The sequence below is a fragment of the Microtus oregoni genome, unplaced genomic scaffold (genome assembly GCF_018167655.1).
Source record: "Microtus oregoni isolate MIOR12 unplaced genomic scaffold, Mior012 000007F_ref0000211, whole genome shotgun sequence".
NCBI classification, from domain to species: domain Eukaryota; kingdom Metazoa; phylum Chordata; class Mammalia; order Rodentia; family Cricetidae; genus Microtus; species Microtus oregoni.
In genome coordinates, this window is record NW_024543066.1 from 39,941,839 (window position 1) to 40,061,578 (window position 119,740).

Consider the following 119,740-nt stretch of genomic DNA (forward strand, 5'->3'; position numbering starts at 1 on the left):
TGTGCTTTGGTGATCTGTTCAGGAAGTTGTCTCCTGCACCAATGCATTCGAAATCATTTTCCCCTTTCTCTTCTCTCAGGTTCAGTACATCTGGATTTATGTTGTGTAGGGTGATAGAGAGGGACTGATCTGCATTCTTCTGCACGGTGTAGAGAGGGACTGATCTGCATTCTTCTGCACGGTGTAGAGAGGGACTGATCTGCATTCTTCTGCACGGTGTAGAGAGGGACTGATCTGCATTCTTCTGCACGGTGTAGAGAGGGACTGATCTGCATTCTTCTGCACGCTGACATCCAGTTAGAGCAGCACCGTTTGTTGAAGATACTTTCTTTTTTCCATTTTGTGTTTCTGGCTTCTTTATAAAAAAAATCAGGGGGGAGGACCTTGGACTTCCTACAGGGCAGGGAACCCTGACTGCTCTTTGGACTGGAGAGGGAAGGGGAGAGGAGGGGGGAAGGGAGAGGAGTGGAGGGAGGGGGGGATATGGGAGGCTGGGAGGAGGCGGAAATTTTTTCAATAAAATAAATAAATAAATAAATCAGGTGTCCATAGGTGTGTGGATTTATGTTTGTGTCTTTGATCCAATGCCACTGATCCACGTGTCTGTTTTTATGAAAATAACTGTGAGGGTTTGATTACTATAGCTCTGTAGTGCCGCTTAAAGTCAGGGATGGTGATACCCCCAGTTCTTTTATTGTTCAGGATTGCTTTGGCTATCTTGGTTCTTCCATATGAAATTAAGTCTTGTCCTAAAGGATTGTGTTGAAATTTTGGTTGGGATTGTGTTGAATCTGTAGGTCACTTTTGGTAGGATGTTATGTTATTGTTGCTATGGTCATTCCACCAATTCCTGAGCACAGGAGATCGTTCCATTTTCTAATATATTCTGCAATGTCTATCTTAAAGACTTGAAGTTCTTGTCATACTAGTCTTTCGCTTGCTTGGTTAGAGTTACCTCAAGATAGTTTATATTGTTTGTGGCTATCGGAGGGGTGTTGTTTCCCTGGTCTCTTTCTCAGTCCATCTGTCATTTGTATATAGTAGGCCTACTTAATTTTTTTGATTTAATCTTGTATCCAGTCACTTCAATAAAGGTGTTTAGGAGTTGTAGGAGTTCCTTGGTAGAATTTTTGGAGTCGATTATGTATACTATCACATCATCTGCAAATGATACTTTGAGTTCTTCCTTTCCAAATTGTACCCCCTCCATCCCTCTTAGCCTTCATCCCTCTTAGCCTTCATCCCTCTTAATTGTCTTACTCTCTAGCCAGAACTTCGAGTACTCTATTGACTAGATATGGAGAGAGCAGACAGCCTCGTCTCGTTCCTGATTTTACTGGAATTGTTTTGAGTTTCTCTCCACTTAATTTGATGTTGGCTATAGGCTTCCTGTAAATTGCCTTTTTAAATGTTGAGATGTGTCCCTTTTATCCCTATTATCCCCAAGATTTTTTTTTTTTTATCACGAAGGGGTGTTGGATTTTGTCAAAAGCTTTCTTGGCATCTAATGAGATGATCATGTGGTTTTTTTTTCTTCTTTCAGTTTGTTTATATGGTGGATTACATTGACTGATTTTCATATATTGAGCCATATAGAATAAAAGCTTTGCGGTGCATTAGGCTTATAGCCTGACTTGCAAATGTTTCACCACATTGCTATTCTTGGGCATCGTGCTTTGCAGCGGTGAGCAATAAATCCCCTAAGTGCATATGCAGCGCTTACCTAACTGAGCCTGTGCTGGGCGTACAGCGGCTGTTTCCACACGATCTTGTTTATCATGGGTGATGCCACAATGGATGCAGAACTTTGCATTTGTCGTCGTAGGCACTGAGGGTTATTGCCTTAGAACAAATATCACAAAGAACCGTGAAGAAACCTTTTACAGAAAGTCCCTAACCCCTTGCCCTCTGAAGGCTTCTCTTCCAATGGTCCTTTTCCCTGAGTCCTTCAGAGTTTAGCAAGTACAGGGATACAAGAGATACACGGTCACAGCCCCATGGTTTGGGGGTTCCTATGAGCTGAGCAATACAAAGGAAGTGGCTGCTATTTTATCGGAGCAAACAATGTAACAGGATGTGGTTTCACCTCATCTACGTCATGGGGGAGCCATGTGAGGGAGTGAGTCCAGCGATTTACACAGACCACCAGAAAGCCACGGGCAGCATCTGAATTCAATTCTGACTAGTGTCACAGCCCAAATTATACCTGTTTCGTTCTCCCAACTTTACAAAGACGAAAAGTTGTGATGCTATAGGTGCTCGCCATGTTCATTCTGGCTTCATGAATGGATTCTGTTCCAAGCAGAACACCAAATTTCAATATCTACCAAGGCGAGGGCAATCAGCCTTTTTTTTTAAAAAAAACTTTTATTGATTCTTTGTGGATTTTACATCATGCATGTGACCCCTCTCATCTCCCTGCACCCTATCATCTGCTCTCCGCTCTTGCAACACACTCCCAAACTTAAAATAAAAACCAAAAATCACAAGCTATAATGTGAGTTCCATTGAGTTACACCATTAAACCTTTGGTCCCTTCAACTTCACTTGCGCGTGTTCAATCAGCTTTTAAAGCTTTGGTTTCCTGGACTGTGAGGTGTCGTTACACGTCCACGGTGTTACTTTCGGATTCTAAGGTTTTCTGTATAAATATTTGCTTTTGTAATAAATTCACTTCTAGAGATTCCGGGCTTACATTTATGAGTGCGGCTAGGCTGGGACAGAGGCCCGTCTGCGGTTTTGTATATTGCCCACCAGGGGGCGCCCACGCTTTAGGGAATTAAATATTACACCCGTGTCTTCACAGACACCGTTTTCTCAGGCTTCCGGAAAACCACTGTGATGATTGTGACGGTTTGTGTTGCCTGCATGCTGTACTCTAGAGTCACCTTGAGGGCAAGTCTCTCGCCACGCCGCTGGGAAATTGCCTTGACTTGGTTAAATGATGCGTGGGAAGAGTCATCTTAGCTGCAAGCAAGACGGTTTCCTGCGTGGAGTTCCCGGACTATATGCAGAGTGGGAGAAAGGAGCCGGGCTTGAGCACACAAGCACTCATTCTGCTCTTTTCTGACTGTAGATGTCATGTGACCAGCTACTTGAAGCACCTGTTGCCTTGATTTTCCGGAAGTGATGGACTGGACCTTGAACTGGGAACTAAACAAGGCTTTCCTCCTTACTTTGGTTAGGCCATCTACCACAGCAACTACAAAGGGCACCAAGTCATTGCTGCGGGTGCAGGATTATAAGAAATGGAAGCACCTTTTTTAACATAATGATTTCAAAAGGTAATTTTTACTACAAGTGATTTCGGATTTCTTTTTAAGTTTATCTCTGCAAGTGGGGTGAGTTTTGTTCACTGCACTAAAAAGATAAAATATGACTTTGAGGTTCAGATAGCTCTACAGAAATCTCTTAATTCCTTAACTTACCAATATCCTTCTTGGTAGTCATGCTTCCTAATATGTATGGTCTGCAAAGATGGTAAAGATATTTTGAAACACTACCTAAATCCAAGGGTCCAATTCACAACCCACAGGCTGCCGGCCACCCAGGGGTAGCTATAAATTAGGTCCAACACAAAATTACAAACTCACTTAAAAAATTTTGAATCTTAAACAAACTAGCAAACAAATAAACCAAAAAACACTTTATGACTTCATTGCTTGGGTCTTGAATATGAACTTTACAGGTGGCCATGTTTTGTCATTCCAACCGACACACGTGTCCATGTGCCCATGTGGCTTCCGTGTTACAGCGATGAGGAGCTTCCGGGATCTTCCAAAGCAAGGCAAATTAACTGGCACCTTCGGACATTCCATTACAGATGAAGCTAAACAGTGACCGACAATATTCTAGTCCATCATTGCATAAAATAGGTGTTTAGTGTTATGTAGAAAAACAAGAGCATCTTCTCATCTGACTGTGAAGAGCATGTCCTGTGAGTGAAATAATCCCTTTCCTCCCCAAGTTACTGTTGATAACGGTGCTTCGTTACATTTAGGGGGAGTAAATCAGCAGCTTCGGGGAACAGTTCTTACGGAAGGTCTCACGGTAGGAAGTATGTTTTAATATGGGTTTGCATGACCTAAAGAAAGTAAGTGCTGCTGGGCTTCAGTATCTTGAATGTGTTCGTATAAAGCTGCAGAGAAGCCCTGCAGGAATAGCACGGTTACCACTGCCGTCATCCTTGCTCTCCTCCTGCCCCCGCTAACATTGCCATGGTCATCACCCTCTCACGGTCATTAACATCACCATTGTTGCCATCCTCCTGCCTTCCTCCACTCTGTGAGCACTTTCATCTCTCCTCATTCTCAGGCTGAGGATGCAAGGCCTTCAGTGAGAGGACCTCGCTGGATGCTTGTGTGTTTCCATATGCATGGCTACTTAAGAAAAAGCTTTTGTGAAGTTCCACACTGCACACCCAGGGACCGAATGATTCCACTCCTAGGTGTTTACCAGAGAGAAATAAAAGCATTTGAGTAAAAGAGAAATGAGCAACTATTGTAGGTTTGATTCCAATGACCTCACACGGAAAGCAACCCAGTTAGCCATGAATTGGTGAATCATTCAACGACATGCAGTATATTCAGAGGATAAGATCCTGGCACAGCCAGTAACTCGTGACTCTCAAAACACATGGAATGAAAGAAACCGCCCATAAAGGGATTCATTGACAATGAATTTTTCATAGAAAATCCAAGAAAGCCCAGGCTAATCTACAGTGACAGAAATCAGAAAAGAATATGGGGAGGACGGGGCAGGACTTAGCACTGACTGGAAAGACAAATGGAGGGGGACACTCTTCGGCCACAGGAACATTCTAGCTCCATTTAAGATGTGAACATCACAGCTCTACACATTAAACTGTTCACTTAAGCTCTGTGTGTATCATATGTGTTGAGTAGAACCCATGACAGTCCAGTTCTGGTGTAGGAGCTCCTTCTTTCTACGTGATGCCCTCCCTGTTCCCATGTTTGCCCTGTCCCAGCGTGTTTGTAATGTCACCACGTCACAAGCAATCCTCCCGAAAGCCTGCCAGAAGCATCCTAGGGACCCCATTTAGGGCATTTGCGACCTGTGTTTGCTCACTTCCCGGGTTATCCCATCCCCTGGCGTTTCTGAACCACCTCACAAACATTTTGCTGTACCGCTGCCGGAGCAGCTCTGGTCTATCAGCCTCAGGCCGCAGTGTGGGTCTGGGTCTCTCTGGAGCAGATATCTGGTTTGGAGTGTTCTTCCTCCTAGAGGTCTCCTAGGTCCTCTGACTTCTTCAGATATCTGTGAGCTTCAGGGAAGAGCTCCACAAAAACACTGGGCTTCCCTTCCTTTCTTTTCCCTCCCTCCCTCCCTCCCTCCCTCCCTCCCTCCCTTCCTTCCTTCCTTTCCCTTCCCTTCCCTTCCCTTCCCTTTCCTTTCCTTTGCGCTTCCTTTCTTTTCTTTTCTCCCTCCCTTCCTCCCTCCATCTCTCCTTCCTTCCTCCCTCCCTCCCTCCCTTCCTTCCTTCCTTCCTTGTCTCCTGTGGTCTAGACTGGCATTGAACTTGCTATGTGGCTGATGATGATCTGGAACTCCTGTTCCCCCCCCCCCCCATCTCCACCTCCCAAGTTCCAGGCTTACAGGAATATACCTCCACACCTGGCTCTTCTTGCCTTCCCCGTGGAGTGCGGCTGCTTTGCTCACCTCAGGACAAGTGCGGAGCACCTAGCAGGGTTCCTGTCCAGAAGAACTGCTCAGGACATCCTCGCTAAGTGCCTTGTTGGGGAAATGAGAAATGGAGGTGTTATTATCCCTGCACTCACTGATCTGCACGGAATGTGTAGAAATGGCAGTTCCATGGAGACAGACGGTAGACTAGTGACTGCCAAGGCTAGGGGATGAGGAGCGACTACTAACAAGCAGGTGGCTTCTCTGGGATGATAGAAATGTCCTAAAACAAGATCACGCAATGTTTGTGCAACTATGCATGCTTCCCAAATGTATTAAGTACAGTGAGACTGCTTTAGGACATGTCAGATAGACTTCACTGAAGCCATAAAACCTAACAAAAAAGGAAGGTCTCGCTCCTTGCCAAGCAGTTCCAGTGACTTTTCTGATGATGAGGAAGACTCCTAAACTCCACTGAACATTGCTTCTAATGTCACAGGAGACTCCAGAGCACACTGCATCATGGGTAACTTGACTTCTCAGTGGAAGGTAATTTGCTGTGACAGATTCTTCAGTGGCAACTGATAAGAAAGTCTGGAGTCACATGACTGTGTAATTTCCCAGACTAAGCATTAAAAGAGTGGAATGAGGGTTGTGGATCAATATTCTTGAATATTAGCCCTACAGACATACATGTTGGATAAGGTCAGAGAAGTGTTGCTGTGTGACCAGCCAAGGATAAGAATCCAGTACACCCAACTGGAGGCATTGTTTCCAATTGTGACCTTATGGTACACAGTTGTCCAATGGCCACATGATTCGAAGTGGTGGGAGGTTTCTGATTTCTCTTCTCCAAGTTTGGCATGAGGGTGTACTCTCCCAGATCCAGAAGTGGGAACACGTATAAGATTGTGTAGTAATAGCTAAGGCTACTGATTCATGCAAATAAATTAACGGGCCTAAAAGACTGTGGAGCTGGCCATTAGTATAAAATATGCCAGCATTATCTCTTAAGGAAAGCTGCAAATGTCTGAATTCTATAGCAGCGCCAACAGAAATTAAATGCAAGCCACATAGGGATTTTTAAACATTCTAGTAGACATAAGTGTTTGGATGGAAGCTTCACCCCAGCCACTGACATTCTTATACCCAAGAGGTCTGGAATGATGGAGTGGAAAATTCTACCCTAAGCCTTCTCCCCCTGGGAGTTGCTGCAGTACAGACTCTGAGAAAGCCAGCCAAACAGTGACCCCTCCCCAGAGAGGGTCAAGACTAAGACCACAGGTTATTTATGGTTCTCCTTCCCCTCTCTGTGGTTTCCAGTCTTCCTTCCTGCTTTTATCCCTGGGGAGCCTGAAAGGCCACCTGGGAGTGCTGGCATCCATTAAACCTGGGCTTTTTCTAATTTGGTTTGATTTGTTCTGATTTGGATTATTGCTGTTGGTGGAGAGGTTTGTTGGGCTGTAAAAACATTTCAATAAGCTTTAAAAAGTAAGGCAGAGTTGGTGATGTGTATAACGCCTGCGTTACTCTCTAAGGTACAGTTTGTGCTGTTTATTCGAGTATAGGAACAACCTGAAATACCTAGTCGCTACACAATGGAATTCCTCTCAGGCAGGTGGGAAATTACCAAACCCAAAATGGAGTAAACAATGGCCCTGTAGTTAACCACCAGGGGGGCAGAGGGAGCACAAGAATAAACAAGATGTTTAGCCAGAAATTGCAACAAGATGTCTGGCCAGAAACTGTCCTCAAGATGAACCCCGAGAGAAGGGGTAGACCCGTGGGTCCTTCAATGTGACTGTGGGTAACAGTGCTAGCTACCAAGCCTGACCACTGAGTTTGATTCCTGTTATGCCCAAATGTGTGAGATTCCCACAAAAGCCATCAAAGGAAACCAAGAGTCCTGTATGTAAAAGCAAAGAGCCTTTATTTTAATCAAGTGTGCAAACTTGGTCTCTCCGCATGTCCAACATACTGGAATATCCAGAGAGTCCCTAGCTCAATTAGAAAGGGTTTTATAGTAGTAGAGGTGGGGGTGAGGGGTCTCTGAGGTTTAGGGCCCCTGATTGGCTGACATTTGTCTAGGAGTGTCCTGTTGAGGTGCGCTGGGAGGTGTCTCTAGCTATAGCTCTTAGAATACCAGGCATTTCCTTTGAATGGTCTGCTCTTGGGTAGGGTCAGGCAATCTCAGCCTGTGGTTCCTCTTGCAGCTAGGCATTGTCTCAGGGTAAACTATTGAGACTCCAGACTCCATTTAAATTCATTGGTGGCCAGAGTCCCAGGTGATAATGGTTGGAAGTAAAGAGCTTTTTGGGGGTGACCTGCCCAGACTTAGCTTATCATGGCTGGCCCCTACAATTTCCAGGACCCAGATGATGGAGAGTGGAGAGAGTGGAGAGAGACGATGGACTCCCACAAGTTGTTCTCTGGCACCCAAGAGCATACACACACACACACACACACACACACACACACACACATGTTCAATGCTCCCCCAAAAATCAATGTGATAAATGCAAAAAAAAAAACCCCACCATTGTAATGAGCATGGAAACAGATCCCTCTGAATGAATAAATAAAGAGGGAAATCTGTAGTGTAGATAGAGCAGGAAATTTATAGAATAAGAACGAGAGCAACTTGGTGTAATGTAAAAGCATTTCTTCTGTGTGTGGTGTGGAAAATTACTAAGAGAAAATGTTAAGAAAAACATGTAGGAAAAATACCCTTGTCATTTTGAGGTAAACATGTTTTTCAGTAAGACACAAGAGGGGCCTCACCCTTCTGTGCCCAGTCGATACAGACTTGGAGTAAACATGTTTACCAGAAACATGGACATGAGAGGGACCCCACCCCTCAGTGCCCAGTGGATATCGATATCCTAGGACATCTGGCTGTTGGAAGTCAAGTAAACAAGTTGTTTACTAACGTATATATAAAAGGGAGGCAAAAGAAAGACAGTCATCTCACCATCAAGATGGCCCTGGTACACTGCTGAAACCTCATAGCAGATCCTACAAAAGCCTTGTCTCCCGATACTCTGTCGCCCGAAAGCAGAGTCCAAAGGCCCTGTATTCCTAGCACCAGACCACAGGCTACGCGGTCAAGAGTTGATCCAGCACCCGGTACCAGCCTAAGAGCAGCCTAAGGCCGTATCTCCCCAACGCAGACTAAGGGGAGTGCAATCGGGCATCCAGCCTGAAGAAACCCAAAAGTCCTTTTCAGGACTACAAAAGAATATCAGGTTGTATGATGCTATTTAATGTGTGTGTGAATGTTAAGAGGAGAACCTAGATGTGTTAATATGTATGTTTGGTGTGTGAAATGTTATGCATGTGTTTAGTGGGTGAAACGTTAAGAGATATTTTATGGATAATTGATAAGATTAGCAATTATTAATTGATAAGTTGTATTAAGGTTACGAATTATTTTATGGATAATTGATAAGATTAGGAAATGTTCATTGATAAGTTCTATTGAGGTTACAAAGTGTTTTATAGATAATTGATAAGTCAAATGGAAGTTAGAAATTGCTTTTATCTATTAGGATTAGTAGGATTGATAATTGTGATACTGAATTGTTTGTGTGTTAAGATTGTAAACCCCATGGATGCATTGGATATTGAAGTTGCTAGTAAAGAATCAGTATAAAGACAATTCTCTTGCTTGGCCTGGTTACTCATCACTCTCTGGGGAAAAGGGCACTGAGTCCTTATAGCACTACTCACAAAGAACCTGGAGTTGAAACCCAACGGCTCGCAACACACCATATAATTTCACACTTAGAAACAAGTAAAAATAAAAAGTAGATAGTAAAATTAATTGTAATAGTATCTTTACTCGGCATTAAAACATCTGACATATTTCAGCAAATCAATATTAAAAGCTGATAACAAGGCAATTAACTTTTTCTTGTGCTGTCTTCAAAACTTCGATAGATGCTATACATTTCGTGGAAATACCTGGTCTAACTTTTGTGAATTCTACAACTGGAAAACTAGACCAACAAAGCCATGTTTCGTCATTTTCTGCCCATGCTCAGTTAGGTGGGGCAGAGTCCCTTCATGCCAGGCTTTCCAGTTGTCTCACACCAAGTGGGTCCATCGCACGCACATACCATTGCTCCTAGGTGGGTGGATGATAGGGAAATTTGCCAATGCTGGCACTGTGGGCTCCCACAAAGAAAAAAAGAAAAAAAATGCTAAACATTGTGAGAGCGTTTGCTTTTACTTAGTCTTTGTGACCAAAAATAATTTTACTCATGAATTGAATTCATCATACTGGGAAGTTTTAAAGAGTTTTGTTTTGTTTTTAATTTCACTTTTTTTTTTTCTGCCCCAGACTAATCAATTACATTGGAAGAGCTCTTTCTTTGATCTTGAACATTCTGTAACTATGTGGGATGTCAGTAGGTAAGGGGCGGGGCATGCTGAAACTCCACTTAAACAAAATGCAAGCAGCTGTTGGCTGTAGGCTGCAGGCTGCTAGGTCCACTCAGGGTCAAACTTCTGGGTTGCCACTGAGACATTGGCTCTGATAGAACACTGCAGAAAGACTTTCCAACTGAATGGTTTGCTGTGACTTTCTGTAGAAGCCTGGGTAAGGGTGACTGGGTCAAATCCAGTGAAGACAAATCCCGTGAAGACGAGGAAGCCTAGCAACAACTCTGGCTCCGTGCTGGGTCCTAGGTCTGCCTGAGTCTGTCCCCAGGCTTCCCTTCTCATAACCTCCAGGCCTTGGAATGGCTGAGCTTGGTGGAGCCTCGGATTTTCTTATTCTTTCTGTTGGTGTTTGGATCCGGGGCGGGAAGAGACAGCTCCAGCTCCTTTTTCTTGAGGTCCCAATCTGGGTCCTGTTCATCGAGCAACAGGCCTCTCTGGCGGTGGTCCCGGCATTCTGGTTCTGCTCTACAAAGAGAACAGACTGTGAATGTGTGAGAAGGAGCCTGGCCAGCGTTGGCACTGATCCTTCTTCCTGAGCACTACACACAGAGCAGGTCATTCATGGTCTAATTGAGACGCAAGGAGGCCAAATTCATATATGTCCAAGTGCACACTCTACATTCTAAACCTTCTAAAGCTTGGGTCTCAGACCCCAGAGGAACTACCCGAAGATGGAAAAGGTTGGTACGGCCTGAGTGTGATAAATCTCCGACTCAAAGACAGCTGGGAGGAGGGGCTGCTCACTGTTAAAGTGCCCACATTTCCAGAACAGTCTTCATGACACGGGAAAGTTGTTCCTTTTAATTCTATTTTTCCGACTATAAAAGCAAGACACACATGTTCGTTGTTTGAAATTTTAAAGTGTAGGTTGGCACGTTGCCGCCCACCGCACCCCCGTGTCTGCGTTCAGTGCGCTATTACCCAGTTCTTGAGCTTCGGGCAAGGGGGCTGGAGGTTAAAATACACAAACACAGACAGACAGAGACACGGATCATCCTTGAATTCCCCAAGAATGCCCCCTTTATTGTGTTCAGGGACAGATTATATAGAGATAGCCACGCCCCAGCCAAACCCACCAGAAACCACTCTCCTGCCATCAGGAACTCCTGAAGGTCTAGTGCTCAGAGCAGCTGTAGGCACCCAGATCAGGGGAAAACAAGTTGTTTACAAGAAATTCAGGATCTGGGCTCTCATTGCTCCCAACAGCACATGTGCAATTCCAGCACCCAGGAGAATGAGGCGGCAGGATTGCTGCAGGTTCAAGGCCAGCCTCTGTTGTACAGTGAGTTCCAAGCCAGTCTGGGCTTCAGAGTTAAACCCCATCTCAATCAATCAATCAATCAATCAATCAATCAAGTAAATTGGAAGTGCAAGAAGAAAAATGTTAATTGCATAGACTGTATGTCTAGGTAAATTAAGTAAAAATAACCTCAGAGCACACCTTCTCACAATGTGAACTGTGAAGGAACCCAGTGGTCTTGTCTAATCCCACTAACCCTCTAATCCCACGACAGGATACACACTGCCGCATCCTCTATTGTGTGAGCAACTTTGCTAGCTCATCCATCCCAAGATGGGTTCAGCATTGGCTTCTTGCCCAACTATGGCCCGCCCACTTTAGCCTGCAAGTCCTGGCAGTAATCACCCAGTCGGCCAGGGCACTCCTCCCTCCACACTCCCTCCCCTTCTTCTCAAGTACATTCTACCTATACACATTTCCAACATGGTAGCTGCACCCAAACGAGCAGGCTTTCTCTCTCCTTCCTCTGCCAGGGCACCGCTGTATTTGCAGGACCAGACTAAGTATACCTACATCCTGAATTCTTCCCTCCAACTCTAACATCAGAAGGGGAGGAAGTTTCTGGTGGGAAATGATGAGAAGGTGGGATTCACAAATAATGCAGCTGATGTTTTTGTCTGCTCAGCATTGCCTGCCTGATGTCCACGGCAGTGCCCGCTGCATTTTCATTATGCCGGACCAAATGTCGTGTGCATCTGGTCACTAAGGATGGGGTATTGCTCAGAAAAAAAAAATCCATAGAAAGTCAAGGACAAGACTCTGGGGAATTCTAGCATTTGAAAGGCACATAAGTATAAATACCGAGAACCTGGGTGTGATGGTGCCTGGCTCTAATACTAGCCCCTGGGAAAGGGACACCAAGCTGAGTGAGGCTGTGACAAGATGGAAGGGACAGAAGGGAGGGAGGGAGGATGGAAGGGAGGGAGGGGAAGGAAAGGAGGGAGGGAGGGAAAGGAAGGGAGGGAGGGAGGATGGAAGGGAGGGAGGGAAACGAAGGGAGGGAGGGAGGGGAAGGAAGGGAGGGAAGATGGAAGGGAGGGAGGAAGAAAGGGGAGCTAAGGAAGGAGAAAAGAAGGGAAGAAAGGAGGGAGGGAGGAAGGAGAACTAAGGGAGGAAAAAAGAAGGGAAGGGAAGGGAAGGGAAGGGAAGGGAGGGAGGGAGAAAGGGGAGCTAAGGAAGGAGAAAAGAAGGGAAGAAAGGAGGGAGGGAGGAAGGAGAACTAAGGGAGGAAAAAAGAAGGGAAGGGAAGGGAGGGAGGGAGGGAGGGAGGGAGGGAAGAAGAGGAAGGGAAATACATGAAAGATTACGAATGGAGAAGGGAACATTGTATTAGCAACAGGACCTTTATGGTTACTTGTATGAGAAATGTACCCATACAAAGATGGGAAAGATCTCCAAAGGGGGAGCGAGAGATGAGGAAGGAGGACCAGTTCCATAGATGAACTCTGGAGTAGTTCAGGGCCCTAGGGGAGAAGTTAAATTGTTTAATAAGGCCTACTTAAACGTGTTCACAGACCAAAAAGGAGGGGGAAAGGGGTAGAAACAACGAACAATACAGGAGGAAGTGAAGACTAAGTAAAGAATAACATAGAAGATATGAAGATTTTAGATCAGTGGTCCTTAATCTGTGGGTTGTGACCCGTTGAGGGGCTGAACAACACTTTCATAGGAGTTGCCTAAGACTTAAGATATCTACATTCCAATTCATAATGTAGGAAAATTACTGTTATGAAGTAGCAACAAAAATAATCTTGTGGTTGGGTCACCACAACATGAGGAGCAGCATTTAAAGGCCACAGCATTAGGAAGGGTAAGAACCACTGCTCTAGCTGGAGGAACACCATGACACAGAAAGATGGGAAGGCCAGAGTGAGCTGATGTGGGGATTTGTAAGGCCTGGAAGTACAACGATGGGGAGCTGTTAAAAAGCAGGCTCCTTCCTGCCGTCTCAGAGACAGCTGAGGTGGCCTTAGATAGAAGCAGATGTCTCTAGTTCCCTGCCAACGCTCATTTACTTGTTTCTGAATATTTACATCAAGCCTAGGAGTAGAGAGTCAAAGCCCAGGAGTAGAGAGTGCAGAAATGGCAGCCCCAGCCCCAGCCCCACCCCCACCCCAAAGAAAAACAAAACAAAAAATAAACAAACCAAAAACCAAACTGGGACAAATGGCTAACTGTGGTTAGCATACCAAATAGCATGGTCTCCAGGCTCTCTCAACATTATAAATACTTGTTACAAAGTCCATGCTGGCATTCTGGAGTTTCTCAGCCCTTCTCACCCCACCCCTACCCTAAACTTCTCCAGCTCAAGGGCATCCTTTCACCCAGTTTCTCATTCCTATATAGCCTGCGATTCCAGCCGTGTTGTCTCTTGGATCACTGCTGGCTCTTGATCCTCTTGAACCTCTCTCCTCTTTACTGTTTCTCTCCCCTCTCTTTCTCTCTCACTTTTTTCTCATGGCCCAGTCCACTCTCCTGGCCATGTTTAGTCTACTCCTTTGCATTGGAATGCCTCTGGCTATACTCTCCCTCAGATCCACAATAAAAACCTTCTCTCCAACCATACCTTGGAGTAGTTCTGTCCTCACTTTATAGATCTGGTGCTGAAATCCGGTTTAATCAAGAGATCCATCCACGGCTGGGGATGCTAGGTCAGGCAGGCCCCACATTGGCAATTTCCGTGTCTCAGCCTCTTGAGCAGCTGCCACCGTAGGCCTAAGCAGCCACCCTGTCCTAATTTAACATTTTGACAGTAACACATTTGAAGCTCACAGGAGACAGCCCCGTGTCACTGTTCTCTACCATAAACTGGCATTACTTCTAGGGCTTCTGTCCATCTCATCTCCTTCCCATGCAACCATGGTCAGAGCAGGCTATTCAACGTCGCCTTGTATGAATCCCTTGTTGACCCAAATTATAGAATCTTACATCTCATTTCCATTCCTCTCAGGGCTATAACTGCAGAGAATAGAATTAGCACTCAATTATATTCAACTGCTTAACTTAATAAATAAGTGAATAAATGTTTGACAAGGTCTAGTCATGCCGGGGGAGTCATACATGAATGGAGACAGGTGTTAAAAACAGAAGTCTAAATTCATTTGCCTCATGGTGTGTGTGGTATCTGTGTGTGTTTGTGTGCTTGTGTGTGCAGGTGCATACAGAGGCAGGAGGCCAATGAAGTGAATCGTCTCCCTGGGTTTTGATACAGGGCGTCTCACTGCATTTACAGCTTGCAGTTCTGCTTAGATTGGCTGTCCTGGGATCCTTTGGTCTCTGAATGCTCACACTGGAGCTACCAATGAGGCCACCTTGACTAGTTTTACCTGGGTCCTGATGATCCGATCTCAGGTCCTCTTGTTTGTGTGGCAAGCACCTCCCTGCCTGAACCATCTCCGCAGCCCCTGCTGCACTGTGAAGAAACTGAGGGTCAGGCGGCTGGTTTATCTCTACAGAAGCACACAGCTAGCTGGAGTACCTTTCAGAAACCTGAGAGTGGCCATGAAGCTTAGCCCGTGGCCCAGACTTAATGTCCAGTCCTTATTAGAGATAATTCTTGTATGACTGAAAGCAAGAAAAGTCAATGTACTTTTCACTTTCAAGTTGCTTATTAATTTACAAAAAAAATCATAAAACCAATTTTGAAACTTATTATAGGGACTAAAAAGATCATTCATCCTGTTAAAAGCAGTGCCTCTAGAAGCCCATATGGCTGCTTACAGCAGTTGGTAGCTCCAGTTCCAGGGGATCGGGTACCCACTTTTGCCTTCACACAGTGCACATACATACACCCAGGCAAAATACTCATACACATAAAAGTATATAATCTTCTAAAAAATTATGATTCCGGTCAATTGGTCCAGTGTTTCTCAAGCTGTAGATCATGACGCTTTTGGGGTCACGTATCCTGCATATCAGATATTTATATAACAGTTTATAATAGTTGCAAAGTTACAGTTATGAAGTAGTAATGAAGAATTTTAGGGTTGGGGGTCACCACCACATGAGGAACTGTATTAAAGAATCAAAGCATTAGGAAGGTTGAGAACCACTGGGTTATATCTCTTTGTTTCGTTTTCAGTACTCACTTCTCCAGGAAGTCCACACAGGCTTTCTGCCCGTAGATCTGCGCGATCCTCTTGGGTGTATCTCCGAAGAAGTCGGCAGCATCAATGGCAGCAGGCAGTGCGTGCAGAGTCTTGAGGACGTTCAGATGGCCGGACTCAGCCGCAAAGTGAGCTGCGGTCCAGCCCACGTCGGTTACCAAGCAGGGTCTGGCTCCATATTGTATCAGGAGATGTAGCACCTCCATTTGGCCTTAGACACACCATGGAGAAAGGATGTGGAGTTAAGATACAAATGTCCTCCGTGGCCTGAGACCAGGAGCAGCCTACAGTACAGATGCAGGAGGAGGTGGGCCTTTGAGGTACCTCTGCCTTGTTATCAACATACCCCTTCCTTTTTATCCTTCTTCCTGGGAGACAGTTTCCCATCCTCCTTCCACGGAGACCTGAGCCCTCTAAGAACTTCCTGTATTCTTTCTAGAACAGTCCTTCCTTGTTCAGGTCTTACTTGAGTCCTTCCTATCTATGCACTAGCAAATCTCACTGCTTCTACAGCTACAATAGATTCTTTGTTTGTTTTAATTATTTATTTTGTACATTTTTCTGGGAATGAATAGGTTCCCACATGCCATATACAAGGTCTCTATCCTGAGTTATAGTCCTTAGAACTCTCCTTACTTTTTATTTTGAGAGAGAGTAAGGGAAGTTGCCAAGACTGGCCTTGAACTTAGTCTATACCCCAAATGGGTCTTGAATGTTCTGCTCCATTCATAAATGGCCAAACATCGGAAACAACCTAGATGTCCCTCAACAGAAGAATGGATAAAAGAAATATGAGACATTTACACAATGGAATGTTACCCAGCTGTTAAAAGATGACATCGTGGAATGTTCAGGCTAATGGATGGAACTAGAAGAAAATCATCCCGAGTGCAAGATCCCAGACTCACAAAGATGAATGTGGCATATATTCAGTTATACGTGGTTATCAGTTATGAAGTTAGTGATAACCAAGCTACAATCTATAGAACCACAGGGGTTAGCTATAGAGTAAGGAAGGGACAAAAGGGAACAGATAGCTCTCATTAGGAACGGGAAATAAACTAGACAGTTATAGATGGATGGATATGGGGGGGGCTAGAATGGGAGGATCAAGTGGGGAGGGGAAAGGAGAAAGGGTTATGGGAGGAAAACAGTGAGAGAGAGCTAAAATTAAGGGGCACTTAAGAGGTAGAATGGTGTCTTGGTTTGGGTGTTATTGCTGCGAAGAGCCACCATGACCACACCAATGATGTGACCACAGCATGATCCACTCTTTAAAAAAAAAAAAAAAAAAAAACCAACAACCATTTAGTTGGGTCTAGCTTACAGTTCAGAGGTTTAGTCCTTTATAATCATGGTGGGAATTGTGGTGGCATGCTGGCCGACATGTCGCTGGTGAGGGAGCTGAGAGACCCACAGGCAGCAGGAAAGGATTGAGTCACCAGGCCTGGCTTAAGCTCCTGAGACTTTAAAGCCCCCCATCAGTAACCCACTTCCTCCAACAAATACCTATTCCAACACCACAACTCCTAATAGTGCCACTCCCTATGAGCCCATGGGGCCATTTTCATTTAAACTACCGCATATGAAAACCTAAATACGGTAGAAATATCCTAAAATAAATACATCTATGAAGATGATCTCAATGAAATTGCTAAATAATGAAGGGGGGTTAAAGTTCTAATTGGCCATCTCATCACCAGACAAAGCTTTTAGTACCAGTATTGGGTTAATCTAATTGAGTTGTTGGTCAAAGGGGGTCCACGGGAATCCCCAAACAATCCAGGCTACTACCAAGATTATAGGTTGTTCTCCACAAACTGACAGCAAGGCCCCATTGGTAAAGACAGCACCTACACAACTCATTGAAGATGGAGACATGGAGCCAGTGCCTACACAGAGCCTTCATCCCTATGTTCTTTGGTACAGGAAGGTGTTCTTCATGCTCTCAAAAGAGAGACATGAACACCAAGGCAGCCACAAACCCGTGACCTACAATGGTGTCCTGTCTGAAAGATAAGCTAAGGCAACGGTGGCACAAAGCTTGTGGGAGTAACCAACCAATATCTGATTTGATTTAAAGCCCACACCATGAGAATGAGCCCATACCAGACACTGCCTGGGTGCCCAAGAACCTGAGAGTAGATAGCCCAGGGATCTAGAAAAAAAGTTAATAAGTGTCACAAATTAATAAAGTATACTATAGGGGAGAGAAAAGTCTGTTTTCTCCAAAAGAATGATACTGGGTATATCAACCACTCCAGGACAGGCTTTGTATTCAGTAGTTGACCAACATATAATGGAGTCCACAGGTGTATGTCTGTGCATGTGCACACGTGTGCATGCATGCACGTACATGTATACTTTTATTTGTTTACAGTTTGTTGTTCTTAATTTTTCTTTTTGGGTGTGGTTGTATTTGCTTTCTTGGTTTTGGGAATTATTGTTGTATTGGTTTTGTTTGTTTGGTTTTTTGAGACAGGGTTTCTCTGTGTAGCCCTGGCTGTCCTAGAACTCTCTCTACAGACCTTTAACTCAGAGATTAGTTTGCCTCTGCCACCCAAGAGCTGGGATTAAAGAAGGAAAGATATGGAAGGACTTGGGGAAGAGGAATAATATGATCAAGATATAGTTAAATAATAAATATTATTAAGCATTAAAAAGAAATTAATTTAATTTTTTAAATAAAAAATACTTTAAGACTTGGGTCAATGAGATAGCTCATCATTCAAATCTGATGACCTGAGTCAGAGGTTATATAATGTTGAAGAAATGCAACTCCTGAAAATTGTCCTCTGACCTCCATATGACCTCCACACCATCTCACACACACACACACATCCACACACACCCCTACCTAGACACATCATGTACAAACACATACTAGCAAAATTCATTACAATTAGTAATTTGAGCAACTTTAGAATACAGCCGACACAGTTCAAGAACACAGGTTTTCTAATCAAACAGATTCACTAACAAGTAAAACCTTGGATAAGAAAACCAATGCTCAGTGCCTTCCTTTGCAGATCAGGACTATACCATTAATCTCACTGAATCCTTGAGGAGGACAAACAAATTCCCAGACGTGAAACACCCAGAACAATGCCCAGCACACAAGTGTTCCCTCAGTGGTCAACTGGTATCGTTACCAATGCTCCCTACATAGATTTTTTGCAAAGTTGTTTGCAGTTGGTCTTACTTGCTGCCTAATCCCCCTCCCCACAAGAAAGGCAAATAATTGGAACCAAAGTTGCCTATAGTACTGCTTTGCTTAACATCATTTTGTGATGTTTATTTCTAAAGACTCTCCTTTGGGCGGGGGAAGGGTCGAGACAGGGTTTCTCTGTGTAGCTTTGGAGTCTGTCCTGGAACTCACTCTGTAGACCAGACTGGCTTTGAACTCTTTGTCTCTGCCTCCCAAGTGCTGGGATTAAAGCTGTGCACCACCACTGCCCGACACTAAAGACTTTTCTTAAAAGAATTTAGTTTATTTGAATTTATGTGTGTGCTTGTATGTCCTTGTTCTCATGCACATGTGTAGGCTCCCTAAAGGCAGAAGCTGTTGGTCCTCCTGCAGCTGGAGTTCGAGGCGGGTGTGGGTGCTAGGAAGCAAACTTGGTCCTTACAAGAGCAGCGAGCACTCCTAACTGCTGAGCCATCTGTCCAGCCCCAATTTCCAAAGACCGAGCTTTGTCACTAACTTCCTGTCGTATAACTGGGATGTGCTGGGAGGGAGTGGGGATGGATTGATCTTCATGATGCTCCATTCATGAAGTCATGACCACAGAGGACTAATTGAGAGCATATTTGCAGTCTCATCATGGTACACATTAACTAACTCCACATCAAAGAGCTCCAGTACAGCCTTATTGCCCCCATAATATAGAAAAATGAGTTCCCCCCAACACTAAATAACAGGATCCCGGTGCTATCACTACTAAGGGTTAGTGCCAGGGTCGGACTGCTCCATCTAGCACTAAAGAAATGTACGCCTTACTCTCTGACACAGACTGAGGGCCCCGTGAAGGTGAAGTGGGAGGAAAGGATCTGCAGAGGCACTGTCTACTCACCTCTGATCGCCGCCCAGTGGAGTGGCGTCCTGTCGCTCCAGTCCGCATCCTTGTAGTTTGGGTCACAGAGACCTTTCTTCAAAATCTTCTTCACTGAAATGTAGTCGCCTGCTGCCACGGCCTGATGGAGCTTTGTCATGTCTGACATTTTCGACAATTCCATGTCAGAATCTGCCTGAGATACAGGCCATTTAGGGGCTCCCATACAGCCCTTCACCCCTAGCAAGGGCTCCCTGGATTTCTGCCTCAGAAACAGGTTTCTGCTTTCCTGTTTTGTGGATTTGCATATATAAACTTGTGTGTGTGTGTGTGTGTGTGTGTGTGTGTGTGTGTGTGTTGTGTGTTCTGCTGTGTGGGTACCTAACTCTTAGTAACAGTGGACAGCAACAACTGTGGATAAGATCCACCATTCTGTAACCCCAAAACTACCGATGGCCTCCACTGTACCCAGAATTATCTCTGGCACTTTACAGTGTGCGCTCCACCCATCTTCCAGGGTGACTTCCTACCCCTACTTCAGAGCTCTCTCAGTTTTATGCTACCTTGAGTTGGTTGTGTGTTGTGTGATATTTTACTCTTTTGGCTTTTTGAGGGGCCCACCTCCGAGCTCCCAAATAAGTTACACCCAGAGGCTTATTCTTAGTCAAGCCAGCCTTAGCTTGGCTTGTTTCTTGCCAGCTTTTCTCAAATTAACCCATCTACCTTTTGCCTCTGGGCTTTTATCTTTCTCTATTCCTGTATGCCCTTCTTTAATTCTTTCTCCGTGACTTGCTCTGTAGCTGGGTGCTCCCCTTGTTCTCATGGCTCCTCTTCTTCCTCAGCTCTTTGCCTGCCAGCCCCCCTCACCTTCTGCTTCTGCCTTGCTATTGGTCATTCGGTTCTTTATTAGAGCATCAGGTGTTTTAGACAGACAAAGAATCACAGCTTCACAGAGTTAAACAAATGCAGCGTAAACGGAAGTAACACACGTTAAAATAATATGCTACAACAGTTGTGGAGGTCTGCATCTTGTCTTTCTAGTGTGGAAGCATCCAGAGATGCTATGGGGACAGCAACAATCTGCATAAACAGTTTGGACTGGATGACTGGACCCAGCATAAGTCATAAGTGCTCCGTGGAAAGTAAAAGCTATTGCCGCACCACACAAGGAATACAGCTTGCCAACACACAAATAAAACAGCTAAAAACAGGTATGAGGGGTATGCCATGAGGTGTCTGGGGAGAGGCTCTCAAGAGTGAGAACCTAAATTCAGGTCCCCAGCACCCACATAAAAAGCTGGGTGTGGTGGCTCATGGTTGTAATCCCAGCATGGGAAAGAGAAACAGGTGGGTCTTCCGAGGCGCTCTTCCTAGGTGGTCTGAACTATGTGGTGATGTTCCAGTCAATGAGAGACCCTATCTCAAACAGAAGACGGGAGGATGTGAGAACCAGGACCCAAAGTTGTCCTCTGAACTCTACACACACAAGCCCACACCACTCACACCTCTCCTCCCACACGCTCACGTGCACACACACACACACACACACACACACTCACAAATGCACACACAGCTCTCCTCCCACACACTCACACAGACATCCACACACACAAAATCCTTTGCCATGAAACACCAGTGCTCACACTGTAATCTACAAACCCTTAGGGGCCACTGATTTTTAGTTTAGCGGACTTATGAAGTGAAAACTGTTTTTATTTTAGTATTAAAATGTCACCAGCCTTGTCCACTCTTCTGTCACCCTGTGGTTTAAAGGTGATGATAAAGAAAACTGGTGATGGCTGGACACACAAAAAAAGATGCTCTCGGCAAACTGCTATTCACCACACTTACAGGAAGCACCTTTCACAAGATAGCTCCGGGCTCCCTGCTGAGGCTCTCTGTCTGTGAGTCCCTAGCTAGCAGATTTTCAGATGTCTGGTTTGCTCAACTGGGGCAGTGAGTTTACATCAAAGGTGGATGCACATCCTGCTCCTCAGCCCTTCTCTGCCTCCTGCCTGTAAATAAGAACAGATGACCAGAAGTTCAGTGAAGACCCTGGATCAAAAGGATCATGTGGAGAGCAGTTGAGGAAGACACCCAGCGCTGACCTTTGCTTCACACACATGTGCACAAATACACAGACATACATATATACAAAATTAACTAAAATTAAAAAATAAACATTTACTTTAACAGGAAACCCTTACCCTAGAGGATTTGATCAACAATAAATTAACATTGTGTGTGTGTGTGTGTGTGTGTGTGTGTGTGTGTGTGTGTGTATGACAGGGTTTCTCTGTGAAGCCCTGGCTATCCTAAAAACTCACTGTAGACAAGGCTGGCCTTGAACTCACAGAGATACACCTGCCTCTGTCTCCCAAGTGCTGGGATTAAAGCCATGCACCACCACTGCCCGGCCTATTCTTTGTTTTTAACATAATTTTTTAATTGATTCTTTGGGGATTTCACATCATGCATTGCAACCCCACTCATTTCCCAGTCCTTCTGTGTCCACCCTCCATCCCTGTGGGAGCACACATCTAATTCTACCTGGAGAGGAGGAGACAGGCAGATCTCTGTGGCTCCCTGGCCTACCAAGCTGACCTACTCAGTGAGCTACAGGCCAATGACACCCTGTCTCAAGAAACACGGTGCATGGCTCCTGAGAAACAAGACACAAGGTTGACCTCTGTCTACCACACACACGTTCACACATACACAGAACAAATGAAGAGTGATAAGATGTTCTATGGACGAGTCATGAAGCATGCTATATGAACAAAGTCACACACATGCTTCCATGGGCGCAGGCAAATCTCTAGAGTCAACTGTAAATCAATAACAGCCTAGGACCAGTTTGGGGTAGGTGGGTGTGAGCAGTGAGAGCCAGCAAAGCACAGGATTTCCTGTGGAGGTAGGGTGGCAGACTCCTTGTGTGAGGACCCGACTTTACAAACTTGGATTTAAAGAAGGGGCTTCATCTTAAGTCATATAATGAGTGGGGGCTGGTCTCAGCCCCAGAAACGTGCAGCGATAGCGGGGATTTGAACAGAAACCCTGAAAATAGCCAATTAGAAAGTCAGGGAGCAGGGCCATAAAATTTAATGAGGTCCAGATCATCCTGTTCATGAGGCATCCTGTTCATAAAGATGTTATTAATGGCCCTTTGTTCAGGTTTTTGTACCCAAAACTTGACCAATGGTTTCAGACACTCCCTTATCCTATGCCCTCCTGTCATCCCCTGATTACGGGGTTTCCCCTTTAAAAGTTCTCCCCTTCCCTGGACTCGGGCTGCTCTTCCCTCACTCACTATGTTGGTGTGCTGGAGGTGTGGTCCAAACTCGAGTTTGTATATTAAAAACCTTCATGTAATTTGCATCAGAATCCATGAATTCATTTGGGGACCAGAAACCTGGGAAAATCAGACTGCGGCAGCCATGGTTTCCTGGCTCTGAAATCCTAACACCCACCGAATTGGATGCTTTAAACACACCCAGTCTTTTGGTATGCAAATTGGTCTGAATTCACTAACCTAACTACTGAAATTTAGCAAACTTCGCTTTGCATGAATGTTTATGAATTTGATCAAGTATATCTGAACCCCAATCCTTCAGGGAGACATACCTTGACTTAGAAAATAATCAGTAGTACATACTTAAGTAGGATTAACCAATAAAAAAAGAACTAAGATTAAAAATACTTACTGTCTCTCCTGGGAGCCCTGTATTGCAGGCCACCTTAGCTGGCTGGAGTGTTAGTTTATTAGCACCATGGAAACTGACCCCGCCTCCTCCCCAGGCAAGCTAAGAATGAGCCTCAGCTTCAGGGTCCTTGGAGTCTTGTGGGCTGGCCAGCCTCTCTGCTTCTCATTCAAACTGTTCAAGAATTTCATCTTCTCCTTTAGTTTTAACTGGCATGGGTCCTCAGTACGCTTTTAAGAGCATTTGATGATCAAATTGAAATTGAAAAGCAGCTGTCTGCTCACAACCCACAAGAGACTGTAAAGCAGCCCAGCTGCTTAGTAGCCACATGGGACTTGAGGAATGTCTTCCCACCTCGGATTACTAGGAACAGCAGGGGCCCCTCACTTTCAGAACCTGAGAGTTCCTGAGATCCTGAGAAAATTCCTTAATGTTGCTGGGGTTTGGGGCTTTTTTTCCTCACTGCACAAAGGAAGTATTTTGTTTGTTTGTTTGTTTATTTGTTTTTTGAGACAAATTTTCTCTGTGTGTTACCCCCCTCACTGTCCTGGAACTCACTTTGTAGACCAGGCTGGCCCTGAACTCACAGAGATGCGCCTGCTTCCACCTCCTGAATAATTCTGGGATTAAAGGCCTGTGCCACCACTGCAGTCAAAATGAAACACTCTTAACCTTTTCCCTTCTGGCTATTAAATACAAATAGCCAAAGTAATTTATAAAACATTTGATGCAAGATAGATGTTTAAATAGGACATTTCTGGATGCTTTCTCCTGGCCTCCTTTCTGCTCCTCCCCTCTGCTATAACCAAACATCTACCATGTCTCTGGCACCGCTGATCTCAGACTCCTCCATCCCTCTGTCTTTCCCTCTCTGTCTTCTTCCTTCTCTTTTTTTTCTCTCATTTTTTTCTGTTGGTGTTCTGTATTGCAGGGGATGATCAAAGAAAGAGGGACACTCCAAGATGGAATTCAGGCTCTGTGGAACGGAACCCCAAATAGCTGTGCAAAGACATTTGATCGATTGTTAAATATAAGTTGTTTTTTGGATAAAACAAGTTCCTCATATCAAAGCCCCTGATCTAATCTATATGTTCTGCGAAGGAAAACATCACACCCCTGACACTTTAGTCCTTACTGTGCACTGTTTGCAGTGCCCAATAGTGCAGGACGCTCCAGGTGTGCCAGGACCATCTTGGGACCAACGTCATGCAAAGACTGTAGAGCTGCCTCAGAAAAAACAGCTCTGTAAACAACAGAGAACAATCACTGTTTTCTAGGATGATTTCTTCCTGGGCTAAATACTTCTAGAAAACAATGATTCATTCTGCTGTTAACCCTAGACACAATGTAAACAGCTATTTCATCCTAATAGCTGTGTTTACCCTCAACACAATGCTTCTACTAGAGTTCCACTACAGTTTTCCCTTCCTTCTTTCCTTCCACTTTCCTTCCCTTTTTCTTTCTTTCTTTCCATTAGTCTTACTATTTTTCTTCCACTATATGTTGCGGGCTATGCTGGGCCAACATTCTGGTTAGCCTTAATTGCCACCTTGGCACAGCCTAGAGTCACCTGAGAGAAGCCTGGTTGGAAGTAATGCTGCGTCAATGGCAAACAGTCCCACCTTCAGGTTCCTGCCTCGAGTTCCTGCCCCGACTCCCCTCAGCAGTGGACTGAGACGAGGGAGCGCTTTTGGTCTGAGTCGTGTAGCACAGCAACACAAAGAAGACTGGAACAGCCAGGTAGAGATGAGGCACCCCTCGCCTTGACTTAATTGAGTTTTCAGTCCAGAAAGGGGGTCAGTGGGGTACAGACAATAAACAAGAAAAATCATTTACACCTTTTTAACTACCATAAGCAAACATGCAAAGGCAGAGAAAGTGGGAAAGGATTATCAGACTGAGAAGTGTTGAATGAAAAAAAAAATGAAGGCCATGATGGTCCTAGGTACAGACTGAAGAGAAGGTTTGTTGTATATATGAGGGAGAAAACAGCCAGAGTCATCTGGAAGAGCCCAGACTGAGCTGGGTCATGAGGTGGGGTGGGGAGTGAATAAATATCCAACCTCACTCTGCATGTCGTGTCTATCCATGTCTCTGTCTCTTGCCTGCCCGCCATGTATCTCCCTGCCTAGGACCAGCCACTGCTGGGAATGGCAGCCATCTCTGTCAGGGACTGGCTGCTCCCAAGGCCCGTTGTCTGCTGCTACATGGCCTGCTACCACCATTTGGGACCTACAGCTTTTCTGCTGCCTACTGCTGCAGGGGATCTTGCAGCATTTTTTTTTTAAATTATAAAAGGGTTTGTTGTATGTTCTGTTTCCTTCTCACTCTCACCAGGTGCAGTGACCCAGATGGCCTTGTTACAATTTAGATAACAATTTAAAGTGACCACCTAATGGCACCTTTGATCCCAATATTCTACGGGAGCTTTCTAACTACTGTCAGCACACAGGCAAATGGAAGGAGTTTCCTTATATCCAACTCTTTTTACCATCTAAGCTCTAAGTCCCAGTCTTATAATCTCACCTTTCATGGTATCTATATGATCCTGTCTAATAACCTACTTCCTGAAGAGCGCAGGTGAGTTTGGGAGCAGGCCAGACTACATGCAGATGAGATTCACCAAACACATGTAACACAGCCTCCAGGGGCTGAGTCAGTCCCCGAACAGGAACCTCATTGGGACTATAACACTCCAGGTAGAATTTTAGTTAGGGACTGGTTTTTGACTTGTCTTCTGGCAGATCTCCATAAGGCTGCACTCAAGCCAGTAAACTATAATAAGCTCTCAGAGGTCATTCAAGATACGAAGGCAAATCCTTCTGCATTTTTGCAATGCCTCACTAAAGCTCTGTTACAATATACTAACTAGATCCAGAAACCACAGAAGGCAGACAGTTACACATGACTCATTTTTTTTCTAAGTGCTACCCCTGACATTAAGGTTAAACTTAAATGTTTGGAAAAAGGCCCCTTGAACCCACAGGCAGAAGTCTTAGAGTTGGCTTTTAAGGTGTACCATGCAAGGAATGACAAAGCCCACAATCACTTTCACGTGCTAACCATGGCCCTCCAACTGGCCAAGGTGACAGAATGCCCAATCTGTGCTGTCCGTGCTGCTCCCTTGCCCCCCAGGGCTCGAGAACCTCCAGGGTGGTATTTCATTTCAAATATGGTAGAACCGGTCACTGGGCCTGAGCATGCCCTAATCCTCATCTTGGTCCTGCCAGGCCTTGTCCAAGATGCCATAGGGAAGGATATTGGGCAGTCGATTGTCCTCGTGCACATTGTGGCATGGAGACATCAAACCCAGGAAATTCCCAAGTTGACATTTTAAGTCTGGCCATAGACAACTGAGGCTTCCCGGGCACCTTTGACCCGACCACACCCATCATCTGTAACAGAGCCACAGATAAACTTCACAGTATCAGAATGGCCCATCTCCTTTCTCTTGGACACTAAAGCCACATACTCGGTACCGAGGGAATTCTGAGGGCCTACTTTTCTTTCTAGCTTCCCTATTGTTGGGGTAGTGGAACAGCCTTATCTACCTCAGCAGATACCACAACTTAACTGTGTGTTTAGGGGTATTTATCTCACTCATTCATTTTTAGTCATGCCAACCTGCTCGGTACCTCTTATGGGAAGAGATTTTTTTTTTTAAAGCAAAAGTAGGAGCCTCCACTTCATTTGCTCCTTCCATTCACCTTCTTCTACCTCCTCCTTCTTCTAGCCTCCCAACCTCCCAGCCCAATGTGTCTTTTCCTCGACCAGCCTCCCAGGTGGACCCCCAAGTCTAGGACACCCAAAACCCCTCTGTTACTAAATGCCATTTCACCATCATTATCCAATTACAAGACCCTACAAAGTACATTACCCAAGCTCAGTACCCCCTCTCTCTTCAGAGCCTGATGGGACTTAAGCCTATTATCTCTGACTTTCTAAGAAAAAAGCTATTTTGCCTCACCTCTTCTCCCTTTAACATTCCTCTACTTGCTGTTAAAAAAAAAACCTAATCACCTGGTTCAAGACCTCCAGCTCATTAACTCCGCAGTGGTCCTTCTTCATCCTGTAGTGCCTAACCTTTACACACTTCTTTCCACTATCCCTCCAGGAATTTCCCACTTCTCAGTTCTAGATCTCAAGGATGGTTTTTTCTCTATTCCTCTCAGCTGTCAATCTCAAAACATCTTTGCATTCACCTTGACTGACCCTGACACTCACCTCTGAACACAGCTCACCTGGACCATCCTTCCCCAGGGATTCCTGGACAGCCCACACCTATTTGGTCAGGCTTTAGCTGCTCCTAAGTCTAAACTCAGTATGTAGATGATATTTTACTTTGCAGTCCATCCTTAGAGATCAGCAAAACTGATACCTCTACTCTTTTAAATTTCCTGTCCAAAGGGGGCTATAGAATCTCACCTTCTAAGGCCCAGCTGTCTACCACTCAGGTCATTTACTTGGAATTAACTTTTACCCCAACCCAAAAAGCTATTACCCTAGACAGAAAAAAGCTAATTTAGTCCATTGCAGTTGCTTCTACAAAAGAAGAGGTGTTTTTCATTCCTAGGAATAGCTGGCTTCCTGAGTTCCTGGATCCCCTCTTTTTTCTCCTCGCCCACCCCTTATATGAGGCAGCTCTCAGATCTCTGAACAAGTCAGTTCTCCATCTTATTACTAAACCCTCCAGAGACTCCAGCAGGCCCTTATCTAGGCTCCAGCTCTCCATCTCCCAGATTTAGCTCATCCCTTCTCACTCTATGTAACAAAGAAGGAGGAATATGCCCTTGGGGTCCCAGGACATCAGTTGGGACCTTCTTTTGCACCTCAAGCATACCTGTCAAAGAAGCTGGACCTCACCACTCAGGGCTAGGCATCCTGCTTTAGCGATCACTGAGCTTCTTATTCGTGAGTCAAAGAAACTAACCTTTGGGTCATCCGCCACTGTCTTCTTCCACCACAATCTGTCCCATCTCTTAACTTACAAAGGCTTACAAACATTACCCACTTCCCAAGTTTTTTCCCTGTAGGTGGCACTAGTAGAAGATGCCACAGTCACTTTCCAATGCTGCCCACCCCTTAATATCTCAAATCTCCTACCTCAACCTAACATTAATTATTCCCAATCTCATTCCTGCATAGAAACCTTAGAGGATCTACTGCCCCACCCCTCACATATACAGGAGGGCAAACTGTCCCAGGCCCCTTATACCTGGTACACAGATGGCAGCTCCTCTTTATGTGAAGGGACCCATAGAGCAGGCTATGCCATACTGTCAGATACTGGGGTGATGGAGGCACAGGCACTCCCTGTCCATACCACTAATCAGTAGGCTGAATTAATAGCCCTTACCTGTGTCTTTCAGTTAGCAAAGGGACAATCTTTAAATGTTTACACAGACTCCAAATATGCCTTTCATATCCTCCTGTCCCATGAAACTATCTGGAAGGAGCGTGGTCTTCTTACAATAAAAGGAGGATCCATAACTAACTCAAATTATATTATGGACTTGTTAAAAGCCTCTCATCTCCCCAAAGCTATAGGAATTCTTCACTGTCGGTCTCTTCAGACAGTTCCATTATTTCCAAGGAAAATAACTGGACTGACCAAGCAGCTAGAACAACAACAGCATTCCAGAGACCAAACCTACCTCGATCACCTCAGGAGGTTCATACAGTACTGCCCACATACTTGCAGACATCCTCTGACACCCAGCAAATTCTGTCCTACCTACATTAGCTCTTTCATCCTAATAGCAAAGCTCTGTTTCATTTTGTCAAGGCTTACCTCCAACCCACCCCTGAGGACTTAGAATTCTTAAAAGCTATCACTGCCTCTTATAAAATCTGTCAAAAGCAGATTCCTAAGACCACATATCATAGCTTCCCTTTTCCCATCCACCAGGCCAGGTGCTCCCTTCCAGAAAATGACTGGCAGCTTGATTTTACTCATATGCCCACAGTCAGATGAGTTAAATATCTCCTGGTTTTGATGGACACAATGTCTGGATAGATTGAAGTGTTTCCCACCACAAAGAGGAGCCAGACAGCTCCCAATGTTTTGCTCCGAGAAATCATCCCCTGGTTTGGAATCCCAACCTCTTCAGTCACTTTTTCTCCAGTTCTAGAAAAATAAAAGTTTTATCACTGTACTTGTAGAAGGAGCTGCAGGCTGTGTTCCTGCCACCTGGCTCCCGGCCGCCTGGCTAGCTTATGCCCCGAAATAACAACACACAAATTGTATTCTTTTAAATACTGCTTGGCCCATTCGTTTCAGCCTCTTATTGGCTAATTCTCACATCTTGCTTTAACCCATATTTAGTAATCTGTGTAGCACCATGATTACCAGGAAAGATCTTAATCTGTGTCCGTCTTAGAGAGGAGAGACATGGCATCTGACCCCCTGGTGTCTGCCTCACTGCCTTCTACCCAGCATCCTGTTCTGTTTACTCCACTTACCTAATTTTCTGTCCTATCAAAAAGCAAAGGCAGTTTCTTTATTAACCAATGAAAATAACACATAGACAGATGTCTCCTCCATCCATCATGTACTCAACTCTCCTGTGCCATAAACTCCATATACTCTCCCTTTTCCTCTTTCTCCTATCTATTTTACCAACTTCTCTATATCTCCAACGTTATGCCTAAATTTCCAGTTAACCACTTAGCTGCTATTACAGGGACTATCATTAAATATAGAGCCGAGGGTACAAGGAATGCCAAAAGCCCAGGTGGTAAGAAACAATAAAGAGTTTGGAGACATTCATGGCCCCAGACTCCAAAAACTCACAAAACAGACTTTAACATAACAGGTTCATCACTGACTGCAGCAGTGTCTCCTTGATGTTAAGAGAACAAGAGTCTTAAGATTTGCTTCAGGTAAAATATTCAGGGGTCTAATAATTCCCCTTTCTAATAATTTCCCCTTCTTTTCTTCCCTACTCCCCATCATATGTATTCCAACACTATACCATCATAATCATAAGCTTATAATATGTCTAAAATTTATTTCTTTTCAAACATTTTTTCATAAGCTCCAGGGAGCAATTTGGACCCACCTAAATGGACCAGACTCACCCAGAATAAGTATCATTTAATTCTTTCCTTATCATTCCTGGTCTTGGGAACCACTGGGAATTTCTCTCCTTCCCCCCCCCCCCCCAAAAAAGAAAAAAACCTTCTATCTTCCATCTTGGTACTCTCCTCCCTTAAACACTAGTATCTAAATTTTTTTCCAGATATAATTTTCTGCCTTTCCAACATCTTGCGAGGTCTAAGCTTCCAGTCAGCCAGTTCCACAGATCAGCCACTGCAGGACATGGTCAAGCATCTCTACTCTCTGATGCCCACAAAATCAGCAAAAAGCAGTCTTGAGAGATCCGAGGTTGCCCACAAAATCAGCAGGAAGCAGTTACAAGAGACCTTACAACGTCCCATTCCTATCCATTAAAGACCCCAAATGCCCCCAATTTTTATAATAAACCAATAAACCAAAACCACAATATGGCTGACACTTCCAGGTTCCCGGGCCACACATGTGCAGACAAGACCTCAGGCATGACTCACGTGCAGCATGATTGCATCACCTACGTATGATGCAGCTATGTGAGCCATTGCATGCATGCATGAGCTCCATCATCTGCATATGATGTAGACAATCATCCCTTGTGCACAAGCGCTAGGCAGCCCTTAATAGCTGGACGCACCATCTTCAGCTCTCTCTCTCTCTGCACATGGATCTTCACCAGATCTGTATACTCCCCCTCCCCAAACTCCTAAGTGAATTTGTTGCATGTTCTGTGTTTCCTTCTCACTGGCTCCAGGTAATTTTAGTATCCTTTTTTTTTTTTTAACTCTAGCAAAATGGCAGTCCAAACCCAAAATGGGATCATGTCTGGTTTCCATGCCTAGATCTTAGGTTATCAATTCTCAGTGTTACTAATTAACTTTTAACTAGTTTTATTTTAATTTTAACAGCTTTTTAAAACATATCCAACAAAATAAATTTATAAATCTGAACATACAGAAAGTTCATGTTATGTCCATATCACAGAGTCCCCCAATACAAAGTAGGAGACTAAGTCCTGTAGGTTAAAGCAAAGAGCCTTCTCCTTATACAAGTTTGCAAAATTCAGAACTCTCCATGTGTCCAACATATCGGTGTGATTGGAGAGCCCAAGCTCATTTGGGGTTGGGTTTTTTATAGTAGTAAAGGTAGAGGTGAGGGATTTCTAAGGTTCAGGACCCCTGATTGACTGACATTTGTCTAGGGATGTCCTGGTAAAAAGCGATGGGCGTGTGCTGGTAGGTGATCCTATCTACAATAGCTGGAATATTAGGAATTTCCTTTGGATGGTCTGTTCCTGGCTGGTGCCAGCTTATGGCTTTTCCTGGAAGCTGGTGTTGCCTGCTATGGCAGCTGTGTGGCCTGGGCCCCATGTGTGGCCATGCTGCGCTGGTTTGTCAGGGTTCACCATGTAGCGCAGGTTGGTTAAAGAAAGAAGGCATTCCAAGGTGAAATTTTAAGGCCTATGTGGAAGCAGGAAGGTTTAGACTCTCTGAGGGAGAGACCCTGAACAGTCATACAAAGAAACATTTATGGAAAGTTACACAAAATATTTTCTCTACCATGGTACCTAATGTACGGATATTTTATTTGTATTTTAATAAATAAAGCTTGCTTGAAGATCAGAGTGCAAAGTTAAGCCTCTAGGAGCCAGAGAGTGGTGGCACACACCTTTAGTTCCAGGACTCAGAGATAGAGGCAGACAGCAGTCGAATCTCTGTGAGTTCACAGCTATCTGGGCTACACAAGATCGATCCAGAAACAGATCCAGGTGGTGGTGGTTGACACCTTTAATCTCAGTGTTTGGGAGTTATACACCTTTAATCCCAGCACTAGGGAGGTGGAAACAGGGCTGATATGGCTGGGCAGAGAGAGGAATATAAAGGGGAAGAGACTGGAGTTAAGTGGAGTGTGGAGTCTGAGGATTTGTGGAGACAGGATCTTGCCCTTTTCGTCTGAAGATTTGGTAGAGGTAAAAGGTCTCTCTAGTGGTTGGCTGCTTTACTTTTCTGATCTTCAGCTTGAACCCCAGTGTCTGTCTCTGGGTTTTTGTTATTCAAGCTATACCCTAATCTAATTTGTATGTCTTACTCAAGGAGAGCTTCATATACCCCCATGACTCTAGCTCTTTATTATGTATTGTGTGCAATACACAATAATACAAGAGACTCTGCTGTGCCTGAGGCATCTTGTGACCAAAGTCCTGGGATAGCTGAAATGCTCCTTCAGCAAAAACAATCACTCTTTTCCACAAGGATCCTTCAAGGTCAAAGTATTTGCAAAAACAAAACAAACAAATAAAAAACAAACAAACAACAAGAACAACAAAAACATTGTTCATTCTAATATCTGCCCCAGGTACTGTGACTCTGCTAAATTCCTACAACAGTGGTCACTTTGCCATAAGCATTTCTGGCTCAGTTGAAACTTTTTTCAAGAATTTCTCCCCAAGGAATCAAAGCCTAAATAAAAAAAAAAAAAGGAATTTAGGGACTGGAGAGATGATTTGGTGGTTAAGTGTACTTACCTACTCACACACAGATACATACAGAATTTAAATTAAAAATAAGACTTTTTAAAAAAGAAGGTAGTATAGTGGCATTTCATTTGTAATTTAATAAATAAAGCTTGCCTGAGGATAAGAAAAGTAAAACAGCCACATTGGCTAGCCTTACAGAACAGACAGTGGTGACACACACCTTTAATTCCAGTAACTACACTAGTTGCCATAGAAACTAACAGCCTCAGGACCCCCCTCAGAACCTGCAGCTGGCCTGCTCCCATGAGAACATCCTGTTTGTTTGAAAGACCTTCAGGACCTGCAGCTGGCTGTTCCCATGAGAACATTCTGTTTGTTTGAAGACCCTCAGGATCCCCTCAGAACCTGCAGCTGGCCTGCTCCCATGAGAACATCCTGTTTGTTTGAAAGACCTTCAGGACCTGCAGCTGGCTGTTCCCATGAGAACATTCTGTTTGTTTGAAGACCCTCAGGATCCCCTCAGGACCTGCAGCTGGCCTGCTCTCATGAGAACATCTTGTTTGTTTGAAAGACTTTCAGGACCTGCAGCCAGCTATTCCCATGAGAACATCCTGTTTGAGGACCCTCAGGACCCTCTCAGAACCTGCAGCTGGCCTGCTCTCATGAGAACATTTTATTTGCTTAGGAGAACAGGATGTCTGTAGTTGGCATATGTGCCAAACTTAGAATGTCAGCAGTTCACAAAAGGGATAGTCATCCCCACACACACATGCTAAACTGTGTATCCTCCTGTGTCCTTGTGAATAATCTTCAAACATAGCTCCATCCGGGGAATTGAGGCAAAGACAACCCACAGATGTTTCCCTTATCAGGCAGCTATTCTCTTGCCCTGGAATAGACCAATCACTGCTAGTAACCCTTTGAATAAGCCAATCCAATAAGTTGGAAAACAAGTGGATTTTTGCTTTAAAAGATGGACTGTAACAGCTATCGGTTGTCCGTCATATCTCGAACCTGAAGGGCCCTGTCATGACAGAATAAAAATCCTCTTGCTTTTGCATCAATTGTGGTTATGTGAATGGTGTCTGGAGCAACTCCTCCCTGATGTTTGGACTTCTAATCCAACAAAACCAGGAAAGTGATACATACCTTTAATCCTAGCCCTAGAGAGGAATATAAGATGGGAGGAAACAGCTCTCACACAGTCTCATTCTAAGAATCCTGGAGGCAGGATGCTATTTGGTACTGAGATAGAGGTAAGAGCCAGTGTCTGGCTGTTTTGCTTCTTTGGTCTTAAAGTTGAATGCCAATTTTTGTCTTTGAGTTTTTATTAATGAGGCTTCTAGGTATTCTAGAAATAATGAATCAAGCTCATTTTATATATGCAAATACTGAGAACCATTGATATTACATTTTTACTTAGGACTGTGTTCTGATAGCTTGCCTCCTCTTTCACCCAGTAAGGCCTCTGCAGACTGATAGATATCAGCAAGGAAAGTTCAGGATATGAGTGCTGGGCAGCTATGCCATCCTTTGTGTGTTTTCTATATTTCTTTTATTGGCCTATGCTTGGAACTATGTGATCTGAATCTCTTGTATCTCACTTCCAAGAAATGATCAATTGTATCATCACACATCAATGAACCTGCTTGAACACATATGGAAGGCTAAATTGTGTGGGACAGGTACCTTGATTATGCATCCCAACTTTACAGATGGGAACACTGAGGCACACAATGAGAAGTCACTTGCTGGTACTCAGAAAGCTCCAGTGATTCAGTTATGGTATTCTTTGCCATCTTGCATTTTCTCCTGAGGGGCTAAGTCAGTCACATGGCAAGGTTACCAAGCTTGAGATGTTCTGCTGTAGGGATATGTCCCGCCCCTTAGGGGGTGTGTTCGCCTCGGGCTAATGTTGGCCTATAAATTTGGCAAGCGTGCTCCCAGCCGTCCCTTTTTCTGCTTTCCTGGTCTCCGTGGGAATGGTGGTTCTGTAAGTCTATTTCGCCATTAAAGCTATATATATATATATATATATATATATATATATATATATTTACAATCTGTCTGCATTCGTTTACGCCATTACATTTTGGCATCAAACGTGGGCTATTTTGCCCCCGACTCAAGCGGGTAGCCTGCTAGCTAACACAGCACCCTCCTGGGTGCTGTTTTTTAGTTCGTGACTCCGGCCCCAGTGCCGAGTCCGAGACATACTCGGCCACACAGGCCCATTCTGCCTGCCTTGGCTAAATTTGCAGTGGAACCCCACTGCCTGAATTAGCAGAAGCTCAAGTACCTGCGGTTTTGCAACAAAAGCTGCCACAGCGGCAGATTTGGTCTGATACAAAGTGACTTGGCCGGCAGTGGTGGCACCCGCCTTTAATCCCAGCACTTGGGAAGCAGAGGCAGGCGGATCTCTGTGAGTTTGAGGCTGGCCAGGCAGTGGTAGCGCACGCCTTTCATCCCAGCACTTGGGAAGCAGAGGCAGGCGGATCTCTGTGAGTTCGAGGCCAGACTGGTCTACAAGAGCTAGTTCCAGGACAGGCTCCAAAAACACAGAGACCATCACTGGCAGGGACCGATCATTGCAGGTAAAAAAATTTTTCTTTTATAAATAAAATGTCTGAATACGTTAGTATTCAAGAATTTAACAGTTTTTTTAATTGTACCATGTGGGAGATTTTACAAGAGGTGTCTATCACCCCACATCTATGGACCCTTCTGGGATTCGTAGTTTTCATTGCCACTAAATGGTTTGATAATAGAAATATGATAAAGTCTTTACGAGATGAATCCAGGATTCTTAAGGCAGAGGTTGAACGCTTAAAAACAATTGAGAATCAGTTTGAAGTTCTCCAGGCTGATGTTAAGGAGACATTCATTACTATGGAAGAGGGAACAGCTGATCTGGATCATAAGCTTCAGTCCCTTTCTGTAGGAACTGAAACATTAGTGGCTGATATTAAGGAGAAATTCATTACTATGGAAGAGGGAACAGCTGATTTGGATTGTAAGCTTCAGACCCTTTCTGTAGGAAATGACACATTAACTCAGAGAATCAAAACTGCTGAATGTGACAATCGGATTTTGTCTAAAGCTTATGACAGATTGACGGAAAGATTGTCAATACAAGAAGGCACGGTTTATGCCATAAAAATTATGTCCAAAGATGAGATGTTATCTCTAGCGGAAAAACTTCATACTTTAGAATCCTCAGTGAAGGCTTTGGAACATAATTCTGGACAGGAGATTCAGACATTGCAGAAGGCAATGGTGAATAGAATTGAAAAGATTGAGGAATTTCTAAATTCTGATGAAGAAGAGCAAAGGGTAGAAAGGCAAATTTTAACTACATCTGTGGGTAAATCTCTCCGGGACAATTTCCACAAAGCTCTACCTACAGCTCTACCTGCCTTTCCAGTAATAACAACAGAGACGGTGATTGGTTCCAGAAACCATAGGGTAATCAAGGAGGATACATGGGAGCCTGTCCGTATGAATGACCTCAAGGAAATTAAACAGGCTGTCATGACTTTTGGGATGCAAGCCTCTTTTGTTAAAGAGATGCTAAGATCTTGGGCCACAACAAGCAGAGCAACCCCCTCGGACTGGCTCCAGCTGAGCTCTGCGGTACTTGAGAGTGGACCACAATTGAAATGGAAATGCTTATTCAGGCAAGAGGCTAGACTCTTAGAACAGCAGGAAAAAGCGAAGGGAATTGACATTTCCCTAGATAAAATTCTAGGTGAAGGGCTCTTTTCTGACCCTCAGGAACAAGCTAATTTGGATGAAAACACACTCTCCATGTGTACTACAGCAGTCTTAAGGGCTTGGGACAGGGTACAAGACCCAGGACAGAGAATGGAATCATTTGCCAGAGTTAAACAGGGTCAGAGAGAACCCTTTAGTGACTTTTTACAAAGATTAACTAAGGCTGTACAAATAGGGATATCTGACCCAGAAGCAAGACGTATAATGATTGAGTCTTTGGCCTATGAAAATGCAAATGTGGAATGCAAAAGGATTTTGGGCCCTTTAAAGCTCAGATCAGAGCCCTTGGAAGAATGGGTCTTGCATACACTCAATGTTGATACATTTGATTATGGCACTGAAGCATGGGTAGAAGAAGCAATTTCCAATGGTAAAAGGAGACCTCAGAATACCAAATGTTTTAATTGTGGCAAAATGGGTCATATGAAAAGGAATTGTAGACAACGGATTTTCAGAAATAATAATAATAATAATGCATCTTCTAGAAATAACAGGAATAGGAGGACTCAGCCTTCAGGTTTATGTAGAAGATGTGGAAAAGGCAGACATTGGACGAATGAATGCAGGTCTACAAGAGATAGACAAGGCAACCTGATACAGACGGGAAATGTGAAAGGGGGGGCCTCACAGGCCCCCATGGCAAACATGGTTCAGTCATTTCCAGTTTCTGCAGAGAACGTGCCTCGTCAGGACAATTAGGAAACCTCATGCCTACTGTTACAAGCAATAATGATCAGAAAGATACGTGTGTTTTGGCAAACTTCTTTAAATGATCAAAGACCTAAACTGAGAGTGTGTGTAAATGGCATTTTTATTACTGGCCTGCTGGACACAGGTGCTGATGTAAGTATCATTACCCCAGAATCTTGGCATCCGTATTGGCCTCTTCAGAATGTAAATGTTCAGTTCCTGGGAATTGGAACCCTATCTCGAGTAAGGCAGAGCACGAGATGGGTTGAATGTATAGGGCCAGAGGGACAAATAGGAAAATTAAAGCCATATGTAGCCAATATCGCAATGAATTTATGGGGCCGTGACCTATTACAACAATGGAATACCGAAATTAACATTCCTGCTACTTCTAGAGCCTATATTTCTGAGAATAATATTAAAAGATATTACAAATGGAGAAAACTGGCCATTTGGGCTGTACAAGAGCAAGCAATTGATGTCCCTTCAGAGATACCAACAGCCTTGCCTATAAAATGGTTGACTGAGAAACCAATATGGACAAAGCAATGGCCTTTAGCTGAGGAAAAGTTACAGGCTTTAGAACAGCTGGTACAAGAACAATTAGATGCTGGACATATAGAAGAATCTACCAGCCCTTGGAATTCTCCTGTATTTGTGGTTAAGAAAAAATCAGGTAAATGGAGAATGGTGACAGATCTCAGGGCCATCAACAAGGTTATTATATAGTTGTATTTGGTTTAGTTCTGTCTTATTTAGACAAAAAGGGGAGATGTAGGGAAAAGTCCTGCCCCTTAGGGGGTGTGTTCGCCTCGGGCTAATGTTGGCCTATAAATTTGGCAAGTGTGCTCCCAGCCGTCCCTTTTTCTGCTTTCCTGGTCTCCGTGGGAACGGTGGTTCTGTAAGTCTATTTCGCCATTAAAGCTATATATATTTTTACAATCTGTCTGCATTCGTTTACGCCGTTACATTCTGCCTAGGAAATGATGGAGTTCTGACTTCAATTTGCTTCTTTTTAGAAGAGTTGGATGTACAGATTAGTGAGATAGGTTACCTTGAGAACTGTGTGCTTGGGAGCCCCACTATTCAATGGATGCCGTTATGTATTAGACATCTTTTCTTTTTCCAAATTTTCTAGACTTCCTTTCACTACCCTTGGCCCCAAACCTGATAAATAGGGAGTTTGTGTACTAGGAATCTGAGGCCCCAAGGGCTTAGGCACCTTCAGGTCACTACTCTCTATGCCCTCTTCAGAGTAGTGAAGATCACACTCTACAGTAGTGGATTTTACTCAGAGTTTGGCAACATCATTGTTAGGTCCCTGATATCAGGGAGCCCCAGTGTAATGATCTGTCCTGTCCCTTTAAGGGACAAGCCCTTCCCACTCCCTCCCACATCTGCTGAGGCAGGCAGATCTTCCTTCCTGCTTGTAGCCTGAGTCTCTTCCTTTTCCATTTCCCTCTTGAAGAGGCAGCTTCTGTCTCTCCCCCCCCCTCTCTGCCTCTCTGCTCTTCTCCCTTTCTCCTTTCCCCCTCCATAACACACTAAATAAATATCCAACCTCACTCTGCATAGTGTGCCTCTCTGTCTGTCTCTTACCGCTGTCTTCAGAGACTCGAGTCATGGTCTTATGGCATGTCCATCTGTCTGTCTCTTTTCCTGGCCTGCTGTAGCCACCTGGGGGAACTGTGCCATCCCTGTCTGGGATTGGCTGCTCCCTGGACCTCTGCCTGCTGCCTGCTGCCTGTCCCCACTCAGGGACCTGTGGCATGGTCTCATGGCCCACTGCAGCCACTCGGGAACCTGCAGCATTTTTATTTAATCCGTTACTCCAGCTGAGGCTCAGTTTCCCTTTGCAGTCCCTAGAACTTTTGTTCTGGTCTGCAGCTACCCTCCAGGAACTGTGGTGAATGCAATGATTCAGCCACACAGCATGGCTGACACTTCCTGGTTCTAGGGCCAAGCACAAGCAGACAAGCCCTCAGGCAGATGTGCCTAATGGCCCCAGGGATTTTAAAGGACCCTGTGTGACCCACGTGCAGCATGGTAGCATCACTTATGTCTGATGCAGCTGCGTGAGCCCCTGTGCACATATGTAAACTCCGTCATCTGCCTATGACATACCCACGTCATCCCTTGTGCACATGAGCTAGGCAACCCTTAAAAGCTGGATGCCCCATCTTCAAGCCCTCTCTCTGCACAGTGACTTCCCCAGGCTTGTACACCCCCCCCACCACCACCAATAAACTCCTAGGCGGGTTTGTTGCATGTTCCATGTTTCCTTCTCACTTGTACCAGAAAATTTCAGCTAAGGCTTCCTATAAGGTAGCAGGACATTGGTTCACTTAGATTTGAGAACAGTTTGGACTGGAGCTAGGATTTCAGTTCTGTGCCAGTCAGCTCAAGCTAGATCTGCATGTTCATCTATCTGGAGGCTCAGAACCTCGTGTTCACGCAAATGAGGAAACCATAGCATCATATTTCATAAATTAAAAAGGCATTTTCTGATAGAACTATCTGCAGAGACACTGCCATTTTTATCTATGGGTGAGGGGCTTGAGTACTAGTCTCAGTACCCCCTCAGAGCTCAGAATAGGATGTCTATGACAAGCAAGGATCTGAGAGTTAAAAAAATAAATAAATAAAATATGTTACTGCTACATTTTTTTTATTCCTTTGCAGGAAGAAGCAGCAAGAAGAAGGAGGAGGAGGAAGAAGAAGGAAGAAGAATAAGTAGGAGGAGGAAGGAGAAGAAGAAGGAGAAAAGAAGAAGAAGAAGAAGAGGAGGAGGAGGAGGAGGAGGAGGAGGAGAAGAAGAAGAAGAAGAAGAAGAAGAAGAAGAAGAAGAAGAAGAAGAAGAAGAAGAAGCATCGAGGAAAAGAAGAAGCATAAAGGGTGATCTCCATGAGGTTTTAATTTTTACAGACATAGTTAGAAAATTCCATAGTCAGAGACAATGGTAATATGTATATCAAAGTCACAAAAAGGTCAGATAGAACCTGGCAAGGCAGTGCTTCAAAACAGTTGACACCACCGGAAAAGTGGCACAGGAAAGAGCCAGCATACAAGGGGAAATACCTGCCACCCCAAACCATTAGATAACCTTACTAAATGTCCATGAATCCTGGATTCATCTATTCTCCTGACCCAATCTCTTTTGTGATAACCAGATTTAGGAATACCCAGAATTGTTTGTTAGCAAAGGTGAGACATGCTTCCTTCCTGCTCAGTGCCTGTCTTCTTTAGAAATTTCTATGTCGTTTGTTAGCAGGTAATTTTGTGGGATAGACTCTATGTAAATTTGACTGTGAGAACAAAGAGTGAATGTTATCACTCTCAGGCCTCATGGTGTGGGGGAGTGGAAAGGTCATTCCATTGGCCCTGCAGGAGAAGTCACACCGCTGAGATATTTTGGGAATGAATCCCACTTTGAAGGGCGAATCATGGCCTCACAAGGTATCCACAGATATGACAATGACTTTTCCAAAAGACAAGTGTTCCTGCAGCTCTGCAAAATACATTATTCCATGTGGACTTGTACATATACACTTCCTGCGGATCTCCCTATTGGTCTGTCAGCTGTACATTTACTGTATAGTCTTGTGGGCTCCAACAGTTATCCCTTGACCCAAACTGGATGCTGTGTAACCTGAGTAGGATATGCACAGCCTGCTTACAGAGGGCTGTGGGCAACCATCTTGGGTCTCTCATTCTCCTTCTGTTACACCTAGTGGCCATTGTTGAGGTAGTTATCTTTTTTAGTATTACTTCTGAATCAATGGAAGGACTTGGTTCAGCTACCTTGAGTTTTCCCCTGTCTCTGTCTCTGAGTCTGTCTGTGTCTGTCTGTCTGTCTGTCTGTCTGTCTCTCTCTCTCTCTCTGTGTGTGTGTGTGTGTGTGTGTGTGTGTGTGTGTGTGTGTGTGTGAAGTTTCACGTGGTACATGTATATAAAGGTCAGAGGACTAGTCCAGTTGTGGTTCTTTAGATACCATCTGAAGGGACGTTAGCCCACTCCAGCATGTGGCTCTGGCAGGCCTTGCCCTTCTACCCTTCTCATTCCCTCTGCCTTGCTAAAAACTCTTAGATTATATTCCTAAAGCTAACCACCAAGGTCTATTCCCTTATTCGGCCAATTCCTCCTCCTGAGGCTGACCATCAAGGTCCAGCTGTCAAGGCATTAAAGTCCAGCCATAGAAGCCTCTTGTCTCATCTAATTAACATGCCCAGGTAAAATTAAACACCTCATCCTAACACCGGGTTTTCCTTTATAACCCACCATTTGCCCATGTGCCACACCTGTCCCTTCTCTATCCAGAGACAGTCCTTAGCTCCTCTGGGACAAATCCCGTATTCTCTTGTCCCCTCCCGCTTCTCCCTCATCCCCTCTCTCCTTTACTACAGCATCCTAGCCCATCCTAACACACACCTCCCCTTCTTCTCCTCTGAAATCACACCTGTAAGGCCATTTGCTGCTTTTTCTGCCTGAGTCAGAAAGCAGCCACTTTTCTCCTCTGTTTAATAAAGAATCTCTGTGTGAGAACAGGTGTTTGCGTGTGGTTTGCGCCTAATCACGAGTTCAGGAGGAAGCCCCTGATGTTCAGAAGATGTTCAGAAGTCCCCTTTATCCACCTTGTGTTTTTAGATAGGATCTTTCTCTCATTGGCTCACAGCTGCTGAGAAGCCTATGCTGTCTAAGCAGCTAGCCCTAGGGATCCAGCTGCCTCTGCCCCACCCCTGCCCAGAGCAGGAAGGAAGGGCCACCACCGTACTCTATTTGTTTGCTTGTTTGTCTTTATGTGAGTCCTAGGGGATTGAGCTCACATTCTAATGCTTGTAGAATGAGCACTTCACCAACTGGGCTATCACCTAGGCCTAGGGAGTCCCTTTGAGAGAAATTCACAACAAATATTTTTGACCCTCTCATAATGCACGTGAAAACTGTCAGATCTCTTTATGGGGGTGTTAGTATATTTGAGGAAGTGAAATATTGCACAAATCAAGTGTAATTCTGACCATGTGAAATAGCCTAAGAAGAGCACAAAGTGCTTTGAGACCCAGCATTGTGGAGTAAGTTGGAACTTCTCTATTTGTCTTATTAGGCCCACCCCACCCACATTGTTCTGCCCATTGACTCATGCCAATGACTTGCATCTATGTTGGGGGGGACTATGAAGAATGGGTTAGGAAGCTGAGTCCCTTGGGTGGCCTGCCAGCCTGACTGTGAAGGTCACAGACTTGTGGGGTGGTTTTCTCCATAGAGAAACCCTTGCTGAGTCCCAGCCATAGCTTTCTGGACTTTCTAGTGCATGGCTGCTCAGGGCTCTCAGTGCTGCTTGGTCAAAAGCAATATACTACGCTCCGTTGGTTGTGTTCTCTGTTCTAGAAACTCGGGAGAATTACTGTTCTGGACTTCTTGTCTTCTGGAATTGCTTCACCTTTCAACTCATGGACCTCAGGCTCCATTTTCCAACTTGACATTCTGTTTAGCGTCTCCTGTCACTCTGCCTCTATGTATATTCTCCGAAGACGCAACATCGGCATCTTTCAGCTTTTCCTAGGAATTCATATTCACTTATAAATGAATTAGCCCTCCTATGTATTTTATGAATATGCATTCCTTACCTATGTATAAATTGCTAACATCTCTCAAGAGCTCTCTTTGGTGGCCACATATTGTCCCAAGCATTTACACATATTGTTCTGTTTATCTGTTTGTTTGTTTGTTTGTTTGTTTACTGAGATAAAGTCTCATTTACCTGGCTAGGCTGGCCTTGCATTGTAGCCAAAGTTAGCCTTAAACACTTGATCCTCCTATATCCACACCCCCCAACTTTCTGAAATACAGTTGTACATTTTCACCTTTGGCTGAGTTATCCCCTTTAATTCTCAATACAATCAGTAGCTACTGTTATTTTTAGGGTATAAATTAAGAAACTGGGGGATTCAAAGCCTGTCATGCTTGCCCAAGGCCATGGAGGTAGACTCAGTAAACAGAACTCAAGCCCAGTGCTTCTATCTGTCCATCTATCTATCTATGTATCTATGTGCCTATGTATGTATGTATGTATGTATGTATGTATGTATCTATCTATCTATCTATCTATCTATCTATCTATCTTTGAGACAGTGTTTCTGTGTTAACCATTGCTGTCCTGGAACTTGCTCTGTAGGCCAGGCTGGCCTTGGGCTCATAGAGATCTGCCTGCCTCTGCCTCCCAAGTTTTAGGATTAAAGTGTGTGCCACTACCACCCAGCTGCTCTGTGTTTTTAATCACTACATTTGTATCTGAAACTTGTCTGTAATATAGTACCAAATTGTTAAATAAGTGTCTGATGGAATCGGGCTTGTAACAGGGCTCTAGACCTTAATAGGCTCCCACACCTTAGCATAACTGACTCCATGATGGAAATACCATTCAGGCCATAAAATGAGCACATAGACAGTACTATCTGCCAAAACAAAAGCAAAGGCCTAATCCATCAACGTCCATAGTTCTGAGAAAGTCTCTAGATGTATTAACCTTATGTTTTGACTTCCGTAGTTCTGCTTCTGGCTAACTGTCCTTGATTACTGAAATACGTCAGCCCAGAACATGGCTTTTGTACTTAAAAGCTCACCCTGAGAAAGGCTCAATGCTACTAAGATCCTGAACACCCAGTGTAGTTGCTGGCCAGCTAATTGAAAGCTAAGACTTTCAATTGGCTTAACCTCATGTCTAAGCAGTCTTCTCTGACAAAGACTCTCCCCTTTCCCTACCACCCAACTTTGTATCTTTTTTCCTTGTACATCAAGTTCATTTTTGCTGCCTATATAATCATGGGTGTGTGGCCTTCCATTGAAGCACTGATCCACCTACCAACGGGAAACACTCTTAAGGAAAATGGAGCACTTCCTTTCTCAGAAGCTAGCAAGAGCTCCTTGGCTAGGGGTGGGACTTCCTGTCTACCTCCCCTCTCCAGGGGGATATTTGACAAGGCTTGAGCTCTTGGGGAGTCTGTGCATTCTGTCTGCTGCTGTGATTTAGTATGTGGAATTGTCCTGTTGTGTCCAATGGACACTGTTTTCTTGTATTCATCTTCTACCTCTGGCTCTTATGGTTCCACAATGGTCCCTGAGCCTTGGGAGTAGAGGGTGCAGTAGATGTTCCAATCAGGGCTAAGCGTTCTCTGCTCCTTGAGCAGTTATGGGTCTCTGTGTTAATCGCCATATGTTGCAAGTAAAAGTTTCTCTGCCAAGGGTTGAGTGATGCACTAATCTACAGGTATTAGAGATTGACTATGAAAATCAAGTTACTTAAAGTTACTGTCAACTTTGAATTTTCTTAATCTACCTCCCTTAATCATCTCTAAGCACAGGTGACCTTCCTGAAGGGACTCTGGCCAGTCCGGGCCCGGCAAACATAGCTGTAGCAGGCCTTGTCTTTCTCTCCATTCTCTCTGCCTTGCACAAAACTATTAGAATACATTACTTAAGCTAACTCCCCAAATCTATTCTATTATAAGACCACTTCTTCTGATGGTGGAGGGTCATCTATCTATCTGTTGTTTCATTGGTTAATTAATAAAGAAAACTGCTTGGCCTGATAGGTTAGAACACAGGTAGGCGGGGAAGACAGAACAGAAGGCTGGGAAGAAGGGAAGTGAGGCAGATGTGATGGAAGCTCCTGCCCAAGATGGACATAGGCTAGAATCCTTCTGGGTAAGCCACCACCTCGTGGTGCTACACACATTAATAGAAATGGGTTAATCAAGATGTGAGTATCAGCCATTAAGAGGCTGGAAATAATGGGCCAAGCAGTGTTTAAATGAATACAATTTGTGTGTTGTTATTTCAGGGCATAAGCTAGACAGGCGGCTGGGAGCCAGGCCTCAACCCGCTGCTCATATCACTACATTCTTCCTTCTGAGGCCAACTGCCAAGGTCCAGCTATCAAAGTATTGATAGTAATCTAAAGCCCCTGTTAGCTGCCCTAATTAATATTCCCTATTAAACATCTCATGCTATCATGAGGTTTCCCTATGGGCCATGTCTATCTCCTCTCTCTATCCAGAGGCAGCCCTTTGTTCCACTCCAGGACAAATATCCCTGCCCCTCCCCCTCATTCCCTTCTCCCCCATTCTCTATCTCCTGTCTCTTATTTCCTGACCTCTGTCCCTCTGGGGCAAATAAATCTACTTTGTACTGAGAGCTTAGTCTTGGGGGTCCTTATACTGCCTCTCTGTTCCCAGGAAAGGTGTTTCACCCATGGCTGGGCTCCATCACTGGAGATGATGTCACCAAGAAAGGTTTATCACCACATGGCTGGGCTCCACCACTGAAGATGATGTCACCAAAAAGGTTTATCACCACATGGCTGGGCTCCACCCCTGGATATGACGTCACCAGGAAAGGTGTATCACCACATGGCTGGACTCCACTGCTATTAAGGCAGTTGAACTATCATTGACTATGTGGACTTACAAAGCCTCCCACAAATCTGGGCAGATTTCCATTTCACTCCCAGGTTCTTACCGTCCTTGTTTTCTCCTATTCAAGCTACAGCTATGTCTTATCCTTGTTTGCTTCTTTGGGTTTAAGCTGCTTAAACTCCACAGATGTTATTTTTTTGGTCCTGAGGACCTCATGCATACTAGGCTTGTGTGCTACCACTGACCTGGTATCTGCAGGCCTCCATAAATATCTTAGAAGCAGTTGTCTCAGGTACGTACTGTGTTTGCATCTTCATGGCTTCTCCATACTGTCTCTCCACTCTCACTCCTACAGAAAATTATTCAAAGTTCATAAAGACAAAATGAAGTTCAATCTATTCAAAAGGTCAAAAAAACATAATATTGTAATACTGCATAAAAATTTCCACCTATCTTCCCTTAAGTTTCTAAATTGTTTTAGATAAAGATATTTCAAAATGATTGGAAAATGAGTTTGAGGAGAAAACTTTGAAAAACGAAGGATGATGATTCAGAGAAGACAGGGTTGTGTGACAGGTGATGTGGGGAAAAGCAGCACTTGTCTACACACCCCAGAAAGGGAACCCAGACCAATCCATACCATTTCCCCAATGTCCATCGTAGTCAACCAGTGAATTCTTATTGGCACTCCTAACAGGAGTATGGGTGAAGGGTTACTTATAAGGAACCGCATCACTGAAAAGGCCACATAACAGGGGGCGTGGCGTAGGGACAGAATGAGGTGGGGGCTGGAGACAGGGCAGAGGAGCAATTAAACCTGCTACACAGTCGCCCTCGGCATAGCTGCATGCACCTACACCAGTCAAATCTCTCTCTTCCACTCTTCTGTGGTTAAAAGTCTCCAACTGCCACCTACCTCCACCGCCATTGTTTGCTGCTTTTTTTTTTTTTAAATACTGCTGTGGAGGGGCCTTCAAGAATCTTCCAAGTTTGTGTTCCTCTAGATGTGAGACTTTTGTTTACCTCCTGAGGCTCCGGAGCGCCCCACTCCCACCCCCAAACTTACCTGCTGCCTCTCTCACTGAGGGAATGTTTCTATTTGGAGGGAAACACCTTTACCATAAGTGCTAATGACTGAGTTAGACTGAACTATGAGTCAGAAGCTTAAATACGATGTCCTTCAGTATCAGTAAAGCAAGGAGGCTACTCAGCGGCAGGCCTTCCCTTCTGGAACAGAGTCTGCAAAGTAGTGAATCGGGGTTCTGGGTACAAAGTATCGAAATGCGGACCTTGCAGAACATTTCAGATTCTAAACTGGTGCTTAGCTATTCCCGTGCTCTTTGTGGATTTGGAGAACAGGATGAAACTAACAAAATACGCTTGGGGGTGGCACACAGCTCATCACGTAACAGACCTGGCGAGACTCGGTGTCTAACTAGGAACCTAGGAGCTCAACACAGCTTCAGGCAGGAAGGATCCACGCGTGGGCTCTTAGAGGCCCGCCCTGGGGCGAGCACTGTGAGAGCCGCAGCCGCAGCCGCAGCCGCAGCAGCTCAGAACTGGCGGGAGGCCAGGCCAAACGCTCCTCCCCTGTCCCTCCTCCACAACAACCCCAGGAGGGGAGGGTCGAGCCAAAGGGTAGATCTTCAGCTGCCACCTGCTCAGCCCACCTCAGAGATAGCCCATCCCCCTCGAGTGAGAACGACTGTTCCCAAGCCTGCTCTGTTGGCTGCGAGAGGCACTTGGATCTGACTCGCGCTGGTGGCATCGGTGAGCCCAGGGAGGGCCCCGGGTACCCCGGAATAACTCAGCTCAGTGCCTAGATAAGGAGCCCCGGGACAGAGAGGGTTTTGAGTCATGGGCTTGTGGTGCTGTCACCAGGTTGTGGCGGGGATACAGGAGCGCCCACTGGGGAGGATGGGCAAGGGAGGACGTCCAGGGAGGGCGGGCTGGAACCGCAGTGCCCTCCTGTTTGATGCTGGACTGACCTCGGAGGCTCAAAGAAACAGGGCTCCAGAATTGATAAGATATGACTGATTGCTTCCGAGAAAGCCACCCTAAGAATTCAGTGCCAGCTGGGCAGCAGGTGAATCCGGAGCTGCAGGGAAATGTTTTGTCTATAGATCTCATTGTGGAACCCTCACGCACACTTCCTTGTGAGGAATAGCCGAGATTTAAGAAGTCTGCAAATAGAATAATAAAAATAAAGTAATATCACCCCTGCTTGGAGCATCCTGCTGCTGGCCAGAAAAAAATACTGATTATTCCACCCTTAAGGCTGGATTTTTGCAAAGCCAAGCAAAACCACGAAACAGAGAACATGGTCTTCTTGAGGCTTTGGTTCGGACCATGGGAATCCCTGCCAGGTCCGGGTAAGGAAGGTGTGGCGTGTCAGGTTCTTACACACACACACACATACACGGGAGCTGTCACCTTGAAAGGGCACACCGATTCTGGTTTGGGCGGCAGAATGTTACCACATCAGACTTGCTAAATTATCTTTGACCCAAATGAGAACACAGAGCTAGGAGACGGGTGGTATATGAGCAGGGGTAGGAAAATGTGCTCCCTGAAGCAAGGACAGTGCCAGAGGCTGGCAAGAAAATCTTGGAGCAAAACTGAGCTGCTGGGTCAGGGCACCAGAATCAAAATAAAGAGAAGACCTTCTGGCGACAGACCACGGGAGAGCTGTCAGCACTGGGGCAGGTTTTCTCACCCAGGGGACTCTGGGAGCCTTATGAAGGAGACCACTGTTGACATCCTTGGCGTGCCAGCTTCAGCTCGCTGTTGTCAGGACTGAGAGTGTTTTTCCTTCCGTGGACGGTTGTTCACAGGTCCTTCCCTCACCGTGAGCTGATACCACCCTTGAACCGCTACCGTGGGTCTGACCGTCGCTGGTCTCAGTGACACTGAGGCAGAAGGCTCAACACGCTGAGCTGTGGAGTGTGAGGAGGGATGTTGATGAGTCTCAGCCACTCATTTAAGCTGTTCAGAAATCAGTCCCCTGTGAGTGTGAAGGTCCAGGGTTTGAACTCTTCTCTGCGGTGCTCTATCTGCTCACTAGTCATAGGGAACTCCTAGGGACCCTGACTAAATCCCCCCACCCAACTAGTTTTGTTTGTAAACAAATACAATTTAACATCTACTTTGAGACTACCTCAGCATAGAGCATTAAGAGAAGAGACAATGAGGTACTTGGAATGGGGGTCCCCGGGAAGGACTTCTTCAAAGGGGGGGGGGTGTCCCTCTTGTTCTTATCTTTTCATTCTAATGTGGAAAGTCACATGTGGCCCAGGCTGGCTTCCCACTTGCTAGCTATATAGCTAAGAACCTAGACCTTTGACCTTTGGTGTCTCAGTTCCTGAATTGTGAGATCACTGGCCTGAAGCAACCAACCTGCTCTTTGAGGCACTGGGGATCAGGCCCAGGTCATGCTGGGCAAACACTCTACCAACTAAGCGGCACCCCGGGCATGTATTTTTGAAATATTTTATTTTATGTATATTGGAGGCTGCCTGTAAGTCTGTGCACCATATGTGTGCCTGGCGCCTAAGAGGGGCAGAAGAGGACACCAGATCCCCCAGAACTGAAGTCTCAGATGATTGTGAGCCCCCCACCCTTGCCCCATGTGCTCTGTGTCTTAAACCTGCCTTTTTTCCATGACTCATGATTCACGATTAGAAGCCTGACTGACCCTAAGAAACTCAGAGGCATTTCCATTAAGTAAAGCCTAAAGGATAAAGTGTTAAATAGAGAGCAACTGAGTGAGCGAGTGTTTCATTCTACGTCATGTAGTTCCAGGATTCCAAGGAAGCTCTGCGTTCTGCTGGCATGACAGAAGGCTCCTATTGCCTTTCTCTGTGGTGTGTGAGCCACCTGTGGCTGCCATCACTGCTGCTGTGAAAGATTTTCTGAAAGCGACATAAAACACAGTGGCACTACAGACTCGCACAGACTTGTTCGGCTTTTGTTGTAGGTGAACTCAGCAGCTGAGCAGGGCCATTGCTATGAGAACGCTCACTGACTTGCTAGTTTCTTCCTAGCGAAAGCTGTGCTCGTTCATTCTTTCATTCGCCCATGTCAAAATATCCGTGGCTGGGTGCTGAAGTGCTCGGGAAGCTGAAGCCGGGCAGCCTCATGCATTCAAGGCCAGCTTGGGCTGTGTTGTAGGTTTAAGACCAGCTGGCGTTAGACAGAAATATATCGTCTCAATAAAAATAACCACAGGCGGGAGTATAACTTAGTGGGAGAGAACTTGCCTAGAATGTGCAAAAGCCTGGTTCAGTTCTAAACTCTGGAACAGACAACAAGTAGGTAGTACAGGCAGACAGAGAGATAGATGATAGATAGATAGATAGATAGATAGATAGATAGATAGATAGATAGATTGATAGTGATAGATAGATGATAGATAGATAGATAGAGATAGACAGATGATAGATAGATGATAGATAGATGATAGATAGATAGATAGATAGATAGATGCTACTAAATACTGGGTCCGAGTTAGAAATACTTTCTAGTGTCAAAGAATTCGGAAGTCAAGAGGTGAGAAAGAATCAAGGAATGACAGAGTGAGTTCAGACAGTACTAAAAGTTTGGATGAAAAGCCAAGAGCTGTTGCACAGTGCTTTCGGTATAGGTTTGAATGTGTAGACATGTATCGAGCAAATAGCAGGGGCCTTCTTGGATTCACCCACTTCTTCTTAGATTTATTTTTATTTTATATTTATTAATATTTGCCTGCATGCATGTATGTGCATCATGGATGTGCCTGGTACTCTTGGAGGCAAGAGGACGGCATCAAATTCCCTGGAACCAGGTTTAGTGACTAACAGTTGTGAGCTACTGTGTGGGTTCTGGGAACTGAACCATGGTCCCCTCCATGAAAAGTGAGGACTCTTGACCACCGAGCCATCTCTTTAGCCCTGGGAACCCTGTAACAGAACTTTTGGCAGAGAGACCTAGTGTGCAGGTGTGTAGGGAATCAAGGACAGTGTATAAAAGGCACAGTTGGAAGGCCAGAGTGGCTGAAGCAGGCAGGGGAAAGGAAAGCTGGATGTAAGGAGGAAGGAGAAAGGGGGGCAGGGTGCCAGGTCACCTGGCGTCTCATAGATCAAATCCAAAAACTTATATCTCTCTCCAAGTAGGACAGCAGGAAGCTGGATGTATTCTAAGCAGAGGTGTGAATTCAGAGACTTCCATATTGGGAGACTGGTCCAGGTGCGGTGTGGAGGATCGTTTATATGGAAAAAGCAGGAGAGGATGCTGCTTTAGATTTGCTGCTGGGAATCTAGTCAAGGGTGTAAGTGACAGGTAGGCACGGGGTAGTTTTTGAAGGTACAGTGAAAAATTAGGTAACATTTGTGATTCAAACTTTCCACCTACAAAAGGGATCTGTCATTGCTACCCCTGGGCCTCTTAAAGAACAAGCTAATAAGTGTGCTTTTAAAAAATATTATGAATGTGCTCCTAAGAGGATGTAAGATCTTACTACTAATGCTATTTGCTAATAATGTGTAATTTTAATTCACACACACACTGCAACACAGCATAATACAATACAACATTTGCTCTCTCTGGAACATCAGAAACCATTAGATGAACCACGATAGAGTATAATAACGCGAAGGCTAAAATAACAGCTAATTTAATCTTAAAAGCTGGACATGCTCAAGTAAAATACAGAGATGTAACATTTGAAACAGGGAATTGGGGGGAAAAAGTCGAAAACCTTTTCACAGAACAAATGGGTCTTTGTCCTGGCTAGGACCATGCCACTGTCCAAGGGCGCCCAATCTGCTGAATGGAAATCCGGATGGGGCAGCAGAATTCACCAGGGGGCCTTGCCGAGCCCTGAATAGCTTTCCCTTAGTGAAGCATTCTCTCTCAGAGGAGGCTCTACAGCTTTCCTGGCTGTTTGCTGACTAAGGTAGAGATGAGGGTTTTGAAGCTGTTTACCATCTAGAGAAGGGATGACCCTCTCGTGACAGAACAGCGCACTGCGTGAGGCAACCCCACTTCTGCTTCCTCACTTACTTTGAGGTTCATCTTACAAGAATGAAATGCCCTAATTTAGAGGAAGAGGGGCCCCTTCCTTATTTTCATTGTGTGCTGTGGAAATTTTGGCTCATGATAGCCTGTGGGCTACATTCTCTCGCCAGATGCTGTTAATTAGTCAATGAGTGGATATTTTAGCTCTCATGGTAGCCTGTGGGCTACATTCTCTCTCTAGGTGCTGTTATTAATTAGTCAATGAATTGATGTCTGCATCTGATTCTGAAGCAGTCTGCTGATTTAAATTGATGGCACAGTGTGACAATGATTCTGAGACATATCCACGATATTTCTAGACAATCAATTGAGACTTCGTAGAGCATCTTTAAGGGAGAGGTTACATATTGTCTCTTCTTTGGTCATACATCTTCTGCTGATTATCTCTCTCTCTTTTATTTGTTTGTGGTGTTTGTGTGTATGGGCACGTGTGCTCACCTGTGCACACACATGTGAAAGCCAGAAGCAGTGTTGCATGTCTTTCAATGTTATACCACACTTTTTTTTTGAGTCTATCTCTTGATGAATCCACAATGCCCTTGTTTAGCTAGACTGACTGACCAGGCAGTCTCCCAAACCCTCCTGCTTCTACCTTCCAGCATTGAGACTACAGGTGCTTGCCAACACACCCTGCTCTGTATAAGAGTTCTGAGGATCTGAACCTGGGTCCTCATGTGCTACAAGCCGCAACATTATATAGTAATCGTTCAGTCATTTGTTCATGGGCGATTTGCTTATCAGAACCAAGGATCTAGTAAAGGCTAACGCAAAAGACAAGGCTTTTTGGCAATATTGCTTTGTGAATAAAGCGGCTGTCCTTTGCTGTAGTTTTTTTTTGTTGTTGGTTTTTTTTTTTTTTTTTTTTTTTTTTTTTTTTTTTTTTTGCTGTAGCTGAACTCCTTTTCTGTTACATATCTGGGAATGAATATTCCCTTCTTCAGAATCCCACTGCCAGGTCTTGTTCCTCTCTCCTAGGTAAGGACAGAGATCTGCCTTCCTGCAATTATCTTTATCAGCAGGCATTTGGTCAGTGTTTAGGGTCCATGCAATAAAGCATTACATCACAGATCTCCAACGATATAGAATCACTACCTGCCAAAAGCTACTGCTCTGGTTTTCAGCCAAGACTGAAATGGCTGTTAGCAGCATCCCCAGGAACTGATCGTTCAGGGTCCCTGCTTTGTTTCTTCCGCCTAGACTCATGCTTGTGCTGCGAGAAAGTTACAACAGAGCCATTATCTCAGCCTCCAGGGCTGTAGAGCTGTTTTTGCTTGACTCATATGGTGTATTGAAAGGTCCAATCTCTTGCTGGCCTTCAAGAATTACTGACTGTTACAGGCAAATGTAGTCACCCGGTTTTTCTTGAAAACAGTTAATTCCTACATCAAAGCAGTCTACTGGAGTGGAATGGTAATGCCTCCTTGTGGCTAGTTCAGTTTGCCCCAATTCCTATTCTATTGCACTGATCTCTTTTCCTCATTTAAGTTACCTGTGGACGTCAAAATTTGACCTCAGGTCAGGGCTGTCTAGTGTATCTTGCCTCCTTGAGTGCAGTCAGCAGAGCACAGACTGTGCCTTGCTAACCATTGAAAGGCTCCATTAGTCAGTTAATGGAGTCCGGCTCCACCCAGCAAAAGGCTAAGACCTTCTGTGCAGAACCGTATCTGTCATGAACCTCGTGAGCATCCCCTATCGTTTCAGCAACTCCTCCTGTGATTTGTCACCCTGACCCTTGGTCTTTCAGGTTATTGTATCTGTGGATAAACTTTCACTGGTTAGAAACCCTAAAAGCCCTGCCAGATTAGTCAGATATAGTCTAGCAGGTACGGGGCACATTGGGAGGGTGACTCCTCTCTCAACGATGTTATTATGCTTCCGTCTTGCAGTCTGGGATGTCTTTAGGTTGTACTGGATTGGTTTATTTTTTGCTAATTCCTTATTCTTTTTGGCTCACTTTTAGGGCTTCTTTTCCAGCTTGATTATTCCCGAGTCCTTAGCAGAATGAAGCATATAGTGGCTTTCAACTGATTCTTGCTTCCCTGTGGGATAGTTGACCGTGCACGAAGACAGGTCTGGTTGCCACAAGTACAGTATGCTGTTGACATCTAGTAGGTAGAGGCCAGAGATGCTGCTGTAAACATCCTATGAGGCACAGGTCCCCACTAAAACCAGATTTGTCAGCCTGGAATGCCAGGCATGAGAAGGTGAAGAAGCCCTGTTTTAGAATCGGGGCCTCAATTCAGATTCTGGCATAAGTGTTTCCTATCTCTGTGATGTTGGACACATCATTTAGCCCTCCTCTACTGCATCTCTGTTGTGTGTGTGTGTGTGTGCATGCGTGTATGTGTGTGTGTTTCTCAGTATATGTGTTTCTCTCTATGTGTCCACCCATCTATCTATCTATCTATCTATCTATCTATCTATTGAGCTCTGCTGACCAGATGAGGTCATTTGTATAAAATAAATACTTAGGATGTTGCATGGTATTGTCAATTATCATTGCTGCCCACTGCCATACATGTGTTTTCATAGTTTTCTTTCTCTTGGTTTGCTTCATGTATTAGCCATCAGCAGGAAGTGCTGGTAAAGTCTGGGGGTGGGCACTTATTTTTTTTTTTAACTTCATCTGTGCACTTAAGTATGTTAAGGCTTTCTTGAGAGATCACAGAACTGCCTTCCCTTGATGACCCCCATTATAACAGCATCCTCCCAGACTACCCTCTCAGTCATTCATGCTCTAACAAAGGCCAGGGAGTATTAAGTAGAAAATTCTCCAAATAAGCAATGTGTGAGTGTTAAGTTGTTCACCATTCTGAGTAGCCGAATGAAACACCATGAGATCCTGCTCTACTCTATCCCAGCCTGCTCTGAATGTGAACACCTCTTATCCAGGGTGTCTGCACCGTGTATGCTACCCACCCATTAATCACTTAGCAGCTATCTTGGTTATGAGATTAACCGTAATGTGTTTAAGGAATCCTGATCTTACTCATGATGACCCCAAAGGGGAACCAGCACATGAAACACGGAAGGATAGATTAACCCTGCTGTTGTGTGATCTCTTCCTGCGGCAGTGTGAACAAACTGGAACATTTGCACATTGTGTTATAGTAAAAGTAGAATGGCGCCATTCCCCGAGTGGCAGCAGCAGGCAGCGGGCCACGAGGGGCAGCAAGTCCCAGGCAGGGAGCTGCATGGTGGGTGAGAGACCAAGACAGACAGATGGATAGGCACAAGTCATGCAGATTGAGGCTGGATATTTATTTAGTGGGTTATGGAGGGGAAAGGGAAAGGGGAAAAGGGGAGAATGGAGAAGAGCAGAGAGAGAGGGAGAGAGAGAAAGAGAGAGAAAGAAGGAGAAATGGGAGGAGAAGTGGGAAGAAGGGAGAGAGGCAGAAGCTGCCTCTTTGGGAGGGAAGAGAGACAGAGAGATGGAAAGGAAAGGACCCAGGCTGAAAGCTGAAGGAAGATCTGCCTGCCTCAAAGGATGGGGTAGGGAATGGGTGGTGCTTATCTCTTAAAGGGACAGAACAGACCATTACACATTGGACACAGGATTTTTAATTTTTTTAAATTTATATCATTTTATTTTATGTGTATGGATGTTTTGTGTACTTGTATGTCTGTGTCCCATGTGCATGCCTGATGCCTGTGGGATTTTTGAAGAGGGCACCAGGTCCCTGAGGAATGAAGTTCAGACAGTTGTGAGCTGCCATGTGGGTGCTAGGAATCTAATTTTGGTCCTCTGGAGAAGCAGTCAGTGCTCTTAACTGCTGAGCCATCTCTCCGGCCCCTGGGTGTAGGTTTTACCACAAGTAGCTGTGTTGTTCTCATAACAGCAAACCACATTTCGATCTCCTTTTCTTGACCCCAGTTATCTGATGTTGTAAAATGATTGCATAAGAATCCTATGAACTGTCCCCAAAGCATGTGTAGACATTTCTGCAGAAGTTTCAGGATTCTTATATCTTTGAGGTAATGTGACATTAAGTTCCGAGTTCATGGAGATACTGAGATAGGGAAGGGCATAGAGATAAGAGGGAAGGTAACTGATCTCTTTCTTAGATAAATATTAGCAAATATTGAGTAGGAATTGTCTTGCTGATTTAAAACACACACAAGGTGTTTGATAAAGGTGGGACAAAAAAGCCCAATCCCATCCACAAACTGTTATAGTGGCATTTCGTTTGTATTTCAATAATCACAGCTTGCCTGAAGATCAGAGAGTAAAACAGCCCCACTGGTCAGCCTTATAGACCAGGCAGTGGTAACACACCTTTAATCCCAGTAGCCACACAAGTTGCCATAGAAACTGGGCAGTGCATACCTTGAATCCCAGCGGTGCACACCTTTAATCCCAGAACTAGAAAGTATTGTAAAATGGGAGGAGACAGTTCTCAGACACAATCTCATTCCAAGATTCCTAGAGGCAGGATCGCCATTTTGAGGCTGAGGGCAATGTAAGAGCCAATGGCTGGCTGCTTTGCTTTTTGGCTTTTCAGGTTGAACCCCAATTTCTCTCTCTGAGCTTTTATTAATTGTGCTTTAAACTGTTCTTGTTTTAGCATCCCTATAAGGGGACCAGTCTTCAATTCTGAGTGACAGTTGAGGTAGCTATTTTAAATGAATCAGTTATTGGAGCTGGAGAGATTGTTCAGTGGTTAAGAGCACTGGCCACTCTCCAGAGGACCCGGGTTCAGTTCCCAACACCCACATGGCAGCTCACAACTGTCTGTAGCTTTAGCTCTAGGGCTTCTGACACCCTCACATAGACATACATTCAGGCAAACCATCAATGCACACAAGATTTTTAAAAAGCCAGGTATGGTGGTGCATGCCTTTAATCCCAGTTCTTGGGAGGCAGAAACAGGTAGATTTCTGAGTTCAAGGCCAAATCTACAGAAACGTTCCAGGATGGCTGTGTCGCCCTGACCATACTGGAATTCACTCTGTAAACCAGGTTGGCCTTGAATTTAAGAGATCCCCCTGACTCTGTTTTCCTAGTGCTGGAATTAAAGGTGTGTGCCACCACACTCTGCTGAATGAGGGGTCTTTAACCTTAGTACCACCGATGATTTAGGGTATCTGTATATGGTGGGGGACAGTCTATACACTGAGAATTTTTAGCAGCCTGCTGGGCCTCTACCCATTCATTCTATGTCAGTAGCAACCCCCTTACAACCGAGGCAATAGAAAACATCTCTTGATATTTCCAAGTGTCTTTAGGGAAACAAAATCACCGGAGTTTCAAATTACTAGAAGGGTTGTTTTGTTTACATCATCATATATTCAAAGGAGAAGATTCTTATATTTCTTGACTATTCAGCCTGATACTGAATCAATTTTTGAGACAGTTAAACTGCTTTAATAGACTTTTGTCTTCAATTAGGCTTTACTAAGCCTGCCTATTATCTGCTCATACATCTTGTCCAGGAATTTCACAAGTTTTCTGTGGCCGTCCTAACAATTTGCCATTTAGTGGTTCTGAGCATGTTCTGGTTGGGTTGTGAAATGTTCCTCATAAGTTTGTCTTTTGAAGGCTCCTTTCCAGCTGATGTTGCTGTTTTGGAAGGCTGTGGAACACTGAGGAGGCGTGGCCTAGATAGAAGAAATTGCTCACAAGGGTGGACTTTGGGAGGCTGCTATCTTCCGCTTCTTCTCTCACTTCTGACTTCCTGATCCACTATGATATGGACGGCCTCTCCCCCCATCTGTTTCATACATTGTTTTGTCTGAAATTAGAGACTTTTCTGATATCTTACTTTAAGTTAAGCATAAACACTCTATGATCATATAAAACCATTTCCTTTTAAATGACTTCTTATCAAAGCAATGCATTTTATTGTAAAAAATGGTGCATATCTTTCTATTTTTTTAAGCAAAGTCGGAGTTTATTAGGAAACATTTTATGGACTTGATTAGAGAGAGGGGGAGATAGATAGATAGATAGATAGATAGATGATAGATAGATAGATAGATAGATAGATAGATAGATAGATGATAGAAAGATGTTGGTAGGTAGGTAGGTAGGTAGGTAGATAGAAAGATAAAGTTGGGTGGTAGAGAGGTGGGGGAGGGGAGCGAAAATGATCAGAATACATAGATTGAAATTCTCAAAGAATTGATAAAAGCATTATTTATAAAGGAAATGTTTTACAACAAGCCCCAGTGATCCTCCTGTCTCTGCCTCAGACAGGGCTGGGGTTACAGGCTCATACATTGCCACACGTGGCTTCTTACATAAATGTGACGATCGAAAAGTGGGCCCTCACACTTTCACAGCAAGCGCTCCTCTCTGCTGAGCCTACCTCCGGCCCCCAAATTGCTTTGTGAAAACTTATTTACCAACATAGTGACCTTGTTTCTATTTCAAAGTTTAAGGAGACGCTCTGTTCCTGGGCTTTCATCTACCCGTTGATGCTTGTGCACCCAGCTTCTTCTTTCTCCAAGAACAAGCTGCATTTTTGTGTTGTGTTGGCCTGTGGTGGTGGTGGCTGTAGAAAAAGGCTTCTGTGTGCTGTGACTTTGAAGACTGCTAGGTGATCATTTTGTGGGCGGGGGTTAGATCTCAGTGGAAGAGTTCTTACCTCACAGGCAAGAGGCCCTAATTCTATTCCCAGCACTGTTGAACACATAAAAATAGACGTCTTTTTAGTCTCTAGTCCTAAGAGAATGTCCAAAGTAACCACCTGAGATGTAAAATTAGTCAACTCTTATCTGAAGGCAGAAGGCTTGAAGACAGTTTGGGAGTTACAGCCTCCTACGAAGCGTTCCACTGTGTTCCTTGGGGGCTGCGGCTGTCTCCCACACATCTCAGTGATCTCTGGAATGTTGAAGCAGGCAGTGTCCAGGGAAGCCAAGGACATCTGGCTGTTTACACGAGTGCTTTGTTCGGAAAAGCAGGAAGCTCTGTTTTCATCTTTGTAGCCTGGGGAAATTTGGGTTGTGTTTATTTAAAATATATAATACTTTCAAAGGGATTGGCAGTGCCTTAGAGTGAAATCACGCGGACAAGAACACAGCTGACAGACAAAATAAGATAGGCAAACAGACCAGAAGCCAGAGGAATGTGTTGTAAGTGCCAACTCTCCCCAGGTACAGAACATCAAGAGATTTTAAAATATAAAGTTTATTAGACCCAAGTTAGGGAATGGACCAGAAAAAGATTCCTTTATGGTGGTAGGGCTGAAAGCCAGAACCATGTAGTTTTCCACAGAACTATAGCCCCAGCCCTCTTTAAGTATGCCAAAGCTGCAGAAATTAATGCAGAGGAAAAGTGTGGATTGAGAATGGCCTGGATGGGCTGTAGAGGAAGCTGAAGTTAGGGACAAGGAGCTCAAGATCCCCAGACATAGGGCACAGGGATGGCGAGAGAAGAGACAACTTGGAGCAAGGGTCACATGAGATCTATGGCTCCCACAGTCCCAGTCCTTGTCTAAGGAGAGGGTAATGGTTTCGTTTGCAAGGGATGAGCCGTCCTGTGGAAAGAAGGGAGAGAGTAGCTGAGCAGGGAAATGGGAGCTTGTGAGTCAGGAAGGCTGCCTTGAGCTCCCCGTGACACAGATGGAGCCTGTAACGAGGAGCACTCAGGGCAGAAGCAACGTGCTGCTCAAATGTACATCCCATATCCCCTCAGGCTAGAGCGTTCACACACCGCTGGGATAAAGACACAGACACGATTCCGCAGGGCAGAAGTCATTCTTATGTTAGCCCAGTAAATATACATGTTAACACCTGATCGGCGAAAAGCCCAGTGCAGTGGAAAACACGCTAGCTTCAAAACAAAAGTCCAGCAGTTTCTTGCTATCGTTTTCCTCCCTGGGATTTAGTGTTCCCACAGAAGCCAGCCACGGTTTTAGTACTCAGAGAAGTACAGGAAGTACAGGAAGAGGGTGCTGAGTACGTTGAGATGAGTAATGTGGTCCATGGTTACCATGGTTACCACCCATCATAAGAGATGTGTGCAGACAACACGATGAGAGAAGAATCAACAGAGGGACGGACACAATGCAGTGGGCACAGTGGGCAGTGAGGCAGGGGCTCCAACCAGGGAAGCTAGGAGGGAGGAGTATCTTGGAAGAAAAGCACCAACTTTGCTGATCAGGTCATATGTTGAATGCAAATGTGGTGTGTACGTGTTAGAAGGTGGATGCTTTATTGATGAATCCGTGTATTTTGGCAAACCTAAAACCACAACAAAATCTTCCTTATGTCAGCTAAAACTATATGCTTAGCAAAAGAGTTATGGTTTAGCTTTCTCTTCTCTTCCCTCCCCGCCTCTCTTCCTGTCTCTCTGAGTGTGTATTTTGTTGCTAAGACAACCTCTTGCGTAGCACAGGTTGAGCTCGGGAACTAAATAAACAGATAAGGATGACATTGAACTCTCAATCTTTACCTCCCAAGAGTTGGGATGAAGGGTGTGTGCCACAGTGCCCCAAGCTATTGCTCTTTTTTGTTTGTTTGTTTTATGCAGGATCTCACTCTACAGTCTAAGCTAGCTTAGAACTCACAACACTGCCTAGTTGGCCTTGAACTTGGGGAAGTCCTGCCTCTGCCTCCTGAGACCTGGCTGTGGTAAGCATATTGGCCCAGCTTGCTATTTTCCTGATAGTTTTCAACCCTCTCTATTTCCCAGTGTGTATTTTCATCCCATTTGGTACCGTTGCCTGTCCTGTTTTGTTTTTAATGCTGCCTGCTGAGTCTCAGATGGGGACACTCTCTTTTTGCTTGCCACGACTTGCCAGCAGACAGGGAGTGCCAAGTACACACTGAAACAAAAAGAAGAGAAAACCAACCACTCTCCTTTCCCTCAGAAGTGATCACTGTAAAAATTGTAGAATTGTGCTTATCTGATGTTTTTTTCTGTTTCCATAGAAATTACATATTTTATATAGAAACATGACCATGGCTCAGGTTTTTTTTTTTTCTGATATGCATCAGAGTGGTGGGCTTATCCCTTCAGCTCTGAAGCCTGCCGTTCATATGACCCAATCAAATGGCATTCGTACTGCCACCCAGCAACTCCATGATGTAAGAGGCAGAGACCCTGGGAAACGCAAAGCCAGACAGTGCTATACACAGCAGGCACTGAGAAGACACCAGGCATTTACAACTCATGTTACATTTTTAAGTTTCATAACGACTTAGTGAATTTGGGATTCTAGAAGTCTAAATGGAAGGCAAAATACTTCTTCGCTTGTGGAGTTCCCGTCTTCCCTGAAAGCAAAGTAAACCCAACCAACAAGTTGAGATACGCAGAAGTCCAGCCCACATCTCCTCAGATGCTTGTGCTGCCTTCATCAAAACATGGTCGGTGTTTCCGGAAACAGGCGACAAGCTTCTTCACATCCTGCTCCGTGTGGCTCTCATTGAAGTTTTGTCTTGTTATTAAGTCTGCCTCTGTGTGTATGTGTGTGTCTATTTATGTAGATGTAGTACATATATGCTACCATGGGTGTGTGTGGAGGTTGGGTGTGGCTCCTCACTTTCCTCTTGGTTTGAGAGAGGGCCTCTTCACCTCTGCCTGTGCCAGCCTAGCTGGCGTTTACGCTTCTCAGGATTCTCCCGTGCCCTCCAATTAGACGTCAAAAGGGCTGGGACCGTAGACACACACTAGGATGTCCAACCTTATGTTGGTTCTGAGGATCTGAACCCAGGTCTTCTCACTTGCACGGTAGGACTTTACCCACTGAGCCATCTTCTGAGCCCTTCCTCAGGAGGGGTCTATGTAGGTGACACCTGTAATTCTAGCATTTGGAAAGGTGGAGGTAGAGGTTCAAGGTCATCCTTGGCCACACAGCAGAGTTCCTGGTCAGCCTGGGTATATGAGACTCTTTGACCCCCACCCCAGAAAAAGAGAGCAAAAGCAGAGAATGTCAAAAACATTCTCATTTCTTTAGCAGTCTATCCCAAGAGCACACGTCAGTTTCAGAAAGAAGCAGAGGTTTAGCTGACAGGACTTCAGAGCTGCCTCGCTGGCACCCCTCTGTGCCACCAGGCCATCAGGGAACACTGTGTTTTGCGGCACAACTGTCCTCCCCTTGTTCCTTGTAACTGTCATGAGAACAATGTGCTAAGAGCAGACAGCCCACTCTGCCGTTTCTCCACCTGAAGCATGCTCTCCAAAGTGTGCCTTTCCGGTCTGTTGCCCAAGTTCCGATATCAAAGAAGCCTCTCAGCCCTCAAGGACAGCGTGGAGAATGGACAGCCGCCCCCTCACAGCTGCCCCGTCACTCCTGCCTGAAGCTTAGCAGCCAGGGACACTGGGGCAATCAGAGTGGATTACTGCACGGGTCTGATTTATGGGACATTAAAAGTCCTCTTTACCATTCATACACCTGCAAGTCCAGGACTCGGGAAGCTGAAGTAGGAGGGGTGCAAGACCACCCTATGTGGCATAGTCTCAAAACAAAACAAAACACATTCCTGTTGTCTCTAAGACAACTCTCCCCACTGGCAGGGAATTCTTTTCCTTCGAAGGAAACTTCTGGAAGCTTTAGTGTAGTACCTCTAGGTGTCTAGGCTAGGGTTAAAGTGGGCTTTTGAAAGTTGGTAAAGAAGGTGCATGTGTGTGTATGTGTGCATGTGTGTATGCATGTGTGTGTGTGTGTCTAAGCCAGAGGTGGGCCTCAGATGTCTACCCTATCACTGTCTACATTTTTTTTCTTTAGACATCTTCCCACAAATTGCATCCGCTGATTGGCTAGACTGACTGGTCAGCCAGCTCCAGAAATCTACCTGTCTTTTTGTTTTTTGAGACAGGATTTCTCTATAGCTTTGGAGCGTGTCCAGGAACAAGCTGGCCTTGAATTTACAGAGATCCGCCTGCCTCTGCCTCCAGACTGCCAGGATTAAAAGCATATGCCACCACCACCCAGCAGGAATCTACCTGTCTTTGCTCTATCTCCCCAGTGTTAGGGTCACATGGTTTATTAATGTCTTGGTCATGGTTTCTATGTGATATAACTAAAAGCATCGTGGGGAAGGAAGAGATCATCAGGCTTAGACACTCCAGATCACAGTCCATCGAGGGAAACCAGGGCAGGAACTCAGGGACAAGACTGATTCAGAGGCCACAGAAAAATGCTGCTTACTGGCTTGCATCTTCTGAACTTGCTCAGCCTGCTTTCTTATATGCCCCAGGACCACCTGCTCAAGGGTGGCACCACCCACAATAAACTAAATGACCCTCCCCCCCACATCATTAATCAAGACAGTACCCCACAGACTTGACTACAGTCAATGTTATGGAGGCATTTTCTCAATTAAGATGCCATTCTCCCAGCTATGTCTGGGTTTTGTGCCAAGTTTTAAAAAACCAACCAGCATAATCACTGTGATTTTATGTAGGTGCCTAGGATCCAAACTCAGGTCGTTGTGCTTGCAGGGCAGGAACATTACAGTTGAGCTACTCTACCATCCTTGATTACAGAGGTGTTCTTAGAACTGAACACCTCACGCAGTGGCAGCACTGTGACCAATTAGACTTATCCAAGGTGTGATTATTATTAATTGGAAAGATTTCTTTCTAATTGGGTAAATGAAAGTGACTATAATGAGTGAAAATATGAGTGAGCTGGTCATGCTTTAGTGAAAGGGTCGGGGCTTTGAGGATACAATTAGAGGTCCGGTGAGATGGGGCAAGGGGCATCTGTGTAATAAACAGATGGTACTATTGTCCCTTTGCAGCCATTTCCAGTCACTGCCCTGGTGGGTCGGGTGGCTATGTCAGATGCCTAGGCCACCTCTGAAGGACAGAGGTCGTAGGGAGGGCTCCCAAGATCCTCTGCGACTTTGTGTTTTGCTTCTGCCTTGCTTCATGGTGCACATGATGGCCCTAGAGAGCAGAGCATCCCCACCCTGCCTGAGGACTCTAAAGAGCAGCATTTGCTATCTCTGATGCTTCTTTTAGTTGTTGGTGGGAGCGTGTAGTAGAGATCAAGGCACTGTGTGCAGGCTGACTGTTACCTAGAGTAGTTTCCTTGCCCCCAGCACACTGACCTCTGAAGTGCGATCCCTCTCTAGATGCTGTGAATACCATTGGTTAATAAAGAAGCTGCTTTGGGCCTATTGAAGCACAAGGTAGGAGCTCCAAGTAGATAGAGGAGGAGAGAGTAGGTGGAGTCAATGAGATGCCATGTAGCTGCCACAGGAGACAAATGCCAGATGCTGGAGGCCATAACCACGTGGTGATACACAGATTAATAGAAATGGGTTAATTTAGGATATAAAAGCTAGCCAATAAGAAGCATGGGTTAATAGGCCAAGCAGTGCTGTAATAATACAGTTTCTGTGTGATTATTTTGGGTCTGGGCAACTGGGAAAGGAACAAGCAGCCTCCGTCAACAAACATCCACATGATCTGTCTTCCTCTTCCTCCTCCCCATCCCAGTGATCTTACAAATGGATCGAATGACCCTCTCCTTTCTTAGTTAAGCTAAAAACATGAGGGGTAGCTGAGCAGTGGTGGTGTAGGCCTTTAATCCCAGCACTTGGGAGGCAGAGACAGGTGGATCTCCGTGAGTTCGAGGCCAGCCTGGTCTACAGACTGAGTTCCAGGACAGGCTCTAAAGCTACAGAGAAACCCTGTCTTGAAAACCCAACAAACAAATAAATAAACAAAATCCAAAACAAGCAAACAAACAAACAAAAATTAAGCATTCATGAGGGGTGGAATATTCTAGAGCTTTTTAATTCAAGAACTTAGAACTCCAGTGACAATTTCCCCCACAAGCTAGATGCTGTGACATAGACTATTTGTAGGGGATGGCAGGCTGAACCGTGTCCTGGCTTCCTGTCAACCCCTTGGTTGCTAATTTGGAAGACTCGTAGATATGGCAGTTTCTAAGGGTCTCAACACATTGTGCCAAATATAATGAGACTGAGTTTCATCCTCATTAGAGCATGACTCACTTCTGACTGAGGCAGCTGTTTGTCTGGGGTCAGCTCACGAAAGGATGAAAACATCCTTAAAGTGGTTGTTTTCTTCCTTCATTTTAGGAGATTATGGCTTAGAGTAAACCAGTTGGGCCTACCAAGTTTGGATGTTTTAGTTAAAACCAAAGAGTAAGGGCTGGAGAGATGGCTCAGTGTTTAAGGGCACTTTCTGCTCTTCCAGTGAACTCTAGTGCAGTTCTCAGAACTCTGGTTAGTCAGTTCGCTACTGCCTGTAACACCAGCTCCAGCGGTTCAGACCCTCCCCTGGTCTCAGAGGACACTGCACTCACACACTCAAACACACACACACACACACACACACACACACACACACACACTTCAAAATAAAAAAGGAACGTAGGCCTCCTGGGAGCAACCCTTCCCCCAGCACTTCCTAGCTATGTGATTTGCACAAGTCAATCAAATCCTCTTTGCCTGGTTCCTTATCCATGGAATGCAGAACTCGCAAATGTTTTGGTGGTGAGTAAATAGGATGCTTTGTTTTGGAAACGATGCAAACATGCTGGGAATATTGTAAGCCTTCATGACTTAGCAGTGTTGGGGCTGGAGAGACGACTCGGTGAGTAAGACACTGGTTGTTCTTGTTCAGAACCTGGGTTCAGTTCCAGCACCCACATGACCACACACAACCGTCCATAACCCCAGTTCCAAGAGGTGAGATGCTGTCTTCTAGCCTGGTCAAGATCCAGTCATACACATGGTACACACATATGCGGGCAAAACATTTGCCTATACACGTAACATAAAAATTAAATCTTTTATTAAAAAATATTTGTGATATTACTAGTTCAGTGGTTGTTTTGAGGAATTTAGTGTTATTTTAAATACAGTGACATTGTTGTGCTGTGTACTAGCATGAAAAGTACCTATGTTTTCAAATTAAAACTGAAACATAAAATTTTATAAGCAAAATTTAAAGCTAAATGTGTATGTATTCATATGTAATATAGCTCTTTCTATATATGTCTGTGTTTATATCCATGTATGTTTTGTATATGTACTTTAATTTAGCCACAGAAATACATCTGGAAAGAAACTGTTAGCAAATCATTTTATAAAGAGGACAAACTTATTCTTTTATTTTTTTATCCTGTTATAGCTTTTTAAATTATGTGTTAATTTTCTGATGAATTAATAAGACTGAAATAAGACAAAACAAAATCAGTCAACATTGTAAACAACCTTGGAGCATACTTCTTCCTTATCCGAAAAAGAGACTAGTTGAATAGACAAATACAGTTACTCTGTAAGAAACTCCAGAGACACCTTTCCCAGCTGATTGGCATAGGCTTGTTGTTAGCTTTTGGTGGTAAGATCTGATTTTACTGCAACTCATGGCCTGGAATCCTGAATTCCTTTTGCTTTGAATTGGTTCCATGGCATCTAAGAAATTTTGAATGTCTCTGAACCGTTTGTTCCCTTCCTATGTGAATGTGCTCATCTTGCATTTGAGTCCCGATAATAGGCCACTGTAGGCCAATGAGTGTGTCAAATTCTTCAGGATTCTCAGTTGCTCCCATCATGCTCCCAATTGCTCATATCATGGAACATATATACAATATCTGCGTGATACATACCCTTGGATTAAATGGCTGGGATCTAGTATTACAATAAAGCCATTTGATGCTGCAAAAAAGGAACATTAACAACCTAGAAATTTCAAAGCTTTTCTGCAACCAAAGTGTATTTCTTATCCATGAAAGGCCGTACACATTGGAAGAGCTCTTTTTGCGTAGCGGCCAGGGATCTAAACTTCTCAGGCTGGAGCCTCCACGGCTAGGACCTGACTTCTGAGTTTTGAATTGGAAAAAAGGAGAGGAGACAAATTGTCTCCAGTGTCTGAGAATACTTCTTTTCAGCTTTCCATTAATCAGGAATTAGTGTGGAGACTGGACTTCAACCATAAGAGAGACCAGGGTGTGCAGGGGACACAGGGACACGCGGAACTGATGGTTGTCTAGGCCTCATCTCTATACTATACCTCTGGGAAAATAACAGTGTCATCTAGTTAGTGCCTCCTTCGCGTCAGTGAAATCGACCGACACACGCGTGGACTCTGAGGCTCTTTTCAGTGTGTGCTAGAAATCACGTTTGTTTAAGGATTCACATTGGCACAAGCAGGCATTTATTTAGTGCTTACTATACCAGGTACTATTTTATGACTTTGGAAGACAGTAGGGGGATGGAGTCCAGACTTCTCACACTGCAAGAGCTGAATTTCCAGAGCAAGATAATAAACTGATAATGCAGAGTATGTCATGTGGAAACAAATATTGGAGACATGTACATGGGGCATTGGGCCTGTACTGCTGTGTGGAAGTAGCTTGAAGCCCTATTTGTTGTTGTTTGTTTGTTTAGCTTGGTTTGGGTATGTTTTTGTTTTTGTTTTGTTTTGTTTTGTTTTTTGGACAGGGTTTCTCTGTGAAACATCCATGACTTGTCCTGGAACTAGCTTTTTAGACCAGGGTGGCCTTGAACTCACAGAGATCCACCTGCTTCTGCCTTCCTCAGTGCTGGGGTTAAAAGACCTGTGCCAGTGAAGCCCTGTTTAAAGTGGATAGATCAAGAACAACTCACTGTGGAGGTTAACGTTGTGATGGGAACCTGGAGATGAGAGGCATTTGGGAGTCAAGGCAGAGAGCCTTGCTGTGGAAATACACACGAACTTTGGGGTGGGGTTGGGAGGTCAGGATACCTGGTATGTTGGCAGGTGGCGGGGAAGTCAGGGTGGTGACAGCAGGTGTGCAATCAGAGAGGACAGAGGTAGGATTTCAAGTCCACTGAGTATAGACCAACAACCATGTATGCTACTTTATTCTATGACGTATGAAGCCAATGAAGTTTGGGGGCTGAGGAGTAATACAGACATCTGTAATTATATTGGGTTTAGACTTTGAGGTTGGGACCAAAGTAGAGAAACAGTTATTACCAAAATTCAAATGAGGGGCAATGGGGGCTTGGATCATTTTCATCAACTCCCCCCAAAGTTGAAGAAACACATTTTATTTCTAGTTTTTTAAAATAGCTATATATCCGTCTATCTATCTGTTGATCTATCATCTATCTATCTATCTATCTATCTATCTATCTATCTATCTGCTTATTTTTGAGACAGAGTCTCATATCATCCAAGCTGGTGTTGAACTTGAGATGTAACTAGGAATGACCTTGATCTTCTCCTGCCTGTACTAGGATCATCAGCATGTGTCACCAGTGCTGGGGACTGGACCCAGAGCTTCAGGAATGCCAAGCAAGCACTCTGCCAACTGAGCTAAATCCCTTATCTGGAGAGATTCACATTAAAGGGAGAAATTTTTACACACATATGAGTAACTTTTTTTTTATTTAGTTTTATTTTGTCTGTTGCTTTTTTGAGATAGGATTTTTCTGTAAAACGCTCTGGCTGTCATGGAACTCATTTTGTAGACCAGGCTGGCCTCGAACTCAAAGAAATCCACCTGCCTTTGTCTCCCAAGTGCTGGGATTAAAGGCATGAGCCACCATCACCAGGCAATACCCTTTGCTCATAAGATGCGTCCAGAGATGGCTCAGCAGTTAAGAGCACTGTTTGCTCTTTCAAAGGTTCTGAGTTCAGTTCCCAGCAACCACATAGTGTCTTACAACTATCTATAATGAGATCTGGTGTCCTCTCGAGGAAGAGACCTTCTCAGTTGTCCTCATCAACTTAGACCATGAAACCCAATATGGACAAGTTCAACAGAACCGCCATATATGGGCTGCCCATGCATGCTTCAGCATTGCCAGGGCATAAATTTCTCTCTCTCTTTTAAAAAATATGGGTCTAACTGCAATGTTACTTTTACTACATCAATTCTGATATTCTATTGTTTCATCAATGCTTTGGTTTAGGAAATATTTCTGCAATATCAGCAGCTTCCAGAGGCCAACTATTTAGACCTGACCTCTGCTTTTCAGAAATTTAGTGTGGTAGGACACACACACACACACACACACACACACACAAAACCACCCAGTAGTACCATACCACTTAACATCAAAACTAACCACAACAGAGCATTATAATCACAATGGGACCTATTATGGAACATTATCCAGAGCCCACTAACTGCTGTTTGTTATCCATACCAGACAAGCCTTTGGGCATAGTGATGATGTGGACACATTTGTTATAATGACTATGATTTAATGTTTTTCTGATAAATGGCACTGTAATAAAATGAGAGAAAATATTTAACTGTCTCGAAATGTTATAGATATGTTCTGCCATCCCTCAGCGTAAAGGATTCTGCCAGTTCACTACCTACCTAAAAGCCAGCTCCGAAAAGAAATATTTCATTGTTAACCAACATTGCTGGGAACTCAGGCTCACTGATTGGCAGCCACTTAAATCCTCTTCGGTTCATTCATTGCATGTTTTCTTTTTCTTTTTTTTTTCTCTTTCCTTTTAATTATCTACTCTGCAGAACCTCACACTGAAGCCGCTGCTTAGCTTCCACGATGGCACCATCCAAACTGCACGTCCTCTTCTGCCTCTTCATCTGCCTCCCCCAGGTGCATCCTTTTCACTGGCAAGACCCCCCTCCTTTGGACTTTAGGGCCCCAGGTAAGAGATGTCAAACTCCAAGTGACTTCAAGATGTTGCATGTTTTGCTGTGTGAGGAAGTCCTCTTCAGAAGTGTTAGTCCAGGGGCTGGGGAGATGGCCCAGGTTAGTAATTGCTGTACAAACTTGAGGATCTGAGATTGGACCCCCAACACTGATGTAAGAAGTCTCCAGTGTTGTGGAGTGTGGGCAGAGATGCAACTTACTGCCTAGCTATCTGAGATGACTGGATGAGCATCAGGTTCAGGGAGAGATCCTGCCTCATAAAAGCAAAGATGGAGGCTGATCGTAAAAGACACTGTTCATTGACCTCTGGCTTCTACAATCATGTTTATACATATGCACGTGCACCTGAACATGCATGTGGGCATGTACACACTATCAGGGGTTTACCACACATGCACATGAATATGCACACATGCATATAAATATATTCAAGGAAATATTCATTGTGCTGTAGGCAGGGGCCTCTCTCCTCTCTATGACCCCAGCCGAACAAGCGTGTGTTTTCTTGTCAGCTTGTTATGATCATGGAAAATGCCCGAAACATTTCCGCCTCCCCTCCTTCTTGTTCCTATTCACCACCTCCCAGGTGCAGGAGAACACTTGCCTTTGGCATTTACAAGGCGGTCTTCATCCCTGCTTGTGTCTTGACAAACAAGCTTAGTCCTGGGGAGGTATGTGAGGAGATAACAATCTGGATTCTTGAGGTCCAGAGGAAAAGGACTGTTTCTACCAGGTGTGAGGAGAAGCGGAAGCAAATAGATGCCTGGAACTCTAAAGAAGAACAGATGTGGTCACTTTCTCTCTTTGTGTTAAGAGGAGATAAAAGGGGGGGGGGGGTTTTAGACCATAAGAGGAAGAGTAGCCAGTGTGGAACAGGTATGTTTCTTGTCACCAAGAAGGACCTCTCTTGCAAGGACATTGCTTCTGAAGTATTGTGAATGCCTGTTCATCTTAAAGAACTGTGACACACGTAGTCTCAACCTATGCTTGTGGAGAGCACAGCAGGAGGTGCTAGAGAATGATGTCACACTGTCCACACCCACAGATCTATATACCTGAATACATGTACTCACTTTGGCTCTAGCTGTTTGGGCTGGTTGAGTGACTCCTTCCCATGGTATCTACAAAAGGGCTTGCATAACTCCGTGTCATCGAGATACACTTTGCCCTACTTCATAACTGGGAAAATTGATGAATAAATAGGAAAAGTACTGGCCTTATATTGATATTTGCACAGGTAATTAAATACTATCTCAGAGGTCCATTCATCCCTCAACCCCTCTTAGGAAGCGAAGGCCTATGGATATGGTGGTGACTAAGGTGACTAAAAGCTTGTCATCAGGGAAGCTGTGACCTCCTTGAAGTTAAGCTTTCCAAGTATCAGTTTTAGGAATTAGAAACAGGTCACAGGATGGGGACATTTTATATCATTTACTCTTATGGTGCAGGGTGAGACTTTAAAGACATGTTTTCTATCCTCTTATCTTTAAACATCACTAGAAATCTGTTCTTTGAGCATAGGGTTATTAATCATTTATCCTCCTGGGACTTGTGTTAGCCTAATGCCATACTCACTCTAGATGCTCAAAAGTGGGTCCATGAATATTTTTAAATTATAATAGATTAAAACAATATATGATTAATTTCTTGTTAAAGGAATACATAGAAAATATTGTTCATTCAGGTTACAACTTACTTGTGAGTGTGTGTTTCTGTTATAGGAGCCTGTGTGTCTATGAGTATCCATACCTGTATACATAGACCGAAGCCAGAGGAGAATGTCCAGGGTCTTGTTCTAGAGCTTCCCACCTCATTCCCTGGAGACAGGGTCTCACACTGAACCTGAACTAGACTGACAGTCAGCAAGCCCCAGAGATCCTCCTGTCTTTCTGCCTCAGCGCTGGGGTTTCAGGTCCGTGCAGCCAGGCCTAGTGTTTTATGTGGTGCTGCAGATTGAACTTGGGTCCTCATGCTTATGCAGCGAACATGTTAACTTGTGTCCCCACACGGGCTGTTGGTTGATTGGTACAGCTTTATGTAGCCCAGGCTGATCTCTAACTCACCTGACAGCAAATGCTAGCCTTGAATTATTTATCCTGTTCTCTTTGCAGGCACTGATATTCCAGGCATGTATGTGCTGTCATACCTGGGAAAGCTTACCAGTATGGGCTAGAGATACACTACATGCTGATGAAGGACAATAAAAGTATAAAAGAGAATGCAATTTTTCCAGAATGTATACATCCCAAGACCTAGGACATTTGACTAACAAAAATATATACCAAGTAGCATCCTAAGAGTCCAAAGTTCCTATTCAAATAAAGTTGAATATTGGGAAAAGATGAATTCTGAGCCATAGTCATCCAAGATGAGGTTGTTCCGACATCTCTTTCTTCCGTCTTGTGATGATTCCAAACAGGTAGGAGGATGGAGATGCAGGCTCATGTGATGTGCGAGCTATAAGGCACCCTTTGCTGCACCCAGTGTAGTACTTGTGGCTCCTAGATTTGGGTGAACAGGCTCCTAAAGTAGAGAAGGTCAGTTGTTTGAGGAGGTTCCCATGGTTTCAGTAGAATGAAGACCTCACACGTGGGCTGTGGAACTCTACTGATAGGTAGGTCTCCAAAGCAGCTGAGAGTTCTCTGGGGCTCCTCACTGAGTTGTGAGAGCCAGTGGTCTTCCCACTGCTCCAGCCCTGCTATGGCTGCCTAAAGATGGGGTACAGCCGCACACTGGCTGCTCACCACAGAAGGAGAGGTAGAGGTGTCTTCTACCCCATTACTCTCTAGACTTGTCGCCTCTCAGTTACACGAAGCCCGACTCCACAGATAACCTTACACGGGAGAGGAAGAAGCTTTTGTGATTCTAAAGAAGCCCCGGAATGTTCACCAAGACGAGGCAAAAAGAAAAAAAAAAATAAAAGGAAATGCCTGGAATTTTGAATGTGTCCTGAAGGAGAGTGGAAGCCCTAGGGTAGATCTGCTAAGCCCTCCTGAGGACTCCCCATCCTTTGAGTGGTGGTGAGAGGTGCCTGCTCTGGAGAAGGGAAGAAGTAACGGCAGTTGGCTGCCAGTTATATTTACAGCCAGTTTTAGGCCCACGATGATACATTCCTATCCTCTGCCTTCATCCGCACAGCTGTCTGGAGGTTGGTTAAGGGCCTTTATCTCCCGCTCTACCAAAGGCACCAGAGAGAGGAGTTGAATTGCTTAGGCTGGAGCACCATAGCTCAGTATGTGAAACAGGACCACTTGGGTCCAGCACTGGGCTTCACTCCACTTTACCCTGTCTTTCTTGAAATTGCCTCCTACCATTGCTTAATCAGTGTGGAGGGCCAAAAGGTCTGGACCGCAACACAACATCTCTTCAACTTGAGTCAGCCTACTTTGAATCTTTTTGGTTCAGTTGAGTTGGAGTGAGGACTGGGATCTGCCTTGGTCAGCTCTGGGTGAGACCCATGATGCCAGCCTGAGGATCAGCTTCGCGTAGGAGGCCTTGTGTATTGAAGCCTCCAGCAGCCGGCTGGTGCTTCACATCTGAGTCATCAGTGGAGGATGTGAAGAAGATTACTGCCAAGATGCAAAACCGTGCTGAGCAATGCTGCACGATAACAAGGCAGGTGCCACACTTCACATAGCTCTGGGTATTTGGCAGAGCCTGCGCAGTGCAAAACACAGAATCTGTGCAGCAGAATAATCGGCTCCCATGGTTCAACGAAGTGCATGCTGAGGGCAGACTTAGTGTATGAAGAAAAGTATGAGTCTCGATTTGTTGTTATTTGGACCCAACATCTATTTTTTTAAAAAAATTATGTATTTGATGTATTAATGTTCTGCATGCCAGAAGAGGGCATCAGATCCTATTATAGATGGTTGTGAGGCACCATGTGGGTGCTAGCAATTGAACTTAGGACCCCTGGAAGAGCAGTCAGTGCTCTTAACCTCTGAGCCATCTCTCCAGCCCATAGGCCCAACATCTAAAAGTAAAGCATGGATTTGATTGAGGTTTAGAAAGGAGGGCAGTTGCAGGTATATGGAAGGGTTTGGACTTCAGAGAAAAACAAGAGTGGGTAGGTCAGAGGCGATGGGTTTGAATGCAGGACGAGAGAGGTTGGTGGTGTTTCATCTTAGTGGCCCTCCTTTGCACAAAATCATACTGAGCCTAGTTCACCAGAGGTTGTATTTATACTAGAGGGGCCAGCTCTTGAGCGGTAGCTAATCTGGGCCACTGTCCTCATTCTTGTGATTCTGAAGAAGAAATGTTTGTGTCTGGGATCAGGGATAATTCCCAAATAAGAACAAATCATAGATATTATGTGAAGACTTGTTTGACTTGCGGGATTCTGGCCTGCAGTTCACAAGATAGAGAATTCTAGGGTTCGGGGTGGGGCTGGACAGCTGCGGAGTGAGAAAAGGCAATTGGGAGGTGGTCATTTAGTTTCATCTTGGCCATCAGCTTTGATATTGCTATGGAAACATGTCAGGTCCAGATGGACAGAAGTGTAAGCTTGCTATGCACAGTGGAGCATGCCTTTAACCCTAGCACTGAGGAGGAAGAGACCAGCAGGCAGACCTTTGTGAGGCTGAGGTCAGCTTGGTCTGCAGAGTGAGTTTCAAGATACCTAGGGCTACACTGAGAAGCCCTGTTCTCTCTCTCTCTCTCTCTCTCTCTCTCTCTCTCTCTCTCTCACACACACACACAGTATAAACACTAGTCAGAAGATGCCTGTCTACCTCCAGCTTTTTATTCCCCAAAGCTCCATACATGGTTTGTACAAAGCAGGCCCTTGAGTGGGGTGAGAAATGAGGAGTCAATCGGTAATGCACTCGTCACACAAGTATGACGATCAGATCTCAGACAACACCCATATAAAATCCGGGCATATGTCTGTAACTGCCAGTGCTGGGGAGGCGGAAACAGCTGAATCTGTGTCACTCATTGGTCTCTCATCCTGTCCCATCAATCAGCTCCAGGTTCAGTGAGGATTCTGTCTCCAAAATTGGGGTGAAGAGCAACTGAAGAGAAGAGCTCACATAGACCTCTGGCCTCCACATTCACATGTACAAATGAATGTTTTGTACACACACACACACACACACACACACACACACACACACAGCCAGAAGCTATGAGCAGTATGTATTGCCTTGGAAGTCACTGAGGACTGGGTTGCTGCCATGTGCTTACATTACCTGAACCTATTTTTCAGCATGGTTCCATAAGATACAAGCCGTGATGTCTACTGCCAGCTCTGGCCATAGTAAAATCCCCAAAGGAAATGGATCTTACCCCGTCGGTTCTGCAGACTTGATGTTCGGTTATACTAATGAGGTAATTCCTTCCTTTGCCTTAACCTGAAATTCCAAGGCCTTGCCCTTGCTCCCTCGCCTGCGCACACGTGATGACTTGGTCTTGCACTCATCTGGGAATGACTAATTGGCTGTTCCTGTTGCGACACGTTTGCTGCTGTGTCTTCCTTCAGTTGTTTATTGTCTCCTGGTTAATGTCCTGATGAATCCTACTTTATCTCAGATTTTTCTTCTAGTCAGAGCATGGCTCTTCTATCTTCTCCTTCATGGTTATCTTCAGGCACTCAGCAGCTGGAACACTTCCCTGGGCTTCTTAAGGAAAGACAGGGATCTGGGTCCTGGTGATAAACACATTCAAAGTGCTGCACCTGGACTGTGTTTGACTGAGTCTGTTCCTTTCTTTTCCCAACAGAGCGTCTTCTTGCGATTGTACTACCCATCTGAGGATCATGAACGCTTGGACACTGTTTGGATCCCAAACAAAGAATATTTTTTTGGTCTTAGTAAATTTCTTGGAACACCCCATTTTATAGGCAAATTTTTGAATTTCTTATATGGTAAGATTTCTATTGGTCCTGTTCTGAAGTTATATGCATAGTGTATGTATGTGTATAAGTGTATGTATGTGTATATGTGTATGTATATATGTATATAAGAAAGAAAAGTTAGAAGCAGTAAGACTACGATTGATTTTCTCCTCTGCTGGTAAGGATGGAATTTCTTTTTCCTTTTCTGTGTGTATGGTATGTGTATATGTGTGTTCTTATGCACACGAGTGCATTCATGTGAAGGCTAGAGGACAGCCTGAGGTGTTATTTCTTAGAAACGCAGTCCACCTCCCAGTAACCTGGGGCTCACCAGTTAGGCTAGGATGGCTCATCGGCGAGCCCCAGGGACTCCCCTTCTCAGCCTCCACAGCACTGGGATTACAGGCATGTGCCTCGTGTTTTTATACCACATGAAAGGGCAACACTTTAACAGTTGAGAGATCTCCCTAGCCAGAGAGACAGGATTTCCTAAGGAATTAGGCAACATTGAGAGAAGCAATTGTTCTTTATAATTTTGCGAATTCTGATTTGGATGGGATGGGATGGGATGGGGTAGGGATGTCATATTTGCCTTAACATCTTCTTATAACTGCTCCACAATTTCCCTTCTTACATCTTGTGGTGGAAGCCACCATGTGGTGAGAACAGCAAATTGTCTGGTGGGACCACTGCCTGTGCGTATTGTTTCAGACAGAAATAGAAAAATAGAAGTCAACCCAAGTACCATCTCGCTTATAGGAGATCTCAGTTCCTGCCCATCACCCACCCACAGAGGACCCACTTCTGTCCTACAGTCTGTCCTACAGTCCAAGACAGCCATCATTTTATACACCCACATTATGCCAAGGAGACTTCCCATTCCTATCACTTGTTAGATTGGGTGTAAATTTGAACCTATGTTAATTATACCTTCAAATTTATCCTTCAGTCTTGAAGAAGCCACTTGTTGGTCCTGGCTGCCCAGAACCAAAATAATCACACAGAAACTATATTAATTAAAACACTGCTTGGCCCATTAGCTCTAGCTTCTTACTGGCTAACTCTTATATTAATTTAACCCATTTCTATTCATTTGTATATTGCCATGTGGCAGTGGCTTACCGGCAAAGATTCGGCATGTCTGACTCTGGTGGCTCCATGGCTTCCCTCTGACTCTGCCCTTCTTCCCAGCATTCAGTCCAGATCTCCCCACCTACCTACATTCTGCCCTATCAACAGGCCAAGGCAGTTTCTTTATTCATTAATGGTAATCATAGCACACAGAGGAGACTCCCACACTTCAAGTTTTTCAGCTTCGGGAATTCTCTTTAAGCTTATCTTCAGATTTTCATAGAAATTGCTTTAAAGCAGGAAAATGCCCTAAACTAGAAAATACTGCTGCATAGCATGGCAGCCATCACATGCAGTCTTCATGACTACATATTTGTTTATGAGACAATGACATCCAAATGATCATAACACGAATGATAAAAACACTAAGTTGTGAAGGAAGGGAGGTGGTATTTTCCAGTTTTGAGCTTTTTACTAGGACTTTATATACAGAAAATGGGCGCTTTATATAAAAAAAACTAATTAGATAACGAGTTTCATTAAAAGTGTCTAAGATCATAATCACTCCTACCATTTTGTAGAAGATGAATCTGAAGCTGAGGTCTGTAGTTGGGAGGAGTGGCGGGCCACTTCCCGCCACCCGGCTAGCTTTACACCCGAAATAATTACACGGAAACTGTATTCTTTTAAACACTGCTTGGCCTATTAGCTCTAGCCTCTTACTGGCTAACGCTCACATCTTGATTAACCCATTTCTAATGAGTGTGTGTAGCACCATGAGGTCGTGGCTTACCGGAAAGGATCTTAACCTGCGTCCATCTTGGAGAGGAGAGCTATAGCGTCTGCCTGGAGAGGAGAAGCATGGCGTCTGCTTGACTCAGCTTCTTTCTCCCAGCATTCTGTTCTGTCTACTCCACCTACCTAATTTTCTGTCCTATCAGGGCCAAGGCAGTTTCTTTATTAACCAATGAAAGTAACACATAGACCCTCCTCCATCAGAGGACCATGCCCGTGGTCAATAACTAGTCAGTGGCCTTCTCATGCAAAGTTCGCTCTGGCGTGTGAATTCCCCATCTCTCCCATCTTTCGCTGGACTGTGAAGCGCCATGAGAGGAGTCTGTGGGTCTCAGGTCCTGGCTGTCAGCACAATGATCTAAGGTCTCCTGCATGGTTAGTTTTAAATTAAATGTCCAACATTATCTCAAAACCTCAAAATAGAAGCAAGCAGTGTCCTTGCAGAATACGCCTGTAAGTAGGAAACCTTCTCCCCGTGGGGTCAGTGACAGTTCACTAGTAATGCACTCATGGGGGAAAGACACATTGAGGGCCCTGGGTGGTGAGTGTCTAGTATCTGGCTTTTTAAGTGAGCGTACCAATTTTTAAAGTCATTGTTAAGACTCCATGGGTTGGGGATTTGTACCCAGAAGGTAGAAAGTAATTAGCTAGCAGAATTCAAGCCAGAGGAAATACTGATTTCCCTCCTACTGTTGTCCAGGTTCAATGAAAACACCTGCAAGCTGGAATTCTCCTCTGAAGACTGGTGAAAAATATCCACTAATTGTCTTTTCTCATGGTCTTGGAGGCTTCAGGTAATGCTTGGGAGACCAGACAGTTTTAGTTCGGAGCCATCCCTGCCTAGATTTGTTGCTTTAAAAACAAGCAAACAAACAAAGGATCAGATTTCAGAATGTAATGTTGGCCCATGTTGGACACTTGGGGCTCCCACTGACTGTGGGACTGGTAGAAAGTTGGGTAGAATCTCTTCTCAGCACTGTAATCATAGTCTAGAAAATTATTTGATTTCAAGAAACTGATTTAGCCTGCCGTCTATAGAAAAGCTGTCTGGGAGCAGAGCTATGTGCATTCAGCTTTCGCATTGTCAATGGTTGCCACAGCAAAATTGAGCCGTCTTTCTCACACAGCCGGAAGTAGCTACTCTGACCTGCAGAAGGCGGGGCTTCAAGTCTACACCATCGACCACATCACTGTACCTCCAGCAGTGGAAAACACAGTTCCCAAACATTCCCTTTTCTATTTCTCCGGACATGGACTGTGGAACGCATGGCGTGGGAAAGAGGTCGTAGAAAATGGAGATGTGGCAGGGTGTGGCTGTGATTGAGTTACGTGCCCTCGTCTCACAGTCTGATCATTTCCAGAACACTAGACATGCTAAGTAGTCACACTGCTTTAAGTAGGTTCAAGGCACCGAAGGTACATGCGTTCACTTGACCACAGCTGAGAAGACTCTAGGGCCTGAAGCAGGCCAAGCAGCTAGGAAGTGATGGAACCTGACATACCCTCCTATGGATGGCTCCCTGTGTGCATTACCTTGTCAAAAGTTTCTGAAGTTGTGAAGAAGGTTCACTTCCTGCTCTTGCAGAGAACCCAAGTTCATATACCAGAGCCCCCATCAGGTAGCCCTCAGCTACAGATGACTCCAGCTCCAAGGGATACAATGCCCTCTTCTGGCTTCCACATGCACCTGCACATGTGTGCACGTACACAAATAAAAAATTTTAAATCTTTGCAAAAGAAAACCTTTAATCCCAGCACTCAGGAGGCAGAGACAGGTGGATCTCTGTGAGTTCAGGACCAGCCTGGTCTACAAGAACTAGTTCCAGGACAGGCTCCAAAAGCTACAGAGAAACCCTGTCTCAAAAAACCAAAAATAAATAAATAGATAAGAAAATAAATAAATAAATAAGAAAACCTTAACCTCCTTTAACCCTAAATATAAGCCTTTGTTCTTAGCTCTGTCTCATATGTGACAACAAAATTGGGTAACTATCTAAAACTCAGATAGCTATTAAATGGCAAAGATTTCAAAACTTCAAACTTAAGTTCAGCTCACTTTAGCACTGAGCTGTGTCCCCAACTTGTGAAAATGGCTTTTCAATGTGGCCCCCACATTTGCCTTTGATAAGTAGATAGTATTTTGCATGTCAGTAGACAATGGACAATCAGATCCTTTTCTGAGCACTTCCTAAAGGGAAGTCACTAGATAAGGAGAAAATTGAGTCAAGGATGAATTGAAGAAGATGGTCAGGGGAGGAATGAGGAATGAAAGAGAATAATTAAACCTGTGTGTGTGTGTGTGTGTGTGGGTGGGTGGGTGTGTGCTGTAGACATGGTCTGCATCTACTCCAAAAGCCATTATTTGTAATCACTGTGACATTAACTCGGAGTTTCATTAATTCGGAATTCTTGACAGTTTAGACCACATAATTTTGGCTCGTTTTAGAGGTCCTATCCTGTGTACTATAGGACACTTGGCAGTGTCCCTCTGCTCACTAGATGCCCCTAGCCTCCTTTCTCCAGAGGAAGTAAAACACCTCCAGATACTGCCACAAGACTCCCAAGGGGTAAGCTCTTTGAGGACGAGAGCTGCCCAATGTGCGGATGCAGGGTGTAACAGGCTCCATGTTCTTCGTTTTCATAGTGGACTTGGGTTTGTAATGGCTGTTGGTAATTGTAATGCTTCCCCCTTTTTGTTTTCTAGAACAATTTATTCTGCTATTGGCATTGGCCTGGCATCTTATGGGTTCATAGTCGCTGCTGTAGAGCACAGGTATGTTCTTGTGTATGTCAAATTAAAAGAACAAAACAAAAACATGCTAGCATACTTAACTATACCTATAACTATTCTATAAGCTCATAAAAGCCATGGGTGGAATTTTGCATGATGAGAACAAAAAGAGAATGAACTCCATTGTCAAGACTTTCAAAAGAGTTCATGCCCCGAGGACAGCAAAGGTCTGCCATAGACTAAGCTGCAGTATTTCAGGTGCTATCTTGGTCCTTTAGAGTTTGTAACAATCCTATGGGATGGTTGTTTAGTTCATTTCACATGAACTAGAAATGGAGGTCTTTTTACCCAAAATACATAAAGTCATTAGATGCCAATGTTCTAATTCAATTTCAGAGAGTTTTGTGTTGTGTTGTGTTATTTTTGTAGTGCAGGGTGTTGGAAACAGGACATTGTGCATGTTCGGCAAACACTTTACCACTGAGCTCTGTCCCCAGCTCATGAGACTGGCTTTTAACGTGGCCCTAATGTTGCCTTCTAGGATTGTGAAAGCAGAGGGGTTATTCGCACGTTTCTAGACAGTGGATGGTTATATCCTTTCCCGAGCATTCCCTTGGAGTCCTCTTGTGTTTGTGGAGGGGAAAGTAGAGCAGAAGAGGGACGGGAAGTCAACAGATGAGAGAAAAACTGAGCAAGGATGGAGCCGCGGAAGACCGTCAGATGAATGGAGCGTATCTAATCTGTGTGTGTCAAAGAGATGGATCTGCATCCGCAACTCATAACCTAATCTGTATGTGTCGTAGAGATGGATCTGCATCCGCAACTTACTATTTTGATGACCTGGTAGCTGCAAAAGCAGACAACAAGTCTTGGCTTTACCTGAAATTGCTAAAGCAAGAGGAGGAGGAGAGAGTTCGGAAAGAGCAGGTACGATTCAGGGAGAGAAGAGGCGCTGCGGCCTTGAAAGCATGATGTCTGTTAATGTTAGCTGCCAGCTCTCCCACTTGCCCAAGGGTCTGTCAGAAGGCTCTCCAAGGGGAGAAAACTCTTTTTATTGAAACGTCTGTTTCACAGAAAAACAAGCAAAATTACTCTGGAAAATGACGATAGCATACAGAATTCTCTTCTGTTAAAGTATCTAGTTTTTAAATCTCAAAACTGATAAAGAAAATGACTAGATCTTCAACCCTAGACGCATTATTAAAAAGGTTTTGGAGAGGCTGCATACAACAGTCTAAATGTACAGGTCTTGCCTAAAACTCAGGAGGCAGAAGCAGGCAGACCTCTGTGAGTTTGAGACCATTTTGATCTACTTATTGAGTTCCAGGTCATCCAGAGCTACATAATGAGGCCCTGTTCCCTTTCCCCACACCCCACAAAAGAAATGTACAGGCCTTAAAATTCACCTGTCTGTGAATGCTGGCTCCATTACTCGGCGGTAGAAAGATGCTGAGCAAGTAAACCTTGTGCATTGATGTGTTACAAAACAGTGAATGACAATATCTGTCTGGTGTGGTCATTGGAACCATTTCTTGAGACAAAGTATACTGACTTCTTCTTTATCTTGGGTGTGTTCAATGTGGCATGGTACTTAGACCCACACACATTTCATTGAAGTAGACTACATCACTACGGAATCTTGCTTTCCAGGAAGCCCAGAAAGCTACATGATTCACAAGGTTCCTCCCCGAGGTTGCGCAGCTAGGATTAGCTGACTGTCCTACTGCTTGGGGGAGATGGCTTTTGTAAGTCACCAGGCACGCACATGTAAGTGACCTTGGTGAACTCGGTTCTTTGGCCTGTTGGCGTCCTCTCTGGAGGTGGATAGACTTTGTTCACATGCTGTATACATTATGTTCACATATTGTATACATTAGTATACAATAACTAGAAACACAAGTCACCTCTCAGGGAAGCCAGAGGTGAGCGTCGCCTCGCTGTAGCTGCCATCCACATCGTATGTCTTTATTCCCATCATTTTCCCCTGTGGTGTCTAGCCATTTCCCCACAGGCAACCCTACTCAAACATTATTGTGTTACAATATTGTGCCTTATCATTTCCTTCTGATTATTGTCTCAGGTGCGGCAGAGAGCCAAAGAATGCTCCCGGGCTCTCAGTGCAATTCTTGACCTTGCATATGGAAACCCCAAAGAGAACATCCTGGATTCAGATTTTGATTTGGAACATCTGAAGGTGGGCATGTGGTAGAGCTCTTTCTTCCTTGGTCTGTGATTTCGTATTGTTCTTTGTTGGCTGGTTTTCTGCTGCACCGCAAGATATGTGATCAGAACCTTTGTGATGGATGGCTAGGATGGTCAGTGTGACACGATCTAGAATCGCCGGGCAGGAGAGATTCAATGAGGGTTGGTCTACATTGGATTGGCCTGTGGGTATGTTTGTGGGGGACTGTTTTAATTAATAGATGTGGGAAGTCCACTGGGGGCAGCACTAATCCCTAGGCAGGGGCTCCCAAATTGTGGAAGAGTGGAGAAATCCGCCTAAGCCCAGCAAACGAGTAAGCTAGCAAGCAGGTAAGCCTTGCATACATCCATTTCTCTCTGTGCTTGATTGTTGATATAATATGACTAGCTGTTTGAAATTCCTGCCATCTTGACTTCCACACCATCGTGAGCTATCAACATGGAACTGTGAGCTAGAATAAATCCTTTCTCATCAAAGCTGCCCTTTTTCTCCCAGGGTATTTTATCACATCAATAGAAATAAAACTAGACCAGAACATGCCTGCATGCATGTGTGCATGTGTGTGTGTGCATGGACACATCCCTCCCACACGCCCACATGCACACGCACACAACACAGGCACCAGTGAAACCTGTGCCAGGTTGAATTATGAATAAAACTGCCTCTTGGAACTGGCAGTTCATATGGTTCAGCTCCAGACTTTCACGGGAGGTAATTTGTTGGCTAGGAATGGCTTCGTATTAGCTTGATCTTGAAGACTTAGCCAAATGTTTTGAATGATATTTCTTTGGGTGGTCCAAGTGTGAATGGCATGAGCTGCAGGTTGGAGAACAGGGTGTAGAAGGAACTAGAAGTTGTTTAGTTTGAGGATAAGATACTGATCTCTTCCCTAGATCCAACCAAGAGCCACCTTCTTCTGTCTTCGTGCTGCCTTATACAATCCCTTGGCCTGACACAAACACCTTTTTATTTTTTCCTAACTCCTGTCTAATCTTCAACACTCAAGTCAGACATCACCTCCTCTGAGAAGCTCCTGGGGACTCCGGGACCTTTGCAGAGCCTGGGTTGGCTCTCACACCACCACATGTGCACCTGGGCCTCAGGGCATCAAATGCCGGGTTGCATTTCCTTGTGTTGAAAGTCTCTATCAGGGTTTTCCATGGTAAACTGTGAGCTCACTGAAAATGAGACTACAATGTCTGACAGGGCGGACATTCAGTAAATACAGAGATTGAATAAACTGAGAACATGGGATGAGGTAAGACAGAAATCAGAGAGGCTCAATTTCAGTGTAGATTATTAAAAAAACAGTAAGTTTACCTCTGAATCTCTCTCTCTCTCTCTCTCTCTCTCTCTCTCTCTCTCTCTCTCTCTGTGTGTGTGTGTGTGTGTAAAACATATGTGCCTATGTGTGTGTGTGCTCTATTATGTCATCAAGGTACTAAGAGACCTGAAGCGAGTAATGATTGTATGACAGACAGAACTGTCTAATGTAATCTTCTAACACCAGGTGAGACGGTAACTCACTGTTCTGCTGTTTTCACCCAGGGCGCTATTGATGGGGATAAAATAGCAGTGATTGGACATTCCTTTGGTGGAGCGACAGTTATCCAAACTCTCAGTGAAGACCAGAGATTCAAGTAAGAGACAAAACAAGATAACTAAATGAGGGCAGGGTAATACACAAAAGAGGGAACTGTTTTTTTCTGAAATTCTACCGATTAGGGGATCTTTGGGGTTTGTGCATCTTATTATTTTTCTATATTTGTTTGTTTCATGTTACATGCATGAATGCTTTGCCTGCCTCTATGTGTGCTGTGCGCTGTGTGCATGCTTTGTGTTGAAAGAGGTCAGAAGAGGGCATCAGATGCCCTGGAACTGTAATTACCTATAGCTGTGAGCTGCCATGTGGGTGCTGGGAACTGAACCTACGTCCTTGGCCAAAGAAAGAGTTGCTCTCAACACTGAGCTATCTGTCTCTCCAGCTGAAGCTTTACCATTGCTCTTTGCTTCATCGAGTTTGTACATTTTCCTAGGAAGAAACCATTTCTTCATCCCGTTACCAACACCTTTCCCTTGCCGTTGGAGTAGAACAGCAATGCGCACGGATGCACTGGCATCTCTGTAGTAGGATGTGCAGCCCTTTGGGTGGATGCCTGGCGTAACACAGCTCTATGCTAGCTTGTTGAAAGCCTCCACATTGATCTCCAAAGTTCCTGCAGCAGTTCACACCTGTCCCAACAGTGAACAAGGCTGCCTCTTTCCCCGTGTTCTTGCTGGCATTTGTTGATTTTCACTGAGATGAGATTGTCTCTCTAAATAGTTTTAATCTGCACCTCCATGTTGGCTAAGGATGTTGCACTTTTCAAAATACGTATTTACCATTTTTTTTTTCCTTTCAAAGAACTCTTGACTTGGTACACTTTGGCCCAATCTTCTCCTGTTGTTGTTTGGTTGTTCTGAGTTCTTTGTGTATTCTTTATGTATTCATGTCTGCCTCATATGTGGATCTTAGCTTCGTTGGGTGAATGCATGTAGAGACCAGGAAACTAGAAAGGGACTCAGGAGCAGTGGAAACAGAGGCTGTGAGGAGAGTGGGGGATGCAACAGAACACACCGTGCCATGAGGGTTCAAGTGGGGATGCGGGAATGCAGATGGCATGGGCAGAGGAAGGGGCAGCCCAGACTAAGTAAGCAGAGCATACCATGAAGAAAGCTGCCACTTGTCAAGCTGATTTTAAAATCAGTTTTCTTATCCTTACCCATCCCCCATTGTCCTCATTTCTCTATAAAGGGCTTCACATGTTCTCTTGGGAATTTATCTTTATGTTTTCACTGTGACGTGCTTGTGATAGTATTGCCACCATTTTACCGAAGACATTGGGTTTTGAATTTTATCGTGAGCTTTTCTTTTCTTTTGTCTTTAAAATGAGGCTGGATCTAAAATCATAGTTACTGGGACCAAAGTCAGACAAGAGCCCAGTTTTCTAACATATAGAAACATTGTCTTTCTTCAACGACTCATCCTAGACTCACAAAGACCTAACTGTCTAGGGAGTGGTCTGGACCATTTGAGATGTTTCCCCTCAATGGAAGGGCGTGTTCTGCTGTCACCTGCTTAGCTTACGGGTGCATTTCCAAAAAGGCTAGGGAGCAGGTTCCAACTGAGTGGGAAGAAGAAAGCTTGATTTTAAATGTTGTACATTTTATTTTCACAATTTTCAATTGTGTGTGTGTGTGTGTGTGTGTGTGTGTGTGTGTAAATGCAAGTGCACAAGGAGGTGTCAGATTTCCTAGAGCTAGAGTTCCAGGTAGTTGTGAGCCACCTAGTGTGGCCCTCTGCAAGAGCAGTAAAGACTCTTAACCTTTGAGCCATCTCTCCAGTCCCCAAAGTTATATTTTCTCAAGGGTTCCTTCATGTGTTTCACCCTCTAAACACAGTCCTCTGTGACTGGGTATCTTGTTACTCTGAAATAGTGTAACAGACGCACTGTGGAACACCGAAGACTTTGGGAATGGGCTGGAGAGATTAATCAGCAGGTGAGAGCATGCACTGCTAATCAGTTCCCAGCACCGTGTCAGTGCATAGCCACCTCAACTCCAGCTCTAAGAGATCTGGCGCCATCTGCTGGCTTTTGTGAAAATCTGCATATACCGCCCCCTCATGTACACACTGATACACACACACACAGACAAACATTTGTACACACAGAGAGATACACACACAGACACACACACAGAAATAAACATTTGCGTGCGTGCGCGCACACACACACACACACACACACACACACCAAAAACAGACAAGCAAACAGAAAAAGCTTAAGAAAAACAGAAGAAAAAAGGCAAATGGCTATTTTTCAGTTTTGAAGTAATTGCAACTGATTTACAGGTATTTTGGAAACTTTGTGACAAAAATGAATATTGAAAACTTTAAGAAAATGGCCGAGAGGCGTGTAGTAAGTTGCTGTGGCAGGAAGGTCTCTCTCTGCTGGCAATGCCAGGTCAGCAGTGTTCCAAAGCCCACCGTAGCTCCCTCCCGAGAGCCACGTAGTAGGTTGCTGGGGTAAGATGGTCTCTGCTGGCCAGCCTACATTCTCCATCACTGTGTGTCTGCAGATGCGGGATCGCTCTCGATCCATGGATGTATCCGGTGAGTGAGGAGCTGCATTCCAAAATCCCTCAGCCCCTCTTCTTCATCAACTCTGCCCAATTCCAGTCTCCTAAATCCATCGAGAAAATGAAAAAGTTCTATGAACCTGGCAAGGAAAGAAAAATGATTACAATCAGGTAAGTGCTCACTTGCTAGATCCTAGACTTGAAACTTGGTGGAGTGGCTATCATCATTGGGGAGTCTTTGCAAAATGACTGTGCTGGTGGTTAGATTTTAACATAGAGAATATACGCTGCCACCTCCAGCACTCTTAAACTTTCTCTCTTTCTTTTTTTCCCAGGACAGGGTTTCTCTGTGTAGCCCTGACTGTCCTGGAATTCACTTTGTAGACCAGGTTGACCTCCAACTCAGAGATCTGCCTGCTTCTGCCTCCAAGGTGCTGGGATTTAAGGTGTTCACTAGCACAGCTGACTTACTCTTTCTTTTTTGATGTGATGAATGTGTTTTGCTTGCCTGCCTGCCTGCCTGTCTGTGCACCAAGTGTGTGCAGTGTCTGCAGAGGCCAGCAGAGGGCATCAGATCCCCCCAAAACTGGAAGTGCACACAGTTGTGAGCTTTGGGTACTGAGAGCCAAACTCTGGACATCTATCTGCAAGTGCAGCCAGTGCTCATAACCATGGAGCCATCTCTCCAGCTCTAAATAAAAATGTTTTTAGTTCTTATATTGGCAGTTTAGTCTATATATTAGATACTGACTACATTCATCTGAACACTTGAACATACCAACATACTCAGGGGAGAAGGAGTGAGGGACAGCAGCTCATCCTTAGGCCATGTAAGGAAGTCTTTGAAGAAAAAGTGAGAACATCTATTGTGCTTATCTGTTGGAACAACGCATGAGTTTATGAACTTTGCCAAGCTCTAAAAGGATGCCCTTGAGTGATAGCCATATGCTTATATCCTGATGTGGCTTTAAACTCTCAAAACTATTATTCAAATGGGGCTAGAAAGATGCCCAGCAGTCAAGAGTGGTCGCTGCTCTTGCAGAGGACTGAATTTTGGATCCTAGCTCCCATGTCAGGCCTCTCACAAATAAATGCCTGCATCTCCAGCTCCGAGGGATTCCATGACCTTTTCTAATCTCTGTCAGCAAGTGCACAAAACACACACACACACATGTGCACACACATACACACGTGCGCACACACATACACACAGAGAGAAATAAAAATAAATATTTTTAAAAAGACTTTCAAGCAGAAATATAGCTCACCTTTCTATTCTCTGAACCCTGGTTAATTCAGGAGAGGGGAAAAAGGCAGGAAGGATGTTCCTAAAATAGTTCCACCTACCCATAATTTGGCTTTCCAGCTTCCATTTCCATAGCTCTAGTGACCTATGGCTAGTTGTGGTCAGAGAATATTAACTGGAAAATTCTCGAAGTAACAATCCACCTTTTCAAAGTGTGAGCAGCTCTCTATAACATAGTGAAATCTTGTATCATCCGGGCTTGATGGGAACCGTTCCTTCATCCAGTGCATATATATTCTATGTGCAAACCTCTTGATGGTTACCTCTTGTCACCCAGCCATCAGACCAGCTATCATGGGGCTAAGTATTCAAGATAAATACAGTTCAGTAAACTGGTGAGGAAGGGAAAGAGAAAGGCAATTACTTTTCCATTTCTTCCCCTTTCTCTTCTTTTTTTTTTAAACTTATTGTTTTGGTTACTTTTCCTGTTTTTGTGTTAAAGACAACAGCAACAACACACTTCTCTGTGGGCTGGAGAGAAGGCTCAGCAGTTAAGAGCATCGCTGCTCTGCCTGGGCATCTGGGTGATCTTCCCAGCTCCCACATGGCAGCTCCCAACCATCTGCAGCTCCAGTGGAGATCAGATACCTCATTCTGGCTTCCACGGGTACTTACTGTACATGTGGTGCTCAGACACATTCAAGCAAACACTCATACTCATAAGATGAAAATGGATAAATTATCAAAACAGTCAAAAAAGAGCACTCACTACTAAAAGGGAAATGAAAAATACTCTGAGAAGAGTTAGCTCACAGTTCAAGGTGACAGTCTGTCAGTGTCACAGAGCATCAGAGAATTCCCGACAGGCATGCATGGGGTCTGTCTGTCGGGGATCCCACAGTATATACATGGGGTCTATCTGGCGGTGATCCCACAGTATATACATGGGGTCTTTCTGTTGGGGATTCCACATATATACTTGGGGTCTGTCTGTCGGGGATCCCACAGTATATAATGGGGTCTGTCTGGCGGTGATCCCACAGTATATACATGGGGTCTGTCTCTCTGTGATTCCACAGTATATACATGGGGTCTGTCAGGGATTCCACAGTATATACATGGTGTCTGTCTCTGGGTGATTCCACATCATATAATGGTGACAACTGAGATTTGATTTTGTTTCTAGACAGGCTCTTACTCTGTCTTATCTTAGCCCTGGCTGGCCTTGACTCATAGAGATCTACCTGTCTCTGCCTCCTGAGTTCTGAAATCAAACACACCACCACTCCCAGACCCACATATATTATTTTAATTATAATGCATTAGGCTTCCTGTATTTTTCAAATGTTGTTCCAGCACTTGGGAGACTGAGGTAGGAGGACCGTGAGTTCGAGTCTACCTTGGGCTATAAAGACATTGTCTCAAAGAAAGGTTTCATTATTCTTTTCATAGGTGAACAGGACCGAAAAAAGAGAAACAAACAAAACCCAGGGATGGCTCTATCTTTGCTTTCACTTGCTCCTGCCCCTCCCGCATTAGGGAAACTGGAGGGCATCATCCCTATCCCCCACTAGGTTAATGAATGGGCGGAGTCATTTCCAGCTGAAACCCGTTGTTGGGAGAAGTGGCCCTACAGTGGGTCCTGTAGAACTGAGAGTTTAGACAGACGGTGAGGCACAGGCAGTTTAAAACTTTATGTTAATGCATTTGTATTTTGGAGTCTCTGATTCGTAACCGGAAGTCTAACAGAGCACTCAACCCTCGGACGCCGCCTCCATCTGCAGTCTGGAAGCAGAGGTGGGGGAACGCTCAGCTCCCTTACACAGGCTGGGGTCCCTATCCCATGCTGTCTTGCAATGGGGGGGGGGGTCTTCACCTGTGCCTGATGCGATTTCTCCCTACCTCCTTTCTGGACTCACCTCTTAACCTTTATCTTCCTTTCTCTGTGCGAGCCCTGGATTGGAGATGGCTCAGTAATGGAGAACACCTGCTGCTGCCGGGCACCAGACTTTGGTTCCCAGCACCCAAGTCAAGTGGCTCATGACACCTCTTGTAACTAGATGGGATTGGAGAGGGAAGAGCTACTCTCGGAACAGGCTCTCAAGGAATGCCGGAGCAGGCTCTCAAGGAATGCCGATAGTAGATGGGAGGAGAGTGGCGAGCCAGGGTGTCAGGTCGCAAGGGGAGGCACAAGTGTGGAGGAAACACGGAAGTGCCACAGACACAAGAAGTATCTGAGGTTTCAGAGTAGAAAATGAAGACATAAACCCTCGGAATGACTGATTTGGCTGCCGCAATCTGCGGCTGGTAAATTAGAGAGCCGCCGTGTAAGTGGTGTAAGCTGCTTACAATGAAATACAGGAGCTGTTCTAAAAATCTCTAATCCTCGCTGTTCTGCCTGGCATTAAATAATACTATGCTAAGGGACAGGGGTAGGTGGTAAGCTCTGTATGAGTTGACGACTCTTTGAACACATACTACGTTCCATCTTCTCGGAAGTTTTTCTGGTCAACGGAAGACTGTAATTTTTTCTAAAATTAAGACGCAGGTTGCGCCAGTTAGTTTTTGCCAACTTTATACAAACCGGAATCATTTGGGAAGAGGGAGCCTCAACTGAGATATTACCTCCATCAGCCTGGCCTGTGGACTTGTCTTTGGGGGCATTTTCTAATGACTGATGTGGGAGGGCCCAGCCCACCTAGGAGCGTGCCACACCTGACTGGGTCCTGGGTTCTATAAGAAAGCAGGCTGAGCAAGCTATGGGGAACAAGCCAGTAGGCAGCTCCCCTTCACAGTCTCTCCATCATTTCCTGCCTCTGGGTTCCTGCCTTGTTCTTGCCTTGACTTCCCCCAATGAAGGACTGTATATAATCTGAAAGTGAGCTAAACCATTTCTCCCCAAGTTGCTTTTGGTCATGGTGTCTATCAGAGCAAGAAATATAAACTAGGGCACAATTTTTCCCCCTAGCAGGAAGAGGTATTGTATTTCAGGATCCTTAAATGGACATCTTTTGACCCACATGTATATCAAAAATGACCAGATTCCACATTCTGTTTCATTGTTTTGCAGAGAATTGTCTAGCTGGGCCAGAATCACTTTTGTACAATTTTTTTTTTCAAGTAACAGGAATTATAGGTATCTTTCTCTTTTAGGGGCTCAGTGCACCAGAATTTTGCCGACTTTACTTTTGTAACTGGCAAAATAATTGGGAACAAGCTGACATTAAAAGGAGAAATAGACTCTCGTGTGGCCATGGACCTCACCGAAAAAGCCTCGTTAGCTTTCCTACAGAAGCATTTAGGTAAGAGACGGCCTTCCTCTGTGACTCAAGTTGCTTGGTTCTCAGGACAAAACCATTCCTTGTCTTAGTCTTATTATAGCTTTTCCTTTTGTTTTTTTTTTAGTAGACAAAGCAGTAAACTAATTTAAAAAGGAATACTTCAAAAAGTGAATTATGGTGCCTTGCATTCTTTAATATGTGTATATTATCTTTAGTGTATATATGCATTAATATATGTATCTATATCTATATAAATATAGGTATGTATTCTTGTTGAACCTAACGTTCCTTCTATGGAACGTGGGGTGAATTTTCATGTCAGGGACACTGAGAGCCACTTGCTTTTCTCTCAGCCTCTCTGGAGATTCTGCATATGCTAATGCAACCTGGTGACCCAGACAGAACTCCTGGCTACCCAGTGTTCTGGGCTCACTGTAATGGTTCCGTAACTGGTGGTTTGATGGCGCCACCTAGCGGCACCCAACTGTTTAAGAGTCTTGACAGTGTGTTATAATACATATATATATATAGGACTTCATAAAGACTTCAATCAGTGGGACCCTCTGGTGGAAGGACATGACAAGAATCTGATCCCCGGGCCACCCTCGAGTGTCGTCGCCCAGTCCCTGGCTCTGCAACACTCTCCAGAATCACACGCCCAGAATTAGAAGAGCTGGCTACACAATCTACTTGTGAAATTCAGAGTGGCAATAAGAGAGAGAACGAGAGAGAGAATGGAAGAGATAGAGAGACCTTACTGTATTTATCCAAATAACCATTTTTTTTAATGTACGCTGTACTGTAGAATAATGATGGATGCCTAGACAAAGATTTTTTTCCCATGTAAACGTAAAGAATACAATGAAGAGCATATGAAAACCATTACCGGTCTAAATCTTAATTTTCCACAGCTGGTGGTCTTTGTGTCAAATGAGAATCTGCTTTCCTAGTATTGTTTCAGAAAGGTCTATTGATGGGACGATGGCGGTGAAAATCAAGATTCCCAAACTTACAATAAAAACAGATCATCCTGTCTTTGGTTTTCTGTTCTGAGCAGCAGCATTGAGTTTGAGCCACGTAGCGTCTGCATGGAATCTGGTAGCGTTTCTCTGACTTTTGGCTGAGGTAAGAAACCTCAGCTAGAGCCATTGTCCTGATGCAGGCTTGGTGATGTTGTCCCGTTTCAGCTGCTGGTGAGATGTGACATGGTGGGGTTTTTAGAATATCTGGGGGCAGGGGCAATAGAGTTGGTATTTTAGGTTTTCAGTACTTTAGTCTCTGTTTACTAAATGGAGATGCTGTGGTATTAGGCTGTGTGAGGCAGGCCAGGAATCCCAATCCCCCTCACCCCCAACAGTAGCTGTTTACCCAAAGACTGTGAAGGGCACAAAGGAAATGTTCAAACTTCTCAGCTAACCTGGGATGGATGATTAACAGCTAAGCGAAAGTTATGTGCGCTATGCGTGTGCGTGTGGGGTGCTGCATGTATGGTGTTCATGTGCGCATTGCCTGCGGGTGCACATGTCATTACACACATGCGGATGTCAGAAGACATCTCCTCACCAGTAGCCATTAATGTAAAGTAGATAGATAAAATTCCTGAACACAAAACTGAAGGCTTTTGTAATCTGGCCATAATGTGTCTTCTCGCCCTCTTGGTAATTTATAGTATTTCTCTATGTCAGCCAAACTATCTTAAGAACAAGCCATGTTTTTCAATTTGTAATAACTCTCTCTCCTCTGTGTGTGAGCGCGCACATGCACACGTGCATGCCTGTGTGTGCACGCACGCACACACACACGCCTGCCACTTGTGCAGGTGCTGGTAGAGCCCAGAAGAGGACACTGCCTTTCCTGGAACTGAAGTTACAGTTATAAGTTGTCTCACATCGATGCTGAGAACCGACCTCTAGTCCTCTGTAAGAACAGTCTGCGTTCTTGCATCTTACCTGCCGAGCCATCAGTCTGCCTCTTCCTCATTCTGTAATGCAACTCCCTCTCCATTCGCACTTACTGAAATAATACCCATGTGTTGTTGATGAAGATGCTTTTGCGTTTTCAAGGCAGGGTCTCCCTTGCGTAGCCTCGGCTAGCCTGGAACTCACCCTGTGGACCGGGCTTGCTTTGAACTCAGGTCTGCCTGCCTTTGCCTCCGGAGTGCTGAGTGTAAAGACCTGTGTCACCATGCCCCGTTTTCAAGGTGCTTAATTCTCGCTGTTCCCGTGGGACAGCAGGGGCCAGTATTTTTAGACATACACTATCGGTTTGCATTGGGTGTACCATTTTATTTGAGATATGGCTAAGTGCTGTGGCTGAAAGGAATTTTTATTCAAGAATCTTTTTTTAAAATAGAGTTTGTGGTTTGTGCAGATGCTCAAAAGAGAAAATTGATTGGAAAGCATCCCACGAGCTACAGTTTAGAACATGAACTAGCACACGGGCATTTCCCAGAGGAATGAACAGTGCTTTACACATCTCAAGAGCCATTCATGTTGTGTGTAATATTTTTGTATCTAATCTTTAAGGAAAAAATTGTAAAAGATTTACTTTTGTGTACATGAGTGGTTTTGCCTGCCCGTAAGTCCCTGCGCCATGTGCATGCAGTGCCCACAGAGGCCAGAAGAGGGCACTAGATCCCCTAGACTGGAGTTAACAGGCTCGTGGGCAGCAGTGTGGGTACTGGGAACCAACCAAGTGCCCTTTGAAGGAGCAGCCAGTGCTCTTAACTAACTGAGCCATCTCCCCAGATTCTTCTGCCCAATTTTAATTCTTCCAGAAGGTTTTCAGCCACGGCATGGGTAAAGAGCAAAGTTTAAGGGCAGTACACGGCCTTCTCAGCTCACATTTCAAGTGTTTGGGGAAAAGTGTGGCTCTGGACGCTTTCCATTGCACGGCCCCGTGGACACCAGTTTTCAAAGTATGAGCTTGGAAATGAGATGGATCCGGTTTTAGTCAAGCCCTTCACATTTTTCAACTGGCCACGGGCAAATAATTTCTAAAAAGCTTCAGTTGTTTTCCTCTGTGAAACCTGAACAGCCTGTACCCCGGAATTCATCGTGAAAATGGGGAATTGCCTTTAGGGAACCAGCTGAGAGGCCAGGGAGAGGTTTCAGCTGGGAAAGGGGCTGCCCTCACTCTTGATGGCCTGAGTTCCAGCCCCTGGATCCTGGTCTGCACATGGGTGCCCGTGCAGGCAAGCGTCTACACACACATGTCTTAAAAGAAATGGAATCTTAAAAGCACCAGCTGCGTGACTCACAGGTAAAAATTTTCTTTTCTTTCTTTTTCCTTCCTTTCTTCCTTTCTTTTTTATTGACAGGGTCTCATTATGCATCGCTGGCTGTCCTCAGTTTCACAAGAGAGGGTACTGCCTCTGCTCTCGAGTGCTGGGGTTAAAGGTGTGCACCACCAGATCAGAACTAAGTATCCATGCCTCTGTTACAGAGGAGAGACAGAAAATCAAAGGAGACCGTCCCAGCTTTCAGGATAACCTTTATTCAAAGCTCCTGGTGCATTTGTGTACACAGTGGAAACAGAAAAGCAGCTACCTATTAAGGAGACCAATGGGACAAAGTTTCAAAATCAAAACAGTGCTTCTTAGATATGGCTAACAGCCAGGCTGCCTGCTAGCCTCCTGCCATTCTCATCATGAACCTAGAATTTTCTATTTGAATATAAACAATCTATTGAAAACATACCATTTTTATGAATATAGTAATGTGTTATCAAATTGTTTGGCAAAATAAATTATCCTGGCTGAGAAGAAAGACTACAGGCTGCAAGGCAAGCCCGGATGCCTCTAAAGAACAGTGAACCGGCTGCTTCGCCAACCCGACACTTGTAGTTTCCATCACAGATCAGTTTCCCCTTACGGACAGCTTCCAGGGGTCTTTACGTTTGGTCTGGGTACCGTGTGACTTGTAAAAGGCAGCCTCTGACTGGCAGGTCTATATATTCAGAGTTGTATCGGCATCACCTCCACACTCCTCTGAAACAGAAGAAAGGTCTGAGTCAAGAAAGCATCCAGATAACAGGGCAGGAAGGAAGAAGGATGGCCTAAGGGGTACACAGAATCATTATAAAGAAGTAAGGTGTTTTCTAATACTCCGGCTCTCTGTGCCTAGTCCCAACACTTACTTAAGACATGATGAAATTAGCTCATTTCCTCTCTTTCTAGAATGAGGAGGGCATACAAGGTGATGGATCAGTTTGTGGATTAGCCTGGCTCTCCCACATCCCACTACGGTCACAAGGGGCCCATTTCCTTCTGAATGTGCTGTGATTCTAAGAACCAGCATGCTGACCTGGTCTGTTTTTACTTTACCGTGTGTGTGTGTGTGTGTGTGTGTGTGTGTGTGTGTGTGTGCATACATGCATGGGAATGTGTGGAAGCAGAGACAACTTGGCAGGAGTCAGTTCCTCCTTACACCATGTACTGGTTAGGCAGGTTTTTTTTGTTTTGTTTTGTTTTGTTTGTTTTTTTGAAGTTCACACAAGTTAGGGTCAACGAGGAAAAAGGAACTTAAAATTGAGAAAATCCCTCCGGTAGACTGGCCTTTAGGCAAGTCTGTGGGACTTTTCCACGTGGGAGAACCTACTGCCGACTGTGGGTGGCGCCAGCTCTGGGTAGGTGGTCCTGGGAGGCCTAACGAAAGTAGCTGATGATGAATGGGAGAGCAAGCCAGCAAGCAGCATCCCTCATGGTTTCTGCATCCTCTCCTGCCCGAGTTCTTGCCCTGAATTTCCTCAGTGATGGATGGACTGTGACTGCACTGTCCCGGATAAACACCCTCCTCCAAGTTGCTTTTGGTCATGCAGTTCATCAGTGCAATGGAAAGCAAACTGGAACACATCACGTGGGATGCAGGGACAGAATGCAGGTCAGCAGGGCTTGGCACTGGGCCGCTATACCCACTGAGCCACATGGCCACCCACCCAGGTACTGTTTGTGAAAAAGAAATGTGAAGTTCTGGGAGTAGTCAACAAACCGAATCTTGTCATGGAGATAAGCTAATGTCCAGAAAGAAATCCCAAAGACTGACAGACAGATAAATTCAATACTTAAGTAACTCTGAGCAAGCACCTAACTTTTAGGTTCTATGTATTGTTTTACAGGATATGGAGAATGGCTTAGGTACGTGCACAGCCCACGGGTACACAGCCCATGGGTGCACAACCCATGCGCATGGAGGTCAGAGGACAATCTGCAGATGATGTTTCTCCTTTCACCACGTGGGTCCCTAGGTTTGAACTCAAGTGCCCTCCCCTGCTCCCTGATGCCAGCCATCTTGCTTGTCCCGAGAAAAACATTCCTCACTTTTTAAAATGTTAACTTGTCAAGTATAGAAGTTAACTTCCAAGACATATTCAAAACACCAACAAAATTCCCTCGGACATCTTCCCCCCGCCCCCGCCCCCCGGACATCTTAACAAGTCTTCTTATTGACCCCATCAACCACATTTAAACATTTTATCATCCCACCCCGCCCCTACCCCTGCCGCCACCTGGTTCCGCTGACACCCACAGACGCTGAGAGATTATAGCTAATGCTGTCTGCAAGTCTTGGGCATTCTGGCTGACAAAGGGGTTGTGGCTTTAGATAGACAGGTTACCTTTGACGGCGGTGTCAACCGACGACACGAAGGAAAGCTCCTTCTCCACTGTTTGGAATGCGGCCTAGCAAATGGAACCTCTGAGTTATTATCATTATTAAAGTTGTAAGCACAGAGTAGTTTAGAGTCAGAACCTCACCATGGATGACGAGAAATTACTGATGAGTGGTCATGGTTTGGTTTCAGAGCCAGGCACCGGGATCATAAACGCGCCTCTGTTTGCCAAGTTCTCCCTCCCAGTCCCATCTCTGTGGGAACATTCCATACAGGCAGGAAAGTTCCATTCGTGGATGTATGCTCTCCCAACCCTGGTGGCTTTGTCTGATGACAGAAGGAGAAGGTGTTTGTGCAAATGGATGTGCTAATGTGCACCTATAAGTTCCAGCACTTGGGGGGAGGGAGACAAAAAAGTCAGAAGTTCAAGGTCAACCTCCACATAGGGAGCTCAAGGTCAGCCTGGGAAGATGCAGTGTACTTGGCCCTAACGGGAACATTCACACTGTACCCGCTGCACTCCAAACTCAGGTCATTGCAGAAGGGAGCAGTAAGAGTCAGGGGCAATACTTGATCACATGTGTGTTCTCAACACAGCAGGGCAGCTGCGCACACAGAATCTTAAGACAGCACGCACAAGTCCCACGCAAACCCAAGTTTGACCAAGCCCAGCACAGAGATGGGTGTTGAGCCTTAAATCCCACCCCTAGCCATGGGGACACTGGCAACTGGGAGAAGAGGCGACAATTTTCTCTGGAGCCAATGGTCTGCTAAGTCAATTCTGCCCCAGTGCAAAACTGCACACTCAAAGCCTGGGCAGCACAAATTCATCTCAAAGGGTAGAAAACAAAGGATTCAAGGTTGAGGGGAGGGGAGTGAATCTGGAAAGAGCTGGGGAAGGAGGGGTTCAAAGTTGGGTTGGTGGGAGAGGGGAGTGAATCTGGGAAGAGCTGGGGAAGGGGGTTCAAGATTGGGTGGGTGGGGGAGGGGAGTGGACTGGAAAGAGCTAGGGGAGGGGAGGTGAATATGATCAAAACACATTGCCTGAAACTCTCAATAAACTGAAAAAAAAAAGAAAAATTATAAGCCAAGCTTTGGAAAAAAATGGGAAATGGGCCATCACTCTTCAAATAGCTTCCATTTATGGTGATACTCGAGTTATTAATGATTCTGGTCCCTTCAATAACTACTAGCATTATGTGCAAGGGAAGCTTACTGGTAAGACATTCTGTGGTAAAACTAAGTCAGACAAAAATTCTTAAAAGAAATCAGAAAGACACCTAAACACGAATGGCTTCATGTGTCAAAAATTAATGCACAGATAACTCATAACACTCGTGTAAGTGGGTGTTATCTGAGTTTTCCCACTTCAGAGAGAGGGTCATTGAAGTCCCATCAGTAACCAAATCAAACAATGGTGCCACTTTTCTCCTAAGTCGTTTCTCAGTATCTGCTGATTGGCTTAGTTAAGGCCTTCAGCAATTGTTTCTATGAATGTCCCATTCAGGTATTCCTAAGTAGGTCCTCCCGCTCTGCTTTGGCTGCTACAGGCATTTTATCCAACTAGAGTTCTACATACCTATGTTTGGGTGTGGACTCTGCAAAATCCACAGTGAGAGCAAAGCAGAAGGGGAAAGAATGGGAGTAAAACTGTAACCGGCTGCTGTGGTCCACAAAGGGGGTAAAGAGCAAAGCTCACCACGTTAGCAACCACGCAGTCTGAAGATGCTGCAGGCCCTGTATGTCATACCTTGCTTCCAGCCTTCTGGAGTGAGTGCAGCCAGTATGGAGTGAGCTGGCTCCCTAACCTCTCTCTTCTACTCATGACAGTTGTCCTTTTTGGACACAACGAAAACAGGCAAATACCGGGCAGACAATGACAAGAAAACTGGGACATGGGAGGTGGGCAATTTACTCCTCATCCCCACCTGTATTACCTTTGTATTGAGAGTCGGCCTGTGTACGATTATGTCACTATGGTTGACTTAATAAAAAGCTGAATGGCCAATAGCTAGCTAGGGTTTCCCGGCATAGAGGATTCTGGGAAGAAGGATGGAGTCATGAGAAGACACAGAGGAACCATGCCATGTAGGAGATGAGCTAACAAGCCAGGAACTAGTTAGAAATAAGCCTAAGCTATTGGCTGAGCTGTCTCAATAAGTCTCTGTGTAGTGATTGGGAACTGGCTAGAGGGACAGAGAAAGACACTATGACCCTGAGTTCCATCAACAGCATTCATATAAAAAGCAGGGTATGGCAGAGCATGCTTGTAGACAGTGGCACAGATAGGCAGCAATCTGAAGCTTGCTGTCCAGTCAACACAGCCAAACCAAAGAGCGAGCCCCAGTTCCCAGTCAGAGACCCTGTCTGGAAACCAAACCCATCAGGGGGGATGGCTCCTGGGGAACATGAGGTTGACCTCTGCCCTCCACATGCATACACACGCATGTGTGCCCTCCGCATCCAAAAGGTGATACAACACAGAGGAATTCTCAGGGGTGAGAAAGCACATGCTTTGTTAGCCCTAGCACCAACTATGAGCTACGGCTAAGTTTCAGAACAGCCCTGCGCTGTGCTCGTCCACAGTAGCCTGGGAGGTTCTCATACCTGTCTACCACTGTGTAAGTTCCAGAATGACCCCCACAGTAGCTGAAGTACTGTGAGTACACCTGAGCAACAAGGCAAAGGCCTTGAAAACTGAACGGACATGGGAACCATGAGCCATAGACAGATGGCGATTACAGCAGGAACCTCTGTCAACCAACTACTGAAAGTACAAAACCCTCAGCCTTCTCCAGGGGATGTGTACAGGACCCGGGTCTTAATAGATTCGGAATGCTCAGTACATTACCCAGAATGACCCAGCTCACCAGGAAGTAGGGAAACTTAAACTATTTCTCCAGGGAAAAGCCAGTCGACAGAGGTGAAGTGATGACCAGGCATTGCAGAGAATTCAAATGCAGCCATCCAAACACACAAACTTCCCCACCCAGGGACACATCCCGAAGGCTGTGGAAATCACCCACCATTATAGTCCTCACAGACTATGACGCCCCAGGCTGCAGCATTTGTCGTGTGTGTGAAAGAAGCTTGAAATTCAGTGTGAGCAGTAAATGGTGCTGGGAACCAAAGCTCCAGCCTGTTTGGCTTCTCAGACTGCAGAGGCTGCTACCTTTTCATATTTAACTTTTAAAAACAGTTCTTTTGTTTATGTGTATGGGTGTGTCTGTGTGGGTATGTGCAGGATGAGCTCAGGTGTCCTTGGGGCCAGCAGAGGGCGTCAGATCCTCTGGAGCTGCCCAACCTGGGAGCTGCAAGCCCAACTCAGGTCCTCTGCAAAGCAACAGATGACCTTAGCTCTGAGCTACCTCCAGCAACTTCGTTTTAAATTTTGTATTTTTTGTAACAAAAAAAAATACACCATATGAGACATCAATACCATTCTCTTTCTTCCTCTCTTTTTCTTTCTTTCTTCCCTCCTTCTGTCCCGCCCTCCCCCCTCCCTCCCTTTGTTTTTGTGAGACAAGGTTTCTCTGTGTAGTCCTCGCTATTCTAGAACTCACTCTGTAGACCAGGCTGGGCTCAAACTCAGAGATTCTCCTGCCTCTGCCTTCCCAGTGCTGGGATTAAAGGCATGGACACCACCACCTGGCTCATTTTCTTTTTCATTCTTTAACCTCAAAGTGAAAATTCAAGGAGTAAACCATGAATGCTTAGTTGCCCCAAGTGATACGTGACCTCCAATCCCAGAAACATTTGGCACTGATGTTCTCAACTGTTGTTGATAGTTTTTTTTTTCTCCTTCATTTTTCCTAACACCGGGGCTTTGAAAAGTGCTTGTCCAACTGTCTTGAAAAATGAATAACAATGCTTGCATTAGTTAATGCTTACACAGTCATACCTCAGAGGGGTTCTTATCTACCTTGGGGATACCATTCCAGACATTCTCGGGGCTTACTGTCTCCTCCTCGCCATTGGAAAGGTTCAAAACCTACAAAAGGAAAGAGACCACTTAGTAACAAAACCAGGCAAACTCCACAAACTGTAAGAGTGAAAACAATTTCATCAGCAGCTGGGAGTATAGCCTTGTTGGTAGGGGGCTTGCCTAGCATGCAGAGCTCTAGACTCAGTCCCCAGGGGGTAACGATGCAGATGCATGCCTGTCATGCTCAAGAGGTAGAGACAGGGGACTTAGATGTTCAAGGAAACCCCTTGCTACATATAGTTTCAGACCAACCTGGGTAACATGAGACATTGCCTCAAAAGAAAAGAAAATGGTTATATTAAAATTTACCCACTATTTTAAATGCACTAGTATAAACACGTTGAATATGTATATTAAGAGATAAAAATAATTAAAATTTAGACCTCAAGTGTTCCAAATATAATGGAAAAAGATCTACAGTCAGGCAAAGACAATAGAACGCAGTACATACAGTTCTGCCCCCCAAAGTCTGCTTCTGCATGCTCAAACACTCAGATATACAACTTTTTGGGGGGAGTAGAGTTTGAAGCTATAGGGAAATCTACACAGTAACGGCAGAGTGTTTCTCAGAAGAGGAAATGGGTAAAGGAAATATTTAAAGATAATTTGGGATTAATTACGTGGTGAGCCAGACGTGGTGGTGCCCACCTTGAATCCTAGCGCTTTGGAGGCAGAGGCAGGCAAATGCCCGAACTGGAGGCCAGCCAGGGCTACACAGAGAAATCCTGTCTCAAAAAACAAACGGGATAAACACTCAGCAGAGTGTTGCCTGCTTAATGTTTAAGGAAATTCATGTACATTCTACACAGTGGTTCTCCTATTTTAAGATTTGTTTATTTGTGTGTGTGTGTGTCTGCATGTCTTTATACGCACCACGAACATGCAGGGCCAATTCATTAAGGTCTTGGATATGCAAGTGAAAAAAAGAATACAAGGCATTTTTCTTTTGGGACGTATGGCTAACATACAGGCAGAAGAGGGCGCTTGTTTCAGTGGCACTGGAGTTACAGGTGGTCGTGAGCTGCCTCACAGGAGTTGTGGGAACCCAGCTAGGTTCCTCTACAAGAGCATAAATGCTCTTAGTCCCTAAGCCATCTCTCAGTCTTAATGGTGTAAAAAAATGTATATTCTTGAATCCCCAGCTACAGAAATTCAGACTTGGTAAGTCAAGGCAAGGCCCAGGAATTTAAAGAAGAGGCCAGCAATTTTAGACTCTCTGGCTTTCCAGATTGCAGAGAACAAAACAAAATAATACCACAACAAACTCTAAATCCCTAAATGCCAGTGTTTCCATTCAAAAGTGAGGTAGATTTGATTCTCACAAACTTCATCAAGGTGCCAGGAGAAATGAGCAGGGATAAACGAATAGCCCTGGGATCTTAGACAGTCTGGGGACATCGGTAAAGCTCTTACAGCACGTGCCGCTCGAAATAAAGTCCTTCACCTTCCCTTACCCTTGTTCCTTCTTCGGCTAGTTCCAGAATCTCACATTTAGACCACGTGTTCTTTAGGCTTGACCACACGACGCACTTTGATCCAACAGAGAAGCCTTTCAGAGTGTAGGTGTTCTGTAGCTGATCTGCTAAATTGAATACAGGAAGACTCAGTGTGCTTAGCCTAGCACCTTAGTGTGAGACATGCAAGAGAAGCGCTTTCCTAGTCTAAGTTTACCGTCCGTGTTTAATCAGTTACATGCAAGGCATATGTTGGGAGATTTTCTAAACATCTCTTTCCTCGATTATATAATATACAATATTATATATAATATATATAATAATACATGTATGTGTGCATGTGTACGTATATGGGGCCCCAACTCTATATAATATTAACTATGTCCACAAAACCATCATTAAATTTGACCTCTAACTACTTAAGATTACTACTAAAAGCTGGTACTGTCCCTATCAGTGAAAGTGTCCCAGCTTCATGGCCTATACCCTACCATATACACATCTATGAACACTAAAGTCTTGGATATGCATGTGAAAAAAAGAATACAAGGTATTTTTCTTCCCAGTCTGGGCTATATGGCTAACATAATGATCTCCAGTTCCATCCAATTTTCTGCAAATGCCATGATTTCACTTTTATTTGTGGCTAAATAAGATTCTGCGGAGTATATTTACCACATCTTTGTTGTTGAATCATCTGCTGATGGACATCCAGATGATTCATTCACAGCTCTTTGTGGGTGATGCAGCAATAACACGGATAAGCAAGTGTGCTGGCTGGTTTTATGTCAACACAAGCTAGAGTAATGTAGAGTAAGAGGGGCTCTGAGCTGAGACAATGACTCCCTAAGAATGGCCTGTGCGGCATTCTCATGACTGATGACGTCACAATGGGCCCATCCCATTGTTGGTGGTGAGCGAGCCATAGGGAGTAAGCCAGGGAGCAGCACCCATCTGTGGCGTCTGTACCAGCTCCTGGCTGGAGATTCCGGCCATGACTGGCCTGGCTGAGGGACTACAAGCTAGAAAACAAAGCAAACACTTCCCTCCCCAAGTTGCTTTTGGTCAAGGTGTTTTATCATGAAACTCTAATCAAGGCAGCAAGACCACCTGGGAGGACTTAGGAGCCCTTTGGATACATACCCAGGGATGGATGTATTTATTACAGTTCAATTTTTAACTTTTTGAGAAGTCTCCTTACCAATTTTTACGGTGGCTATACCAGTTTCTACACCCACTAGTGGCGCATAAAGGCTCCTCATTCATCTCATCTGGGTCAACATTTGCTGTCATTCGTTTTCCTGATGACAGCCCTGGGACGAGGAATTTCAAAGTACTTTTAATTTGCCTGTTTTCATGATGGTCAAGGACGTTAAATGTGTTAAAATATTTCGCGTCTCTTCTTTTGAGAATTGTCTACTCAGTCAATTGGTCAAATTATTGATCAGAGAATTTTGTGGGTTTTAAATGTTTAATTTTGAAAGATCTTTGTATATTTCAAATGTTAGCCATCTGTATGAAATACAGCTGGCGAAGATTCTCACCCATTCTGAACATCTTTTAAACAATTTGATTTTCAATTATATTTGAATCTGGGTGTGCATATGTGCACACGTGTGGGTACCCAAAGGCCAGAAGAGGGATCTCTTGGACCTAGAGTTACAGGTAGTAATGAGCTCGAGTCTTCTGCAAGAGCACTGTGTACTACTGACCCATGAGCCAGCTGCCTACCCCTGTATGGGCTTTCAGGGCTTAATGCACAGGCTTCAGCCCTGGATGACAGTATAAGATGTCTAACTTGTAAACTGTTTGCGACAGGGACTAAGACACGGCCAGAGGAGACTGCACCATGGTGTCAACACTGAGGATTTCTTGGTAGTAAGAATCTGTGGTTTTCATTCTCCTTAAACTGTTACTTTTTCTATTTTTGTATCATGGTTCAAATTTAACAATATAAATATAGATATTTGACAAGCACAAGGCTGATCACGGAAAGTAAAGAGGGGAAACCATTTAATGTGACTTTCACTGTTTTGTTGTTATTTTCCTGGGACTAGAGAGATGGCCCAGCAGTGAACAATGTGTCCTGGCTTTCTGGAAGATTGCGCTTATTATTTAAACTAATAATAACTGTGGGAGTTTTGTTGTTTTCTTAAAATCTTTTTAAGAAGCAAAGAAAACAGCAAGTAAGGCAGTTAATATTTATCCATTGCACTCTGAGATTTCACCCGACTGTTGGCTTTTCTTGATTAAATTAAATCTAATTTTTGTTTAAAGGTTTCTACATGAATGGCAGACTCAACAGATGATACAGTTAGGTCCAGGAAAAAAGTAACAGGCAAAGTGACTTCCATTGTGAATTTATTTAAAGGCATCCTTGACTAAAGGAAGGCCATGTTTTTAAAACTTAGCAAGACGTTTACTGTCTTGATTTTAACATCTAATTCCTTACAGTTCACTTGGGATTGTCCTTTTTTAGACACAGGTTCTAAAGTATTTATTTTGTGTGTAAGGGCCTCAGTGTGTGCATGCAGGAGCATGTGGAGGTCACAAAGCAGGGTCAGATCCCCTAGAACTAGAGATAAATATGGTATGAGCCTCCAGGTGGATGCTGGGAACCAAACCTGGGGCCTCTGCAAAAGCAATAAATATTCTTGACTGCCAAACTCCTAGCCTCTTAGTCATTTTAGTTTTAAACCTAGAATCCTGTCATTTCATTCAGCAATTTGTCATTTCACACTGATTTTACAACTGTGTTTTCCATGCTTAAAAATGTCCTTCCTCCTGAGGCACAGTGGTGCAGACATGTCATCCCCACACCCAGAGGCTGAGCCAGAAGGCGCAGGAGTTTGCGGTTAGTCTGGTGTACAGACAGAGACTCTCTCTCTAAAATCCAGACAAGCAAAATGCAAATCTGAGTACATTACTTGAATTTAACATTTCTTAAAAATTCTAAGTAACTCATGTAATAGCTATCCTCCATGTTTTGAGAACAAACAAGAACCATGGAAAGATTCCAAGTTGAAAGAGATCAACACACCTGGTACAGCGCTCCCGCACTTACTCCCGTCTCTGGCGTCTCCCTCGGAGAACAGAGGGGCCAAGGCAGCCGTGATATCTCTGTTTTCAAATTGTGGAGACTCCTCTTCGAATATGTTCATTTCCTCGTGTGTGGGGGAATCGCTGCTCTCCTCGTGGTGGTGGGGTGGCAGCATGCTCTGGCCGCCATCAGAAGAGGCCACACAGCTAGATTTTCTCTCATCCTCAGCACACCTGGACTTCTGGATGTCCTGACTGACAGTTGCCGATAAAGGACTTATACTGTCCTCCAAAGAGAGCTGGGGCGTGGGGAGTTCCAGTTCTAGCTGCTTCTCCACCTCACAGTCCAGGGGAAGTTGTACCATAAATGGCTCTAGAGCGGCTCCTGCTTCACAGCCTGGGGACAGCGGTGCCCCCGGAGACCCCAGTCCTAGCTCTTCCTTCTCTTCCTCCCCTATGGGAGAGTGCTGTAACTCAAAGGATTCCAATTCTAAGAATTCTTTGCAGTCCTCATCCAGGGAGAGCGGTACTTCCAGGGAATTCAGTTCCGCTAACTCCTTCGTCTCACTCGCGTGGGACATTATTGGGTTAAATCCTGAAACGTGGTAGCTGTCTTCAAACCTGGCTCTGTCCACAAAATGGTAATCCAAGCTACCTTCCAGCCTCTCGGAACCCATTTTCCCTTGGCGTGAGTTCTCCAGAGCTTCGAAAATATTATGGGTGCTACAATCGTAGAATTTACTTGGCTTGGTTTCAATGTTTAAATCCTTTTCAATTCTCTCGGAGAACTCACCTGCCCTGCCTTCCACATATAATGTCTTCTCGGGTGCCATTTTATGACCTGGTTTCTTAAGGTCAAGGTCAGGACTGGTGGGCCCAAAGCCTCCCTTTCTGTCTGGGCCATGCTTCTCATAGTACAGGTCATTCTTGGGAATGCCCATCTTAGCATATTTCTTCATCTTTTCATTAATGCTTTCGCCCTTGCTTTTCAGCTCCACAATTGCTAAGGGGATGGCACAAACATCCCTTCTGATATCCAATATTGTTATCTCCAACACATCTTCTGTCACTATCTCATAAAAATAATCATTTCCCTCTTGAGGGCACACCCCGCCAGAGACGGTGAATCCCGAGAGGCAGCACGGGAAGGCTTGCATGGGGACTGATAGAAGCTCAGACGAGACGTTCCACAGTGCTTTCGGGTCCACGCAGTCTTCCATGTTCCCGAAATCCACAAGCCTGACGGATACAAGGTGATCTTCACATATGTTAGTGATGAGGGCTCTGTAATAATGTCCATCTTCTCTGTACCTCACGATACATGGGTCTCCGATTTGGGGACACTGGAGACAGCTTTTCTGGTCCGCCAGCTGCTTCGCAGCACTCTGAACCTCGGTTTCTAAATACTGCAGCTTCTCAGAATCAGCAAACTGACACCAAAAGTATTCGGGTCCGTCTATCACGGTGGCATAGGCTCTTACCGACTTGGCTGTGGGATTATACCAGTTAAGAAACACTGACGTGTCAATGCTAGGTTTGGCAGTGGACTTTGCACAGTCCCCTTTCATGATTTGGGTAGTAAGTCCCATTTGAGATTTTTCCTTGAACGGAAACCTGTTAATCATATCTTCAGCTATGATTCCATGCTCATCCGCAAGAATCACTTCCCAGGTGCCTTGGAATTTAACAAATTCACATCTTATCTGAACCTCATCCGTCCTTTGGGAAAAGTAGTTCACCATCTCCTTACAGCTCACCATGTCGGGTACCAAAAGCCCCCTTAGGGAGCAATGGAGGCACAGTGCTGGGATCACAGCATCGATGGGGCCAAGCTTACCCGTTTTATTAGTGTGGACCACAGACATGTTGCCATAATCTATAAACTGTACGGAGAGAAGGTCATTGGGTTGTTGTTCCAGGACCACTGCTCGGTACCACAAGTTATCTTCTGAGAAAATGGCACATATCACATCCCCACTTTGCCAAGGCGGGCCTGTGTGACACGGGGGCCTTGTCCTGACATCATTTAATCTCTCTGAAAGACGATTGATCTCGGCTTCATCTTCCATCAGCTGGATGTAAAAATCTGAAGGGTCATTAATGTGCGAGACATACACAGAGGTCTTTAAACCAGGCGCTATTGTCTTTTGTGGGAACTCACAGAACTTTGGAGGCAGGTCTTTGCTGCCCGGTTCCCCCATTCTTCCCTCAGGAAGGGTGGAGTCTGGTTTGGGAGCACTTGTGGGTGAGTTGCCAAATATATCTTCTTTCTTTTCCCTCGCTAATGGAAACCCTCCATCATTTCTGTTTCCCATAGAGTCCTGATAGGTGACTAGATTGGCCTTTGAGAAGCCTTGTAAATATCTGAGTTCCTTGCCTGCTGGACTGAGCTTGGGTTTGCACGATTCGCCCATTCTCTCTCTACTGCGCGACCTGCTCTCTCCCGGCTTACTCAGATACTCTGTAGGGGATGACTTCATGGTCTCACTTCTGTCTTCAGGGGTTTCGGTCACACAGAGGATTATTTCATTCTCTCTGTCATTTTTTCTTGTGCTGTTTCGGTAACCAAGGAGCCCTAGCTTCTCGTTAACGCTGGCGTTAATTTGGACGCTTTCATCATAGAGCTCTATAATCAGGCGTCCATCTGGGTCTTTGGCGACGACCAAAGCCTTCAACGACTTATCTAAAACCGTCTCCTGAAACCACGCTGTAACCTCTTCTGGGATATGAGTAGGAATGTCCGATAATGAACATTTAATGGCTTGCATGGGTAAGAGCAGAACATCGTAGGCATCTCGAGGGATCGGGAGCAGATGGTCACTTGCTGCATAAGTGTTGCCAAAATCAACGAAGAAGATTTTGTTTGGCTCTTTTTCAATTACTCCCCTGTACCAGTTACCATCGGTATATTTGGCAAGGCACAAAGTTCCAGGGACCAAGGGGGATGCCTTTACATCCAGCAAGGCTTTACTTAGCTGCATAATGTTGTATGATAATTGTTCTAGAATATTCGTATTTCTTGCGAGTTGGCAATAAAATGTCCAAGGGTCCTCCACATGTGTCACGTACACTAATTCTTCACTTCCGATTTTTAGGTCATGTGTAGAATAGTAGTAGGAATGCAGCTGAACAGAGGGCTCCAGAGGCTTCTGAAGTTTCACTGGCCTAGCAAGTCTCTTTTCCACTAAAAAATGGCAGGCACTCTGAAAAGGTGTTAGCAAGTCCACTACGCTGAACCGCTCTTCATCGTGCCTCGATGCCAAAGCAAAGAGTGTGCATTTTAATTCCAAGTTATTCTGCCAAGCATCATCTATAAACCCACTAAAAGCCTGCACCGCCTTTTCATCCCAAACAAAGGGGTTGTCGCCAGTCGGCTGAATTAAATTGTAAAGACTGCACCGAAATGCCTGAGCTCTGACCTTGAGAAAGGCGTCACTAACGGAGAGTATGTTCCTCACGGATATCACGTCTTTGTCTCCGTAGTCTACAAACACCACCCTGACGTGCTCCAGAGACGGTGCACCACTAATCACAGCTCTGGACCATCTTCCATTTGCTGTTCGGATTGCCAGACAAGCACGTGTGTCCCCCTCGTAGGGAGCCGGATCGCTTTTGCAATAGTCCTCAATATCACACATCAGGGTTTGGAATCCCTGCGCGTTCCTCATCAGCTGACACCAGAAGGAGCCAGGGGTTTCGATGTGAGACACCTTCACTTCAACAGTACTGCCCACTTCCAGCTCCCCTTTACCACAGCAGTCTGGCATCGTTTTCAGGTAATTTAGCGTAAAAAGAGAATAATCGGTTGTTACCTTCTCTCTGTCCTGTCCAGTCTGTGCGGTGAGAACATTCGAAAGGCTTACTGTGTCGGTCAAAGCTTCAGAAAGAGATACGGGTTTGTTGTCTTTCTTGGCTTTCTGTTCTCCTTCGACATTTTTGGCAGAAGATATTTTGTTGGTCTCTGCAATAAAATGACTTGAACCATGCCCCGGGGAGTCGGCACTGGCGTTTCCTTTCGTTTCAAACTCCTGGTACTTGGCGTATCCAGCTTGAGCGATGACTTTGCTGATGTTTTCCTCCCCGGTTCTGGATTCATCAAGAATCTCTATGACATACTGATGATTCTGCTTATCAAGAATGTGGACCACTAATTCTTTGTGGAGCACTGTCTTTTTAAAAAATGAGATCGCCTCCTGGCTCCAACTTTTCCCCAAAGGCCAGATGTCAGCCAAGGAGCACTTCAGAGCCAATATTGGCAGCTGCCTAAACTGGGGGAGCAACATCCTCACGTCACCCCAGTCCATGGTCTCCGAATTACCCCTGTCTACCAAGAACACCTCCACACTCTTGCTGATTAGCCGGGTGACCATGGCGCGGTAGTAGCCGTTTTCTTTCCACTTGACGCAGCACAGGTCATCTGGCTCAGGCTTCAGAACCACCCCGTCCAGCTTACTAGCCGACGAATAGAAGCTGCACATCCTCTTCAGCAACTTGCTGAAGGTGCTCTTGTGCTTTCTCAGACGAATCCAGAACTCAGAAGGGCTCTTGACAAACTCCACCTGGGCGTCATAGAAGGAGTTCATCTTCAGCCTGATGTGTCTTAAGGAAGGGAGGGAAACTTCCTCCTCCATCTCCTCGGCAGGGGACTGAGACTGAAGTGCCATCTCCGCTTCCTCCTCCTCTTCCTCCTCTATCCCCTGGCTCTGAAGAAATCGGTCAGCCAGGCAACAGGACTGTACGCCGAACACACTGTTGAGGTTAATTCCGTCTTCCCCGTACAGGGTGACATAATACATGTGCTCGAAGGAGCAGTAAAATTCAATCTTCGCATTCACTGCCTGGCCCAGGATCAGAGCTTTCAAGTCACCTACTTGGGACCTGGACCAGCCTCTCCCACAGTCCCAGAGCCCATACAGAGCACAAGGGTAAGTCACCACGGGCATTCGAAAATACTCGGGCAGCAAGTAGCGAAGGCTGCTGCAGCTCACTAGCTCTTTTCTGCCGTAATCGACGTGAAGCACCTGGGCACAGCGCTGAGGCCTGAAAGTCTCAAGCAAGAGAGCCCGGTACCACTGTCCGTCTAAGCCACAGGAGGCACATGGAGACCCCGGCTTGTCTGGGCTCTCCTCCCTCTCCTCCCAGGTGGCACTGCCCGAATCCTCATTCTCTGTCCCTGTGGGCGCCCGATATACCTGAGCCATGCTCTCTGAGAGGCGGTGGATCTCCTGCGACAGACTCCGAAGTTGGCAGTGAATGCGGTGGGGATGGCACACTTGGGTTACAACCACAGGCTCTGTCACTCCCAGCTGCAGTTGGGGATAGAAGTAATCCAAGCCAGGATGCTCTTGTTTGGGGGCGGCTCGAGGGAGAACTGGAGCTCCAGAGCTGCCCAACCCAGCTGCAGTCAGGTAGCGTTTGAGCAGCGAGCAGAAGAGACTGTCCGGCACGTGCCTGGCCAGGCCCAGCTCCTCCATCTGCTGAGACACAGCGGGCACCTCCAGCAGCACCAAGCGATGGAGGAGCAGCACGTCCAGGACCCGTCCATGCACCTCCTTACCCTGCAGGTTGCTAAGGAAGTCCACGGCACTGGGGGACCAGTGCTGGGGTTCGCCACCGCCGGTGCCACCGCCGCCCGTGGGCACCAGGCCGGCCAGCACACAGCCCAGCACCTCCGAGGGCAGGTGGAAGAACTCGCTGCGCCCCGGTGCCAGCGAGCCCGCGCCAGCCGTAATGGTGCGGCCCTCATCCAGCAGGAAGACCCGGCTGTCCTGCGCCTGGCGGCTGACCACGCGACAGCGGTGCCACATAAGTCCCACCTGCACCAGGCACAGCTCTCCCGGCGATGCCGAGGCCCCACCCAGAGCCCACGGGCCTCGCGTGGCTGCGGCTTCCTGGATCTCCCGGCTCAGCCGCACGTACTCTTCCCGCCGCTGGCCCACCAATCCCCAAAGCTGCACCGGGATCACCTCGGGATGCACGTCCACGAAGGACACCCGCAGGGCCAGGGAGGCCCCCGGAGTGGGCAACCCTGGAGTCGAACTCATGTCTGCGGCTGGCGTAGAGCTGCCCCGCGCTTCCGGAGACAGTCCCAGCTAGCCAGGCCGGGCCACCGACGCAAGGGAAAGGACTCCTGGAGAGGCGACCCTTCGGCCAGGCGCCTAGCGCAGGGCCAAGGGGACTCGCGACTGGTAGCAGCCGGCGGCCGGCCAACCGCCCACCGCGCCTCGCAGCCTGGCAGCGCGTGGCTGCTCGCCTTTCCGGCGCGGGAGACCTCAACGCTGCCTGGACTGTAGCCTCCTGGCACAGGGGACACCCGGGGACCGCCAGCAAGACTGGGGGAGGCAGGATTAGACTGCCGCCTCCTTCTTTCCAGGACGCTTTGACTCGGGCATGCTCAGTGGGAGGGACTGACTGAGATCCACGAGGAGGGCAGGGCCAGGAGGTCACTTCCTTTCGGGGTTTCCTGCAGTGGATGGAGCGCTGCGGGCCTGGCACGGTGCGAGCCATTGAAGATCCTGAAGAGCCACCAGGAAGGAAGAAAAATGGAGGCGCCAACGGCGCCTTCTTGGACGTTGAGGCTGGAACTTTCATTGCTCTAGGCAAGGCCTAGCTGAGGCTCAGCAGTGCGCTTGCGCAGGGCACAGATGACTTTCCCCTTTGTTTGGTGCATTGCAGACCCGAACAGGTTGCTTTAGCTTCTCTCTAATCTACGACCCTGTTTCATGTATGAATGACAGATTCCTTGGGGTCTTACGATTAAGCCTGAGGTCAATGGTTCCTTCCCAGCACTTTCTCCGGTGTGGCTTCTTTCCTTGTCTTGTTTTTTATGGATTCAGGGTGAGCATGGAAGTAGATGCGGGGGGGGGGGGGGGGGGGGGAGCCAAGAATACTGAGTTATTTCTTTAACTCCTGCTGTGTCTGCTATATTAGATTTATTCCCCCTCTCTTAACTCTTAACAAAGAAAATCGTAGAAATCGCTGTCAAGGGGGTGGAAGTGGTGTGGAAAATGCAGCTATAGTGTAGGTGAGCCTCTCGGACACCTGCATTAGATTTGTGATGCAATCACAAGGCTGCGTACGTCCCTGGGGGACTTTTCAGTTCGTCCATACATCTCATCACATTGCAGGTTTCAGAATACATAAGAACACAAGACAATACTTAACTGTGGGCCTGGCCCAACTAAATTGCAGCATGTTCCAAGATGAGAAGCTACCATGCTTCTACATCGCCCTGAACCCCTTCTTTCCCCATTATGCTGCAATTTATCACCTGGTTTCCCACTAGCCTGCTTGAGGTGGAGGAAATGAAATACACCTTAGCTATCGAACGAACAAATTTGATTTCTCAGAACTTTTACTTTTCCATGATGTTCTTATCCTGAAGAAAAAAAAATCAATTCTATTTTTTTCTGTAACTCTTTTTTTTTATTATTATGGAAGAAAAGCAAACATTGAGTTAAAAAAAAATAGCAAGGAGCTGGAGAGATGGCTTGTCCCGCGCTACCGTCTCACCAGCAAGAACGACGCGGCACATTCAGGATCCTTCTGCAGAAAAGCTTTATGCGTCTTGAGAGGGAGAGCATAAGCTTACAGAGCGAAGACCTCAAGGGTCGAAAACCCGGCCCTTATATAGCTTAACAGTCCTCGCCTCGGACGTGTCAAACTCTGATTGGCTGCAGCCTGTCAAACCCTATGACGCCACGGGAGAGGCAGAGAGCAAGGGATGGAAAGTTACTATGTGCATGTGCACTGGCTTGACAAGGTAAACTGTCATTTACCATGCACATGCACACTGGCTTGATTACAGTGGTGGTGCTGATGGTCAGCATCAACTTGCAATGGAGTATGTGGGAACGGCTCCCCACAATGGCTCAGGTGTTAAGAGTACCCACTGTCCCCACCGAGAACCCAGTTTTCAATCCTGCCACCATGGGTGGCTCATAACTGCCTGTAACTCCAGCTCCAGACAATCCAGTCTTCTGCACTCCATGATCACCTGCACACACACGCGCGCGCACGCACACGCACACACACACACACACACACACACACAATCTTGGGGCTAGAAAGATGGGTCAAAGGATCTGGGTACAATCCTCATCAGCCACATGGCTATTCACAACTATCTGTAACTCCAGTTCCTAGGAATATGTTGTTCTGCAGGCACTAGCCAAGCGCACTGAGCACACACACACATGCAGGCAAAATATTCATACACATGAGTGTGTGAATAAAACATTAAAACAGTATGTAGCAAGAATGTCTCTTCTTGGAGACTCTGTTATTCACCAGACAGAACTGGTTGTTCCCACCTTTTGCACAGTGCCAATGTTCAGGGAGCCCACCGTAGATGACCATCAGACACTGTTTAGAGACAATTGAGTCTTTATTCCAGCTGGTTGGGACTACACTCAGGTATTGCAGACAGAGGTGTAGCACCAAGTGTTCAGAGCACAGGGTTTTTGAAGTCAGAAACTCTGGCATTTCCCTTGGGGTAGGGGTGGCGGTGGGGGAGGCAATTTCATGTAAGCAAGTAATTTGACAGTAGCTAAGGCTAGAGGTTTGTTGTGGAATGTTATTTTAAGGTGTGTTACATTTGTTTACGCTGTGGAACATTTGTTTGACACAAAGATGTGTTGCATTCTTTTATGTTGCATTTGTTTAACTCTGTGAAGCTGTAATCTTTGCCTGTCTAAAACACCTGAGGGTCTTTAGAAAGCTGAACCACCAACAGTGAGGCAGGAGAAAGGATGGGAAGGGCTGGCAGGCAGGGAGTATAAACAGGAGAAATCTAGAAAGAGGAAGGAGCAAGAGAGAACAAGGAGAGGAGGACGCTAGGGGCAGCCGTCCAGTCACACAGCTAGCCCCGGCGTAAGAGTGAAAGTAAGATTACAGAAGTGAGAGAAGGTAGAAGTCCAGGGGCAAAAGGTAGATGGGATAATTTAAGAACAGCTGGCAAGAAACAAGCCAAGCTAAGGGCGTGCATTTATAAGAAAGAATAAAACTTGTATGTGATTTATTTGGGACCTGGGTGGCAGGTCCCCCCAAAAGTCCAAAGAGTCAAAAGAGTAAAGAGTATGGAGTGAAAAAAGAAAGCAAACCACCACCACCAGTGGTCACCTGGAGGGTTCTGTACATGCAGGCCGGTTAACAGAAGCTAAGTTAGTTAGGGCATCCTTGGGTTCGATTCCTAGAATAGAGTTGGATAGTGTTCCTTGGACTGCTCCATCAAGGAGATCAAATTCTAGTTAAACTTGAAATGGTCTCAGCAAGAATACAAGATGGAAGAGCCTCTGCCCTGTCTGGCCCCATCACGCTTTGCCATCCATGATATTTTGACACTGGTGGTGATGTCTCCTTACTATCATAGTGTGGATTTCATCAAAGGAGGAACTCTTCTCATTCTGTCGGTCTCCGTGCCTCATACAGTGCTGGGATGCTGGCAGTCTCGAGCTAAGAACTGTGCCATAGAAGTGTGGGGTTCACCCTAAGAAATGGTTTGATCATCACCTGGAGTAATGGAGAGTCCAGTACTTCAGGCACAGCATATATATTAAGTAATACAACCAAGTATTATACACCAGAAACTTCTAGATACGAGTTCTTGTTCCAGCACCGATATCATAGGTGCTTGCAGTTTAACCTATGGCCTTACATTTGCTTGGCAAGTACACCATGAGCTACACCCCAGACTTTTCTTCCCATTTAACCTACCCTCTTGCACCTCTCCATGCCTAGGTGTTATTGAACTTGGGGGTCAAAGACTGTTCCAAGCCAGATTCAGCTACCAATCCTCAAAAAGACAATATCAAGAGTCAAATCAAAAAAAAAAAAAAAGATTTAGCCGGTTTGGCCAAATTGGGAAGAGGGACAAATAGATCCGGTGAACCCTGAAAGTCCATCCATCTTTGGGTTCCTGAAGTGAGATTAAAGTTTAAATAGAGGATCAGTAGCTAGCCATAGTGGTGCACGCTTTTAACCCAGCACTCAGAAGGCAGAGGCAGGCGGACTTCCATGAGTTCGAGGCCAGCCTGGTCCATACACTGAGTTCCAGGACAGCCAGTGCTACATAGTGAGACCTTGTGTCAGAAAACAAAGCAAAAAAAAACAAAAACAACAACAACAAAAAAAAAACAGAGGGCCAGGGATGCACATTTAAGCAGTCCTGGCCAAGGTGTGGTCCACTACAATAGAGTCTTGTCAACATCTCTATTGCTTCAGTCTCTTCCAGCAAGGTAGCCTGATACATTGTTAGAGCGATGTGAAATCTCTTTAAGGAGGTGAATCATCCTCATTCTCTCCCCCTACCCCTGGTTGGGGCCTTTCCTTCTCCTAGCTTGAGATTCCCGGGGAAATTCCCATTTATTTGGAGTCCATTGTTTCTGATAGTCAAATTGAGAGGTGCAATATCTCCATGTCTGCCAGGCCCCTTACATGAAGGTCTTAACCCTGCAATGTCAGGGAACAGCCACCATGTGCTGATATCCCGCTGAGTATTTCCGTGTTCTTCATCTATTCCTGGAGTAGGTAGTTTTACGTTTTCTTCTGTCCTATTCTGCTGTAGGAAAGAGAAGTGGAATTTTTTAAAAATATTGGTTCCTTTCCACTATTATGATTAAGCTCCTATTAAGTTTTCTCCTTTATCATTCACAATGTTTTCAGTTCTATTAAAAAGTACAAGTTCCCCTCCCTCCTATTAGTCCTGAGAGGCCTCTACCTTCAGGGAAAGGGGATATTTGAAGTCTAATCCTATATTTAAGGGCCAAAGGGAGAAGACCAGTTGAAAGTCTTTATTCCATTCAGCTGAGACTATATCCAGGTATTCAGGACCTAAGTGTAGCCCTGACCATTTAGACCAAAGGGCTTTTAAAGGCAAACCTCACATCTTGGCATCTCGCTTAGCAGATGCAGAGAGGGCTGCATAAGCAAGCAGTTAGTTTAACAGAAGCTAAGTTTAGCTGGGGCATCTTAATCTCAGAGTCAAGTTAAACCTGAAATGATCTCAGCAGGAACACAATAATATATATTAGATGCCTACTATGGGTTTGGGATGGCCAATTCAGTGTAGAAGTCACAGAAACTGTGTTCCTTCATAGTGACAATGAACAAGCCTTGAAGACCAAAGCTTTAAGGAGTTGGTAGCTAGGAGAGGCGACAGGGGCAGAAAATGGCATGCCAACCCCATACAGGATGAGACGAAGGAAGCCAGGCAGTGCAGGAATCAAAGCAGGGGTGGTGACAGACTCTCCCATTCTGCAGCTGAATGCTGAATGCCATCCCTCTGCCAGTGAGCTTGCGCAAAGAATAACTGGGTGAACTGGGTGTAATGGCCTGTCCTGCCCCTTCAAGAGACAAGCCCCACCCACTCCCTCCCCAGTCCACTGAGGCAAGCAGATCTTCCTTCTGCTTCCTGTCTGAGCTCCTTCCTTTTCTGTCTCTCTCCCGAAGTGGCAGCTTCTACCTCGCTCACTTCTCCCCACTACTCCACTCCTGTCTCTCTTCTCTTTCTCTCTCTGCCTTTCTCTGCTCTTTCCCTTCTCCCCTTTCCTCTTTTCCCTTCCCTTTCATAACCCATTAAATAAATATCCAACCTCACTCTGCATGGCTGCCTTCCTGGCCCGCTGTATCTCATGGCCTGCTGCCCACTGCCGCCACTCAGGCGGTTTACCATAACACTGGGAATACTCATAAAACAAAAAATTATAGCCATGAAATATAACTATCTCTTTGCTAGTATTGAATACTTCAAACCCAATACTCCAAGTCAATTTCAAATTCCACGATGAACAGTAAAATTTACAAAAAAACTCTTTAACTTTTTATTGTTATCTTGAAGCTATAACTGGATAGAAAATAACCATTAACTCAATCAGGCATTTAAAAGCACTTATTTTTAAAATTCAGGATAGCACACTTTATTTGCTCCCATGTTCCTGTTTGTTACCAGGTATTTTCAGCAAACAGATCTCTTCAAGCATCTTCAGCTGCTTTAATCAAACCTTCAAAGTGGCTCCTGCTGCTGTGGGCAATCACAGCAGCCTGTCGGGGGTAAAGTGCAGGGAGAGAAAAATTATCATGTACTCCTTACAGTTCAGAAATGCCAAGACACTTGAGTTGGGGCAAACGTGCATTTGTCTGCCTGGTTTAAATGGAAGCTGGATTTCCAGACGCTCTCTAAAATGATGTAATCAGTTCAGATTTTTTTTTTAGCTATTAGTCAACTAATTAAGTGTTGTATTATTTATAACTACCCAAATCCTAGCCTATATGGGAAACATTTATTTTCCTTTTAATGTATGTGGGGGAATGAGTATGTGATGGTAGGTGTATGGAGGTCACAGGAGTCTGTTCTTCTCACCATGTGGGTTATAGGTTGTCTATCAGCCTTGGCAGCAGGTACCTGCATACACAAAGCCATCTTGCCTGTCCATTGTGGAAGGCTTTTAACGGCTGAAGATGGTATTTCTAAAAGATTATAATACACTTGACACCAATATCTTTTCAGTGGGAAGCTGAGCATTCGGTAAATACCTTAATGAAGTTCGGGGTTCTATTCAGCATCATCTTCTGAAGATAGAAGGAAAATAAAATATAATCATCTGTCCATAAATGTTTTTCTCTCCATTTCATTAAAAAGAGAAAACCCTTTCAATTTAACAGACATCCTCTGTTAAAGGAGATGTTTTATAGAGTCCCTGCTTTCGGCTAGCTCTCCCATGTAGGGCAAAATGGCATTTTTATCCACTTAGTAGGGGAAGCAATGGGACCCATGGGTGCTATAGTTCCTGAAAGTTTCTGATAGACAAAATCTGGACCTAATTAGCCAACTAGAATGAAGGATGGGTGGGGTGATCAGAATGAGGGCTGCACAATGCGCATGCAGTGGAGCCCCTCTGAAATAAGCAGAGAGCTGAGAGCATCTGATGGAGGAGGAGGTGGAAATGCAGGGAGAGCACAGGTCAGAACAAATGGGTGGGTTCAAGAGAGGACCTGGAACACCAGAGAGATTATAGTGTACTCTCTATAGGAGCAGCTGAAGGTTATATTATTTAGTGATGCATCCCAGCTACTGAAAGAAATTATCCCAAGAAAAAGTTCATGGTGAGACAGACCAGTGCAGATGCGTATGTTACAAAGTCTGAAAAAAAGCATTTCCAACTATGGACTATGAGGAAATAATTACACTCAGGGAAAAGCAAATCTTTTTTTTTTTTTAAATAAGATATCGAAATAATGGGCCCTTGGATACTGTAGGACCTAGCCATGACAAGCCCAATAGGGGCCCGAGTCTCAGTAGTTTACCCTAAGGCAATACCTGGTTGCAAGAAAAATCACAAACTGGAACCCCCAGGCACCACCCAGAAACAGACCATCCAAAGGAAATTCCTAACTACCAACCACTGTAGATAGAATTACCTGCCAGCACACACCCATCGCTTTTCACCAGAACCTAGACAAATGTTAGCCAATCAGGAGTTCTGAACCTTAGAAATCCCTCACCCCCACCTTTGCTACTACAAAAACCCAACCCTTACCGAGCTCAGGGCTCTCCGATCACTCCAATACGTTGGACACATGGAGAGATGGAGTTTGCAAACTTGTGAAAGAAACAGGCTCTTTGCTCTTACATACAGGACTTGGTCTCCTAGTTGGTTTTGTGGGGACTCCGTGATCTGGGCATAACAGATACAGACTAGGTAAACATATGAAGAGTAGCAGCTCCTCAAATCTTCCTACAGGGTAGTGGTTCCTCCATGTCTTCATATAAAGAAACAGCCTAGAGATGCAGAGGAGACTACAGTGTCAAAGTCTGTTCTGTTAAAAGATCCCAGACGTTGAGGGAGGTTCTCAGATTTCAGGGCCAGGCTTTCTTCTGCATCAACTGGCACTCAGTAACAATATGTAGTTTTCCGGTAATCACCAAGGAGGCGCTTTGGTTTAGCCAGGGCAGAGAATGGCTTACTATCCAAATATTTTGTTTGTTTGGAGACAAGGTCTTCCATGAGGCCCAGGCTGGCTTTGAACTTACCAAAGAGCCAAGATGATCTTGAACTTCAATCCTCTTATCTCTTACCTTTGGAGAACTATAATTAAGGGTGTGTGCCACCATGCCATGTCAAAACCCATATTTGAATCATCAAATATTAAAATTGTGCATTTTCCCCATGAGATGCCTTGAAAAAAATCTGTTTTTGTGCATATAGGAACAAAAAGTATAACTCTCTCAATTGCAAATATATATATTTAAAAACTTGAAGGTACAAACACAAATTTTTTCACTTAAATGTTCCCCAATTTGATTCCTTTTTAAATAAACATGGCAAAAGAGACATTTCAGATTCACATGACAGCTGCAGTCTTAAAATAATGAAGGTGAAACTAATACATTATTTGTAGCAAAAAAAAACAAAAAACTTTTTCTGGAGGACAGACAAATAAATAAATAAATACAACTGTAAATGAGGGCAGTGATTTACATAAAAACAGAAGATCTACCTAGTCCTACCTCCCCCTGAAGGATTATAATACAATAGGTCCTGAAGTTCTCTAAAAACATATTTTTCCTAGGGCTGGAGAAACGGAGAAGTGGTTAAGAGTAATGGCTGTTCTTCCAGAAGACCTGGATTCAATGCCCAGCAACCACGTGGTAGCTCACAACCATCCATAACTTTAGTTTCAGGGAATTCAATGCCCTCTTCTCACCTCTTTAGGAGCCACATGCAAGCCGTACATAAACACACATGCAAGAAAACAACCAGACATGTAAAATTAAAAAAAATTTAAAAACCTGTATTATTTCTAACTAAAAATCAGCCTTACGGAATTCTATTTCTTTAGTTAGATATACTTGTTAATTTTCTTATAAAGAACAGAGAACTATTTGTAACAAAAATATATAGATTTTTCAAGAAGAAAAAATATTTTATGAGGGAAAAATGTGAAATTTAAAAAAAGAAAAACACCCATTAATACTAAGCTGCGGAAAACTTGAGAAGTGCCAGAGCTACATAGTAGGAAAGTGAGGAAGTTACAGACAGGAGTTCTCGGATGTGTGGGTACCGAGAACCAAACATGCTAGCAAACCATGGGTGTAATGGGACATC

The 119,740-nt window shown here is 44.9% G+C and overlaps 3 protein-coding genes across 3 annotated transcripts; 1 reads left to right on the forward strand and 2 right to left on the reverse strand.

Moving 5' to 3' along the window:
- Positions 1–9,482: 9,482 nt before the first annotated feature.
- Ankrd66 (ankyrin repeat domain 66) lies at positions 9,483–19,867 on the reverse strand. The gene is made up of 3 exons (XM_041656366.1): positions 19,566–19,867; positions 15,475–15,703; positions 9,483–10,551 (listed from the first exon to the last, which is right to left on the reverse strand). Exons 1-3 carry the CDS (start codon positions 19,768–19,770, stop codon positions 10,365–10,367), a joined length of 621 nt encoding a protein of 206 aa, XP_041512300.1. The 5' UTR covers positions 19,771–19,867; the 3' UTR covers positions 9,483–10,364.
- A 27,270-nt stretch (positions 19,868–47,137) lies between these two features.
- Pla2g7 (phospholipase A2 group VII) lies at positions 47,138–91,585 on the forward strand. The gene is made up of 12 exons (XM_041655824.1): positions 47,138–47,438; positions 69,125–69,264; positions 74,479–74,600; positions 74,991–75,135; positions 77,672–77,765; positions 79,676–79,744; positions 80,506–80,629; positions 81,783–81,896; positions 83,454–83,545; positions 86,025–86,195; positions 90,424–90,572; positions 91,083–91,585. The coding sequence occupies exons 2-12, from the start codon at positions 69,159–69,161 to the stop codon at positions 91,217–91,219; spliced, it is 1,323 nt and encodes a 440-aa protein (XP_041511758.1). The 5' UTR covers positions 47,138–47,438; positions 69,125–69,158; the 3' UTR covers positions 91,220–91,585.
- A 2,913-nt stretch (positions 91,586–94,498) lies between these two features.
- Positions 94,499–110,680, reverse strand: Tdrd6 (tudor domain containing 6). Its single transcript, XM_041656428.1, has 6 exons — positions 104,638–110,680; positions 101,598–101,725; positions 100,060–100,149; positions 96,165–96,228; positions 95,339–95,341; positions 94,499–94,557 (listed from the first exon to the last, which is right to left on the reverse strand). The coding sequence occupies exons 1-6, from the start codon at positions 110,678–110,680 to the stop codon at positions 94,499–94,501; spliced, it is 6,387 nt and encodes a 2,128-aa protein (XP_041512362.1).
- Between the last annotated feature and the right edge of the window lie 9,060 nt (positions 110,681–119,740).

Excerpts from the sequence above, each read along its gene's own strand:
- Pla2g7 (XM_041655824.1), top strand. The coding sequence starts at position 69,159 with ATGGCACCATCCAAACTGCACGTCCTCTTCTGCCTCTTCATCTGCCTC. Across the intron at positions 80,630-81,782 it reads AGAGAGTTCGGAAAGAGCAG|GTGCGGCAGAGAGCCAAAGA; the intron begins GTACGATTCAGG and ends TTATTGTCTCAG. Across the intron at positions 86,196-90,423 it reads AGAAAAATGATTACAATCAG|GGGCTCAGTGCACCAGAATT; the intron begins GTAAGTGCTCAC and ends TTTCTCTTTTAG.
- Ankrd66 (XM_041656366.1), bottom strand. The coding sequence starts at position 19,770 with ATGGGAGCCCCTAAATGGCCTGTATCTCAGGCAGATTCTGACATGGAA. Across the intron at positions 15,704-19,565 it reads CCACTGGGCGGCGATCAGAG|GCCAAATGGAGGTGCTACAT; the intron begins GTGAGTAGACAG and ends GGTGTGTCTAAG. Across the intron at positions 10,552-15,474 it reads TGTGTGGACTTCCTGGAGAA|AGCAGAACCAGAATGCCGGG; the intron begins GTGAGTACTGAA and ends TTCTCTTTGTAG.
- Tdrd6 (XM_041656428.1), bottom strand. The coding sequence starts at position 110,680 with ATGAGTTCGACTCCAGGGTTGCCCACTCCGGGGGCCTCCCTGGCCCTG. Across the intron at positions 101,726-104,637 it reads GTGCGGGAGCGCTGTACCAG|CAGATCAGCTACAGAACACC; the intron begins GTGTGTTGATCT and ends TATTCAATTTAG. Across the intron at positions 100,150-101,597 it reads TAGCCGAAGAAGGAACAAGG|GTTTTGAACCTTTCCAATGG; the intron begins GTAAGGGAAGGT and ends TTCCTTTTGTAG.